The 114,111-nt window shown below is 43.0% G+C and overlaps 7 protein-coding genes across 14 annotated transcripts; 4 read left to right on the forward strand and 3 right to left on the reverse strand.

The window, feature by feature from the left end:
- Window positions 1-1,477: 1,477 nt before the first annotated feature.
- On the reverse strand, window positions 1,478-5,042 carry LOC139581266 (forkhead box protein N2-like). 3 transcript variants are annotated; one of them, XM_071410835.1, is made up of 5 exons: window positions 4,844-5,042; window positions 3,551-4,235; window positions 3,319-3,440; window positions 3,055-3,110; window positions 1,478-2,437 (listed from the first exon to the last, which is right to left on the reverse strand). In XM_071410835.1, exons 2-5 carry the CDS (start codon window positions 4,187-4,189, stop codon window positions 2,133-2,135), a joined length of 1,122 nt encoding a protein of 373 aa, XP_071266936.1. In that variant the 5' UTR covers window positions 4,190-4,235; window positions 4,844-5,042; the 3' UTR covers window positions 1,478-2,132. The 3 variants fall into 3 exon arrangements, with proteins under 3 accessions (XP_071266936.1, XP_071266935.1, XP_071266934.1); XM_071410834.1 differs by having other exon boundaries at window positions 1,998-2,476; window positions 3,551-3,966; window positions 4,844-5,012; XM_071410833.1 differs by having other exon boundaries at window positions 1,998-2,476; window positions 4,844-4,962.
- A 165-nt stretch (window positions 5,043-5,207) lies between these two features.
- On the reverse strand, window positions 5,208-12,570 carry LOC139581267 (protein YIF1A-like). Of its 4 annotated transcripts, none has more exons than XM_071410839.1 (9): window positions 12,406-12,570; window positions 11,952-11,994; window positions 9,463-9,707; window positions 8,243-8,347; window positions 7,675-7,753; window positions 7,525-7,582; window positions 7,198-7,353; window positions 6,147-6,240; window positions 5,208-5,993 (listed from the first exon to the last, which is right to left on the reverse strand). In XM_071410839.1, exons 2-9 carry the CDS (start codon window positions 11,983-11,985, stop codon window positions 5,835-5,837), a joined length of 930 nt encoding a protein of 309 aa, XP_071266940.1. In that variant the 5' UTR covers window positions 11,986-11,994; window positions 12,406-12,570; the 3' UTR covers window positions 5,208-5,834. The 4 variants fall into 4 exon arrangements, with proteins under 4 accessions (XP_071266940.1, XP_071266939.1, XP_071266937.1 ...); XM_071410838.1 differs by having other exon boundaries at window positions 12,364-12,418; XM_071410836.1 differs by having other exon boundaries at window positions 12,360-12,412.
- A 3,163-nt stretch (window positions 12,571-15,733) lies between these two features.
- On the forward strand, window positions 15,734-20,023 carry LOC139581268 (fos-related antigen 1-like). 2 transcript variants are annotated; one of them, XM_071410842.1, is made up of 4 exons: window positions 15,734-16,189; window positions 16,692-16,946; window positions 18,200-18,307; window positions 18,455-20,023. In XM_071410842.1, exons 1-4 carry the CDS (start codon window positions 16,076-16,078, stop codon window positions 19,028-19,030), a joined length of 1,053 nt encoding a protein of 350 aa, XP_071266943.1. In that variant the 5' UTR covers window positions 15,734-16,075; the 3' UTR covers window positions 19,031-20,023. The 2 variants fall into 2 exon arrangements, with proteins under 2 accessions (XP_071266943.1, XP_071266942.1); XM_071410841.1 differs by having other exon boundaries at window positions 15,739-16,189; window positions 16,689-16,946.
- An 872-nt stretch (window positions 20,024-20,895) lies between these two features.
- Window positions 20,896-24,075, reverse strand: LOC139581269 (coiled-coil domain-containing protein 85B-like). Its single transcript, XM_071410843.1, has one exon. The coding sequence runs from the start codon at window positions 22,812-22,814 to the stop codon at window positions 22,212-22,214; it is 603 nt and encodes a 200-aa protein (XP_071266944.1). The 5' UTR covers window positions 22,815-24,075; the 3' UTR covers window positions 20,896-22,211.
- A 1,946-nt stretch (window positions 24,076-26,021) lies between these two features.
- Window positions 26,022-41,646, forward strand: LOC139581270 (acidic fibroblast growth factor intracellular-binding protein B-like). Of its 2 annotated transcripts, XM_071410845.1 has the most exons (12): window positions 26,303-26,408; window positions 31,690-31,791; window positions 33,030-33,114; window positions 33,239-33,437; window positions 33,587-33,713; window positions 35,980-36,080; window positions 36,186-36,319; window positions 36,476-36,584; window positions 36,781-36,844; window positions 37,128-37,214; window positions 38,943-39,040; window positions 40,602-41,646. In XM_071410845.1, exons 3-12 carry the CDS (start codon window positions 33,030-33,032, stop codon window positions 40,669-40,671), a joined length of 1,074 nt encoding a protein of 357 aa, XP_071266946.1. In that variant the 5' UTR covers window positions 26,303-26,408; window positions 31,690-31,791; the 3' UTR covers window positions 40,672-41,646. The 2 variants fall into 2 exon arrangements, with proteins under 2 accessions (XP_071266945.1, XP_071266946.1); XM_071410844.1 differs by lacking the exon at window positions 31,690-31,791 and having other exon boundaries at window positions 26,022-26,408.
- A 1,350-nt stretch (window positions 41,647-42,996) lies between these two features.
- LOC139581289 (EGF-containing fibulin-like extracellular matrix protein 2) lies at window positions 42,997-56,265 on the forward strand. Its single transcript, XM_071410881.1, has 11 exons — window positions 42,997-43,239; window positions 49,731-49,978; window positions 50,291-50,339; window positions 50,469-50,681; window positions 51,734-51,856; window positions 52,269-52,385; window positions 52,506-52,625; window positions 52,838-52,957; window positions 53,157-53,283; window positions 54,833-55,028; window positions 55,279-56,265. Exons 2-11 carry the CDS (start codon window positions 49,889-49,891, stop codon window positions 55,438-55,440), a joined length of 1,317 nt encoding a protein of 438 aa, XP_071266982.1. The 5' UTR covers window positions 42,997-43,239; window positions 49,731-49,888; the 3' UTR covers window positions 55,441-56,265.
- Window positions 56,266-85,045: 28,780 nt separating this feature from the next.
- LOC139581271 (neuronal PAS domain-containing protein 4A-like) lies at window positions 85,046-91,298 on the forward strand. Its single transcript, XM_071410847.1, has 8 exons — window positions 85,046-85,611; window positions 86,095-86,258; window positions 86,382-86,484; window positions 86,602-86,911; window positions 87,050-87,159; window positions 87,348-87,483; window positions 87,609-89,332; window positions 89,455-91,298. The coding sequence occupies exons 1-8, from the start codon at window positions 85,437-85,439 to the stop codon at window positions 89,481-89,483; spliced, it is 2,751 nt and encodes a 916-aa protein (XP_071266948.1). The 5' UTR covers window positions 85,046-85,436; the 3' UTR covers window positions 89,484-91,298.
- Window positions 91,299-114,111: the final 22,813 nt, after the last annotated feature.

Raw genomic sequence — 114,111 nt, forward strand, 5'->3', positions numbered from 1 at the left:
TAAATTAATGCGTTTGAGCCAATCGGTTGTGTTGTTACAAGGTAGATGTGGTATACAGAAGATAGCCCTGTTTGGTAATAGACCAAGTCCATATTATGGCAAGAAAAGCTCAAATAAGCAAAGAGAAACGACAGTCCATCATTACTTTAAGACATGAAGGTCAGTCAATACGGAAAATGTCAAGAACTTTGAAAAAAACATCAAGAGCTATGATGAAACTAGCTCTCATGAGGACCGCCACAGGAATGGAAGACCCAGAGTTACCTCTGCTTCACAGGATAAGTTCATTAGAGTTACCAGCCTCAGAAATTGCAGCCCAAATAAATGCTTCACAGAGTTCAAGTAACAGACACATCTCAACATCAACTGTTCAGAGGAGACTGTGTTGCAAAGAAACCACTACTGAAGGACACCAATAAGAAGACTTGCTTGGGCCAAGGAACACGAGCAATGGACATTTGACCGGTGGAAATTTGTCCTTTAGTCTGGAGTCCAAATTGGAGATTTTTGGTTCCAGCCTCCGTGTCTTTGTGAAACACAGTGTGGGTGAAAGGATGATCTCCGCATGTGTGGTTCCCACCGTAAAGCATGGAGGAGGTGTTATGGTGTGGGGGTGCTTTGCTGGTGACACTGTCTGTGATTTATTTACGATTCAAGGCACTTGACCAGCATGGCTACCACAGCATTCTGCAGCAATATGCCATCCCATCTGGTTTGCGCTTAGTGGGACTATCATTTGTTTTTCATTAGGGAAATGACCAAACACACCTCCAGGCCATGTAAGGGTTATTTTACCAAGGAGCGTGATGGAGTGCTGCATCAGATGACCTGGCCTCCACAATCCCCCGACCTCAAACAAATTGAGCTGGTTTGGAATGAGTTGGACTGCAGAGGGAAGGAAAAGCAGCCAACAAGCTCAGCTGAACTCCTTCAAGACTGTTGGAAAAACATTCCAGGTGAAGCTGGTTGAGAGAATGCAAAGTGTGCAAAGCTATCAAGGCAAAGGGTAGCTGATTGAAAAATCTCAAATATAAAATAGATTTTGATTTGTTTAACACTTTTTTGGTTACTACATGATTCCATGTGTTATTTCATAGTGTTGTCTTCACTAAGTCTAGAATGTAGAAAATAGTAAAAATAAAGAAAAATCCTGGAATGAGTTGGTGTTCTAAAACTTTTGACCGGTAGTATAAATAAATTGTTATTGTAGTATAGTCAGTCTTTGGAGCTAATGGGGATCCGATTAAAATACTTAATACACCTCCAAAATCTACAGATGACCTGGATTATTGATTTTATCAAGTACATTTTGTGTTTTGGCATAATCCCTAGATGGGTACCCAAATACAAATGTTAATTTATTTTGTCAGTTCCCCCCACTAGATGTCGTCTGCCCATTGAATCATGTCATTGTCTGAGTATGAAAAAGGTGTACATGATAAAATGTTTTGGAACACATGAAAATATTACCAGTCCCTATATTTTAAAAGAGTTTTGTGCTTTATTGTTAAGTTGAGAAGTGAAAAATAGATGGAATGAGAAGTCTAAGGTTTCTTTCTAAACAAACAAATCAGACAGCCTATAAAATATATTCTCCGCAAGAACACGTGTTTAATAAATGCTGCCCCTGGTAAAGAGATTATAAAATCTAAAACATTAAAAAAATATGTTAATCATTAACAGACAAAGATTCAGGAGGATTAAACATAACTTTCTTTGTCCCCTGAATCTGAGAGTGGATTAACTGGCAGTAGATTTCTCATGTAATCATTCATCGGAAGTATTCCATCAAAATACAGAGGTCTTGATTCTTCGTATCATCATATCGGTACAGCATCAATCTTTTTCCTCCCTCATTTGTACCAAAAGCATATGCCAAGGTTTGGTTTATGTAAATTAATGTGGTGAGTGGCTTAATGTGTTTCAGTGCATCAGGTAGGGTGGCTTGGATTTGCAATCATAGCTATATCACTTCATGACAGCAAATCAAATCTCAGGCAGTGTCAACACACAGCAGCGAATTGTCAATTTCTATCACTCAGGTTGCACATAATCTCCTTGCATCACAGTGTAGGCCAGTCTATTGGTCAATTTGTTTAGACCCCACTGCATGTCATTATCTGTAGATCAGTCTAATGTCCACCCCCTGCCAGGTCCAGAAGTGACCCAGCAGCCTCTTGGGCCTCAGCATCCAGCTGCAGGATCTCTACAGTCTCCAGATCCAGTTCAGTGTCCCCGGGCAGGACCAGATACTGGTACTGATGATACTGGTAGTAATGGAACTCTATGTAGCCACTGTCTGACAGGGGGTCTTTCTCCATCTCCTCACCAACCTCTTCCTCATATTCCACTGCCTCCATATTGACAAGCTCCTCATGGTCAGGGGTCAGAGGGCAAGGTGGATTTGAGGAGAGAGGTGTGTTGTCTGAGGTCAAGGCTGAGGGGGAGGAGAGGAGAAGGGTTTGAGAAAGGGAATCTGTGTGACAAGAGACCAAAATTCGTTTTTGTACTGTACATTGAAAAATGTGGCATGTCAACATCCATTATAGGTATCAGCATACATTGTTGATGTGCAATCGTTTTATAATAGTGTCCTATACAGTAGAGTAGAGAAATTGATGTAAAAGCTTTAAAAGAGATAGAAAAGCCATGCATTACAGTGCATACCATGTAAACGATCCCTCTCTGAGTGGAATGTAGGGAGTTACTGCACTAAAAGAGAGAGTGACAAATGGCGGAGCCATCGTGTTGCTGTGGCTATAGGTTGCCAAGGTAATAGAAGGTTGTTGCCAAGACAACAGCACACAAACCCACCAACCATGCAACATGCGGAGTAAAGAGGTAGCAAAAAATTCAGCAGGAGAATTAAGGTGTAAAAGATAGATCAGTTGTTCCTCAATTAAACTATGACTAAACATTACGAGGGAACCGACATCTTCAAAAATACATTTGTGAGAGGTACTACAATACTGTGAGGCTTTATAGTTTGCCCACAAACTTTAGTGTGGGTATCAAGATCTAGGAGGCTGACATGCTTAGTGATAGAGGGCTAACCTGAGATCGCCACAGTGTCGCACACCATAGATACTCCATAATCAGCTCCCTCCAACCTGCACAGGACAGAGAGGGAAGACAAATACAGTTAGTCGGACGACTGGTAAGGGCTGGGCTGTGATAAGCCTGCTATTGTAAGAGAAATCATTAACCCACATGCGTTAAACAACAAGAATTTAGGCAAAAAATATGGTGGTAGTCACAGAAGGATGTGAGATTTGGCACTGTGAACTAAACTGCAGTAAACTTTTTGTTCATACTCACAATGCAGGGTTGTTTAGTAAGTTGCTGTTAGTGCTGTGGTAATACTGGGTCTTCCTAAGCACCTCGAGAAGAGCGGATCGATATTCTGGACACACGCACCACAGTGAGCCCTTCCCCACCGACTGAAAAAACACATCATACGCAATCTTCAATATCACAAAACACCATTATTTCAAACAAAACGTAAGACTTAATGCAATTGGCACATTGAAGACGAGTGAACACATCTCACCTGGTTCTTGTCCCTGTGAATCCGACGGAAGCTCTTACTCAGAGACAGGTTGTGTCGAACAGAGTTTCTCCACCCCCCAGGTGCTGCTCTGTAGTAGGGGAAGCTGTTCAATATCCATTCATAGATACCCTTCACTGGGAGCCTCTTGTCTGGCGAGTATTCTATCGCCATGAAGATTAGACTGCTGAAGGAGTAAGGGGGCTTGAATGGGGAGGAAAGGTGGTGTTGGGTAGGTATGGGATCCTGGGGCTCCAGCTGGGGCAGTGGTGTTGTTTTGGGCAAGGGCTGCAGGGGAAGCAAATTGCCTCTTTGATGTAACCAGTTGAGGCAGGTCAAGTCATCTTGGTCAGATGTGGTTGGAGAGTTGAGGCAGTGTAAGTTTTGTCCGTCAAGGAACTGAGGGGGGGACAGGGAGTCTAAAAGAGGGGAGAGAGATTCAGTCTTGAGGTGAATGGAAACTGGGGCTGTGGGGGAAAGCCAAGTAGGGCATGGTGAGATCGAGAGAGGAGACAGAGGGAGTGAAACATGGACAGTGGAAGACGTCTGCAGAAGAGAGGAGAAAGGTGGGGACTGGTAGAGAGTGGTGGGATAAAGAAGAGATGTAGGAAGGGGTGGCAGTGTGTGAGTGTCACTCTCCATCTCTCTCCCAGCAGAAGACTTCTTATACACTCATTCAATAGATGATCTGTTGGGCAAAGCAGAGCAGTCAAACATTTCAAAGGCATAGCGAAAAATTTTGCTAAAGTTAACAGCAATGTATTTCCACAATTTGAAAAACGTAAGTAAACCCAATTTATAACAGCGTTGGTAGACCAGATCAGGTGGTCTTACTGAATTAATTAGTGGCTAAATGTTGTGAGCCAGTCTACTCTCTGCCCTGCACCAGGATCATTCAGTTGGTAAGAATATAAAAACATACATCAAGTTAAAGATTAAGAAATGTCTGAACAAAGTCCTCCTCCCCCTTTTTCTTCTGGTTTTGTATTAATGATTTCGCTAGCTATACTAGGAGATTCAAACAGCCACAGCAGCAAAAAGGCATTGCACAGGTGGATACATAAAATCTTCCTCAATAGAAAACTACTTTTATTTCTAAAGGGTAAATAAAGCAGACTGCTCATGAAGCCACATGGTGCTCAACAATGCTGCTCAATGTGCTCATACTTCGGAAAATGGCGGTAGAATATAAAGTTACATTTAGCACAATCAGTCAAGCAGTCTTTTGTTAAACTCCCCCTCAGGTGCTGACATAAATACTTAAAACACCGTAAAAGAAAACAATGCATTGCTTACCAATAAAGCAAAGTATTAGTTCAGGGTATATCGGTAAGTCTCGAGTTTTGCAAAATATATTATTCAAAAGTAAAAAATATTGTCTGATATCCATACGAAGAATCGAAGTCGAATTCCTGCCCGTCTGCCTTCTATCCGTTTCAGTGTTCCCTTGGAAACCAAAAGGACGCTTTGCAGGTTGCGCGTCACCTGCGCGTTCCCGCATTAAAGATACAGTTCAGTATTTATTTTCCCAACACAAGGAGAGGACAAACCACTTTCCAGATATGATTGTCACAGCATTCCCAAATTCAAGGTCAAAGATGAACTGAGCAAGACATTTTTCCATTGAAACTTTACATTCGTTAAAAAGACAGAGGCATGGTTAAAATTCAAAGCTAAATATGTTTATTTTTCTACAAAAAACATAACACTGATTGTTGTTCATGCTCTATAAAGTTTAGATACATAATAAAGGAGGGTTTAACAGGGAAGGATAAATGGGGAAGAGTGCACTGGTAGCACATCCTCAGAGTAGCTCCATCATTTTACATTTAGCCATACTGCAACATTTCTGGTAAGCCCAAATGGACAACATACACAGGAAACTTTAGAGGAAAACAGGAGTGTGGTGTGAAATGTTTCTCATATTTATATTCCAATTTCATGAATACAAAACCCTTCTTTCTCTATAAATAAGAGGGCCAAAAAGGACTCAGTTAGTAAAACACTCATGGTGAGAAAACATAAAAGCCTTCCATTTTGACAAGCGATGCGTCTTGCATACAAAAGTCTCACACTGTAGAGAAGTCAAAAATAAATGTTCATTTAAAACTAACCCACAAGCTGAACACAAGATACAGCTCGATATCTATTATCCCCTTTTCTCTGGCAGATGAGCTGAAAGGCAGGTAACAGTGACACTCAGAAGAACCAAATTTGTAGAAAGTATCAGTTTTTTTTCTTCTTAAGTTCGATACCAAAGGACCTCCGCATCAGACCCCATACCAGGTCACCTGACCAGATGTGAGGTGAGCCAGTAGATAATGATTGGCTGAAAGGCGGCGGTGGCCACGGTGATGTACAGGCGGAGTCTTGGTTTGGCACTCGCCCCGGCCCCCATGGAGTCATGGGAGAGAGACGACAGAATCTTCATTTTGAGAGAACGGACCTGGTGGTATGATCAAAATGCTGCTTACTCTTGGACATGAAGTTTAAAGACACAAAAACTTAAACCATGTCAACTTGCCTACTATAATGCATAACTAGGTACGAAAAATTCAGAATAATTCTTAACACATTTCCAGAGTTCTAAAGTACTTACAATGAAAAACATAAGAGCACACGATGACCAGGCGAGAGCCACGAAGTAACCATCACTGCCAAACAGCAGACCACCCAGCACTGTGAAAATCATCCTAAAACAAAGAGGTATCACAGTACGGTATCACTCAGGGGTATCACAGTAATGTCTGCAAAATGTAACAACTTGAGGTAAAAAAGAAGAAGAAAAGTATCTCTTATAGAGTGTAAATAACATAAACCACGTTTCAATCTGAGTGAAGTCATACCGTATATATAAAAAAAATAAAAATCATGACAGCTGTGATAGAAACAGGAAGTTTCGGTAGAATTTTATAAATGCAGAGAATGTTCATTCGACATGGTGGTATCTTTTTGCATCTGTAAAATTAATTATGTGAGAAACGGCGGTGGAAACACCTTGATGCGCAAATATTGATATAACCGTCACATAAACTTGGATTCATACGATGATATGGTGGGTGGTCCTCCCACTATGACTCGGGAAACCATGCAGTCTTAGGCTACAGATGAAACCACTTATGATGAACTTCACAGGGTGGTGAAAGTGTACAGTGAGCTTGATGCTCATTTCCAATAAAATATTGAGGGTCTTATTCTGTTGACATGATGATCAATGCTTGCTACGGTTTGACCCCCCCACCCATAAAAAATATCTTGCTCTTATGCATAATAATCTCATAATATAGACTAACCTACCCGCGCTGTATCTGCCAGCTGTTGGCTAGAGAGCACGTAAGACCAGAGTAGGCAACGTTCGCTATTTAACGGAACCATGTGTGTGACAAAACCATCAGTAGAGTTGAAAATGTGATGGAAACACATTGAACTTTACATTTTTATTCGGTACATGAAAACTTGAGTGAAAAAGTACATTGTGTGCACACTACGTCATCGCGCACTGATTTTAATCCGCAACAAGTTCGTTTGGTGTAAACACACCACTGGTGGGAAAATTCACATATTTTCTTCATGCAGATTTTGGAATATTCACATGAAAATCCATCACCAATTGGATGGAAACCTAGCTATAAATCTAATGGAGCCCTTACCCCACATATTTGTATCCACTGTAGGCAATGAGGTCAAACGTGGATAGGTCAGAGTGAACAGTGAGAAGGTAGAGACTCAACAACATGACCAAGACCTCTATAACGACCCACACCAAAGCAGTGCTGGCACACAGACCAAGGACCTCTGGACTGAACCTGCCATTGAAGAGAAAATAGTGATGAGGGGGGAGAACATTAGTTGGTTGATTCATAAACAAAACGAGACAAATAGTGTCACTTAAATGAATACATTGTATCTAACTCCAGAAATCATATATTTGCTTGGCTATGTTCGTACAGTTGTAAAGAAATAGTAGTTGATGTAACCTGTTCTGAATGCCAAGGGCCATCCCAGCAAGCAAAATGTAGGTGATGAAAGCCATTGCTGAAAAATAATACAGTAATAAATCAATTTATAGTCTGTCACTTCCATATTAAACATCTCACTGATATACCCTATCAATAAAACGTACTTACAAGGTATGTAAAGGTCGGGTGCATTCACGTCATGCCTGGGTGTGAGAGGAGTGTCTCTGTGGTAACGAACTTCCCAGTCCTATTGACATTACGACAAAATGTGAAATGTATTTACACAACATCATAGAGAAGCACAGACATATAGTTCTTACTGGATCTAACATTTAGCAGGGCACAGAATGTCTAACAATTTTTCCTAATCTGAGTAGGGTAATTTGTGCAAACGTATCATGCTTGTTAATATAAAGATTGATGAAGCACAAATGCATCGGTCCTTTTTACGCCTGCAACATTAGAGAAAATTCTCATCTTCTGTGTGACCACAACACACACACACACACACATCAACACACAGTGCTAGCAGGGTGATTAAAGAGTGATTATCTTGTTTGGAGGCCCGACTATCTGATATGTACAAGAACATGAGATGAAGGAGGAATGCCAAGACTGTCACCATGACCTTGACACACCAGTGTGTGCTACAGTGCTGTTGAGGATCATACTGTGTAGAACATCGTGTGCAAGAACGTGACATGGTGCGTTTGGTGTAATAAAATGACTTGATTACCTGGTGTGTGTATGGGAACATGAGGAGCAGAAGTTTCTTCATTACATATTTGCTGTCGACGGCAAAGAAATACTTCAGCTTGTTCACAGACACGTACCTGCTGATCTAAAGAGAGATTGCACAGGGTCATTTCTCTAACTGTCATGATAAGTGGAATCAAAGATGGTTAGCACAGTCTCATTATTTGCCGACCAGTGCCTATGCTTGTTTGAGGCTATACTTATCCGACATCGGAGCCTTAAATCAGCAGTCGGTTCTGATTGGGAAATCGTTGTTTGCGTCGAAAGATTTAAATCCAATTGGTAGATGCACCAGCTACTTCCAAATCAAAACATGGATGTCAATGTTTGCCCATACATGCGCCATTCTAATTTGTCTGTTTCTTGCCTGCGAGGCTGATTAGCTAGACAGGTGTGAAACAGACAGTTGTCCGCGCAAAGCGATTTGGAGGGGGTGGTAGCATCCAACAATTGGATTTAATTATTTATTGGGCACTGCTCAAAGATGCAAACAACGATTTCCTACTCAGAATCATCTACCAATTACGGATAAAGGCTCAGATATTGGAAAAGCGCCACCAAACAAGCACGGGTCAGCAAATAACTCGTTAAGTGGGTAAATGTTATACAGCTATTTATTTACTATTTAACTAGGCAAGTCAGTTAAGAACACATTCTTATTTACAATGACGGAACTACCCCGGCCAAACCCTAACCCAGGTGACGTTGGGCCAATTGTGTGCCGCCCTATGGGACTCCCAATCACGGCCGGTTGTGATACAGCCTGGAATCGAACCAGGGTCTGTAGTGACGCCTCTAGCACAGATGTAGTGCCTTTGACCGCTGCGCCACTCGGGAGCCAAGCTAGACAAGGGTTCGGACTGTAGTCTAGGAAATGGGCTAAGTCTCATACAGCCTCATCCAGGCTTCTAAGGAAGTAACTATGGAAGAGGTGAACAGTAGGCTCCCTCAGGCACAAACTGAGTCAAGTAATAGACGCAGACCAGCTCTATAGCTCATGTGGCTACCTCATGCACAGCTTTACCCTAACCATCCTATCTGGCTGAAGTCCATTAATAAAACCTCACCTGTGGATCGGAAAGGACCCACAGGTAAATGCAACACACCAGCAGCAACTCTAGTCTATTTAACTGTTCAGTTGCTGGAACGTGGCCATCACCCTAATGAAAATGAGACCAGTCTGTAGTGTGATTCTCTCACCTCCTTGTTGACAATATCCTTTCCCTGGTTGGCCAGGGAAGAGCCATATATCATGGCTGCACTGGCCATTGGGTCAGCAAACAGGTTGTTGACCCCAGCACCCCCTGGCCCTCCAGCTGGAGCCCCTCCCATGTTGTACCCAGGGGTGTAGAAACCCTGACTGTTCATTGGTGGCGCTGCCGAACTGGTATCGTCAAAGAGGAGAGGGTCCCCGGCGGGGGGAGCTGCACGGGCTCTTGGCTTTGCTACAGAGGGACAAATGGGAATGAGCATAGGGTAGTGTGTAAGATACGGAAGTGGGGGAGAGTAGGGTAGTGTGTAAGATTTGGCCAAAACAGCCAAATACTCCATCTAAACATGAATCGATTCTCAATTGAGGTACGGTTCTAGAAACATAAAACATCAAAATAATTTCACAAATTATACACTTACTGTACACTTAACACAGTTGCAGCCTACATAATTTCAGGGACAACACTGTGGCATCCGTCTTCACAAAAGTGTTCGGAGACGCAGTTAACTATTTAGCACAAAAAGTTAACGGTCTCCTGTGTTTTCTGTAAACTAGCGCTGTATGGAAATATGGCCATGTGGGAACCCCTAACCCAATTAAAAAGGTATGTAGTAATTTAACCTTTTTTATTTCGCGCTGACATGAAAGATATGTTCCTAATGTTTCCAAAAACGTAACACAAGCAATGTGCTTAAGTGTTTGGAGCAAGCATCGGGGCTCTTAACAAAAAACATTATTTGTGCATCAGAGACCTCTCGAACAACGAGAAAGTTCAGATTCAAACTCCCATTCACCAGCTCTGCAAGCGTTATAATGTACATTATAATTTAGAACTTTTTTGGAAATACATACCAACCGTAGCAGAAGTAAATGAAGATAGTTACTTAGCAAAACTCCACATTTGGTTATCAAGTATTTTGACATTACAATGCTTGCAGAATTGGTGAAAGGGAGTTTGAGTCTGAGCTTTCTGTGCGTTAGAGGTCTAACATGCTGACCACACCGCTTGCATTACGTACGCGAGCATTGCAAAATAAATGTGCACATACATGTTATTCAATCATTTCATCCAAACTGCTCGCGAGCGTCTGCATAGCCAGGCGTTGCAAGTCCCACCTCCATCTCCTCAGTCGTTTTTAGGATCATATACCAACATGGGTGATTGAAAGATGAACTGAGGTCCACACTCCAGTCGGTGGTGGTAATGCATCTTAAAGTTGTTTGCCATATAAAGTCCAAAGAAGAAGACTGAAGGAGGAGAGATTACTAGAAACTAACTAGATTTACCTTTTAATCTGTGGACTAATTGTCAGAGTAGAGGACCTTGTGTATTTCAGGTAAAATAACAACCCAATATTTATATCCAAAGACAAATTAGCTAGCAACAACAAGCTAGCTAGCTAAATTGCCATGAATGTTTCATGCATTTCAACCTGTCCCCAAATTAATATAGTTGGTTCAGAGTTCTTTTTGATATTTCAACCTGTGTGTCCTGATCACATCTGTTGTGGTTTGACAAAAATCAACATGCGCATGCCCAGTCTAGTCAGCATGTAATGCACAGATTCTGGTTCAGTTAGTCTATGAATGGGCTAGGGTGAAGTATGACAATTACATAACAGTTAAGGCAATTATGAGTGACAATATGAGTATCAAACCTGCAACTACAAACAATAGTCATGCGGGATGCAATGATAGACTCAGGCTTTGATCACATCGATAGCTTCATTGAGCAAAATAGTATGCAGCATAATATTTATTTAACCTTAATTTAGTCAGTTAAGAACACATTTTTATTTTACAATGATGTCCTACACCGGCCAAACCCTCCCCTCACCCGGACGACTCTGGGTCAATTGCGCGCTGCCCTATGGGACTCCAGATTACGGCTGGTTGTGATACAGCCCCGGATCGAACCTGGGTCTGTAGTGACGCCTCTAGCAATGAGATGCAGTGTCTTAGACCACTGCACCACTCGGGAGCCCTAATCTGGATATGTGTCCAACAAAAGCTCAATGCCTTGATCACACCAATAGTGTAGTTGTACAAAATACTAAACAACATCTGGTTGTGCGCAACAAAAGTTCAACATTCCCTTTCTGCTTCAATTTATGTCAAGCAGTCAAAGTATAAAGCTTGACGCATACTTTCGATTACTCTTTTGGTGTGTTCGAAGAGTTATTGCACAAAATAGTATGCAGCATCATCTGGATATGTATGCAACAAAAAGTTCAACATTCACCTTCTACTACCATTTCTGTCAAGCAGTCTACGCATATAGTTTGACGCATACGTTCGATAAATCTAACGTATGCACCACACAGAACGTAAAACAAAGCAAACGCAGCGTTCCATTGGAAATTAATGTACTTCTGGTGTACCAAAACAGTCGGTGTGTTCGAAGCGTTACCTAACTCTAGCAAGCTACATTATTAGTTAGCTGTAGCAGATAGATAACATGTAGCTAGCTACTTACCACTTGCTCGGTAGCCATGATGTGGAAGGTCCATTGTAAACACCTGTTTAAAAATAGAAACACAATGTTTGGGTTTGATAACGTTCTGCAACGCAATTTTATACGCTGCTGGATCATCGCATCCAGAAGTTAGTTAGCTAGTTATGTTTCAATGTTGCTAACGTTAATTAGCAGTTTTTTCGTCGTTAACGTTACTCTTGGCTGCTAGTCTGGGGCTAGCTACCGAATGCTAACTGAAAAGCTGGTTAGGTTTTGCCACCATTTGTGTGAACACAATTGACAGTTAATCAAAACAGAATAACATATTTAAATGTACAAGAGTGTTTATAAAAAAAACATATCAATAACTCTATGACCTACTCATGGAATACAATATTCACTATTTAAAAAGCCAAACATTACATCTACCTACGTGTCCTATGGTGCTTCCTAGAACCCGCCTCTTTTACTTTACCTTAGCTATTAATGGTCGTCTTCTGTGCCTGCGTGGCAGCGTGGATAAGCAAAATACTTCTATTGGTCCAAAATAAAGTTTCAGCCTGTGCACTGATTGGTTTTCCGGGATATCAGTCTTCGCTAATCATTAAACCAAAGACAGTACAGTAGGAAACTCTGAATTACATATTCATCCGCGCTTTCAACCTAGGCATGGCGTTTATTCATTACGCCGATTCTGTTGCAAAACGTTTCGTCTGTTGAAAAACGTTTTGCAAAAGAAACAGTTTACTTCAAACGGAAATCCTTGCTGTTACATTTACATTTAAGTCATTTAGCAGACGCTCTTATCCAGAGCGACTTACAAGTTGGAAGGCTGTTCTTTGGATAAAGAGATGGATTGAGTTATGGCTAGCTATAGTTTTATAGAAGGTAGCCCATGATGTCTTCTGAAACAGTGGCTCATGGTGACTAATTGTAAAACTTGTAAATGTAAAAAGTGACAAAAGAGATCAAGTTATTACTTGTTTAAAAACAGTAAAGATTTCTGTTTGGAATAAACGGTTTCTGTTGCAAAACGTTTAAGCAGCAGATTTTGCAACAGACAAAACGTTTATCAACAGATTCAGCGTAATGAATACACCTTCAGCCTAGGTTGAAGGAACTGATTAATTTGTAATTAACATTTCATGATTCACGAAGACTGACATCACTGAGGACCTGAAATAGTCTCACCATACCAACACTGTGGTGAAGAAGGCGCAACAGTCTTCTTCAACCTCAGAGGCCAAGACAAATTTCTTAAGCCTCCATCTGAGCCATGGCCTGTTCATCCTGCTACCAGAAGGCGGAGACAGTACAGGTGCATCAAAGCTGGGACATAGAGAGTGAAAAACAACTTATATCTCCAGGCCATCAAACTGTTAAATAGTCACCACCACTAGCCAGCCTCCGCTCAGTACCCTGCCTTGAACTTTGTCACTGTTACTAGCCTGCTACCACCCGGTACTCTACCCTGCACCTTAGAGACTGCTACCCTATGTACATGGTCATTGAACACGGGTCATTTTAATAAAGTGTAAATACTGTTTTACCCACTTCATATTCTAGTCAAGGCTCATATATATATATATATATATATATAGCTACTGCTGTACACAACTTTTCTATTCATATACTGTCCATACACACCATCATATACATATAGTTATATATGTCAAAGGAGGTTGGTGACACCTTAATTGGGGAGGACATGCTCGTGGTAATGGCAGTATCATAATTAGAGGAATGGTATCAAATATATCAAACACGTGGTTTCCATATGTTTAATGCCATTCCATTCGCTCAGTTCCAGACAATATTATGAGCCGTCCTCCTATCAGCAGCCTCCTGTTATATATTTATATTCCGAACTCTGACATTGCTCTTTCTGATATTTCTTAATTCCTTTATTTTTATTTTTTGAATTTGTGTGTATGGTTTTATATTGTTAGGTATTACTGCACTGTTGGAGCTACAAACATAATCATTTCGCTGCACCTGCAATAACATCTGCAAAATATGTGTACCCCCGAAGCTGGCCCATGGTGACTGTAATGCTTCCCACAGTTGTGTCAAGTTGGCTGGATGTCCTTTGAGTGGTGGGCCATTCTTGATACACACTGGAAACTGTTGAGCATGAAAAACCCAGCAACATTGCAGTTCCTGAAACAAATCGCTGTGCCTGGCACCTACTACCATACCCCATTCAAAGGCACTTACATATTTTGTCTTGCCTGTTCACCCTCTGAATGGCGCACATACACAATCCATGTCTTAATTGTCTCAAGGCTTAAAAATTATTCTTTAACCAGATTGAAGTGGATTTAACAGGTGACATTAATAAGGGAGCATAGCTTTCACCTAGATAATATGTCATATAATAAATATAAGGATTATGAGAATGGGTGTGTAAGTGGTGGGTGTGCATGGTTGTACTATGCGTACTTGTACCTGCATGTACATGTTGTCTACGCCTGTGATGCATTAATGATGCCTCTCTGAGCCAATTGGTGTGAAGAAAAAAAAGATACAGCCTGGCCTGCCAACATGTTGCGGCATGTCATAGAGAGACAGAAAGGGTGTGTCATGACGGCATTCCAGAGGCATGAAATACTCTCATTCAACACTCAACCACGTGATAAGGTGTCACATCCTTATGGTTACACCAGAGAGAGAGGAGCACATGTCTCCCCATTGAAATAGAGAAATAATACAGGCAAAGTACACTTTTAAAGAAGTAGGTGGCAGTAGTAATTCGGTCACTGTGACGCATAAATCACAAATGCCATGCTGAAGGGAACATCTTTCAACTTCACTCATGGCTGTAATCTCATTATGATGGTGGTGGTGGTGGTGAGTGATAAAACAACACTATGAGCAAAATGCTTCAAATGATAAAGATGCTGATACAACAGTCGTGATTCACTGTATCTTCAATACGTATCAATTTATCCTAATTAATGTTACTAATAGCTTTAGCCTTATTTTGAACACAATGAAATCAAATTTGACTCTATATCCTAACAGACAACCTGGTTTAAGGTGCAATTGGATCCTACAGTAGCCTATTCGTTTATTCACAACAGATGAGTCAACCATGTCGGGAACTCAAGCCCAATATATCCATAAGGGAGAGCAGGGACTGCAGCTGTTTAGCTGCATCTCAGCCACTACTGTAGAAACGGCGGTACATTTAGGATTTTAGCATTTTTATTGAAGCTTTTGATGGTAGACTACATAAAAACCTCCGGCTACTGGCAAAGTTGAAACGGTGAAATAATTCATCAACATAGTGTCATTCGGCTGACTCACCTCCTACAGTCAGAGTTCCCTTGATTGATGTGGTCTGGAGAAGAAACTGTACCCAAACGCCAAACCTCAATACATTCTGTTATGGCACTAATTGTTAACACACAGTCTAATCATTTAAATAGCGTACTTAGCTTATAAAATAGCCACATTTCTTACAATTATTATATTATTATTAAATAAATAATAGGATACAACTAACACCATAATGAATGACAATACTGCATTCTTATAGACAGAAGCCTATGTTTCTGTGACATGATTCATTTTCATAAAACACGATTGGATAGATTCTTTAAAAAGTTGTATGGTAAAAATGAACATGAGTGCGAGCATGGGGCATAAACTTGAAGAATTCAAAGAGAGCATGCTTTCCGCTCCTGTCAATGGAGGAATCCCGGGAACACTCTCTGGAGGAAACTCACCATATATGGTTATATACGTCATCCGTACGTGATCATTTACAAGTCAAAAACCAAGACACCACCACTTCCAGTAAATTGGGAGGGGCGTAAAATAACTATAGAATCGGTTTGGGCGTTTATAATTCCACGAGCACTCTATACCGTTCAGTCCAACTGGAATAATCAATACGTAAGAAGTAACTCAAATGAATTTGGGAGAATTTAGTCATACACAAGAACAAGAATTTAATTCGCAGTTTTCTTATTCCCCTTTCTTTTTGGATCCTACCAACATCCCGCAATAAGGAGGGTTTGCCCCACGCTTGAACAGTGAACCTGACACTTTCCACGAACATTTAATCGCTTGCTCTTCATAAAACTCCTCAGGATTACTTTGCACTCATCGTGAATCGGGATAGCAGTTTACAATCAAAGATGTATCGAAACTTTGGGAACTTGGGCCGAGGAGGCAGCGACTCTGGGTCCACCAACACCGGATCGAGTGCTGTATCCCAGGGCACCAGCACCTCAACTACTCAACAAGATCAGGTAGGCACACATATTGGTCTATGTTGATAAACATTAGTAAAAGTAATAAATCATAATTTGTGTAAAGTTTCCCCCCTCAATAATTATGATATTGCTTAATCATATCAATTGCAGAATGTAGTAATAATAGGGAATTAATGGCATAATATTGACATACAATTATGAGCCTACTACATTTTTATTATAGCCATGGTGCAGTTTGATTACCATTGTCAGATGAATTGATACACATTATGGATTTAAAATTATATTTTCAATGCTCACCGTCTTTGTCAAGATTGTTGCCTTTACATCCGGATGCACACCTATGTCCATGTCAAATGCATGGATAGCATGTTTTATTTATTTTATTTAACTAGGCATGTCCATTGCCCATGACAAATATCTGGTTCAAAATAATTACTTTGCTGTAAATCACTTTGTTTGTTTGTTTACCCATCATGTCCTTACTCTAACCTCCTCTCTTTCTCTCTTTGTCTCTCTCTCACTTTCCCTTAAGAAGTTCACTGTGGCAGGTAGCAGCCAGTTTGTCCCCAGTCTCAATGCCATCACTTCCAACCAAGACCTCCAGTGGTTGGTCCAGCCCTCCTTCATTGGTCCACCTGGCCCCTCGCGGCCTCCACGTCCTCTTTACTCACCTGCAGCAGGAATGAGGTCCTTCAACCCTTCACCTTCCCAACCACACCTCTACAGACCAGGGGTCATAAGGGCAGTGGCAAGATCCGGGAGCACAACCAGACGCAGGAACGATGAACATGTAAGAATATGTGTGGTCTTTAGCCAGCAGGGTGTAATACTATGTAATTGACTTTCAGCATCAATCAAAATGTAGATAGGCATTGTGCAAGAATGTGGGTGGATATCTGACCAAAATGCACATGAAACGTAAGGTCACTTAACACAACATAGACCTATATTTAGATTTTGAATTAGTGGTCGTCTTTGAAGAATAACAGTTTTTATTAGTCCCTTTTCCATGTAGTTGTCTTATTAATAGGGCTACACTATATAAAGATACTACTGCAAGGCTTAGAATTAGAGTGCTCCGGTGGGACAGAGAGGGCCAGGGAATAGGGCAACTAGAGACTTCAGAGGTGTGGAGACAGACGGTTGAGTCAGTGCGTCAGTCGTGTGTAATATCCTGTAGTGTGTGTGACTGTTTTATACGTCTGACATGGCAGTGAGACTTCACCACACACCCGTCTTGTCTGAGAGGTTGAAAACAAAATTACAGAAACAAATATTCCTGAGAGCTATCTTTTGAACGGGATAGATTTCTGCGACAATGTGGAAATTCCAGATGATGCAGAGGTTGACCAAGCATTTGTTTTGGTTGACAACTATGTACTTTGGAACAGCTATGTACAATGACCTGTTTCATCATTGTTTGAGATACGCCACTCGTTTGATGTTAGTGTGACATTGGCTAAGTGCTAAAAAGGATGAGCGCTTTTATCAACCTGTTAGAGCCAAAATATATCTGACACGAGCAGGTTCACAAAATGTAAGATGGCAAGACATCAAGTAGTTAAACTACTAGTAGGTTTTGTTTTCCTTGAGAGTAGATTATTGTCATACCTGTTGGCTTTGTTACACTTTCAGAATGTGTGGTTGAGTGAGCTGAAATTTGATGAGACAGGAAATGGGCTATCATGTGATTCACTGGGGCAAGTCATATGACTCATACCTGAGTCACAATTGGGGTCTGAGTGACTAATCACAATACAAGGCGGGAGAAATTGGGTGAACAGAGACAGAACTGACAATGTTAAATGAAATTGGAGAAAGGGTGTAACAAAATGACAAAAGGCTCTGATGTTACGAAATTAAGGGCCATCTTGAAAGTTTGAATATAGTGACTCAGTTCATACACAAGGTGGTAGTATTTCACCACTCAACACATTTTACAGCTATTCAACACAGTCCCCTTTATTCAATTGAGTTGTGAAACATATTATAACTTTTTTCAGTCATAACTCTGCCTCATCAAATGTCTTTCTCTCGCTTTAGTTGTCCCCAGAGGAGTTGGAGAGACGCAGAATAAGGAGGGAGCGGAACAAACAGGCAGCTGCCAAGTGTCGTAACCGTCGACGGGAGCTGACAGACACGCTGCAAATCGTAAGTTTAATTTTATTTCAGGAGGGCAATGAACATATATATTTTTGAAGTTTGTAAATCATCAACTACTGGATTTGTCAACCAATTGAAAAATAATAGATTGACAATACAACCCTAACCGTTTATCTTTAATTTCCCCTCTCTTAGGAGACAGATGAGTTGGAAGGTAAAAAGTCCTGTCTGCAGAAAGAGATTGCTGAACTACAGAAGGAGAAAGAAAAGCTAGAGTTGGTTCTAGAGGCCCACCGCCCCATTTGCAAGATCCAAGACTCTGACTCGGATTCTGACCGGAGCTCAGAGCTTCCCTCATTGGGAGGTATCAAAATTGAGCCTGAGCTTCCTGACCTACCAGGGAGCTCAGCAAAGAGCCAATCAAGGATAGAGAAGCCCAAACCCAAAATTACTATCCCTGTCCGTCCTGTGACCTCCTCTGCCTCTGCTGTCCCCATGGAATCTGAGTCCCTTCACACCCCAATTCTTATTTCTACTCCATATCTTACTCCTTTCACGGCTAGTCTGGTCTTCAGTTATCCCTCTGGCTCTCTAGACTCCAGTTCCACTATTTCATCCCAGGCTCTACCGACTCTGTCATCTTCCTCTCAACATGGTGTGGCCCAGCAGTCTCGAAACCCCCAGCCTTGTAGTATTGCCCATCGCCGTAGCAGCAGCAGTGGGGACCAATCAGATCACTCCCTAAACTCCCCTACCATCATCACACTGTGATTTAACTGGCTTCCTTGGTGGGAAAGACTGAGTGACAACACTGACGGTTATGAAGATGATGACAATAATGACATAGGTGACTTTAATAACGACAGTAATTATACGCTAAATGCAGCTGGTCTACTTCATTTCCTCTGTGCCTACACTTTCCAAATAGCCCCTACACACTAAATGCACACAAAAGCTAAAATACTGATTCTCACAAAAGGCATTATCGTGATGCGAATGACTCCTATTTAAAGGGTTGTATTGTTATACTTTTTTTGTTTTCACCGACGCATATAACTTCTGACAACCTATATTTGTTATGCTCAAAACACAAGATGTAGAACTGTGCAAACAAAAATGCATCAACTCGGTGCACTTTGGCAATAATGGTGATATATTTAAGCAATAAGGTCCGAGGGGGTGTGGTATATGGCCAATATACCACAGCTAAGGGCTGTGGTATATTGGCAATATACCACAAATACCTGAGGTGCCTTATTGCTATTATAAACTGGTTACCAATTTAATTAGAGCAGTAAAAATAAATGTTTGTCATACCTGTGATATATGGTCTGATATACCATGGTTTTCAGCCAATCAGCATTCAGGGCTCGAACCACCCAGTTTGTAATGTAGGAACCACATCATGGTAGTGCATGGTAATAAACACGGTGGGTTTGTTTGAGGGTAAATATATGTGCATGCCAGGTAAAATTTCATGTGAGCTAGCTATCTTTTATATAAAAGATGCATACATCTACTTCTCATATTGTAAGTTTAGTACAATATAATTTAATTTATGAAAAACTGCATTATTTGGGGAAAATTTGAAAGACAACTAAGGCAGGACCATGAGGGTAAATATAGAATATATAGACATGTATTTATTGAGAGTGTAGTATATATTTTTTTATAATGTGTCTCTTTTGACTGATCAGTGGGCAGTGCCTTCACTTTAATGTGTTCATAGAACACTGTACAATAAAGACATTTTTTTCAAGACAACATGTGTATCTGGTGACTAAGTATGTTTGATTATGTTCATGTGATGAAATTTGCGTCAAAAAGTTAAATCAAATTCTACGCTTTAAAATATCAGTATGAAAGGGGTAAAAAGAAGACTAAATGCATCCTTAGTGTTAAACCCATTAGTTAGTTAGTCCATTTTGAATACGTCCCGTTTCCTGCTTGATGTTGCTGCATAGCAACATTACGTAAGGGGGTAATGGATGCTGGGGAGGAAAGGGAGGGGAAAGCTGGCCATTACCTCTGCTTCCTCTCTGGAAAGAATTGTATAACTGACTTCAATACAAACAGATACAAATAACACAAATTAACATTTCAGATGCGCTGAATAAGAAAGATAAGCAAGAAGAAAAGGTCACAGCGGGACATCTGGGTTTTTGATTGAATGGGAGGTCATGTTTAGAATTTTTGGGGGGCCTGGCAGAAGACAAAACGTAGATCAGAATGAGAGTCTGGTAAATGGAGATTTATTGGCCATGACCCTAATTCCTGAACACAGAGTTCTGATGTTACTGTACTTCTCGCAAATGAAGTGACTCACTCACAGGAGGCCCAGAGAGCATATGATAGCGATGATAATAAAAAGGAGATTTAGGAGAGAGAGCCTGTGTGTGCTTCTCTGTGTATCACTAAGTGGGTTAAAGCATTACCATCCACTGCGCAAACAGATGTCCATAAATAAAACTGATAAATATCCACAACGCCAGGCTGTATGACATGGACAGGAACATCAATCACCTGGGACAAACAGGTCATAACAAACAGGTCGAGAGATCAATCAATCACTCATGTTGCACCATGTAAAATGAATGTCTGCAAAGTCACACACACAAAGAAAGGTCACAACATGATTGTCTCAGCCAGTGTATTTAAAGCTCTTCAATGCACTACGAGCAGCCCACCAATCACAGCCAACAACAAAGCAAATCTTATCCAATCCATGAGCATGGTCTATATTCTTAAAACAGAAATATGTATTTGTTAATGATGTAATACTGATATGTCAAGTTAATGAAGACAATGAGAGAGTATATCTACAGAATTACCACAAAACATTATATTAGCATCCTGACTATTGGCATTTTAGACAGAAAATGTGAAGCAGTAGTAATAATGATAATAATCATAACAATAATAATGTAGTAAAGAACAAATTAAAAGTGTCTTGTCTAGTTCCCAGCATCTATAAATCCATCATCATGTCAAATCCAGTCTCGAGCTTCCAGTTTGACACAAAAGTGGCTGGTTGAGAACAGCCTGGGCTGTTCAGTTCTGAGGAAGTTCTAAGTACACCATCATAGGTGCAGGTGCAAGACACAAACCAGCGGTGCCATCACACGTTTTAGTGCATTGTACAGCCTAAATTACTGTGGCACACTAGCTATGTATTTCAGTGTAAAACTCATGGGCAGCCAAGACAGTGTTCATAATATACTATTCCATTGTTAGTTTGTGATTTCATACACACAGCACTCCAATCCTGACCTGAGGGACTGAATGCATAATCTACATTATTTAAATGTTATTTAAAGGTCTTTCACAAAAATCATCACTCATCCTTCAAATATTTCAGTGCTTTTGGATGTCATGTACAGTAGACTAGTATGGCTCAAATCTGGATCGAGATATGTGTCTACAAGGACCCATATAATAGCTTTGTCCAGTGCAATGCAGTACGAAGTAGTCCACTATCAGTACAGTCCAGTGCATGAGATAACATCCTAACCTAACCTCCTTCCAACAACACCTACTACTGTTAACCACATATAGTCTCAATCACAGAAAAGAGGAAAACCTCCCAAAAGATTGTTTAAAAAAAGCATAAAATTGCAAAATGATCATTCGATAAAGCTTGACCTTTAGTCTCAAATGTTTATGTGGGCCTGTCATCCCTCTTTCCAGGAAAAATACTTTTTCTTTTCTCTTGAGGATCCTTTTTCAACTCTTCTTCAGGACAGCAGCACGTGCAGAAGGAACAGAATTGACTGCTATTCTGGAGATGCTGCTGTATTACTGTGTGTTATAGGCCATCTTCTAAAAAGTATCCCAATCAAGTTTGTGTTCTACCAATGAATGCTGTAAACAACTAAACATATTTCCTCAAACCATATTTCTCTTTATCGTGCTCTTTCACTACTCAGTGAAAGTATCTGGCTCTGTCCCATCTTCAGTCATCAGGTGAGCACACCAGGTGAAGCTGGTCCGGACTACCGACACTCCCAGTGCTTGAACTTCCATCTCCCAGGTCTCGGGACACCATACACGGCAGGTTGAGCTCAGTGGAACCACCGGGACTGGAGTCATTCCTGCTGACACATTCCTCCTCCAGGACCAGACAGAGTTCTTTGAGGTCCAGATTCTCCTTCACCAATCCATCCTGCATGCGCTCTAGGTCGGACAGTTTTTTCAAGTAGCCGCCCAGATCCTCACGCATCACTTTGGCTGCGTGGTGACCGAACAGCTGCCATTCCCGGGCCAGCTTCTTCACCTTTAGTCGGTCATCATCAAGGAAACAGCACAAGTCGCGCAATTCTGTGTTTTCTTCCTGGAGACGCTGGTTGACGGTTTTCAGCTCCCTGATCTCAAGCAGGTGGCCCTGTAATTGTTTGTTAACTTCTTTTATCAGCCGTCCACGCTGGATAAGAGCAGAGATCTTCTCTGACTCCTCCTTACGCAGTCGACTCACCAGCTCTTCTTTAGAGCAGGAGAGTAAATCCTCGTCAGACATCTTTGACAAGTCTCTGTTGTAGAGCTCACTGTCACTCCCCATATTGTTTGGACTGATCTGTAATTCAATAACCTGAGAAATAGCCTTTCCCGATTACAGGCAGTTGAGGGTACAAATAACTTCAGCAAATTAACTTTAGCCTACAATTCCTGGGATGCTCTGCAATGTGCATGGAGGCTACAGTCAGCTTTTTACAGTCAGCCCTGAATTGTATGACTATCAACTGACTCTATCCAACCATGGAAGCAAAATATAGGTCAACAGTAATTCTTGGTTTTACCTATGGATAATGGGGAACAGTGCATGCTTCACATCAATGTTTTTCTATGAGCTATAAAATTCCCTGAACAAGTTCACTCTTGATATAATAAAACAAAGCAAAGAATTTCTATATGTTCAATATAAAATGTCAATCCATCACTCTCATATCTCAGATGATAATCTGTGATTATAGGCTTTGTAAAAAGAGTTTGCATTAATGTCCAGTTTTCCCTTTGCCTTTCCTTGGTTACCTTCAGCAGGGTGAGGGGTTTTCGTGATTCTGCAATCCGTTATTTCGTTTTTATTGTGCAGTTGACTCGTCATCCTATATCGGAAAACCTTGGATAAACTACGATAACGTTATTTTACTCAGATCTTCATGTCTTATTATCAGAAGTGACGTGCTGAAGAGCATCTGCTTTCGTTCTGTCCGAGTAAATGTTGTATTCCCTCTGTTTGGAGAATTTGTTCATGGCATAACATTCCTTTTGATTATAACCCCAAAAGAGGCAGTAATTTGAAATTCACCGAAGAAAACAAACAAGGCTCTGAAGTTTCAAAAAAGAAAAATGCATCCAGATTCCTGCTCATCCTATTGCATTGGTGTGTGGAGGATTACAATGTCGGCCTTCTTCCACTGTCATTATAAGGCGGATGTCTCCTCTCAGACTCGGTTTTTCTCTCCACTCAGTGAATTTCAGAAAATGACGCCCATTTAAAAATAATGGGATTTTCTTCTATCCTCTCCCTTCACATAAAAAGCAATAGAAATTAGTAGTAATCATCCATGTAGTCTTTTAAAAACGAAATGAACAAACACAATAAAAATGTAGGACGAAATCGATACAGACCACGTTTGTGGAAGAGATGCTCGGTTTAACAGTGAAGGTCAAAATATTCACTGATGTTTTAAAAACACCGTTTCTTGATATTATCCTACAAAATGATTTAAAAACGATTACATTCTTGAGCATTGAAGTATGGTTGTCGGATGGTGGTTGTGAAGGAGGCGGCCGTAGGAATGCCCCTCTTCCGAATCCCTCCCCTCTCTCTTTCCGTTTGGTCTTCCTTTACGGTAAAATAATAGCTTACACTACATTTATTTCATTTTATTTTGTGTGATGTCATTTCTTTCGATGGAATAGCTTATACTACGTATTGTATCCCGTTGAAAGAAATGACATCACACAAAATTTGAATGCATGTGTTTATACTATTAATTTTGTTTAGGATGTATCACATTTGTGTTAAAATCTACGGGCAGTCCTGAACTACAATAAATTATTCGGAATATATAGCAATCATATCACATACCATTGTATATTTGTATTCCATATATATTTGTTAAAGACCTCCCCACATGACCCCACTCTCCACCCCCTCCAACCGTAGGCCCACAAACGCACACACACGCACACGCATGCACAACAGAATATGACACACAAGCATCAGAGTCACACTTTGACACAGAACAATAAGTGAATCAGAGTTACAGTGTAGTCTACACAATTTCAAATACACAGATGGAAAGTGTGACAAAAGTTTTAAGCATGAGGTATTTGGCCACATCCTTCCACCCTTCATTCCAGCTCTATTGTTTCAGTGAGGCCATAACAATATAGGGTGTTATACCGGGACTGGGGGAAGCAGGGGATGGAATCAGGGTGAGGTTAGCTAACAGAAGGGCTGGAACTGGGAGAGGGTTGTTTGGTTGGTTTGCAGTGAGGTGTAAAACAAAAAGACAGTTGACTGTGTACTTTTTCTCTTTTGTAATTTTGAAGGGCACAGACAGATACAGCAAAAGGAGGATGGGAGGGGCGAGGAGAGGGATTTGGTGGGATTTATTCAGATAAATCTCTGCAGGGAAAACATGCGCAAAAACACACACACACCATAATTCATCATAGTAGTTATCTACTTTTTAACATTTTATTTGTGTTTATTATGGTAAAATAACCGTTCTGATATTCTGTTTTACATAATGTAATTTGCGTATGTTTTGTATATCAAAATATAATTTTACAATATAAACTTGTGCAACATGTTCTCATGTAGGTTACATCATATTTTTCATAGATTGTAGTATTTCACATTTTTTGTTGTTGAAAATAAGTAGTTCAAAGTGTGCTGCTGAAAAGGTTTAAATATGGCCGCTATACCAGATACGAAAGAGGAAGCGAGACACTCTACTCACAGTTTTTTCTGATTCAATGAAAGCCAATGAACTAAGTAGAACAGACCCAGCTGCTTTAGAGAGACATAGTAATGGCGTCTTTTTGTAGGCACTAACTCTGCCATGGTTCGTTGGACAAAGCCTATTGGGAAATTAATGGCATTTCTAGAGGGTTTTTGGATAAACGCCGAAAATAAAGTATGATAAACACAGGTTTAGCAGATCTCATACGTTTCGTTCTATGAGATAATCTTCATCAGCTAACGTCACTTTTTGTGGATTTTGAAGCATTTATGTTTAAAAAAATGCATATTGTATAAAGGTCATGTTCACTGACTGATATTATCTTATATAATAAAACGTAGGCTATAAGATATCCTTAGCCTGTGTTAACCTCAGACCTTATTTTCGGCATTTATCCCAAAACCCTATTCTTTCCACATTAATTTTTCCCAGTGGAATGGCTGAAGGAACCAGAGGTAACTAATTTCCGTTTTTTAGGACTACAAGCTAGCGAGCTCATTGGTGTCTATGGTAGACACACCCCGTTAAATTGACCGGAACTGATAAAAACATGTTATGGTAAACAGCCAACCATCTTTGGCTATACTCATAGAGATCGATAGAGGACTCATCTTAGTATGTGTGCCATTATAGCATTTGTGACAGCATGAGCAGCGCCATTGAGGCAATCTCCATTTTGAAGTAGTTAATTTTCTTCTTCACGATTGGCTGACCCCTCCTGATGACCCAGCCAATGAAGTTGGAAGACCCGCCCAGCTGACTACATTAAAATGGTGGAAGCCCTCAATGGCGTTGCCCATGCGAAAAATGCCATTTGGGCCACTGGACGCTTCTATCATTCTCTATGGGCTATACCAGACATACTTATCTGGCTATATAAAGATACTTCCTGTAAAGGCACAATAAAGTGTTGTTCACAGGTCTTTTCTTCCGTTTATTTTTCGAAAAAAAGGCTTCGTTACAGCATTAGCAACGGATGACAATGTCTCCAGCAGTAAATGTATAGTTTATAGGAGCTTATTATCCGTTCTGTTTTTAGATAATAATGAATTATCTAGCTAGCAACGTTAGCTAACGGTAGTATACCAGTTCTGGACAGCCGGGATTATTACTCATCCTAGTTAAAACGCTTAGCTATATTATAACAGTCTAGAGTATTGGAACCTTAATTTAAAAAGGTAAGTATCATCTTGTTTAGTCAGATAATGTATACAGTTAATGTAGTTCCAAGTAACTAACGTTAGTAAAACATTGACTTGCTAGTACAAAACATTGACTTGCTAGTACAAATGCATTGAATTCTACGTCGGGGAGATATGAGCATTTTAATCAGGAAACTTTCCCCTCACAACCTCTACAAAGCAGAATGTTGAATAAAATTATATTTTAAAGTACTTTACCGGTTGTCCATACGGTTGGTCTTTTTAGCTTGTAGGAATGTTAGACAATATATTCACAAAGTATAATTACAGAAACTTTTCAAAGCGCTGGTAATTTATTGCATTCAGATTTCTATCACCTGAAGCATGTGCAGAACCATGTGCATACTTGCTGTGCTCGTGTTTACGAGTCACCTGCATGTATTTGTATCTTGTGCACATGCTTCAGGTGATAGAAATCTGAAAGCACAACCAGGAATTTGAAAAGTTTATTTAACTAGGCAAGTCAGGGCCAATTGTGCGCTGCCCTATGATACTCTCAATCACAGCCCGAGATCGAACCAGGATCTGTAGGGACGCCTCTAGCACTGAGATGAAGTGCCTTAGACCGCTGCGCCACTCGGGAGCACTATATAAAGCAGGCAGACCGGCCTCCTGGGCTGTTTGCATGACAGTGTCTATGGTTTACTGAGAATGGTGCAACAGTCCTGTGGGCGAAAACGGGTTGTTGATGAGAGATGTCGAAGGAGAATGGCAAGAATCGTGCAAGCTAACAGGCATACCACAAACAGGCAAATAACGGCGCAGAACGACATCTCGGAATGTACAACTCGTTGGTCCTTGTCACGGATGGGCTATTGCAGCAGACGACCACACCGGTTTCCACTCCTATCAGCTGAAAAAACAGAAGAAGCGGCAATAGTGGGCACGATGAATCCTGGTTCCTGTTGCATCATGCTGGTGGCAGTCAGGATTTGGCGTAAGCAGTGTGAGTCCATGGCTCCATCCTTCCTGGTGTCAACCGTGGTGGTGTGGGGAATGTTTTCCTGGCACACGTTAGGTCCCTTGATACCAATTGAGCATCGTTTGAATGCCATACCTTGTAGAATCCATGCTCCAAAGAATTCAGGTTGTTCTGGAGGCAAAGAGGGGCCCGACCCGGTATGGACAAATGCCAAAGTACGTTAAAATGTAATTTTATTCAACATTCTGGCTTGTAGAGGTTGTGAGAGAGAACTTTCCTGATTCAAATGCTCATTTCTACCCGACATTGAATTTAATGCAAATCAATGTCGGGTTTCCAGACAAAATCTAGGCTTACAAAGGAGTCGTTGAATATGGCAATTTTCCTTTAAATTCAAGAAGCAGCCATTCAACTTGCCATTCAAGCTTAATAATATCAAAATACGTTCAGTACTTACCAAAGAATGGAGTTTTGCTGAGAAACTGTCGTCAATTATGCCGTACCGGCCTATATGTACTCCCAAAAAGGTCTAAATAAAAAGTTACATGCAACCGAAAACATGCCATGTCTGGAACGAATCTATTGATTTTGAGTAAGTGCAATTGCGTCATATCCACCTATTCTGCACCTGTTGCAATATTATTGGAATTAAAATACACTAAATAAAGCCCATCTAGAAATATACAATCACTGTAAAAACGTACCCTATATTGTCTACTTAATCTACTTACATTAAATATTATTGCATCCATGTAGCGCGGGTGAAACAACAGATTGATATGACGTTCATACTGTTGTAGGTGATCAAATCAATGACCTTTCCTGCTGCTGGATCAGCCGAGAGGTGCACACTTGCTCAAAAACAATACTTAGATTAGGCATTTTTTCGGTTGCATGTAACTTTTTTTATTTAGATATTTTTTGGGAGTACATACTGGCCGGAATGGCAGTAATGACGATAGTTGTTTAGCAATACCGTCCGTATTTTGACATTTATTAAGCTTAAAAAGCTTGTTACGGGCAAGTTGAATTGCTGCTTCTTGGGCCAAAGGAGAATTTCCATATTCAACGTCTCCTGTAAACCCAGATTTTGGTTCAGTAGTACAGTAGCTATGTACAGTGCATTCGGAAAGTATTCAGACCCCTTGATTTTTTCCCCCCACATTTTGTTACTTTAAAGCCTTATTGTAAAATTGATTAAATATATATATATTTTTCTCATAAATCTACACACTAAACCCATAAAGATAAAGCGAAAACAGGTTTTTAGGAATTTTTGCTAAATTATTAAAAATGAGAAACCTAAGTATTCAGACCTTTTGCTATGAGACTTGAAATTGAGCTCAGGTGCATCCTGTTTCCATTGATCATCTTTGAGATATTTCTACAACTTGATTGGAGTCCACCTGTGGTAAATTCAATTTAATCAAATCAAATTATATTTGTCACATGCGCTGAATACAACAGATTCACCTTACAGTGAAATGCTAACTTACTAAACCAACAATGCAGTTTTAAGAAAATAACAAAAAAAAAGAGAACAGAATAACAAATAATTAAAGAGCAACAGTAAATAACAATAGCAGGGCTATATACACGAGGTACTGGTGTTGAGGTAATTGAGGTAATATCTACATGTAGGTAGAGTTATTTAAGTGACTATGCATAGATAATAACAGAGTAGCAGCAGCATGGGGGGGGGGGGGGGGCATCGTCTGGGTAGCCATTTGATTAGATGTTCAGGAGTCTTATGGCTTGGGGGTAGAAGCTGTTTAGAAGCCTCTTGGACCTAGACTTGGCGCTCCAGTACTGGGTGGCTGGAGTCTTTGACAAGTTTTAGGGCCTTCCTTTGACACCGCCTGGTATAGAGGTCCTGGATGGCAGGAAGCTTGGCCCTGGTGTAGTACTGGGCCGTACGCACTACACTCTGTCGTGCCTTGCGGTCGGAGGCCGAGCAGTTGCCATACCAGGCAGTGATGCAACCCGTCAGGATGTTCTCGATGGTGCAGCTGTTAAACCTTTTGAAGACCTGAAGACCCATGCCAAATCTTTTCAGTCTCCTGAGGGGGAATAGGTTTTGTCGTTCCCTCTTTACGACTGTCTTGGTGTGCTTGGACCATGTTTGTTGGTGATGTGGACGCCAAGGAACTTGAAGCTCTCAACCTGCTCCACTACAGACCCGTCGATGAGAACGGGGGCGTGCTCGGACCTCCTTTTCCTGTAGTCCATAATCATCTCCTTTGTCTTGATCGCGTTGAGGGAGAGGTTGTTGTCCTTGCACCACATTGTCAGGTCTCTGACCTCCTCCCTATAGGCTGTCTCATTGTTGTCGGTGATCAGGCCTACCACTGTTGTCATCGGCAAACTTAATGATGGTGTTGGAATCGTGCCAGGCCATGCAGTCATGAGTGAACAGGGAGTACAGGAGGGGACTGAGCATGCACCCCTGAGGGGCCCCCGTGTTGAGGATCAGTGTGACAGATGCGTTGTTACCTACCCTTACCACCTGGGGGCGGCCCGTCAGGAAGTCCAGGATCTAGTTGCAGAGGGAGGTGTTTAGTCCCAGGGTCCTTAGTGATGAGCTTTGAGGGCACTATGGCGTTGAACGCTGAGCTGTAGTCAATGAAGAGCATTCTCACATAGTTGTTTCTTTCGTCCAGGTGTGAAAGGGGCAGTGTGGCTGCAATAGAGATTGCATCATCTGTGGATCTGTTGGGGCGGGAATGCAAATTGGAGTGGGTCTAGGGTTTCTGGGATAATGGTATTGATGTGAGCCATGACCAGCCTTTCAAAGCATTTCATGGCTACAGACGTGAGTGCTATGGGTCGGTAGTCATTTGGGCAGATTACCTTAGTGTTCATGGGCACAGGGACTATGGTGGTCTGCCTGAAACATGTTGGTATTACAGACTCAGACAGGGAGAGGTTGAAGATGTCAGTGAAGACACTTGCCAGTTGGTCAGCGCATGCTCCGAGTACACGTCCTGGCAATCCGTCTGACCCTGCGGCCTTGTGAATGTTGACCTGTTTAAAGGTATTACTCACGTCGGCTGCGGAGAGCGTAATCACATAGTTGTCCGGAACAGCTGATGCTCTCATGCATGTTTCAGTGTTATTTGCCTCCAAGCGAGCATAGAAGTGATTTAGCTCATCTGGTAGGGTCGTGTCACAGGGCAGCTCCCGGCTGTGCTTCCCTTTGTAGTCTGTAATAGTTTGCAAGCCCTGCCAAATCCGACGAGCGTCGGAGCCGGTGTAGTACAATTTGATCTTAGTCCTGTATTGATGCTTTGCCTGTTTGATGGTTCGTCGGTGGGCATAGCGAGATATCTTATAAGCTTACAGGTTAGTCCCACTCCTTGAAAGCGACAGCTCTACCCTTTAGCTCAGTGCGAATGTTGCCTGTAATCCATGGATTCTGGTTGAGGTATGTACGTACAGTCACTGTGGGGATGACGTCATCGATGCACTTATTGATGAAGCCAGTGACTAATGTGGTGTACTCCTCAATGCCATCGGAAGAATCCCGGAACATATTCCAGTCTGTGATAGCAAAACAGTCCTGTAGTTTAGCATCTGCGTCATCTGACCACTTTACAGACCCAGTCACTGGTGCTTCCTGCTTTCATTTTTGCTTGTAAGCAGGAATCAGGAGGATAGAATTATGGTCAGATTTGCCAAATGGAGGGTGAGCTTTGTACGTGTCTCTGTGTGTGGAGTAAAGGTGTTCCCCCCCCCCCCCCCCTTCTCTGGTTGCATATTTAACATGCTGAGAGAAATTTGGTTAAACTGATTTAAGTTTCCCTGCATCAAAGTCCTCGGCCACTAGGAGTGCTGCCTCTGGATGAGCGTTTTCCTGTTTGCTTATGGCAGTATACAGCTCATTAAGTGCGGTCTTAGTGCCAGCATCGGTCTGTGGTGGTTTGTAGACAGCTACAAAAAATACAGATGACAACTCTAGGTTGATAGTGTGGTCTACAGCTTATCATGAGATACTCTACCTCAGGCGAGCAAAACTTCAAGACTTCCTTAGATATCGTGCACCAGCTGTTGTTTACGAATATGCATAGGCCCCCGCCTCGTGTCTTACCAGAGGCTGCTGTTCTATCCTGCCGATGGAGTGTATAACCCGCCAGCTGTATGTTATTAATGTCGTCGTTAAGCCACGACTTGGTGAAACATAAGATATTACAGTTTTTAATGTCCCGTTGGTAGGATATACGTGCTTTCAGTTCGTCCCATTTATTTTCCAGCTAACAGTACTGATGGCAAAGGCAGATTAGCCACTCTTCGCCTGATCCTCACAAGGCACCCCGATCTCTTTCCGCAAAATCTCAGTTTCTTTCTCCAGCGGATGATGAGGATGAGGGCCTGTTCGGGTGTTTGGAGTATATCCTTCCCATCCGACTCATGAAAGAAAAATGATTTGTCCAATTCGAGGTGAGTAATCGCTGTTCTTATGTCCAGAAGCTCTTTTCGGTCATATGAGATGGTAGCAGCAACATTATGTACAAAATAAGTTACAAACTATGCGAAAAAACAAACAAAATAGCACGGTTGGCTAAGAGCCAATAGAACGGCAGCCATCTCCTCCGGCGCCATCTTTATTGATTGGACATGATTTGGAAAGGCACACCTGTCTATATAAGGTCCCACAGTTGACAGTGCATGTCAGAGAAAAAACCAAGCCATGAGGTTGAAGAGCTCTGAGACAGGATTGTGTCGAGGCACAGATCTGGGGAAGGCTACCAAAACATTTCTGCAGCGTTGAAGGTCCCCAAGAACACAGTGGCCTCCATCATTCTTAAGTAGAAGAAGTTTGGAACCACCAAGACTCTTCCTAGAACTGGCCGCCCGGCCAAACTGAACAATCAGGGGGAAGGGCCTTGGTCAGGGAGGTGACCAAGAACCTGATGGTCACTCTGACAGAGCTCCAGAGTTCCTCTGTGGAGATGTTGTCCTTCTGGAAGGTTCTCCCATCTCTGCAGCACTCCACCAATCATGCCTTTATGGTAGAGTGACCAGACGGAAGCCACTCCTCAGTAAAAGGCACATGACAGCCCGCTTGGAGTTTGCCAAAAGGCACCTAAAGGACTCTCAAACCATGAGAAACAAGATGGAACCAAGATTGAAGGTTCACCTTTCAATAGGACAACGACCTTAAGCACACAGCCAAGACAACCAGGAGTGGCTTCGGGACAAGTCTCTGAATGTCCTTGATTGGCGAACATCTCTGGAGAGACCTGAAAATAGCTGTGCAGCGTCGCTCCCCATCCAACTTGACAGAGCTTGAGAGGATCCGCAGAAAGAATGGGAGAAACTCCCCAAATACAGGTGTGCCAAGCTTGTATCATCATACCCAAGAAGACTCGAGGCTGTAATCGCTGCCAAAGGTGATTCAACAAAGTACTGAGTAAAGGGTCTGAATACTTAAATGTGACATGATATTTCAGTTTTTAATTTAATAAATTTGCTAACATTTCTATAAACCTGTTTTTCCTTTGTCATTATGGGATATTGTGTGTAGATTGGAAAAGGCTGTAATGTAACAAAATGTGGAGGGTCTAAATACTTTCCAAATGCACTGTAAGTGGTGAATGATATTCCACAGGTATTGTGACAAGTGAAATGAAAACGCTGACGCTTATTAAAACCATATTTGTCTTGTTTCCACTTAGATGTCAGTGGAACTCGATGTGTTTGTGGGTAACACCACCATTATGGATGAGGAAGTCTATCAGTTCTGGCTGGATGGCTACACAGGTATTGGCCACAACATTCACCAACTCACACACATATACTAGACACAGTCATCCATAAAAAAAAGACTTAATCAATATCTCTAACATAAACCTTGAATCCTGTTTCCTTTCTGCCCCATCCTCAGTGAATGATGCAGTGAAGGTTCGTATGGAGGGAGGGGTATTGGAGGAGTGTGAGGCCAGTGCTGAGGTTTTGCGCAGTGACACCATGGACCAGTACAGAACCTTCCAGATGTGTGAGCGCCTCCTGCACAGCCCCGCCAAACTGGCCAATCAACTGCTGTTCCAGATCCCACCTCATCGCCAGGCCATGCTCATAGAGAGGTGCTCTACCATCTCCTGAAACACTTTTTAATGTCTTATCTTCCTCTGCCTTAAACGTCACCTAATCTGTCCCCCTCTCCTCCCTCTCGCCCCTCTCCTCCTTCTCGCCTCTCGCCTCTCCTCCCCCCCGCCTCTCTCTTTCTGTAAAGGTACTATACGTTCGATGGCGTGTTTGTACGTGAGGTCCTTGGGAAGAAACTCTCGAAGGGGACCAAGAAGGACCTGGATGATGTTAGTGCAAAGACTGGTGTCACACTGAAGAGCTGCAGGCGGCAGGTAGCAGAAACCTCAGCGAGACATCCCCATTAACAATGACTACATCACGGAACTGTAACATGTCCCAAGGGGAAAATTGTCTTAGACACACAGTACTGCTGTATACAAAATACACTGTACATCATACACTTCTTGTTTAGCCACATACAGTACCAGTCAAAAGTTTGGACACACCTACTCATTCAAGGGTTTTTCTTTATATTTAATATTTTCTACAATGTAGAATAATAGTGAAGACATCAGAACTATGAAATAGCACATATGGAATCATGTAGTAACCAAAAACAGTGTTAAACAAATCAAAATATATTTAAGTTTCTTCAAAGTACCCACCCTTTGCCTTGATGACAGCTTTGCACACTCTTGGCATTCTCTCAACCAACTTCAACTGGAATGCTTTTCCAACAGTCTTGAAGGAGTTCCCACATATGCTGAGCACTTGTTGGCTGCTTTTCCTTCACTCTGCGGTCCAACTCATCCCAAACTATCTCAATTCTGGTGATTGTGGAGGCCAGGTCATCTGATGCAGCACTCCATCACTATCCTGGGCAAATAGCCCTTACACAGCCTGGAGGTGTGTTGGGTCATGGTCCTGTTGAAAAACAAATGATAGTCCTACTAAGCACAAACCAGATGGGGATGGTCTATCGCTGCAGAATGCTGTGGTAGCCATGCTGGTTAAGTGTGCCTTGAATTCTAAATAAATCACAGACAGTTTCACTAGCAAAGCACCCCCACACCATCAGACCTCCTCCTCCTCCATGCTTCACAGTGGCAACTACACATGCAGAGATCACCCGTTAACCTACTCTGCGTCTCACAAGGCGGTTGGAACCAAAAATCTCATATTTGGACTCATCAGACCAAAGGACAGATTTCCACCGGTCTAATGTCCATTGCTCGTGTTTCTTGGCCCAAGCAAGTCTCTTCTTTTTTTTTTCTCTCAATTTCGTGATGTCCATTTGGTAGTTACAGTCTTGTTTCATTGCTGCAACTTCCGTACGGACTCGGGAGAGACGAAGGTCGAGAGCCGCATATCCTCTGAAACACAACCCAACCAAGCCGCACTGCTTCTTGACACAATGCCCACTTAACCCAGAAGCCAGCCGCACCAATGTGTCAGAGGAAATACCATACACCTGGCTACCGAGTCAGCGTGCACTGTGCCCGGCCCACCATAGGAGTCACTAGTGCGCGATGGGACAAGGACATCCCTGCCAGCCAAACCCTCCCTTAACCCGGACGACGCTGTGTGCGCCGCCCCGTGGTTCTTTCGGTCGCGGCCGGCTGTGACAGACCCTGGACTCGAACTCAGAATCTCTAGTGGCACAGCTAGCCTTAGACCACTGCGCCACTCGGGAGGCCCATGTCTCTTCTTCTTATTGGTGTCCTTTAGTAGGGGTTTCTTTGCACTCTGAAGCATTTATTTGGGCTGCAATTTCTTAGGCTGGTAACCCTAATGAACTTATCCTCTGCAGCAGAGGTAACTCTGGGTCTTCCTTTCCTATGGCGGTCCTCATGAGAGCCAGTTTCATCATAGACTTGATGGTTTTTGCGACTGCACTTGAAGACACTTTCAAAGTTCTTGACATTTTCCGAATTGACTGACCTTCATGTCTTAAAGTAATGATGGACTGTCCTTTCTCTTTGCTTATTTGAGCTATTTTTGCCAAAGTATTGACTTGGTCTTTAACCAAATAGGGCTGTCTTCTGTATACCACCCCTACCTTGTCACAACACGACTGATTGGCTCAAATGTATTTAGAAGGAAAAAAATTACACAAATTAACTTTTAACAAGGCACACCTGTTAAATGAAATGCATTCCAGGTGACTACCTCATGAAGCTGGTTGAGAGAATGCCTAAAGTGTGCAAAGCTATCATCAAGGCAAAGGGTGGCTACTTTGAAGATTCTCAAATATAAAATCTATTTAGATTTGTTTAACACCTTTTTTTTTTTCTTTGTCTTTTTTTGGGGGGTGGGTTATTTCATAGTTTTGATGTCGTCACTATTATTCTACAATGTAGAAAATATTAATGACAAAGAAAAACCCTCGAATGAGTAGGTGTCAACTTTTGACTGGTACTGTACGCCACTTACAGAATAAGGGAATATGCTAACACAGTTTAGCTCAACATTAGTGACTGTCCTGCCTGTACAGATTCTATGAGCTACAGAGCTCGAGACACTGTAGTTCTAAGACCAAATGTCACTGTTTTTCACTTGCACACTAAAGCTTTTCTGAATGATCCCCTTTTCTCCCAGTTTGATAACTTCAAGCGTGTATTCAAAGTTGTGGAGGAACTGAAGGGACCCCTGGTGGAAAACATTCGTCAGCACTTCCTTCTCTCTGACAAGCTGGCCAGGTAATAGTAGAATTTACTATTCAATTTGATATAATCTTGTCATTTATTTTGTACACTTTGACCTCTTTAAAAAAAAAAATACTCCCCTGCATCTCCTCTTCTCAGGGATTACGCTGCCATTGTTTTCTTTGCTAACAATCGCTTTGAGACGGGGAAGAAGAAGCTGCATTATCTTACATTCCAGGACTTTGCCTTCTGTGCAGGGCAGCTCATCAGCAACTGGACCGTGGGAGCATTGGGTGAGTCCCTAATCAATTGATCTGCAGTTGTGCACTGCAATCATTCCCGAGTCCTTATTAGGCCCGCATTAATTGGAGTTATGATTTTTTTTTACTGTCACAGCACTGTTACCTAATACAGAAATATCAGATGTCTGAAGTAGTTTGTCTTCTCAGATAACCTGGTGGAAGACATGGACGTGGATCTTGAGAAGGAGTTCTTACAAGATCTAAAGGAACTGAAGATTTTAATCACTGACAAGGATCTGCTGGACCAGCACAAGAGGCATGAGTGTGGTCCATTAGTTATTGATTGCCTGATATGTATGTTATTGATTGCTTCCTGTCAATAATTCACTTTTTTTTTTCTCTACGTATTTTTTTGTGGATATTGTATGCGTTCTAATATTATGAATGACAATATTTAGTAGTATCCCTCATGCCCTTGCTCCCGTTTCTCTCATTCCCTCCGCCCCACTCAGTTTGGTGTGCACGGCTCTCCGGGGGAAGACCAAAGCATTTAATGAGATGGAAGCCAACTTCAAGGTGAGTGACAACACATGCTTGTGTTACCCAACAGGACTGCTAACGCTTCAACAGACCACCCAGTTTCATAGGATGTGATGTCCAGTCCTGCCTACTACAAAAATCTGTAAATCAGTCCATAGAAAGTGTGGTAACTATGGTTATATGGGGTCAAATGTGCACATCAATTGTCTAATTCAAACAGTTCACTTGAGTTGAATTATTTCTAAACTGCAGAATCAAAAACCTTTTCAAATTATTTGATAATTATTTGAAACAAACTCTACTCTCTCTTCATCCATAGAATCTCTCCAGAGGCCTTGTCAACATTGCTGCCAAATTAACCAACACGAAAGACGTCAGAGACTTCTTTATTGATCTGGTGGAAAAGGTATGTAAGTAAATCATTAGTAATATACACTGCTCAAAAAAATAAAGGGAACACTTAAACAACACAATGTAACTCCAAGTCAATCACACTTCTGTGAAATCAAACTGTCCACTTAGGAAGCAACACTGATTGACAATAAATTTCACATGCTGTTGTGCAAATGGAATAGACAAAAGGTGGAAATTATAGGCAATTAGCAAGACACCCCCAATAAAGGAGTGGTTCTGCAGGTGGTGACCACAGACCACTTCTCAGTTCCTATGCTTCCTGGCTGATGTTTTGGTCACTTTTGAATGCTGGCGGTGCTTTCACTCTAGTGGTAGCATGAGACGGAGTCTACAACCCACACAAGTGGCTCAGGTAGTGCAGCTCATCCAGGATGGCACATCAATGCGAGCTGTGGCAAGAAGGTTTGCTGTGTCTGTCAGCGTAGTGTCCAGAGCATGGAGGCGCTACCAGGAGACAGGCCAGTACATCAGGAGACGTGGAGAAGGCCGTAGGAGGGCAACAACCCAGCAGCAGGACCGCTACCTCCGCCTTTGTGCAAGGAGGAGCACTGCCAGAGCCCTGCAAAATGACCTCCAGCAGGCCACAAATGTGCATGTGTCAGCATATGGTCTCACAAGGGGTCTGAGGATCTCATCTCGGTACCTAATGGCAGTCAGGCTACCTCTGGCGAGCACATGGAGGGCAGTGCGGCCCCACAAAGAAATGCCACCCCACACCATGACTGACCCACCGCCAAACCGGTCATGCTGGAGGATGTTGCAGGCAGCAGAACGTTCTCCACGGCGTCTCCAGACTCTGTCACGTCTGTCACATGTGCTCAGTGTGAACCTGCTTTCATCTGTGAAGAGCACAGGGCGCCAGTGGCGAATTTGCCAATCTTGGTGTTCTCTGGCAAATGCCAAACGTCCTGCACGGTGTTGGGCTGTAAGCACAACCCCCACCTGTGGACGTCGGGCCCTCATACCACCCTCATGGAGTCTGTTTCTGACCGTTTGAGCAGACACATGCACATTTGTGGCCTGCTGGAGGTCATTGTGCAGGGCTCTGGCAGTGCTCCTCCTTGCACAAAGGCGGAGGTAGCGGTCCTGCTGCTGGGTTGTTGCCCTCCTACGGCCTCCTCCACGTCTCCTGATGTACTGGCCTGTCTCCTGGTAGCGCCTCCATGCTCTGGACACTACGCTGACAAACACAGCAAACCTTCTTGCCACAGCTCGCATTGATGTGCCATCCTGGATGAGCTGCACTACCTGAGCCACTTGTGTGGGTTGTAGACTCCGTCTCATGCTACCACTAGAGTGAAAGCACCGCCAGCATTCAAAAGTGACCAAAACATCAGCCAGGAAGCATAGGAACTGAGAAGTGGTCTGTGGTCACCACCTGCAGAACCACTCCTTTATTGGGGGTGTCTTGCTAATTGCCTATAATTTCCACCTTTTGTCTATTCCATTTTCACAACAGCATGTGAAATTTATTGTCAATCAGTGTTGCTTCCTAAGTGGACAGTTTGATTTCACAGAAGTGTGATTGACTTGGAGTTACATTGTGTTGTTTAAGTGTTCCCTTTATTTTTTTGAGCAGTGTATATTAGTGAATGTTTTTAGTCAGAATATTCAACTCTGGCTCTGGCTTATCAGGCCAATAAGATCTATAGACTTTTGTGCTACCCATGAGACTGGTGTAATCCCTCTCTCTCCCTCTCTCGCTCTCGCTCTCTCACAGTTTATTGAGCCGTGTCGGTCAGACAAATGGACAGCAGGAGACATGAGGCTCTACCTCACTCACTACACTAACTCTGCACACATACTTGACACATTCAAGTGAGTAACATATTACTGTTATACATACACTGCATATACAAAAGTATGTGGACATCCCTTCAAATTAGTGGATTCGGCTTTTTCAGCCACACCCGTTGCTGACAGGTGTATAAAATCGAGCACACTGCCATGTAATCTCCATAGACAAACATTGCTTTACTGAAGAGCTCAGTGACTTTCAACGTGGCACCGTCATAGAATGCCACCAAGTCAGTTTGTCAAATGTATGCCCTGCTAGAGCTTCCCCGGTCAACTGTAAGTGTTGTTATTGTGAAGTGGAAACGTCTAGGAGCAACAACGGCTCAGCCGCGAAGTGGTAGGCCACACAAGCTCACAGAACGGGGCCACCGAGTGCTGAAGCGCGTTGTTCCAAACTGCCTCTGGAAGCAACGTCAGTATAAGAACTGTTCCTCTGGAGCTTAATTAAATGGGTTTCCATGGCCGAGCAGCCGCACACAAGCCTAAGATCACCATGTGCAATGCCAAGCGTCGGCTGGAGTGGCGTAAAGCTCGCCGCCATTGGACTCTGGAGCTGTGGAAATGTGTTCTCTGGAGTGACGAATCACGCTTCACCATCTGGCAGTCCGACAGATGAATCTGGGTTTGGCAGATGCCAGGAGAACGCTATTTGCCCGAATGCATAGTGCCAACTGTAACGTTTGTTGGAGGAGGAATAATGGTCTGGTGCTGTTTTTCATGGTTCAGGTGAGGCCCCTTAGTTCCAGTGAAGGAAAATCTTAATGCTACAGCATACAATGACATTCTAGACGATTTTGTGCTTCGAACTTTGTGGCAACAGTTTGGGGCAGGCCCTTTCCTGTTTCAGCATGACAATGCCCCCGTGCACAAAGTGTGGTCCATACAGAAATAGGTTGTCGAGATCGGTGTGGAAGAACTTGACTGGCCTGCAGAGAACCCATGACCTTAACTCCATTGAACACCTTTGGGATAAATTGGAACGCTGACTGCGAGCCAGGCCTAATCGCCTAACATCAGTGCCCAACCTTACTAATGCTCTTGTGGCTGAATGGAAGCAAGACCCCACAGCAATGTTCCACCATCTAGTGGAAAGCCTTCCCAGAAAAGTGGCAGAAAAGGGGGGACCAACTCCATATTAATGCCCGTGATTTTGGAATGAGATGTTCGACGAGCAGGTGTCCACTAACTTTTGGTCATGTAGTGTATTGTGCTGCCTGGCATGTATTAAGGGCCTGACCGTTTTTAGTGTGTGCTTGCATAATATATGTATTTCATATCCCAGTTGTCACCAGTGGGTGTCACTGCATCTTGCTCCATGTGTCTTAAACTATAGTTACCTTGTTTCTCGCACAGCCACTCTGGAATGTGGTTAACAGTTTACACAACCCTGCACCACGACACACTCAACAAATACATATTTATCGGACAACCATATTATAATAGGCCTCTCATTAAACTGAATAAGCAAAGATCGCTCCATATTATGAAACTTGGCCAGCTCTCATAATGAGACTTTGTCTTGAGTTTTACACGTTCCATATATCTCTCTCTCTTTCTCTCTCTCTCTCTCTCTCTCCCTCAGACACCAGGTAGTGTGGGACAGGTACATGGGAGTGATCAAAAGCTGCATCCTCAAAATGTACCATGACTGAGATGTTGCCTCGCTCAACTTCCTGTCCTCTTTATATCCGAGTCATGTTGTCTTTTTTTTCTCCTCTGCAGTCGTCATATAAATCCTCCGCTCCCTCTGTCAGATGTTTTCCTCCAATCCTAGTGCCCACATTTCTCCTTTCTTCATGTCTTTCTGCTGTTTTGTTTACTTCCTTCCTCCCTCTTTTCTCTCTCACTTCTCGGTCTGTTCTGACACCCTACTCTGCAATGTCATCTTGCAAATCATATCATTTGTGTTGTGTACTGAACAACAATAGAAACGCAACATGTAAAGTGTTTGTCTCAAATTTTGTGCACAAATTTGTTTACATCCCTGTTAGTGAGCTTTTCTCCTTTGCCAGATAATTCATCCACCTGACATGTGTGGCATATCAAGAAGCTGATTAAACTGTATGATCATTACACAGGTGCACCTTGTGCCGGGGACAATAAAAGGGGCAGTTTTGTCACACAACACAATGCCACAAATGTTAAGTTTTGAGGGAGCGTGCAATTGGCATGCTGACTACAGGAATGTCCAACAGAGCTATTCCCAGAGAATTGGATGTTAATTTCTCTACCATAAGCCGCCTCTAACCGGCCTCACAACTGCAGACCATGTGTAACCACGCCAGCCCAGGACCTCAACATCCGGCTTCTTCACCTGCGGCATCGTCTGAGGAGGGGTAGAAGGGGTGCTGAGGATTATTTCTGTATTTAATAAAGCCCCTTTGTGGGGGAAAACTCATTCTGATTGGCTGGGCCTGGCTCCCGAGTGGGTGGACCTAGCTCCCAAGTGGGTGGGCCTATGCCCACTCATGGCTGTGCCCCTGCCCAGTCATGTGAAATCCATAGATTAGGGCCTAATGAATTGAATTCTATTGACTGATTTCCTTCTATGAACTAATACTCAGTAAAATCTTTGAAATTGTTGCATTTATATTTTTGTTAGGTATAAATAAAGTAAACTCATTTTATACCGACGGTCTCTTGGCCCTGATTGTATTGCAGATATTGAGGGTGTGTGTTTTTGCGCACGCTGTGAGTGCTTGTTTATGTTAGAATGTCAGATGCAAATTACTCCGATTTAAAAACTGACTGCAGCTGTAGGGGTTGAGACCTGTTTGGTCCAATATAACACCTAGATATGTCACAGCTTGAACATGCCAAGAAAGTGGCTAGAATCTCATCCCAGTATGGATGAATATGGGTGAAGACGGACTATTTTGGAATACATCTGCATAGTAAATTAAACCTGAGTGGATTATAATATGAGAAGCCAGTAGTAAGCTGTGTGTCTATGTGTGGCCACTGGGGGTTGGGTAAGAGCAGCTGTCACCCCCCCACACACACACATCAATATCTCTTATTCTTATCTGTATTTCTTGAAACTGCACTGTTGGTTAGGGGTTCATAAGTAAGCATTTCACTGTAAGGTGAAATACCTGTTGTATTCAGCACATGTGACTAATAAAATTTGATTTGGATTTGATTTGAAACCTTGATTAAGTATGTATAATGGTACTGCTCATATCCATGTCAATTATGGATTTGCACTTCAGCAAAAACGTAATATCTATAAATTATAACTAACATGGACACTAAGATAATAATATTGTAAAAAGGAAGAACATATTTCACTGTTTGTATACAGCAGTCGAGCTGTCCCGGAGTACACAGCTTTCATGTAATTGTCAAAGGAAATGTGTTGCAAAAGTATTAGTAGTACTGTAGTTATAACAAAACCTCTTGGAGAAATGGATGATGATTACTTCAGGGTCAGTCTTTTTATGCTTCTACATATAAACATGCCTGTCTGTAAGACCTCCAGTTTAAATATTTACTGGTAGTTAGAAAAGCTAACTACTTTTCCAAGAAGGCTTGTGTCTCTCCTCTCTCTCCTTCGCTCTAATTTTTGTCCACATTCCACCAACTTCTCTCCCAAGCTATAAATATCTGCCTGTGTCAGATTGGACCGGAGCGAGGGAAAATTTAGTGGCTGTACAGAAAGAGAGAAAAAGATGGGGGAAGTAAGGATAGATAGATTGGGGGAGCGAGCTGTGGGGGGTGATTTTAAATGAAACCAGGAGCGTTGTGTGACCTGTGAGTGGGGGCACAGGGGGGAGGGGGAGTGTGTGTGTGAATCTATGCAAGTTGTTGTTCCGCCTGCGATTTGGACGGATTTGGAATTTGGGCCGCAGACCAGGAATTTGCATCCTGGGGGGTCAGGGAGGGGGGGTCAGTGGGAGGGTGGAGGATGGCAGTGCAGGGGGCCAGAGGGGGGGTAGGAATGGGCTGTCCCTCTTTCCTCTCTGCCTCTTTCCTTCTCTCTCTTTCTCGCCCTCCCCTGCATGCATTCAGCTGCTCCAGCTGTCGATCTGCCCACTCACTCTCTCAGGGCCATAGAGGCAGGAGCAGGACAGATAGAGGGACCACTTCAGCTCTCAACACTCACACCACACCAGGGACCACAACCGCCAGGGGACTAGAACAGCACTACACGGACTCAAACCAGGGACCTGAAGATAACAGGAAGAAGACGAATTCACACAAAGGAAGAAGACTTGCCTGTGAGTTCACCATGTTTCACAATGACTTTGTGTGTGTGCGGGTTTGAAAGAGAGAGAGGGAGCGGGTGTGTCTACGAGAGCCTTTGTGATTGAGAGAGAGAGATTAACCAAGTGCGTGAGTGTATTACGTCACAAAGAAAAACGTGCCTCTTACCCTCTGCTCCTGGAGGGGGTGGACACGTCACAGCTACACCATTGCTCTCCACTCAACCTCCACGGCTACAGTTGGATCCTTACAAGAGCTGAGGTGGCAAGGCCCTGTGTGTACGTGAGTGTGAGGGAGAGAGAGAGAGAGAGAGAGAGGGAGAGGAAGAGACAGAGAGCATGTGTAAGAGAGTAGTTGTATTTGTAAATGGAAATGTATTGCAAAACTCTTGTACAGATCCAACTACTATTTCACAACTATGTAATGTCACAATCGCAAAGTCTACTAATATCTCCTGCGAACTTGATTCATGAAAAAGCCTGCCAGACATGGTCAGCTTGGATGAAACCCTAAGTACAGTATTTGTTTGCTGGAAAGACTCGTTTTAGTGTGAGGAGGAGCAGACAGGCCTACGTTACCATATGGCCACACCAAGGGACAACCACAAACTAGAGAGACAGGTGCCACCCAATGGCATTAAACACTCTGTACACACCCTCCCTCCCATACACACACACATTACATCACAGGACAGGACACGGCCTTCTTATTCCCTTACAGACCACTTCTGTGCAGAGCAGGGCGCCATTTTATCACTCTGTTTATGTACTCTTAATTACTAACATTTGACAGAAAGAATTCTACATTCATAGGCCAAAATTAGTAGTAAGGCTGGTCTGACTAGAGTGATTCAGGAGAGAGCACAGAGGCACGGCGAGGAGGGTCAACTATTAAAATACCAAACTCCCCCCTCTGACCCACCGTGTGTCGATCATCTCCTGCCCTCAGCACACGTCATCTCGTCTAGTTACTACAGCGTATCATCAGTATTCACATCCCTTGGATTTTTCAACATTTTGTTGTGTGACAAAGTGGGATTGAAATGGATTTAGTTGTGATTTTTTTTCATCTACACAAAATACTCCATAATGTCAAAGTGAAAAGAAAACTCTACAAATGTTAAAAAAATGAATAACTAAAATGTAGTTGTTGAATAAGTATTCAGTAAAATTTGGCGTAACAAATCACATAAGTTACAAGTAAGTTACTCACTCTGTGTGCAATAGGGGTTGACATTATTTTTTATTATGACTGCCCCTTCCTCTGTCCCCCATACATACAACATCTGTAAGGTCCCTCAGTCAAGTATTGAATTTCGAGCACAGATTCAAGTACAAAGACCAGGGAGCTTTTTGAAAGCATCATTAAGAAGGGCAGTGATTGGTAGATGGGTAACAATAACAAATCAGACATTGAATATGTCTTAAAGCATGATGTGGTTAATAATTATGCTGTGATTATGTATTAAACCACCCAGACACAACAAAGATACAGTCGTCCTTCTGAACTGAGCTGCCATACAGGAATGAAACTGCTCAGGGATGTCACCATGAGGCCATTGGGGATTTTAAAACAGCTACACACAGTTCAATGGCTGTGAAGGGAGAAAACTGAGGCTGGATGAACAACATTGTAGTGACTCCACAATAATGACTTAAATGACAGAGTGAAAAGAAGAATACAAATATAGAGAATAAAAATGTTCCAAAACATGAATCCTGTATGGAACAAGGCACTAAAGTAATACTGCAACAAAAAAAACACGGCAAAGGAATACACTTTTTGGCCTAAATGCTAAGCCTTATGTTTAGGGCAAATCCAGCACAACACATCACTGAGTAACTGCCTCCTTATTTTCAAACATGTTGGTGGCTGCATCATGGTATGGGTATGCTTTACATCGGCAAAGACTGGGGAGTTTTTCACGATGAGAAGAAACAGGATGGAGCTCAGCACAGGCAAAATCCTAGAGGAAAACCTGCTTCAGTATGCTTTCCACCAGACACTGGAAGATGAATTCACCATTCAGCAGGACAATAACCTAAAACACAAGGCCAAATCTACACTAAAATTGCTTACCAAGAACACAATGAATGTTCCTGAGTGGCCAAGTTTTGACTTAAATCTTAAATCTTGCTTACCAAGAAGACAATGAATGTTCCTGAGTGGCCCAGTTTTGACTTAAATCTGCATGAAAATCTATGGCAAGACATGAAAATTGCTGTCTAGCCACGATCCCCAACATCTTGACAAATTTTGAAAACATTAATGGGCAAATGGGCAGCACCCACTCGTAGCACGCGCTCCAGCAGCACGCGCTCCTTTGGTCACCCCCAAAGCCAATTCATCCTTTGGCCGCCTTTCCTTCCAATTCTCTGCTGCCAATGACTGGAACGTACTGCAAAAATCACTGAAGCTGGAGACTCATATCTCCCTCACTAGCTTTAAGCACCAGCTGTCAGAGCAGCTCACAGATCACTGCACCTGTACATAGCCAATCTGTAAACAGCCCATCCAACTACCTCATCCCCATACTGTATTTATTTATTTATCTTGCTCCTTTGCACCCGAGTATCTCTACTTGCACATTCATCTTCTGCACATCTACCATTCCCGTGTTTAATTGCTATATTGTAATTACTTCGCCACCATGGCCTATTTATTGCCTTACCTCCCTTATCTTACCTCATTTGCACACTGTATGTAGACTTTTTTTTCTACTGTATGTTTGTTTATTCCATGTGTAACTCTGTGTTGTTGTATATATCGAACTGCAATGCTTTATCTTGGCCAGGTCGCAGTTGCAAATGAGAACTTCTCATTAGCCTACCTGGTTCTCAACTAGCCTACCTGGTTAAATATAGGTGAAATATATTTTTTTGCACAATCCCGGTGTGCAAAGCTCTTAGAGACTTACCTAAGAAGACTTACAGCTGTAATCACAACCAAAGGTGTTTCTAACCTGTATTGACAGGTATAGACTTTTTCTTTCACTTTGACATTACAGAGTATTTTGTGTAGACCAATGTGAAAAAATCCAAGAGGGGTAAACACATGATACCCACTGTATCACTTTGGCCCAGCCAGCTCTCCATGCCTGGCTCCCACTAGCTTCCCTCTCCACCAGACTACAGCCCTGTGCCCATTGGGGAACTGTTATGTATGATGGTTTTTCTGTAGTTCTACTGTCCGGCAATATGAGAGAAATCTCACACCACAGGAGTTTACTGGTATAACATATAAGAGGTTCTGGCCCGCAAGGTGGCAGGTTCAGTGCAGCGAGGGGAGCAGAGCACAGCTTGAGCCCACCGGGTCACCGTGCTAGAGAGAGAGCAGCTCCATGCACAACGGAGCAGAACGGATCGAAGCCGGCTATATATACACATCACAAGACCCGACCATCTCTGGTTGGGTCTCCCACCGGTGTGTGCGTGTGTAGATGCGTGCGTATGGTCTATGTGTGTTTGTGTATGTTGCTCTGTGTGTGTGGTCTCGCTGTGTGTTCTGTCTAGTCCCCATTAAGTCATTTCTTTATGACCCTGCTGTTATTTTGCTTGGTCATTCTGCTGACGGTGTGGATTCGAGGAGAGGGGTGCCCCCTGTTGCAGGAGTTAAGATACTACTGATGCTAGCACAGGAGGTTGGTGGCACCTTAATTGGGGAGGACGGGCTCGTGGTAATGGTTGGAACGGAATATGGTTTCCATGTGTTTGATGCCATTCCATTTGCTCCGTTCCAGCCATTATTATGAGCTGTCCTCCCCTCAGCAGCCTCCACAGGATGCCAGTAATATAAGGAATGCACCTGGACCAAGTAAAGACAGCATCTGTATCAACATCCACTGTCCTCCAAGAGTTGCAGAATTTCCTCTTCAATCCAAGTAAATACAGGGCCATATAATTACTGTATTTCTGTGAACAATGTGTACTGCTGTACATGGTAGACAATGCTACACTGGTAAATGTCAAGTGTAGCATTGTTCACCGACACCTGTTGTAACCAGAATCACAACCAATGGAAAGACCAGTGGTTGGTGTGTGGAGGACTGTCAGAGTGATGGACCATCCTCCCACTCAGAGACCAGAGGCTGTAGGGTTGGCAGCAGCTGTCCTACATGAACCATGGGGGGGCTTTCCCAAAACCTGATACTCTGAGAAACACCGTGATGGCAGGGTATCCCTACTGGGAACTGCAGCCCACATCCTTGCCACGGGCATTCCAGAGGTCCAACCACCACTTGGTGCTCACTGGTCAGCGGCGGCGACGCAGCACCTACCCACGTCTGCCTGCTGCTCACAGGTCTGGGTGACTGAGTTACTGGACTCTCAACTGGCGGACAGTTTGTTTTTTGGTGGTTTTAGGTCAGATTTATCCCCCGCTATAAGAGAACCACAGTGCCAAAGCGGATTTTGACATGTCCTCATATTGTGGCTGTATAAGTGTTCAGGGGTACAGTGTGTGTCCAGGGGCGCAGTGTGTGTCCAGGGGCGCAGTGTGTGTCCAGGGGCGCAGTGTGTGTCCAGGGGTACAGTGTGTGTCCAGGGGTACAGTGTGTGTCCAGGGGTACAGTGTGTGTCCAGGGGTACAGTCTGTGTCCAGGGGTACAGTGTGTGTCCAGGGGCGCAGTGTGTGTCCAGGGGTACAGTGTGTGTCCAGCGGTACAGTGTGTGTCCAGGGGCGCAGTGTGTGTCCAGGGGTACAGTGTGTGTCCAGGGGTACAGTGTGTGTCCAGGGGCACAGTGTGTGTCCAGGGGTACAGTGTGTGTCCAGGGGCGCAGTGTGTGTCCGGCGGTGCAGTGTGTGTTCAGGGGTGCAGTGTGTGTCCAGGGGTGCAGTGTGTGTCCAGGGGCACAGTGTGTATCCAGGGGCACAGTGTGTGTCCAGGGGTACAGTGTGTGTCCAGGGGCGCAGTGTGTGTCCGGCGGTGCAGTGTGTGTCCAGGGGTACAGTGTATGTCCAGGGGTACAGTGTGTGTCCAGGGGTACAGTGTGTGTCCACCGGTACAGTGTGTGTCCAGGGGTACAGTGTGTGTCCAGGGGCGCAGTGTGTGTCCAGCGGTACAGTGTATGTCCAGCGGTACAGTGTGTGTCCAGGGGTACAGTGTGTGTCCAGGGGTGCAGTGTGTGTATACTCCTGCATACGATGCAGACCTATTGAAGATGACATGATGCAAGGTCCACTAAAATACCTCACTTTTGGAAGTGTTTGAAAGATTGTGAAATTGTGACAGGTGCACTGACTGTGTATATAGTTGTCCTGGGAACTCAGTGGAACATTTGTTTTGGTGCTTGAGAAGGAAGATTAGGCTACATTTGGAGTGTGATGTAAGACAGTTAGCATGTTTGTGTGGGTACACACGTTGCTCTGTGGCTTCTTGCTTGGCCTCTCTGAGGTTAGTGTGTGTGTGTGTGTGTGTGTGTGTGTGTGTGTGTGTGTGTGTGTGTGTGTGTGTGTGTGTGTGTGTGCGTGTGCGTGTGCGCGTGTGTGTGCGCATGGGGGCGCGACAAGTGGTTGAGTATTACAGCATACAAAAGTCTCACCAATGTGTGTGTGCGTGTAAGGAAAGCAATGATTATAACTTTCCTCTTCATATATTATTTTGCCTGGAGCAAATTCTAACTGACGGTTTTTGCACGAACAACGGTTACTCAGAGATGTTTTATTGCTTTCTCTTGGGGGGTTTTTTGTCTGAGGGAGCTGGAATAGAGGATTTATTTGTCTAGGTACAGGGTCCACTTTAACAGTTGTGCTTCCACTCTCCAAGAACATTAAACGGAGGATGGTTGGTCTCCCAAAAAAAGCAGCCTCTCCAACACCACATGCAGTACTTCGAAGAATAACACACAAGCCATGATGATGAACGATGCCAGACTCAGAGACAGACAATAATGGATTCCGCGGTACTAGACAGCGACGGTGATTTAGAGAGCAGAAATCTGTGTCAGAGCTTGCGGCGTCTGGGGAAACGGAAGGTAATGTCTTGAAATTGATAGACAATACCCTGAGATGTAGGCGCTGTGTTTAATGGCTCACTCTGGTATACTGTAGGTTTGTTGTGTGAGCGTTTGTGTGTGCAGTTACAGTGGGCCTGTCTGGGGAAACAGAGGGCTGTCTATGGAGAGCTGACATGAAAGGATTTCCACACTGTTGACTTTATTATTTTCAGCTGATGGATGGAACGCGTCGTTATGTTGACCTTTCACCAGCAGGGGGAGACGGGCTTCCTCTCCGTCATACTGGCGGGGATTCAGGGGGAACATGTTCGATTAGCAAATAATGACCGACGTCTGAGCCATAAGGGAGTTGCGTGTGTTGACTTCTGTTCTGAGCCTGGCTTCAGAACAGTGTTAGATGTCAACACACAGCCAGAGTGTTATGTTTTTTTAAATTAAGTGGATGAATTGAAAGCTGTTCCAACCTAGGTTGTTAATTAACTCTCTCTCTTCTCAACCCAGGTTAATGAGTCTCCTAAGTAACTCTCTCTCTCGGCCGTCTCTCTCTGCAGATACCGCTGAGCTGCTCTGAGCACCACAACAAGCCGGCAGCTTCTCTCGTCCTGACCTGAGGCACCGCTACCTGTGTGACCCGCCGGCTGTGCCAGGGTGTGTCTGTGTGTGTGTTTACGTGTGTGATCCGGTCCTATCTGCCAGTCAGTCCGTGAGCATGCAGGGCGTGTGTGCGGCGATCCTGTGTGTGTCTGTGTTCCTCCGCAGTGCTATTTCACAGCCACCTACAGAAAGTGACACCTACACGGTAAGGATGGGTATTCCAGCACTCTCTTTCTCTCCCTCCCTCCTCCCCTTCTATCTTGTCTTCCCCGCCCACCATACACCAGACTGATAATTTGACCCCTTTTGTACTGCAGCTGCTCTTCTCTTTCCTGTTGACCTCCGCTGTACTCTGGAGTCCCACTGTATCTTTCCCCCTCTGTGCCTATGACTAGGTACCCTCCTGTTAGAGTGACACAGCCATTATTTAAAATGTACCTAATAGCTACAAATGAAAGGTCATTTGGATTGTTCAGTGCATGTGACTCTCTCGCTCTCTGTCTCCTGCCATCTGTAGGAATGCACAGATGGGTATCAATGGGATCCTCAGACTCAGCACTGCAAAGGTAATGGCTCTCGATTATCCTCATGTCCCCATCTCCTCTCTTCATCAGTTGTAAGCAACGAGTGAGAGCATTACAACTTGAAACCAGTCCTGTCTTTCAGTCCTTTTCCTTCTCCCTCTCCCCCGACAGACATAAACGAGTGTGAGACCATTCCTGAGGCCTGTAAGGGGGAGATGAAGTGCTTCAACCACTACGGGGGCTACCTGTGCCTCCCCCGTTCTGCCTCAGTCATCCCAGCCCCAGACCCCCCCAGCCAGCCTGGGACCAACCTGGAGAGCACCGCCAGAGAGCCCTTCAACCCCTGTCCTCTGGGCTATGAGCCCCAGGGAGACAGCTGTGTGGGTGAGAGAGTAGGGAGGGAGGGAGGGGGGGTGGACAGGTGGCTGCAGGGGACTGGATAAGGTGTGCGTGCCTTGTTTGTGATTGAGCAATAAGCATGTAGTCTGGATGAGTGCAGACTAGTGTGGGACAGGTGGTTGTATCAAGTGTGTGTTGGGGGGGTTTGTGGAGTTTGTGTGGGTGTGTGAGTATTTGTCTGGGGGGTGGATAGCTGGTACTGGAATGTGGAGATTTCACATGAGGACAGCTGCTCTTAGTTTTATAGGACGGAGAGTGTTGAGAGCAGTGGTGTAAAGTACTTAAGTCAAAATACTTTGAAGTACCACTTAAGTACTTTTTTGGGGTATCTGTACTTTACTTTATTATTTATATTTTTGGCAACTTTTACTTTTACTTCACTACATTCCTAAAGACAATAATGTACTTTTTACTCCATACATTTTCCCTGACACCCGAAAGTACTTGTTACATTTTGACAGGAAAATGGTCCAATTCACACACTTATCAAGAGAACATCCCTGGGCATCCCTACTGCCTCTGATCTGGCGGACTCACTAAACACAAATGCTTCGTTTGTAAATGATGTCTTGTAGTGTGCCCCTGGCTATACATCAATAAAAAAACATTAAAGAAAATTGTGCTGTTTGGTTTGCTTAATATAAGGAATTTGAAATGATTTATACTTTTACTTTTGATACTTAAGTACATTTTAGCAATTCCATTTACTTTTGATACTTAAGTATATTTAAAACCAAATACTTTTAGACTTTTACTCAAGTAGTATTTTACTGGGTGACTTCACTTTTACTTGAGTCCTTTTCTATTAAGGTATCTTTACCTTTACTCAAGTATGACAATTGAGTACTTTTTCCACCACTGGTTGAGAGAACTGCTTGTCCTGTTGTTCTTGGAGTCGGGGTGATAGGGGTTGTTGATGGGAAATGCATGAGACAGGAATAATGATTGAACAATATGGTACAGCTTTTGGTGCCTCAACCGTATTAACATCCATATGACTAAATACATTGTGTTGTTTTACCATATCTCACACACAGATGTGAATGAGTGTGAGAGAGATGAACACGACTGCCAGCCCAGCCAGCAGTGCATCAACACGCCGGGAGCCTTTACCTGCCAGTGTCCTGAGGGTTACCGTAAGGTTGGCACCGAGTGCATCGGTAAGACAGCCAATAGGACTCCCTCTAACCAGCCTAACCACTGGCCTGAGAGACAACCAATAGGACGCCCACTAACCAGCCTAACCACTGACCTGAGTCACACCAACTCGCTGTTTGCGGTCTCACCTCATTGTTGTGGTTAAGCTTAGCCATTGTAGCATGTTATTTGACCTCTATTTAACCAGGAAAGTAATTTAATTTATTCACAATTAATATCTTAATATGTTTTGTCACATACACCGTATAGGTCAACTTCTCCTTAGTCATTGTAGCATGTTATTTGACCTCTATTTAACCAGGAAAGCCACTTGAGTCAAAGTCTCCTTCACCATAACGACCTGGTTGGTCAACTCAATCTCCACCTTCTCTCTGGAACTGTTTCTGAATGCTCTCCTTCCATCTGGGTTGTCAGACATTGACGAGTGCAGATACAGGTACTGTCAGCATCGCTGTGTCAACGTCCCCGGCTCCTTCTCCTGTCAGTGTGAACCAGGCTTCCAGCTCGCCGGCAACAACCGCTCCTGTATTGGTAAGGCGTGGTCAGATATACACACACCCACATACAGAGAGTCCCAGGCTATCCAGACTGATGTTAGAAAATATATTGACTGATATACTGATAGACTTCTCCCTCTCCTCCTCCTTCCAGATGTGAATGAGTGTGACATGGGCGCCCCCTGTCAGCAGCGGTGTTATAACACCTACGGTACCTTCCTCTGTCGCTGTGACCAGGGCTACGAGCTTGGGCCTGACGGCTTTGCTTGCAATGGTGAGAGGATACGTCTGCCTGTCTGTCTCGGTCTGTCTGTCTGTCTGTCTGTCTCTATAATGTCAATTAAAGTAGCAGTGCTTTGATCTGAAAAGAAAAGCTGCTCTTTCTTTCTTGCATTTATTAAAAGCTGCCCTTCTGTTTCTTGGTTAAAACAGCTGTGCTATGATCGTAAACGTTGTTCCCCTCCCTCTCCCTCCATCGTTCTGCAGACATAGACGAGTGCAGCTACTCTAGTTACCTGTGTCAGTTCCAGTGTGTCAATGAGCCCGGGAAGTTCTCCTGTCAGTGCCCAGAAGGCTACCAGCTGCTGGGCACTCGACTATGCCAGGGTAAGCACCTTCTACATCTGTTCTCATTCTCAATGTTTTTCTGAACACCTTTTCCCATCCTTCACCTCACTGTCAGCTAACTGTGCCTGTGTGTTCTTTCGTTGTCCTCGTTGTTAGTGGACGATAAAGTATTCTAATTGATTCGATTAATTTCAATTCTCTCTTTCTCCGGCCCTCAATCGATCCCTCTCCTCCCCAGATATAAATGAGTGTGAGACCGGAGAGCACCAATGTACTGAAGGACAGACGTGTGTGAATATCCACGGTGCCAGTCAGTGTGTGGACACCAACCGTTGCCAGAGCCCTTACGTCCAAGTATCTGACAAGTGAGTGAACATTTATTAAAACATGGGTACACACACACACACACCTTTTCCCCATTATCAAACTATGCCGTGGGCACAAATCTCAACATATCATCAACTTCTGTATGGAGCATAGCTCACATTATTTCGAAGATTGCGCCAATTGCTTTTTCCATATTTCTGTCCAATTCTGTGATCTTTTCAGTTGAACATGTTCCAGGGCAATTAGAATGCTGTTAGAAGATTGAAACCAGTCTTACATTGATAACAGGTGTGGACAGTAGTTCATTTCCCCCAGCATTTTTTGGCTGTATGAAAACTGCTTCAGAAAATCTCTTGGGGAAATGGCCACTGTTCAAATACAGTTGAATGTAATCCATCTTGGTTTGAGGATAGTTCACCATGCTCCTTCATATTGCAATATACCCCTCTAGTGGTTGAGTTATCAACTACTCTTTTTAATAGTAGAAAGAGGAGGAAGGGAAGCGCTACTAAGGTACACTATAGTATATTTTGGTAGATAGAAGGTGCTCTTTGGTAAAAGGGGTAAATTGGTCATCAAAAAGAAAGGAGGACCAAGGCACTCTTCATATAATTAATTAAAATGCCTTTATTAGTATGGCATGTTCAATAGAAACAAAGTTGTTTAAAAACTGACGCGTTTCGGCTGCATGGCCTTCATACTCCCTGACGAAGGCCTGTACTCCCTGACGAAGGCCATGCAGCCGAAACGCGGCGGTTTTTAAACAACTTTGTTTCTATTGAACATGCCATACTAATAAAGGGATTTTAATTAATTATATGAAGAGTGCCTTGGTCCTCCTTTCTTTTTGATACTCTTTTTAATATTTTATCTTGACATGCAGGCTGGTCTCATAGACTAGACGTAACATAGTAAACAAAAATATGGGACACTCAAATTAGTATGATATGTTATGTTTGGTATGGTTACATAAGATAGAAGGTTACCTCAGGCAAAAACGAAAGGATGCGAATGTCTAGCAACCCAAAGGTTGTGTGTTTGAATCTCATCAAGGACAACTTCAGCATTTTATGCTAATTATCAACTTTGCAACTACTTAACTACTTTTTAGCTACTTTGAAACTACTTAGCATGTTAGCTACACCCTAACCTTAACCCCTAAACCTAACCCCTAGTCTAACGTTAGCCACAACTAATTGTAATTCATAACATATCATACTAATTGTAATTCGTAACATATCATATGAAATGAATGATGGACATCCACAATTAAATACATAACATACCAAACGTAACATATACTAATTTGAGCGTCCCGCATTTTAGTTTACTATGTTACATCTACCCATGGGTCCAGGTTGCAGACAAGCATGATAATATCACAGGACGTAATCTATATTTAATATTTAGTGATCAATATCAAATATTATGTTTTAATATAAATTAAACAGAATCAAAAGTACCACATCAAGTCATCTAGTTCATGAGGTCAAATTTCAGGAAATTATGATTTATGCAACATGACTGCCACTATGGCACAACTCACATATCTCTCCAGAGGACTAAAACCTGCTATTTTTCCTCTAGTCGCTGTGTTTGTCCTGTGACCAAGCCAGCCTGTCGAGACCTACCCTTCTCTATCGTCCAGCGCTACATGAGCATCACGTCGGAGCGCTCTGTCCCGTCAGACATCTTCCAGATACAGGCCACCAGCGTCTACCCCGGAGCCTACAACACCTTCCGTATCCGCTCTGGAGACCACGACGGAGACTTCTACATCAGAGTGAGCACAGCCATAGTGTAACAGCCCCTCTCCAGCACTAGCCTGGGTCATCCTCCCATCCACCTTGTCAATATATGACGATAGACTTGTGAATTTATGATGACAGAGGAGGTCTAGCATATTATATTGCATTGAGTTTTGAGACATTGCATCATAACAGGACTTAGTAAGACACGTTTGCTTGACTTTTAGACTAGGAGAGTACGACGGACCCTGACTAACCTTACTATCATCTCTGTGTCTCTCTCAGCAAATCAACAACATCAGCGCCATGCTGGTTTTAGCCCGGGCCGTGACGGGGCCCCAGGAGTACACACTGGATCTGGAGATGGTGTCAGTCAACCCCCTCCTGAGCTACCAGACCAGCTCGGCTCTGCGACTTTCAATCTACGTAGGGCCTTATGCATTCTAGAGGGAGGACAGAGAGTCAGAGACAGAGAGGGGGAGAAACACAGTACAGATACAAGAGAGGAGAAACAGGACACACAGAACAATCTAGAATTGAAAGGGGTCATAAACAGAACAGTCAGATTCTGTAACATGATGTCAGACGTTTGTTAGCTTCTCCTATTTCATGACCTGCAAAGGAAACAAACAACTCAAATCACAACCCTCTGGGAAAGCTGAGATAGAGTGAGGTAAAGAGACATTTCCAAAGATGAATACTTTATCAATAACGTGTGACTGATAAACATCAATACTACGAAGTGAATTTTCCCCCAGCCCACACACCGTCCATTTTTGTTCCCTGCTTCTTAGCTGAAGTCTCCTGAAGTATATTTTTCAACTGCTCCACGCTGCTCATTTGTCATGGTCCTTTGAGCCGAATAGGGACAATTACCGTAGTAACCTTTAGTACAAACCCCTGTCATGTTTCAGAAACACACTGCAATTGAAGATAAAGAACAACACATTATTTAATCATTCTCATCCCGTCTCTGTCATTCTCTTGCTTTGAGCAGGCCCATTCTCACGCCTGTGTTTTCATGCTACTCTCATTCCACAGCTTTTCAATCCTTATCGTCCATGGACACGACTCAATAACCACTCAGATCCAACCTCCTCATCCACCCTGTCGCTCCTGCATCCATCTCTCGCCTAAATCATAGCTAGTATTAGTGCTGAAGCTCTCACTCACTCATTCACTCACTCATCATTTGTAGTTTTGTCACATTAATGATTTTGTTGTAATTTTTGTCCAGGAAGCTGATACAAAATAAAACGATATACATTTTAATCACGTGTTAACCATTGCCTTTTGTTCATATTGTTTAACCATGTCACCCTCTTTCTTAATATAGTCCCATTTCTCTCCTACTTCTTCAACTCCTGTTTTTCCTTTTCCTCCATACAGTATTTCCTCATTTCCCAGTGTGGTATGGTCATAGCTAGCTGACCTTTCTGAATGGAAATACCCACACACCCCCCCAGGTCCAATATGCTCCAGTGCCAGTGGCGCTCTGTGTCTTTCCACAGCTGCAGAACAGATGCCTGGGCTTCTTGTGTGACAACCACTGAGAGAATGGAAAAATCACTTGAACAAAGAGAGAGGGCAGAAGGTATCGCTAGATATATCAGCACTTAAGACTCATTAGCCTTAATATGTGAGGCATAACAAGACAACCAGTGGCATACTGATCTAACACAGGCACTGTGTTCTCCCTCTCCCCTGGATGACTAAAGCCATATTCCTTGCGTAGTGATTCTTCTACAGTCCCACAAAAAAACAGGGGAACCCTAATTTCATCGTGTATCTCATCCGCTGCTGCTAGCTCCGCCCAGGCAGCCTCCTCTCCTTACAACACACAAACACTGCACACGCACACACACACACACACACACACACACACACACACACACACCTTCAATCTATCCTCACTCAAGGGTGATGACTCATACGCCGCGCAGTCTTACGCAATCAGCCCAGAGTGGAGTCTGTAGCCAGTACAGCCACAAGGTGGCATTGTGACACACAGATCTTTCTCCCAGGCCGAGACAGGAATAGCATCAACCTGAGGTGATGGAATCTGCTGTTTTTTTTTCTTCCTGACTACTGAACCTGCCTTCCCTCTCCCTGTCAATGAACTCATAGACTTGAGAGATGCAGAGGCACTATGGATACACAAACTAACACGTACAACAAATAATAACCACAGCTAGTGTGTAACATGCAGCGCCTGAAGACATACAGGCCATTCAGAAAGTATTCACACCCCTTGACTTTTTCCACATTTTGTCGTGTTACAGCCTGAATATAAAATTGATTCAATTGAGATTTTGTGTCACTGATCTACACATAATATCCCCTAATGTCAAAGTGGAATTGTGTTTTTAGACATTTTTACAAATTAATGAAAAATTAAAAGAGGAAACGTCGAGTCAAAAAATATTCAACCTCTTTGTTATGGCATGGAGTAGAAACGTGTTTAACAAATCACATTATAAGTTGCATGGACTCACTCTGTGTGCAATAATAGTGGTTAACATGATTTTTGAATGACTTCCCCCATCTCTGTACCCCACACATACAATTATCTGTACGGTCCCTCAGTCGACTAGTGAATTTCAAGCACAGACTCAACCACAAAGTCCAGCGAGGTTTTCTAATATCTCACAAAGAAGGGCACAGATTTGCAAAAATTAAAAATCTGACACTGAATATCCCTTTGAGCATGGTGAAGTTATTAATTAGGGTTTGGATGGTGTATCAATACACCCAGTCACTACAAAGACAGGTGTCCTTCCTAACTAATTTGCCTAAGAGGAAAGAAACCCCTCAGGGATTTCACCATAAGGCCAATGGTGCACAGTTACAGAGTTTAATGGTTGTAATAAGAGAAAACTGAGGATGGCTCAAAAGAAATAAGCCTTTAGCGAATACATAATTTTCCTAAACATGCATCATGTTTGCAACAAGGAATTAAAGTAATACTGTAAAAAAATGTGGCAAAGGAATTTACTTTTTGTCCTGAATACAAAGTGTTATGTTTGGGCAAAATCCAACACATCACTGGGTACCACTGTCCATATTTTCAAGCATGGTGGTGGCTGCATCATGTCATGTGTATGTTTGTCATCAGCAAGGACTGGGGAGTTTTTATATATATAGCTAAGCACAGGCAAAATCCTAGAGGAAAACCTTGTTCAGTCTGCTTTCCAACAGACGCTGGGAGACAAATTCACCCTTCAGCAGGACAATAACCCTAAAAGGCCAAATATACACTGGAGATTCATACCAAGATGGCATTGAATGTTCCTGAATGACCTAGTTACAGTTTTGACTTAAATCTGTTTGAAAATCTATGGCAAGACATGAAAACTGCTGTTTAACAATGATCAACAACCAACTTGACAAAGCTTGAAGAATTTTTAAAAGAATAATGAGGAAATATTTTACAATCCAGATGTGCAAAGCTCTTAGAGACTTACCAAAAAAGACTCACTGCTGTAATCACTGCCAAAGGTGCTTCTAACGTGTATTGACCCAGGGGATGAATACGTATCTAATCAAGATATATTTGTGTATTATTTTTCATTAGTTAATTCTTTTTTTTACATTTTTTCTTCCACTTTGACATTACAGAATATTTTGTGTAGATGTTTGACCAAAAAATGACCATTAAATACTTTCTGAAGGCACTGTACATTAACACACACACCAACCAGATGGCATCAGTATGCTTGTCTTAGCTCAGGGCTTTGAGGTACAGATCATAGTTAACAACATGATGGTGTTGTGGGGTATGGAGGAAGGGGGGAGGGTGTATGTGTGAGGAATATGTGGGTTACGGGGGAGGAACAGAGTGGTACAACTCCCATGGCATTTCCTGTTGGCACTGAGACAAGGAAATAACCTGAGTGAAATGGGATCAGACTGTACTGTACCCGCGCAGTGGGCATGTGGGAGGATGGTAATATGTTGTGTGTGGGTTTGTGTGTGTATGCACAAGGGCATGTGTATGTGTGAGGGTGTTTTGTTGTGCATGCGCAATAAGAGTATGAGCGTAAGTGTGACGTTCTGTGTGAGTGCCAGTGTGTGAGTGTGTATGCAGACATGGGGAGGAGTGTTTGGGGTGGCAGTAGGGAGCGGAACAGTGGGCCTGTCTTTGGCACCTCCGCCCAGGTATGAGCTCATTTTCCTGGGCAAACCTTCCGCCGTGGGCCGGGCTGGGTGTGGGGGTGGGAGTCAGTGGGGCAGTAATGCAATCACTGGGCCAGGAAATACAGCCAATGGAGCATATAGGACACTCAGAGAAACTAAGGACATCTTCTCCTAGAACTCACATAACCTGCTCTGTAACCAGGGTAAAGACATAAATGGCAACTATGCATAATTGATAAGATACCATCTTCTGTGAACAACCCCTCAAAAGCTCAAATTGAACAAAGCATTTCAGCTTTATTGGATAAAAAAAAAAGCTATTTTGCTCTCTTGTTCTCTTTAACCATTATGCTTGTGGATATTTTTTATCAATAGTGGAGGGAGGGAACTCAGTCTAGGTAGGGTAGTTTCATTGCCCTCCGCTCCCGCCCTACCTTTGAAATGAGTCCCTTAATAAAATCAGGAGAGTGCTGTGGAATCCGAGTGTCATCAGAAATAGTCGTTACATATGACAACACAAATGAACAGATCTGAATGAGTGGATTGTAAATGAGTAGGGGGGTGGGACAGGAAATGGTGATTCTATTTTGGAGTCTCTATGGCCCTGTATATAAAGAGAGTGCTCCTATATAGAGAAACCCAAATGATAACGATACACAAATAGATAACAACAATCACGAATACTTATCAGAAAATAGCAACCAGGTACTGTAAGTCATTGTTACCAACTCAAAAGATGCTTAGTGAATTTTTATCCGGATGAATGATCATCAACTTCTTAAGTAGACCATTATCTGTAGCCGAACCTCATGAAGCTAGGAAGCCATGAATGGATCTGTGAGGTTAAATAGAGGAACATGCTCGAAGATAGACCAGTTGGTGAGAGGTAATTGCACTATTTGTTTGTAGAGAATTGAATTGACCTCAAGATACCACCTAGGACATGAGATTAAAAGGCTTACGAGTGACACTAACAACACGTCATCTCCCTCATTTTTAACTGACCTCCTCATCAGCTAAATCAAATTAGAGGTCTAATTGCTGGATATGTTAATTACACGAGGTCAGTGTAATATCCTGAACTACATGTTGAATATCTCAACGAAGGTAATGCATTAAGAAGCCGGCACAGCTATCCACTGTAGGGGATTGGAAACAGCTGGATAGAGAAAAATACCATAGAATTACATATTGAATCTCTATTTTAAAAAAGTAAATTCTATACACCAGGGAATTTGAGATCCATACAGTTATGTAAGTAGGGACTCGTGAGTGAATGTGTAGTTTTATTCCCACACATTTGAGAAATGTTTTTATAAGACTTTTCTCCCTTTCCCTCATACGATCAGGCATTGAATGTTACAAATACTTCCAACCTTCACAGTGGTACTTTGAATAATAACCCATTCCATATCTACCCCACCTTCCATTTCTTTGCTCAGTGCGTAAATGTGGTTACTAAGATACGACAATGTGTTGCTATGGACGCGTGGGCGTACTGAGGCAAAAGGGCTCGAGCTGAAAGAATATTCTGCTATGCAGGAAGACATAACAGAAAAGGAAAAACTGTTATGAAAGGTGTGCAACTGAAAGGAAGCTGAAGTGTATTTTGACAAAGTGCAAATGGACAGTTGATACCTCAACAAATCTGCAGCTTGGATGTCCATATAGTCCTCTGGATATTTCACCATGGAGTAGGTGGATTTGGAGACCCAAATCCATGCCACTTAAAGGAGGATACAACTTTTTGGTTATTTGCCCTTTGCCTACACAAATCAGTATTTATTGAAAAGGATGAGAAGCGGACCTCTCCAGAATAAACAAATCCAAGTTTCCCGTGCACCAACTGGAAGCCCTTAATTCTGCCAAACAATTCTGATACCCTTTGACAGTGTTGTAAATGTCCATACTGGCTGTTGTAAAAACACAACACAACACCAACATCCTTATCATGATCAATGGCCAATTTAGTATCCACCTCTAAAGAGATTATTTCTCAGGTTTCATCACTTCCAACACACATTATCAGTTATGAAACATAATGGCAATGATAAGCAGGTTAGAGAGAGAAGGGTGCTGATGGATAGAGTGAGTTAAAGGGTCAGTCATCATTAGCTATGAGTGAAGAGGAGGTAATTGGTAGAGAGAGAGAGGGAGAGCGAGAGAGAGAGGGAGAGAGGGAGAGGGGGAGGGAGAGAGAGAGGGGGAGAGCAAAGAAAGAGAGAGAGAGAGCGGGAGAGAGGGAGAGGGAGAGGGGGAGAGGGAGAGGGGGAGAGGGAGGGAGAAAGAGAGAGAGAGAGGGGCAGAGCAAAGAAAGAGAGAGAGGGTGAGAGAGAGAGAGAGAGAGAGAGAGAGAGAGAGAGAGAGAGAGAGAGAGAGAGAGAGAGAGAAAGAGAGAGAGGGAGAGGGGGACTGAGAGAGAGAGAGAGAGGGGGGAGCAAAGAAAGAGAGAGAGGGGAGAGACAGAGAGAGAGGGGGGAGAGCAAAGAAAGAAAGAGAGAGAGAGAGAGAGAGAGAGAGAGAGAGAGAGAGAGAGAGAGAGAGAGAGAGAGAGAGAGAGAGAGAGAGAGAGAGAGCGGGAGAGAGAGGGAGAGGGGGAGGGAGAGAGAGAGAGAGAGGGGGAGAGCAAAGAAAGAGAGAGAGAGGGGGAGAGAGGTAGAGGGAGAGAGAGGGAAAGGTAGAGGGAGAGAGAGAGCAGAGAGAGAGAGATCCGCGAGAGAGAGAGAGAGAGAGAGCAGAGAGAGAGAGAGCAGAGAGCAGAGAGAGAGAGCAGAGAGAGAGTGGGGTTGAAATAAAAAAGACAGAATGATCTAGTACTGTGTGAATGAACTGGACAAATGGTCATGTGGTTATCACTGCATTCACTGCACCTCAAGAAAATTCGTCATTGTTATCCAAAATGATGACAAATTGCAAAGGCCAATGAACCGAAGAGTAGATGAGCTTCGAGAGAGGCTCAACAAAACCGAAAGAAATGAAAGTATAGATGGTACTGTAGCTTCATTCTAAAGCCAAAATGAAGGGTACATTATTACCTCTCTTTCTCCCCTCGCTCTCGCTCAAACAATTATTCAACATATCATCAAACCCAACACCAACACCATTTTCTCTGATTCTCATTGTTGATTATGTCTTTGTCTCGCCTTTGTCCTTCCACTATTTTTGGTCCCCTCTTGTCAATAAGCAGATACACAATCATCTCTGCTCATTGCATGTCTATCCATTCCTATCTATCCAATCTATGGTCCAAGAGAGAGAGAGAAAGAGAGCAGGAAAGACTGACTGATAGAGGGTGAATAAAAAAAACTGCTACTAGGAGGTCTCTGATGATGTCAGACATCTACACCACATCACCATAGCAACCCAGCATCAGCACCAACTTACTGAGAAAGGAGTAAGAGAAAAAGAGAGGGTGGAAATGTCTGTGGTGGTATGTAACAGTGGGAAGCTTTTACATATTATGTACGCATACATTAAATATTACATATAAAATAACGTGGTTTGCAAGTGTTCAATTCAATCACTCCTTTATGTCAATGCTAACCATTATATTGAGGGCCTTCATAGAAGACACTAATCATTCTTAACACATTTTTACCATATAATGCATCTAGAAAGTCTTAGTTAAAAGGAACTTTATGATGATGGAAGATTAGAAAACATCTCTCTATCTTTCCATTCAAACTATGCCATCAGACCTATTGTCCTCATGATGCCCTGTGGGTTTTGATAGTCCAAAAACCACCAGGGGAGTGGTTAGAGAGGGGGAGCTTGACACCCCCAGCACTAGGCGACTGCTCCCCCTCTTCTGAGACCCAAGTTCTAAAAATAAACTGACTACTGGAAAAAAGAGAAAAGTACAAGACTACAGGCTCTGGAAGCATCATCAGAGGAAGGGAGGGAGGGAGGGAGGGAGAGAGGGGGGCTGAGGGAGGACGGGGGATTGGAAGCAGTGAGTGGGCGTTTGTTCGCTTCACTTCCACTAGTTATGGCTGTCGTGGAATCTGGCTGCATTCACACCAGACAAACATCCAGACGGTGTGTGAAACCCCCTAACCTGCACGCTATACATGTGAAAGCATGCACAAACAAAGCAAACTGGAAGCTATAGCACTTTCCTGTAAGCGCTTATGGTTCACACTGATTGTCAATAACTGCACCACGCACAGTCTACGCTGCCATGCATTTCTCAGACTGTCAGTTATCTCGTTGTCTTCTCTCCTATGGACTCAGCTTGTCCTATGTCACTATTCAAACTCATCATACCTCGTCATACCATCATACCTCATCATAGCCCTCTACCTCTCTGTACGTCCCTCAGTCTTTTTCATCAACCCTCCTTCCTTCCCTCTTGCCCCATCTTCTCTCGTTCGCGCTTCGACGCAGGAGTGGGAGGTGTTGCTAGGCGACAGATTAGCTCCTTTCTTTCAAGAAGCAGCGCAAAGACCTTGGTTCTCTGGGTGTAAAAATAAACATCAGTGTAAAGAAAGACCTTGGTTCTCTGGGTGTAAAAATAAACACAAGTGTAAAGAAAGACCTTGGTTCTCTGGGTGTAAAAATAAACATCAGTGTAAAGAAAGACCTTGGTTCTCTGGGTGTAAAAATAAACATCAGTGTAAAGAAAGACCTTGGTTCTCTGGGTGTAAAAATAAACATCAGTGTAAAGAAAGACCTTGGTTCTCTGGGTGTAAAAATAAACACAAGTGTAAAGAAAGACCTTGGTTCTCTGGGTGTCCAAATAAACACAAGTGTAAAGAAAGACCTTGGTTCTCTGGGTGTAAAAATAAACACCAGTGTAAAGAAAGACCTTGGTTCTCTGGGTGTAAAAATAAACATCAGTGTAAAGAAAGACCTTGGTTCTCTGGGTGTAAAAATAAACATCAGTGTAAAGAAAGACCTTGGTTCTCTGGGTGTAAAAATAAACACAAGTGTAAAGAAAGACCTTGGTTCTCTGGGTGTAAAAATAAACACCAGTGTAAAGAAAGGCCTTGGTTCTCTGGGTGTAAAAATAAACACAAGTGTAAAGAAAGACCTTGGTTCTCTGGGTGTAAAAATAAACATCAGTGTAAAGAAAGACCTTGGTTCTCTGGGTGTAAAAATAAACACCAGTGTAAAGAAAGACCTTGGTTCTCTGGGTGTAAAAATAAACACAAGTGTAAAGAAAGACCTTGGTTCTCTGGGTGTAAAAATAAACACCAGTGTAAAGAAAGAGAGTCTTAAGGAAAGGACAAGTATTCTCCTTCACTTCTGCTAAGAGAGGCAAACATTCATTTCCCCAGATTTTTTTTCTCTACAACCCTCTTGTCTTTTTCCTCAGAATACTCTCCTTTCCCGGAGAGGGTGAGACCTAATGCACATATAATTTCAATTTGGAAAAATTATAAATATCTATCTCTACCTCTATCTCTATAGATATCGACATATCTATTCCAGTAACAATAATCTGTGCCAGTAACAATCACAGACTTCCTAACAACTATTGTTATATGACAGAAACTCTTACCAAGAAAGAACATTTCTCCCAGGTTTCATGGTTCGATAAGAAATACTTAGTAAGACAAGAATTCTGAGAAGACAGGTGAGCTACAAAGTCCCTTAAGTCAGATGGCCAGAGAGATTCCAGTAGAATAGCCTACATATGGTTTGCTTTCCATCTGATGCGCAAAAAATTCTCTCTGTTATACTTACACTGTAGAAACTGCTGAGACACCTGTTGCCATGGGTGATGCCGAACCATTTGGCCCTTTATGGACATGATACATTTCAGTGTATGACTGCAGTTAATGTAACCAGCACATAGGCTACAACTTGTTCTTTATCTACACGTTATGTGTTTGTTATGTAGGTGTGCATTATGCATGTATTAGTGTGTTAATTAAGTGATAATGACCGAGAAGCTGGTGCTTGGAGGATATATTGGCATGGGAGGGCCAGCAAACCGTGCCAATATCAAATCAAATCAAATTTTATTTGTCACATACACATGGTTAGCAGATGTTAATGCGAGTGTAGCGAAATGCTTGTGCTTCTAGTTCCGACAATGCAGTAATAACCAACGAGTAATCTAACCTAACAATTCCACAACTACTACCTTATACACACAAAGGGTGTATAAGGGATAAAGAATATGTACATAAAGATATATGAATGAGTGATGGTACAGAACGGCATAGGCAAGATGCAGTAGATGGTATCGAGTACAGTATATACATATGAGATGAGTAATGTAGGGTATGTAAACATAAAAGTGCATAGTTTAAAGTGGCTAGTGATACATGTATTACATAAAGATGGCAAGATGCAGTAGATGATATAGAGTACAGTATATACATATACATTATATTAAGTGGCATTGTTTCAAGTGGCTAGTGATACATTTTTGATCAATTTCCATCAATTTCCATTATTAAAGTGAGCTGGAGTTGAGTCAGTATGTTGGCAGCAGCCACTCGATGTTAGTGGTGGCTGTTTAACAGTCTGATGGCCTTGAGATAGAAGCTGTTTTTCAGTCTCTCGGTCCCTGCTTTGATGCACCTGTACTGACCTCGCCTTCTGGATGATAGCGGGGTGAACAGGCAGTGGCTCGGGTGGTTGTTGTCCTTGATGATCTTTATGGCTTTCTTGTGACATCGGGTGGTGTAGGTGTCCTGGAGGGCAGGTAGTTTGCCCCCAGTGATGCGTTGTGCAGACCTCACTACCCTCTGGAGAGCCTTACGGTTGTGGGCGGAGCAGTTGTCGTACCAGGCGGTGATACAGCTCGACAGGATGCTCTCGATTGGATACATCCATAACAATGAGCTAATGAGGTGCGATTTCACCTGGTATAGAAAATGTGCTCACTCGTCAGGATACTGTTGTTCAGAGGAGCTAGCCAACAACACAGCTAACAAACTGAAGCTGGAAAGACTGCAAACTAGCTGCACTTAGTTTCGTTTGACCTTTTTTCAATTGACATTTATTTGTATATATCTGTAAAAAGGATGCCAGCTGATTCATGATTTCGACTGGCTGAGAAACTCTGCCTGCTGTCTGTCTCGTCCAGACTCCCGACACGTTCATTACTATTGGACAGCTGGAGATCCGAATTTGCAAATGTCGGAGAGACAGACAGCAAGACAACAAATCTGGCTTTGTGCTTGTCTCCACCCCCTTCCAGGTGTCACCCATCTTCCCCTGTGCATTTATACCAGTGTTCTCTTCTCTACCTTACGGACTCTGCCCTGGACTACCGACCTCTGCCTGCCCTTGACCAGTCATTTGCCTGCCCCTGTTTTATAAATAAACGTATGTTATTCGAACTGTCTCCATCTGGGTCTAATCCTGAGTCGTGATAGTTAGTCTAAAATAAATGTGAGATTATGTCTAGATGCTTTTCAGTGGCGATTTTAGAATGTAAAGCATGGTGGGGCAAAAACAAAAAGTGTGGGATGCATGCCAGCAAAAGCACAACACTAAACAATACATGAATTGTACTATAACGGTGACAAACGGTGCCCACAAATTGTTAGGGCCTATATAAAGCTGTCCCAACAGCAGAGTCCCAACACCAGTCCCAACACCTTAACACTGCAACACTTGGCTTTCAGCGGAGCCTTGTCTGGCAGCGAAACAGTTAATTCAGCCTCATTTACTACCATTTTTTTTAAATTAAGCTGATATGGCTGACTTGCTTAAACAAATGTGGTTTCTACTAACAATTGAGATGTACAAACTATGGCATAAGGGGAAGGCAAACAGATAAGAGGCAATCTGTAATTTCGGTTAAGAATTAATGAGCGAGCGATGATGGACGTAGTCAATATAACAATTTGTTCAGCACTTCTGAAATGTACAGTGACAGAATTCAGAACATGGGCCCCATTCTTACAGTGTTCTCCCTGTACAACAAGTCAGAACCGTAGGATAAATAAAGGGGGCATAAAAACAGACAATGAAAGCTCTTGATATATTCAATGATTACATTTCTCTAAAACAGGTTATAGTCTACATGTGCACCACCAATTTTGAACAGTAGGCGAAATTAAGAGGTGAAAATAGACCAAATTATTAGGGTGAGGCACATTGAACGCCGATTGGGTCTTTGCGTGTCAAAAAAGATACACGTCATATAACACTATTTTACGCGTCAAATAACACAATTATATTATCGAATGTTGTGTGTGCTGAATTTGCATGTGCTAGCCAAACGTGCTACTATCAGTAGCACAGTCAAAACTGTACAAAAAAAGTTTGCAAACAAGCACACACCGACCATAAACAATGTGTTTACAATACCATGTTGGTGAAAATAGACCAAATTATTAGGGTGAGGCACATGGGCTACTAATAGCTTACTACACAACATACACTTAGTATTACTTTCTTAGCTACAGTATACATATCTCCCTTGCATATTACATCATTTATGCAGCAGCATACAAGACATTTTTGGACTCACCTTGTGAAGGTGGCGCGACGGTCCTTTGTGGGCAAATTTTGTCATCAAAGTCTGGCATCTGACAACAGTTTTCAGCTGTGCTAACATAATTGTAAAAGGGTTTTCTAATAATCAATTAGCCTTTAAAAATGATCAACTTGGATTAGGTAACACAACGTGCCATTGGAACACAGGAGTGATGGTTGCTGATAATGGGCCTCTCTACGCCCATGTAGATATTCCATAAATAATCTGCCGTTTCCCGCTACAATAGTCATTTACAACATAAAAAATGTCTACACTGTATTTCCTATCAAATTTATGTTATTTTAATGGGCAAATAAATTAGCATTTCTTTCAAAAACAAGGACATTTCTAAGTGACCCCAAACTTTTGAACGGTAGTGTATATATATATATATAGAGAGAGAGAGATTTTTTTTGCTAAAAATGTGGAGCTCAAAACATGTGGGTACTGATGCTTTTTATAGTGGAGATCAAGTTTATAAAGTGCTTGGCTGGGCTGATCAGACAGTGGATTGCGCAGTCTGATGGAACAAAGTAAATAGGCATTTTAACGTTATAGATTTAGCCGGTGGTAACTTGTGGAATAGACACCAGCTGGAATGTGGTTTTAACCAATCAGCATTCAGGATTAGACCCACCCGTTGTATAATGTCATTGAGCCATGAGACAGCCTTATTGGATTCATTGAAGTCCTCTCAATTAGACAGGCTACTCATCCCTGCTACCCTCTTACCATTTCACATGCCTGCCCATAATGGCTTCCATTATCATGACAAGCACAACAAAGGAAGTGATGGCAATTTGTCCAGGCCACTGCTGAGTCAACACAGTGTGTAGGACACGATGTGCTTCTGAAACTGCCAGGCGAAAAAATAAAGATGCATACTATTTTTGGTGAAATATGGGATAGAAATAGCTATGAAGTGTTTTGAATAATCGTGATCCAAAAATGATCTGATATTGGAGTAAAAATACACAGTAGCCTACCAACAAGCATCAGACCAGAGCATAGATTCTTTAAACATCTCTGGATGCCAGGCATCTGGCAATAGGCCTACACTGTAACAAATTGCTGTAGGTTTTACAGTAAAAACGCACAGTAATGCCATGGTTTATCCATTAACAGTATAATGTTGTAGACTGCAATGCATCTTGGGTTGCCATACAGGCATGAAGATGAACAGCAATAACGGTTAGTCCTAGGCCCATCGGATTATGGCATTGCGCGGTCTTTTCTGGTGAATTATTGTACAGACCTGTAGACTGAAGCAACCATCAAGTGGGTTCAATCATATTTACATTAATCAGCTATACAATGACAAGACCATTTCTCACTAGGTTACGGCTCCCGACGTAAAATAGCCTACAGAATCACATGGTCTATGGTAAATAATTGGCAATTTGTGCACATATGCACGCTCTCCACATGCCCGGGCAGTCTCGCTCTCCACATGCCCGGGCAGTCTCGCTCTCCACATGCCCGGGCAGTCTCGCTCTCCACATGCCCGGGCAGTCTCGCTCTCCACATGCCCGGGCAGTCTCGCTCTCCACATGCCCGGGCAGTCTCGCTCTGGAAGCGAACATCTGCAATTGCGGTCAGTAGGCTACATTAAATTAGTTGAATTTTGAAAGAACATTTTGCATCGGGAGCCCATGAATCGGGTTGAAAACGTCAAGCGTCTCTGCGAGCCTTCAGTCTAAAACTGTTATTATTAATAGCATATTCCAAGTTCTGTTTTCCCCAAATATTTTAGTACGTGAGATAATAGGTAGCTGTTCCCTCCCTTAGCTAAATATTGGAACATTGTTTGAATCAAGATGGAATAGATTCTAGATGTATTTTCGTTATGTCCGGCTTGATGGTTTGATGGTTCGAATGTGTAATCAATCTGTCTGTTTGTTGGCGAGCTAGCTGCATTACAGTTGTCATTTGAGGTGAATTTAGGTGAACAATTCTGAGCCACAAACGTTAGTTTGCTATTCTGAATTGAATTGTTTATATATCTTCTATTTTTGGGATTTGGATTATAGAAATAAATACAGGCTACTGCAGCTTGAACTGAGACAGTTTATTTGTTTCGTTTTTAAAATTATTATCCAGAATCAACCTTACACAGTTAAAATGTTTCAGTGCAAATCGTGCATGCATCTAATACAGTAGTATCATAAGTACAGCACATGAAACTTCATAGAAATGGACTCAATTGCTCTTTTAATTGTGGCGTGCAAAATGTTCCCGTGCATTCAGGCAATTTACTGCCTTTAAGTCTCACTTATAGAGAGACCACAAAGGATATCAAAGGTCTGTGAAATGTGCTCAATTTCAACCAGCAGACAAAATGGTGATTTGCCCAATGGACATTTGTCAGTTCATATGTTAACATTTGACAGAATTTTTTTCTCATTTGAAGGATAATTTGGATAATAATTTTTGAAGGAGTTCCCACATATGCTGAGCACTTGTTGGCTGCTTTTCCTTCACTCTGTGGTCCAACTCACCCCAAGCCATCTCATTACACAGCCTGGAGGTGTGAAAAACAAATGATAGTCCCACTAAGCGCAAACCAGATGGGATGGCGTATCGCTGCAGAATGCTGTGGTAGCCATGCTGGTTAAGTGTGCCTTGAATTCTAAATAAATCACTGACAGTGTCACCAGCAAAGCACCCCCACACCATCACACCTCCTCCATGTTTCACGGTGGGAACCACACATGCGGAGATCATCCGTTCACCTACTTTGCGTCTAATAAAGACATGGCGGTTGGAACCAAAAATCTCAAATTTGGACTCATCAGACCAAAGGACAGATTACCATTGGTCTAATGTCCATTGCTCGTATTTCTTGGCCCAATCAAGTCTCTTCTTCTTATTGGTGTCCTTTAGTAGTGGTTTCTTTGCAGCAATTTGACCATGAAGGCCTGATTCACACAGTCTCCTCTGAACTTGATGTTGAAATGTGTCTGTTACTTGAACTCTGTGAAGCATTTATTTAGGCTGCAATCTGAGGTGCAAATTGGTGAAGTGAAATTTAAAAAAATAAATTATTTTAAAAAAACAAACCAAAAAAAACAACAGAAAAGTGGTGCGTGCATATGTATTCACCTCCTTTGCTATGAAGCCCCTAAATAAGATCTGGTGCAACCAATCACCTTCAGAAGTCACATAATTAGTTAGATTGCACACAGGTGGACTTTATTTAAGTGTCACATGATCTCAGTATATATACACCTGTTCTGAAAGGCCCCAGAGTCTGCAACACCACTAAGCAAGGGGCCCCACCAAGCAAGCAGCACCATGAAGACCATGGAGCTCTCCAAACAGGTCAGGGACAAAGTTGTGGAGTACAGATCAGGGTTTGGTTATAAAAAAATATCAGAAACTTTGAACATCCCACGGAGCACCATTAAAGCCATTATTAAAAAAATAGAAGTAATATGGCACCACAACAAACCTGCCAAGAGAGGGACGCCCACCAAAACTCATGGACCAGGCAAGGAGGGCATTAATCAGAGAGGCAACAAAGAGACCAAAGATAACCCTGAAGGAGCTGCAAAGCTCCACAGTGTAGATTGGATTATCTGTCCATAGGACCACTTTAAGCCGTCCACTCCATACAGCTGGGTTACGGAAGAGTTGCTAGGAAAAAAATAGCTTAAAGAAAAAAATAAGCAAACACGTTTGGTGTTCGCCAAAAGGCATGTGGGAGACTCCCCAAACATTTGGATGAAGGTACTCTGGTCAGATGAGACTAGAATTGAGCTTTTTGGCCATCAAGGAAAACGCTATGTCTGTCGCAAACCCAACACCTCTCATCAACCCAAGAACACCATCCCCACAGTGAAGCACGGTGGTGGCAGCATCATGCTGTGGAGATGTTTTTCATCGGCAGGGACAGGGAAACCTGTTTCAGTCAGAATTGCAGTAATGATGGATGGCGCTAAATACAGGGAAATTCTTGAGGGAAACCTGTGTCAGTCTTCCAGAGATTTGAGACTGGGATGGAGGTTCACCTTCCAGCAGGACAATGACCCTAAGCATACTGCTAAAGCAACACTCGAGTGGTTTAAGGGGAAACATTTACCTCAATCCAATTGAGAATCTGTGGTATGACTTAAAGATTGCTGTACACCAGCGGAACCCATCCAACTTGAAGGAGCTGGAGCAGTTTTGCCTTGAAGAATGGGCAAAAATCCCAGTGGCTAGATGTGCCAAGCTTATAGAGACATACCCCAAGAGACTTGCAGATGTAATTGCTGCTAAAGGTGGCTCTACAAAGTATTGACTTTGGGGGGGTGAATAGTTATGCACGCTCAAGTTTTCAGTTTTTTTGTCTTATTTCTTGTTTGTTTCACAAAAATATATATTTTGCATCTTCAAGGTGGTAGGCATGTTGTGTAAATCAAATGATACAAACCCCCCAAAACTCTATTTTAATTCCAGGTTGTAAGGCTTCAAAATAGGAAAAATGCCAAGGGGGGTGACTACTTTCGCAAGCCACTGTATGAGTCAGTGTTGGAAAGACAAACTGAAAATGTTACTGAGACCCCTGGTGTGTCTACAGAGAATGACTTTAAAGAGGACCTAGAGGCAGGCGGCCCCTTGGACAGTGTTGATGAAGCTCTCTTTAAAAAAAAATCTTACACTGTTTTATTAAAAGCTTCAGGCAAAGTTATTGTTCCCTGTCTCTGTCATTCAGTCTATTATTGAAGAATTTCAAGATATTAATTTCCTTGGTCAATCACATTTTCTTTCAAAGCTCAAGGAGAAGGTGGGTGTACTTGGCATTCCTGAGAATGATATAAAACAATGTAATTGAAGAGCTGAAAAAGGAGGATCTTCTCAAGGCCTGTAATGGTTCTTAACGAACAGATCAGCGTCAGAAGACACTTTCAATTATGTTGAACCTGTGCCCTTGTATTTAGGCACTAATGAATCTGGGAAAGAGTGCTTTGCCCAGTATGTCCCTATGAATAAAACACCTGGTGCCCTTTTTGAGTCAGACATTCAAGACGCAGTATGAGAAAGCACTGATAAGGAAATCTTTCAAAATATTTGGAATGGACAGAATATTGCAGACAATGCTTCATTTAAAACAGAAGCATCATTTTTAGCCTTAATACTATATCAAGATGCATTTGAGATTGCAAATCCTTTGGGATCAGGGAAAAAGAAACACAAGGTGCTTTCTATCTTATTCTAGGTGATATGTTGCCTTAGAACAGGTCAAATATTGATCACATGCAACTAGTCCTGTGCAGAGAGCAAGATTTTAAGCATTCTGGACAGGAATTAGTTCTTAACCCATTGCGAAGAGATCTTAAGGAGCTAGAGGATGGTGGTATTGTTTTAGCAGATGTTACGTGTTTTGAGAGGTGCTTTAGGTGCCATACCTGGAGATAATCTGGGATCTCACAGTATTGGGGGCTTTGTGGAAAATGTCAGCCGGAGTACATGTTTTTGGCGATATTGCGACATTGACAGAGCAACATTTGAGTCTAATCCACTGTCAGCTGGTTCAACAAGAACTGCCCAGTCCTATAAACAATGTATTGTACTGTACATAGAAGCTACTGTACATACATGCACTGTACATAGAAGCTAATGACAGTGGATGGGGTGTCACATTTGATTCTCTATTTATGAGCTTAGGTACTTCCATGTTTGCCAGCCTGGACTGCTTCCTTGCCTTGGTCATAACCTCTTCAATGGCATTGTCTCTTTTGACCTTGCACTGTTCATTAATCATTTGGTCAATCAAGAGAAACATTTGACATATTTAGAATTGAGCAGGTGCATCAGCCAATTTAAATACCTTGGGAGTGATGGTAATGACAGACCTCCTGAGATAAGCCCTGGCAGTGAGAAGCTAAGTGGTGTCTGTTGAGAGTGCTCCCCCTCTTAGTTGGAGATCGGATCAAAAATCAACCAGATAGTGGTGAATGACAGTTGATTTAATACTGTATATGTGCATTTGCCATTACTGCTGACCAGGTGGCATATCTTCAAGTCCTTATTGATGAATATATCCATTTCAGAACTGAGCATTTTCCTGACAAACCCCTCAAGCCAAAGCACCATTACCCCAAGCTTGTCATTAGGTTCGTGCCACTTATTCGTCTCTGGACGTTGAGGTTCGAAAGTAAGCATACTTACTTCAAGCAGTGTGCACGGAAATGGCACAACTTTAAGAATCTATGTGGGACTCTAGCAGAGAGACACCAACTGTTCCAAGCCTATTTAAGTGCTGGCAGTTTATTTCTGCCTCTCATTCAGGTAGAAAAGGGAACTGACTTTTATGCCAGTGATTACAACAAGAAGATTTGAGCATTCAGTCGCTGCATTTCACTTCAAATCTGACAACACGGTTATTTTAAATGATATCACTGTCAAAGGCACAAAGTACAGAAAGGAAATGTATGTTGTGAGTGGGAAAGATGAGGATGGATTGCAAATGGGTGAGATGAAGTTGATCCTGGTCCATTGCTACTCATCTGTTTATTTTGTTTTAGAGAGGCAGCATGCTGGGCAGCTAGTTGGTGTAGGTATTCACTGTCTAACAGGAGTAGCCCAGGACTCAAACTTGATCTGCATTAAGCATGAAGACCTTCTTGATTATTACCCCATAGTAGAGTACAAGGTATTGATCCCTTTGTTGTAGAGCCATGACAGCGCTAGGAGAGGAGATAAGAGAGGCAGTATTGTCAGTGCTACCAGATTTGCCTGAGCAGACACGTTCATCCCTCCTGGACAAGCTAGCAAGTAGAGGCAAAGTCAGACCTTCAATTTCTTAAAGAAGAAGACCTACAGGAGCACATCAGACTATGGTTGCACATTTTGGGGAATACTCAGAGGTGGAAAATTTCCGTGGGAATTAACAGGAGTATATGGGAATTAACGGGAATATATGGGAATTAACGGGAATATATTCGAATTAACGGAAATATATGCAAACTAATATTAATACCATTTAAATGTAGATGTTTTTTTGCGTTGGATATATTTACCATATCATAAGGAGACAGAAACATAAACCTTTTACCTTATCATAAGTAGACATAATTGAAATGATTAAATCCTTCCAATAGAAAAAACAAACAAACAATTTAGTTACGAATTTAACTTTAATTAAATGAGTTGACTCTTCACATGGGATGATTTCACTGAACAACAAAATAAAATGAATATTGAATGATCCACAATGATCCATCGCATCTCCCAAAAACGTTTTCAACATACATCGGTAAAATGATAGTCTAGAAACTAAAGCTTTGGTTGTCTTCCTCTCAGGCTTCCATGTCTTCTCCCTGTACCTCCTCAATGTCCACCTCTTGAACATCAGATTCTGAGGCCTCATCTTCACTGTCACTTTCCAACCTTGTTGAGGATGGCTCGTTGTCAGGCTCAAAAAGCCAAAAATGTGCCTGGATGGCCACACATTTTTCAACCCTTGTATTGGACAGCCTATTTCGTGCTTTGGTGTGTGTGTTCCCAAACAAGAACCAGTTGCGCTCTGAGGCGGCTGATATTGGTGGGATTTGGAGGATGATGGAGGCAACAGGGGAAAGAGCCTCAGATCCACAAAGTCCCTTCCACCAGGTGGCTGATGAGATGTTGGCATGACTAACATATTGCATCTCCATCCCAAAGCCCTTACTTGGAGGTGTACTTCGCCAGACTGCCAAGAACCTTGCCCTCATCCAGGCCAAGGTGGCGAGACACGGTAGTGATGACACCATAGGCCTTGTTGATCTCTGCACCAGACAGGATGCTCTTGCCAGCATACTTGGGGTCCAACATGTACGGTGCGGCATGTACGGGCTTCAAGCATACAAGTCTTCACGCTTTTTGATGTATTTCAGAACTGCAGTTTCCTCTGCTTGGAGCGACAGTGAAGTGGGCAGGGCAGTACGGATTTCTTCTTTTACATCTGCAAGCAGAGTCTGAACATCAGACAGGATGGCATTGTCTCCCTAAATCTGTGCAACGGCTACTGCTATAGGTTTCAGGAGTTTCAGGCTGCTTACCACTCTCTCCAAAAATACATCATCCAGGAGGATCCTCTTGATGGGGCTGTCCATATCAGCATACTGTGATATGGCCATTTCTTGGAGAGACTCCTTCCCCTCCAGGAGACTGTTGCTGGGTAGCTTCCATGTGGTGCTCTTATTCTTCTCACTTTGTTTAGTGAGGTAGATTGCTGTTATAACTTGATGACCCTTCACATACCTAACCATTTCCTTGGCTCTCTTGTAGAGTGTATCCATTGTTTTCAGTGCCATGATGTCCTTGAGGAGCAGATTCAATGCATGAGCAGCACAGCCAATGGGTGTGAAGTGAGGGTAGGACTCCACTTTAGACCAAGCAGCCTTCATGTTCGCAGCATTGTCTGTCACCAGTGCAAATACCTTCTGTGGTCCAAGGTCATTGATGACTGCCTTCAGCTCATCTGCAATGTAGAGACCGGTGTGTCTGTTGTCCCTTGTGTCTGTGCTCTTGTAGAATACTGGTTGAAGGGGAAAATGTAGTTAATTATTCCTTGCCCACGAACATTCGACCACCCATCAGAGATGATTGCAATACAGTCTGCTTTCTCTATGATTTGCTTGACCTTCACTTGAACTCTGTTGAACTCTCCATCCAGCAAATGAGTAGATAAAGCATGTCCGGTTTGAGGGGTGTATGTTGGGCGAAGAACATTCATAAATCTCTTCCAATACACATTGCCTGTGAGCATCAGTGGTGAACCAGTTGCGTACAAAGCTCGAGCAAGACATTCATCAGCATTTGTCTGACTACATTCCTCCATTGAGTCAAAAAAACTTCTGATTCCAGGAGGACCATGAGCTGGTGCTATCGATAAGGTGTCTTATTCATAATTTTTTACCTCGAATAGAAGTAAAGGGACTTTTGTCAGAGGTTGCTTGTTGTGAGCGCTGAGGGAACTTTATGCACTTGGCCAGATGATTCTGCATCTTTGTTGCATTTTTCACATTTGATTTGGCACAGTATTTGTTAATGTACACAGCTTTTTCTTCTACATTAGCTGCAGTGAAATGTCTCCACACATCAGATAGTGCCTGTGGCATTTTCCTGTAAAGATTAGAAAAAAATGAGTAAAAAAACAACAAATACAATTCCATGTACAGATAAATAGTTAAGCATTTAGATAAAACGACTCCTTTGTAAGATAAATGTTTTAAAATGAAACATGTATGGAAACAGGTGAATTAACACTCCTCAGGTAGCAGGCGCAAGCAAGCTAAAACCCACATGGTAGCATAAACTAACTAGCAGAAATTGTTAACTAGTTAGAAATGATTTGAACACACTTTGCTGTAGGCTACTATTTACTAGTTAACAAAAAATATTGTATGTCATATAAAATATACTCACCCCACCCAGTATTGTAATCAAAACTTACCAGAAAGCATGTAGTCCTTGGCTCAGACAGTGTAGTAGTGTGGGCTCAATAGCATTTTATTAGTGTGCAAGATCTTGAGAATCATCTGTACATGTGATGGAAGACTGCACTGCACATGTGATGGAAGAATGCACTGTGCATGCAGAGAGTTGCAAGTCCATTGAATTGGGGATAGTTTAACCAAAATATACCACAAGACCTAGAATTGCCTTATATTTATCCCACAAAAAAGGTTCACTGTTAAAAGCTAACTTTTTGATGAATTTATGCAAACTTACCCAAATTCCAGGGCCTAACTTACCATGGAAAAATGCCAGAAATTTACCGGAAGGTTTTCGACCCTTGGAAACCAATACTATGGCGGAAGCTGCTAAATGCAAGGAGATTTGAAGGTATTACATTTTGCTAAAAGATTTACAAGTAATTTACAGTTGAGAGGAAATGTTTGGAATTTTATTAGTTGAGCAACTAAACTCAGCAAAAAAGAAACATCCTTTCAATGTCAACTGCGTTTATTTTCAGCAAACTTAACATGTGTAAATGTTTGTATGAACATAACAAGACTCAACAACTGAGACAAACTGAACAAGTTCCACAGACATGTGAATAACAGAAATTGAATAATGTGTCCCTGAAAAAAAGGGGGTGTCAAAATCAAAAGTAACAGTCAGTATCGGGTGTGGCCACCAGCTGTATTAAGTACTGCAGTGCATCACCTCCTCATGGACTGCACCAGATTTGCCAATTCTTGCCGTGAGATGTTACCCCACTCTTCCACCAAGACACCTGCAAGTTCCCGAACATTTGTAGGGGGAATGGCCATAGCCCTCACCCTCCGATCCAACAGGTCCCAGACGTGCTCAATGGGATTGAGATCCGGGCTCTTCGCTGGCCATGGCAGAACACTGACATTCCTGTCTTGCAGGAATTCACGCACAGAACGAGCAGTATGCTTGGTGGCATTGTCATGCTGGAGGGTCATGTCAGGATGAGCCTGCAGGAAGGGTACCACATGAGAGAGGAGGATGTCTTCCCTGTAACGCACAGCGTTGAGATTGCCTGCAATGATAACAAGCTCAGTCCGATGATGCTGTGACACACCACCCCAGACCATGACGGACCCTCCACCTCCAAATCGATCCCACTCCAGAGTACAGGCCTCGGCGTAACGCTCATTCCTTCGACGATAAACGCGAATCTGACCATCACCCCTGGTGAGACAAAACCGTGACTCGTCAGTGAAGAGCACTTTTTGCCAGTCCTGTCTGATCCAGTGACGGTGGGTTTGTGCCCATAGGCGACGTTGTCGCCGGTGATGTCTGACGAGGACCTGCCTTACAACAGGCCTACAAGCCCTCAGTCCAGCCTCTCGCAGCCTATTGCGGACAGTCTGAGCACTGATGGAGGGATTGTGCGTTCCTGGTGTAACTCTGGCAGGTGTTGTTGCCATCCTTTTAGATTAGACTGCTGCAATGATCTACTTTCCAGCTACCCGGATAAAGCACTAAATAATCTTTAGTTAGAGCTAAACACGGCTGCTAGAATCTTGGCTAGAACCATCAAATTTGATCACATTACTCCAGTGCTAGACTCTCTACACTGGCTTCCTGTTAAGGCTAGGGCTGATTTCAAGGTTTTACTGCTAACTTACAAAGCATAACATGGGCTTGCTCCTACCTATCTTTCCGATTTGGTCCTGCCGTACATACCTACACGTACGCTACGGTCACAAGATGTCGCTCTTGCCGTTTGTGATTCTCTGATCTACCTCTACGCAGATGACACCATTCTGTATACATCTGTCCCTTCTTTGGACACTTCTTTGGACACTGAACAAGCTTCAATGTCATACAACACTCCTTCTGTGGCCTCCAACTGCTTTTAAATGCAAGTAAAACTAAATGCATGCTCTTCAACCGATCGCTGCCCGCACCGTCCTGTCCGACAAGCATCACTACTCTGGACAGTTCTGACTTAGAATATGTGGACAACTACAAATACCTAGGTGTCTGGTTAGACTGTAAACTCTCCTTCCAGACTCACATTAAGCATCTCCAATCCAAAATTGTATCTAGAATCGGCTTCCTATTTCGCAACAAAGCCTCCTTCACACATGCTAACAAACATACCCTCGTAAAACTGACTATCCTACCGATCCTTGACTTCGGCGATGTCATTATAGCCTCCAACACTCTACTCAGAAAATCGGATGTAGTCTATCACAGTGCCATCCGTTTTGTCACCAAAGCCCCATATCCTACCCACCACTGCGTCCTGTATGTTCTCGTTGGCTGGCCCTCGCTACATATTCGTTGGCCATGTTCTGTTATAATCTCCACCCGGCACTGGTTCCTCTCTAGGTTTCTTCCTAGGTTTCGGACTTTCTAGGGAGTTTTTAGGAGCTACCGCGCTTCTACACCTGCATTTCTTGCTGTTTGGGGTTTTAGGCTGGGTTTCTGTACAGCACTTTGTGACATCAGCTGATGTAAGAAGGGCTTGATAATAAATTGGATTGATTGATCCTGTACCTGTCCCACAGGTGTGATGTTTGGATGTACCGATCCTGTGCAGGTGTTGTTACACGTGGTCTGCCACTGCGAGGACGATCAGCTGCCCGTCCTGTCTGCCTGTAGCGCTGTCTTACACGTCTCACAGTACGGACATTGCAATTTATTGCCCTGGCCACATCTGCAGTCCTCATGCCTCCTTGCAGCATACCTAAGGCACGTTAACGCAGATGAGCAGGGACCCTGGGCATCTTTCTTTTGGTGTTTTTCAGAGTCAGTAGAAAGACCTCTTTAATGTCCTAAGTTTTCATAACTGTGACCTTAACTGTGTACCGTCTGTAAGCTGATTGTGTCTTAACGACCGTTCCACAGGTGCATGTTCATTAATTGTTTATGGTTCATTGAAGAAGTATGGGAAACAGTGTTTAATCCCTTTACAATGAAGATCTGTGAAGTTATTGGGATTTTTACAAATTATCTTTGAAAGACAGGGTCCTGAAAAAGGGACGTTTCTTTTTTTGCTGAGTTTATTTTACTTCCAGGACAGGCAAGGAGTGACACAGCTAGTGCCATCAAGGAGTGACACAGCTGGTGCCATCAAGGAGTGACACAACTGGTGCCATCAAGGAGTGACACAGCTGGTGCCATCAAGGAGTGACACAACTGGTGCCATCAAGGAGTGACACAGCTGGTGCCATCAAGGAGTGACACAACTGGTGCCATCAAGGAGTGACCCAGCTGGTGCCATCAAGGAGTGACACAACTGGTGCCATCAAGGAGTGACACAGCTGGTGCCATCAAGGAGTGACACAACTGGTGCCATCAAGGATACATCAACATTTGAGCCATCAAGCACTTTCCCTTCAGAGTCATCCTCCACATCCAGCACAACCCGGTCAACAACCAGTACGACCAGTACTGTAGACCTGCACATCTGTCCGGAGAACTTCACTGTCCTTTGGGGCAAAATGTCCATGAACCTGATATCAGCCATCGCCAGAGGCACACGGCCAACCCCGGGAGAACGAAGAGAGATGGTGAGAATTACAGTAGATGTAATGAGAGTTATTGAGCCTAATCCGACCAGAGCACATTGCCATACAATAGCCAAAACGATGGTACAACAGTAACCGAAAAGCTTCGCTGATACAATGAAAGATGGCACTACAATTGGGAGTGGCTATGGATCCCTCTTAAATCAGACGAAAACACGCGTTGAGCATAAGAATCGTGATAATCCTCTGGTACGGCTAAGAAAGAGAAAAACACCCTTAGGCTCATCGAAGGCAAAGCGTAAGGAAATGGAGTAGCTTTATTCCAGAGAACGGCCGGCAGGAGGTGACAGAGGACAACTCTCGTCAGCTCATGTAAGCAACGTTTTACTTACAGCGCTGTGCCATCAACGCTAGCCCAGCAACTAAGATAGCTGAGCTGAGAAGTAAGTGGCCATACCTTTTCACGCAGAAGGAACTCTACAACCACTTCAAGTTACTGACAGATGTCTCAGTCCTGGATAAAAATGGATGCCACGATGGCAGAAAAAAGAAAGATTATCATTCAATACTTCCGCTACAAACCAATAAATGAAGAGGTTCGGCACATCCTGTCAAGGTTTGAAAAGGGTGGAGCGACTGCAGTTGGCCTTGTGTTGTCCTCCTGCTGACGGCCCATTTCAAAGAAAGGACGGATGCATTCTTTCTACAGGCCGATGTGAGATTTACATTCATCTGCATCTTATGCATAAGATAATCATTTTCTATGTATATTAGAATTTAAAATGATGATGTGCCAAATGTTCAAAATATGTGAATTGAAAGTTATAGAATTTGTTGTTTTATATCTTTCAGGTGTCAGCCCCAGCCACAGATGTGGAGGGATCAATTCAACCTGCCGGACTCACCAAGACTGATTGTTCAAGGTAGTGTATCCAATAAGACGTTCTGCGTGAGTAATTATTTTTAGACAGGGCCTTACAATAGCAATATTGCACAGAGCTAATTGTGAAACATAAATGTGATCTGATTTCAGGTAACACAATGACCCTTATTAAAGCTTGAGTATGTCGTTTTGGGAAGGGCATAAATGGAAATCTGGGAATAGGACAAAATATCCACTGAGATCTTTTCTAACCATAATCTCACATAATTAAAAAGTCAAATTACCATTCCCAAAATGACATACTCTGGGGTTCAACCTGGGAGTGAAGGTAATGATTTGCCTCCTAAGATAAGGCCAGGCAGACATGTTGCACAAAACCCTGTTGAGAGTAGGACTACTACCCCTCTTAGTAGGAAACAAGATAGATTTGTTATTTTCTTTTTAAATTGCAATTTTCTTTTTTGGAAAAATCGCGATTTTTGCGTTACCTGTGTCTGAAAGGTTATTTTTATTTCAAAAGCTAAGATATATTCAGTATACCAGTGCCTTTCTTATCTGTAATTCTGTCACTTTCTCTGCTGGAACAGTTATAAACATGCTATTTATTCGGGACGTTGATCTATTTTGAAGATTGATACATTTGAAAACTTTTTGTTGCCTTGTTACAAACTATCATTATTTGTTATGTCACATACAAGCTGAAACATACATTTGTAAAGGAATATGCTTCTCAGTTGTGTAGATGGGGTTGTTGCATCCATCCTAACTAATGCTATTATGGAAAACCTTGATTTTGTGAAGTTATGTCATACCAGGACTATTAAGATTAACAATTGTATTCTGTCCTGATTAATCATTTTCAGATATACACTTTTTAAATGGTGCTAGGGGAAAGGTGTAGGTTTGTAATTGAAGTGTTTGTGATGAAGCCCATTTGGCTACAGTTTATTGGCATTTCCTACTGAGCAACGGTGAAGTTGTACTATGGGAACTTATAGAATGTGTTGTCACTTTTTTTCCTTTACATTAAACCATGCTTAATAACATTTGGTTTACTTGTTTTGGTAATGCAAATGTTTTAGAAGTTTACAGTACTGTTGGCATATTTTATCTGTAAATGTCATATGTTACTGTAAAAGCACATACAACCGATAAATTACAGTAATTTAACAGCAATTCGAGTTGCCAAGTAAATCCTGTACATTTCGTCGATGCAAGTAATTATTGTAAAATATAAGCACAATAATATATTGTAATTAGAAAGGTGTACAGGTACTGTAATAATACAGAAAATTGTTGTTATTTATAAACAGTAAGTTATTGTAGTACATCTACAGCAACATGTTGTAATTATAATTGACAGTAAATCACTGTTGTTTTATAGTACTTTTTCTGGCAACTTTTTTTGCCATTCATTTTCTGTCATTTCTACAGTCAATTTTTACAGTGTACCTCCCTGACAACTTACATGGGAGAAAAGGCCCTTTTCACTCTACCCAGTGCTGAACATAGTGGTTGTAGCTCTCTTCATTCAGAAACTGTCTGTAATTTTATCCACAAAACAATAACACAGGTCAACAGTCAGTAAAGTATGAATAGAGAAGACAGACCAATGGTGAAGGCTAATGCAGATCTATTTGATTGTTCATGTACAGTATGTCATGTGGGAAGCTGTTTATACTGCTCTGTCTCAACACGTTATCCATTGTTACTGTACCTTTCTGCATTTGCGGAAAGCAACATTTGATGAACGCCATCACTCTATGTGACAATTATTGTCTAGGTATACATAAAGAGGAACATGCAGGTGTTTTGTTTGATGTTTAGGCGTAATAAACGCTCCTAGAGAGCGATGCAGCACTACCGAGAGCTGAAACGTCTATGTAGCTGTCCATGGTGCTGAAATATATTGCGGCCGCTCTAAAATAAAGCATTTGCGGGGAAAGGGAAGGTCAGTGAAATCGAAGTTTGTGAACATGCAACATATATTTTGAGCCTTAAAAAAACCCATCTGTCTAAAAATAGGGACAATTGGAGATAGAAGCGGGGGTGCGCCACTGAGTGCATGTGTCAGTTACGGGTGAGAGCTATTTATAGAAACGAGGAGATTCATCTCTGTGCTCGTGCTCTGTTTGCAACAGGTGTGGTGTTTGTGTGTGTGTGTGTGTGTGTGTGTGTGTGTGTGTGTGTTTAGGCCAATATACTTTGAGTATCCTATAAAATATATAAAATTCTACAAAACAGTTTGTATGCTTCAAATATCACATTGATTATATACTAAACTTTAACACGCAGTAAGAACACCACGACATAATTGTTGCAACATACTTTCATATAGTTCCTTTCAAATAATTTCACAAAACATCACATTTCATCTCAAATTGAGCTTCCACAATTCACTGGATCCGACTGTCTTCTCACAGGTTTTTACACATCAGTGGTAGATGTAGATACGAATGACTGCTGCAAAGCCTCCACCCCCAAGCCTTCAAAGAATTTAGGCAACGTTTTATATGATAGTTTGATTGAAGAGGATGTATTTTGGGCAAGAACAAACTGGTCTTATCTGTTCAGCCCATAGAGAAAGGGTTGGGGTATAATCATGTTGTTTGGATCTATGTTTTTCGACAAAGCGAAAAAAAAACACAATTTGCTAAATATTAACACGGGTGCTTATAAATAAGATGCAACTATAACCTGTGAAAATGGTTACAAGGCTTTCCCAAATAATTCCCCGTTTGGATGCAATCCACGCCTAAGGTTTTCAACCAGAAGAATCAGCCAGGTTTCGATGCATAGACTAGACATAGCTCAGCATCACCCTTAGCTATATTCCGCTCAAATGACCTTATAAGGAAGGATGTTGCAGTTTATGTAACATATAGGCTATACAGCGCGATTAGGCTGTCTCTCCTCTTCCTTTGCGCGTTAGCCCCGGAGGCACTGCGCTGCCTGACAAATGAATTTCAGTCAGAATGGTGGATTCCATTCATAAAAAGAGACTGAATTTGGTGATGTAACACTGCCCCACTGTCCCGCGTTTCTCCCCTAGAATAACTTTTTGCTGGAATATTGTTAATATATAACCTTGGCATGCATCTGCATGCGTTACCCTAGAGGTCGACGGTGGACGGTTTTAAAGAAGGCATCGCATCGTTCATAATCATAACATTAAACATATTATGAGCTAGTCTGGCGAGGCATAGATGCATTTGCATCATTTAGGCTACTGATAACCTAGCCTACACTATATTAAGAATGATACATTTTCAGAGAGGATCAACCGTTCCTCGGGTGCCAAACATAAAAACAAATCTTCTCAGTTTCACCCCCCTCTCTCTCTCCCCCCTCCCTTACACCGGGGTCCGGTGACTCCGTCTACGTTTTACGTTTGTCTCCGCCCATTCCTCGGTTTTGTCCAAATCGGGCTTTTTGCGTCCCCGGAGCTCCCGATATCAAGCCAACGTCATCATTGAGTAGAGGGAAGAGCTGACGTCAGAAAAGAGTCACCAAAAGGAGAGGGTAGGAGCAGTAGGGGGAGCGGGCAGAGGGAGAGAATTTCACCATTGCTAACATTGAATCTCCCTCGGCCCCCCTTCTCTCTAGCCCCCCTCTTCCTACAACGTCGGTGTTGGCGCGTTGGGAGCCCCCCTTCGTCACCGGAATCCCAGCCTATATAACTTACTCGAGAGCAGAGTCCCTCCACCAGATTTACGGGATCCGGATATCTGGGCGAGAGACGGCTACTACAGCCGCCGAATCACTCACACTCTGAACCGGTGGAAAGCCATCCAGCGGCTAGCCAGCAACCTTACTGGACGCTGTGGCGGAACCGAAGAGGAAAAAAGAACGGATAGGAGAAGGTCTGAAGCCTTACTCTGGAACAAGCTGAGATGAAATTCCAATAGTAAAACGACAAGGTTATTACTACTAGCCTTTCTCTGACACCTCATCTTGGGAGAAAGAGACTCAGACCTCATCTGACGCAACGGTCAATATTCCGTTGAGTTTCACCTTCAAGTCCAGGGAATTTAGTCAACCACTGTAACAGGCTACAATGTATCGATCAACGAAGGGCGCGTCGAAGGCTCGAAGGGACCAAATCAACGCGGAGATTCGGAACCTGAAGGACTTGCTTCCCATATCTGATGCGGAAAAGGCACGGCTCTCGTACCTACATATCATGTCCCTTGCCAGCATGTACACCAGAAAATCGGTCTTCTTCTCTCAAGGTAAGCGCGATTTAGCTTATAACAGACAAGTTCAAATACACTCAGTGTATAACCCATAACCTGTTGATTCATAACTAAGAAATGCTTGTGAATTAAACATATTGACAAACTGTTGCTTCCATCCGTCTGAGCTAGTTGCATGCTACCTTTGGCTTTCCGCTTGAATCAACAGGTGCCATATTTCTTGTCGAAAGAAACAGTTGATGAATTTCATGTCTACATGTGAATTATGTTGTTTAGGAATACATATAAGGAAATATTATCGTGCTTTGTTTGAGCTTCTGGCGTGAAAAACTATTTTAGAGCCGAGTGTCGCTATCTAGTGCTGAAACGCTTCTACCGCTGTCCATGGCACTGAAATCTAATGCGGCCGTTCTATAGCTATTGCAGGGAGCATAAACGTTACCTTTGTGGTATGATGACACCCATTAGCTAAACAAAAACATAATTAAAAAAACATTTCCCATCATCTTTTGTTTTTAGAATCGGGATCCGCTGGCAGTCTCGAGGAAAGCGCGAGGTTCCTGTCTTTCCACGAGCTGTCAGAGCTGGTGCAGGAGCTACCAGGGTTCCTGCTCTTGCTGACTGGGGAAGGCAAGCTGCTCTACCTGTCAGACAGCGTCTCCGAGCACCTCGGCCACTCCATGGTGAGTTCACGGGAGACCATATCATGTCTAAATAGCAAACTAGTAAATTAGCTGTAATTTAGATTTTGTCTCAGGGATTTCATGAATATGCTAAATAAAAACGACTTTTGCTCGATGTTTCAGGTGGATCTGGTTGCCCAGGGTGACAGTGTGTATGATATCATTGACCCTACTGACCACTTCATCATGAGGACCAACCTAGCCCCTCCTACATCACCTGACACAGGTAAGATGCGCCTCCATATTTCCAATGGTACAGAAACGTGTCACAAATGGCTCGTATTTATATCACTCAGATCATTTCTGATATTCACAATTTCTTCTTTCCTCTTCTTTCTCTCAGATCGTCTATTCCGTTGTCATTTCAACACTTCCAAGTCGGTGCGCAGGCAGAGTGCTGGGAACAAGCTGGTTCTGGTCCGGGCGCGCTGCCCTTTCCCACCCTCCTCTTCTACCACCCCTAGCTCCTACTGGACATCCAATCCCGTCTGGATGTGCTTCTGTTCCCCTCTGGAGGCCGTCCCCACCCGCTCTGGTCCTGGGGGGGACCAAGTTCCAGCTCTGATCCCTCCTGCTGCTGAGAACAACTTCTTCCTAGCCTCGTTCCAGTCTCAACACAGCCGAGACATGAGGCTCCAGAATGCACAGGACAGGTGAGGTCACACCCACTGACCAGGCAATGCCACCTGTTGCTTTAGATCGTCTGAGTGATGGCATGACGTGTACGCTTTATAGTTAGAAGTATGTTGAAGACATAGACTTACCATGTCTTCTCTCCATCTTCCCTGTAGTGTCAGTGTTTACCTTGGCCTTGATGTGTCAGCCCTGAGGTCTCGCTCCTGGTACAGCCTCCTCCACCCACAGGACCTGTCACACGCCTCCGCTCAGCACTGCAGCCTGTGTAAGTACCAATTCAGTTCACCACTCAACAATCACACACAGACGCACCAACACAAATGTGAACTCAATTATACTGCATCCACCATTACATGGAGAAAACTTCACTACAAACCCACCATTAAAGTTCTGTGACGTGATCAGTTGTAGAACAATGTCTGATGTCGATGTTCTCTCTTTGTTCCCCCACAGTGAGAGAGGGAGGAGAGGGTAGATCTGAGATGGTGGTACGGGTGGAGTCTGCAGACCACTCCTGGGTCTGGCTCTACATGGTATTGCAGCTGGAGGCAGGAGACAGCCCCATCAGCAGCAACAACTACATCATCAGGTACTACCTCTACCCTATGACAGATCATCATAACACATTTTCAATAGATATAAAGGAGATTGCAAAGAGCACAAGAGAATCTTACTAACCATTTCCATATTTTTCTCTTTCTGTTTCTCTCTCAGTGAGGCGGAGGCGTGGTCAGTGAGACAGCAGCTGAGCACAGAGCAGACCCAGCTGACCCTGGTACTGAGTACCAGTACCTCCCGCCAGGACAGCCTGAGCCTGTCCAGCCCAGACCAAGTCTTCACCCCAGGCAGCAGTGGCCTCTCAGCCCAGTCCTTTGACTTCAGCATGACTGTGTCCAGCAGTGTGGGCTCCTCAGACGAGACAGGGGGCGCCACCACTGAGCCCATGCAGGTGGAGGGCGACCCTCGCTCTAGTATTTCCTCTATTGAGGAGGAGAGCTTCTTCCAGCAGCAGCAGATGCCTGCCCCTGTCCAAAGCCGCTCTGCTGCCTCCTCCCCCACCCCAGTTACCGTTGCCACGGTAGCAGACCTGGACTTCCTCACTCAGAACATTCTCCTGCCCCCCTCCTTCCAGCTCGAGCCCCCGCTGCCCGCCCTCCCCCTTCCACTCCCCCCAGTGCCCACCTCCCAGGAGCAGCAGACCAAAGAGTTTGTGTGTACGCCCCCCTACACACCCCAGCTGGGCGGGGGCAGCTTCCTGTTCGGCGAGCCCCTCTTTAGCTTCGACCCCACAGGCACCACCACACCCCCTCCCTCCACCACCACAGCTACAGCCACCACCTCCATCGCTCCCTCGCTCTCCCCCTCCGCCCCACCCACCACAGCCTCCAGCCCTGCTCCCCCCTCCTCCCTGTGCCTCACTGGCCCCTCCACCGACCTGTTCTTCCCTGCCGATCCCTGCAGTGGCTCTATTTATGAGAAGCTACCCCCCACCCCTGACAGCCCTCGGGATGGGGACTGCACAGTGATGACCTTGCCTGAGGTTCGGGGACCCCTGTATGTAGATGTCCCTTTAGGGCCCTTTCACTACCCCCTCGAGGGCCTCCTCACCCCAGAGGCCTCCCCCGGTAAACAGCCTGGTCTCTCTTTCTTCTCCCTGGAGAGAGAGAGGGATAAGGAGAGAGCAGAGATCTCCCTCTTAGCTCAGCACATCAGCTCCTTAGCAGAGGGATTCTACCTGGATCCTCTCTTATCCAAGCTCTCCCCTCCTTCCATGTCCCCCTCCTCCTCCCCTCCCCCCCCGACCCTCTCACCATCCGTAGCCACCGCTGGTGTTGACTCTATCCACATGCTGGGAGAGTTTTACCCCGTTAAAGTGTGGAGAGGCCTGGACTTCCCCGTATTCCAAGATGATGATGACTCTCTGTTTGAAGAGAGCATCTTAGAAGCCCTGCTCCAGGACTTCTCCACCCCTCCACCCCTCTCCCCCTCCATCCCCCCACCATCTCCCCCCAACCCAGTGTGCTGGCACTCACCCTCCCACTTTGAGGGGGTCAGCCACTTCTGTAGCGTCCAATCGGCGCACTGTTACCCCACGGCCAGGTGCGGGGCGACATTGGCCGGCGAGGCCGGGGCGATGGCAGAATGGGAGGGGCTGGGGGAGGAGCCTATGGAGATCGAGGTGGCGTCATCACCTCTGTCTTCCTGTTCCTCCATCCCAGCATCCCCTCCCCTGCGGCTCACTGCCTCCCCCACCTCCGCCCCCTCCACGCCCGTCGCCCCCAACACGCCCGCCGTGCCTTGCGCCCAGTCCCTCCTGGAGGAGCTGGCCGCCCTGGAACCCATGTTTGGGGCAGGTGCCTCGATCGCCCCCGGCTTGGGGCAGCAACCTGAGTTGTATCAACTCCAGTGTCACCAGCCCCCACAGTGCTTCCACAAAGGTGAGAATCATTCAGTTAACTTGTTCTACTGTCTTTCTCTGTTTGATAAATGGATTAAGATGTGTTAACCCTGAACATACCAGACTAATGTGCCTTTCCTCTTTGTCTCTTGTGTTTTTCAGATGGGAGTGGAAGTGTTCCCCCGTTCTAAATAAGTCTGTGACTTACTTCATTAAGTATGGCATATTGTCATATTTCGTGGAGCTATTTTACTGAAAAGTAAAGATGATTTAAGTGTATAAATATATACATAATGTATACTACTAAAGGACTTTATTTCCTACATGTCTACTGAGAACAAATATTGCCTTCATATTTTTGTTCATTTATTTATTAATTCATGTATTCTATATATTTTTTTTATCAAACAATTTCGCATTTAATTTCAACATTGACATAATGGTGCAATATTTACCAACCGAATGTACCCATGACTGACTGAGTTTTGGGTCCATTTGGTGCCACAGCTTTTCTGTAACATGAGCTTCAGATTTGATCAGTCAGAGACGTAACAAAATCTCTGACCTTGTAAAGCGCTGTTTAACTTCCAGACCGCATTTGTATTCACTCGTAGTGAAAAACCTGTTGCGAACAAAAAAAATGAGAATACCTTCTTTGATATTTCAATAGAGAAATGACTTAGAGCATTATTGCTTGTAATGCAGCAACGCAAACTCAAATCACAAATGTGGTGAAAGTCTATGTTTACAAAAATCTCTACTGACCTGGTACAACCACTGACAGTAGCTGACAAAAGGGGACCAGATTCCCTCTCTCACATCCGCAATATTCAGTTTCCAGAGAGACACATAGTTCTACTCTGACCTTATTGTATTCCTCTCTTGTTATAGCTTGAAAGGCCACGTCTAAACATACAAATACTGTAGTCAAACTAACCTAATACTTTGAGCTTTGAGTTTGCGGCTGAACATTTGAAAACATTTGACTTCGTGTTATTTCTCCATTACAAACTTGTGTATCAATGTGATGGTGTGCAAAAAAACAAACAATACAAAACTTGTGAAGACATAGGTCTTGGAATGTCCACACGCAAGAACGCGTGACAAAGGTTTCTGGCCTTCACCTGAAGGTGTTGCCGAATGGAAATCGTCTGGAAGTTACTCAACAACTGTGTGTGGTTCTGTTGTGTACAGGACCAGCACATTGTACATTAGACTCTGAATGTGGGTTCTTTAGGTCACCGTTCTCTTGGGCTTGGCTTCAAGGGCAGCTCTGCTGGATTTTCTTGCAGCATCAATATTTGCAATGCTGGCAGTTTATAGCGGCTCCTGTGTGCCTGACATGGCCATGACCTGCTGAACTCTGAACTCTAACTGAACTCTTTCTCTATGTCCATGAACCAATGGACTGACAGTCACATCGTAGCTCTACTTGAGCTATGGTGTTGTGGGGCACAATACGGCTATGTGAATGACTATATGATTCTTCTTTTTTGAGAGGGGTTAGACAAAAATTGAAGTTTTGTTTTAAAAAATGACCTGAAAATAGTGTGATGGGTTACTATTTATATTCAGTTCCTCCTAAGCGACACGGGTTGAGAATGGTACTATTCCCATGGTGTCGACGTGCTAACGTAGAGTTGTCTACGGTCAAGTAAAGGATTGATTCCTACGTTCTAGCTATTAAATGCTACGTTTAACATATGTGTAAGTATTATATTGTATGTGTTGAATTGAAAAATAAGAAACTGTTGATGTTCAATGCATAATGCATTATGTCTGTGGATGTATGCACATGCAATTTTTTTGAAGGCTTGTACACATTTGTACATTTGTATGAATACATCAGTCTGTACATATCAGAGACATTTCTATTGTTTAAGATGGACTATATACATGATGATATATTGAAGAATGGACATTGTGGATCAGTGTTCTCTTGTGTTGCTGAAAAGTGTATTTGGTTGTCAAACAAATGCATTTATATTAAAGTGCACTTAAAGCGGTTGGATCTCTTTGTGTCGTCACTTCCAGTTCACCTCCTCCTCCTCCTCCTCCTCCTTCTACCTACTCTCATCATCATCCCTTCATCCCTTCATCCCTCCCTCCTCTCTCCTCCCTCCCTCCTCTCTCCTCTCTCCTCCGTTTCTTCCCCTGGAGCGAGCTCCGCTCAGCAACAGCACTGACGCAACGATCTGACTCAGACTGACGCACACGCTCCACACCGAGGCTCTCACACACACAGGCACACACCACACACACACACCACACACACACACACACACACACACAGTTGGCTCCCACTCAAGCAGGCATGATCACTTTGACACACACATTCACACAGGGGCGGACTGGGACCAAAAATCGGCTCTGGCATTTCTAACACGCCAGCTACTGTTTTTCCACCTGATCATTTCCCCCCCCTAAGCCCCCATTATTAGCCAGATATTTTGCGAAAGAATAAATAAAATAGTTAGACAGGCCCACATTTGGCCGAAATACCAGATGGCCAGCCCGCCTCTGCACGCACACCCAATAGGAGCCCTTCCATCTTTACAAATAGCAGCAGATCACACTCACTCAATGTACCTGCTACTCCGAGAGCGTGCTGTGATGGTGTCAGACTCCATATATAGGCATTCCTGTGTCGAAGCTCTGATTCAAGCAGCCCCCTCTTTCCTCAGCCTCCGATTCAGATGGGAGGGGGGACTGGGGGAGCCAGAGAGAGAGAAAGAGATAGAGAAGGGAGAGAGGGGGGAGAAAAAGAGAGCAAGAGAAGAGAGGAAGCCAAATCCAGAGAGAAAGAGGGACAGTCATGATGAATGTACTATCAATCACTAACTAGTACCCAGTGAAAGCTCTGTGCTCTTCACATCATGGAGGGCGCATTTTGGTAAAATCACTAACGTTACATGAGTGATGGGCATTGCCATGTTACTGTGTAAATGCATCCTGCCACCTCCCCAGGTTCCTCAAATCTAATTTCAAAAGCAGATCTGCAGGATAGGGTACAAATGTGAGACCTTTAATATCTTATATACTAAACCTGGAGAGACAAAGCATTGCCATACCAACATTTTGTTTCAGCACCAGACCAGTCACTGCAGTAAGCCTCCTGGAGATAAGAGCAGCAAAGATAGAATAGATTGTAGCTCTCTCCTGTCATCTTGTGGCCAAGCAAAAGTAGTGCATTTTCAAACACGGAACTCATTGGGAAAAAAAGAAAAGTCCTCTCACTGTCAACTGCGTTTATTTTAGCAAACTTAACATGTGTAAATATTTGTATGAACATAACAAGATTCAAGAACTGAGACAAACTGAACAAGTTCCACAGACATGTGACTAACAGAAATGGAATGTGTCCCTGAACAAAGGGGGGGTCAAAATCAAAAGTAACAGTCAGTATCTGGTGTGGCCACCAGCTGCATTAAGTACTGCAGTGCATCTCCTCCTCATGGACTGCACCAGATTTGTCAGTGTGAGATGTGAGATGTTACCCCACTCTTCCACCAAGGCACCTGCAAGTTCCCGGACATTTCTGGGGGTAATGGCCATAGCCCTCACTCTCCGATCCAACAGGTCCCAGACGTGCCCAATGGGATTGAGATCCGGGCTCTTCGCTGGCCATGGCAGAACACTGACATTCCTGCCTTGCACAGACTGAGCAGTGTGCTTGGTGGCATTGTCATGCTGGAGGGTCATGTCAGGATGAGCCTGCAGGAGGGTACCACATGAGGGAGGAGGATGTCTTCCCTGTAACGCACAGCGTTGAGATTGCCAGCAATGACAACAAGCTCAGTCTGATGATGATGCTGATGATGCTGTGACACACCGTCCCGGACCATGGCGGACCCTCCACCTCCAAATCGATCCCGCTCCAGAGTACAGGCCTCGGTGTAATGCTCATTGCTTCGACGATAAACGCAAATCATCACCGACCATCACCCCTGGTGAGACAAAACCGCGACTTGTCAGCCGCGACTTGTCAGAAGAGCACTTTTTGCCAGTCCTGTCTGGTCCAGTGACGGTGGGTTTGTGCCCATGGGCGACATTGTTGCCGGTGATGTCTGATGAGGACCTGCCTTACAACAGGCCTACAAGCCCTCAGTCCAGCCTCTCTCAGCCTATTGCGGACAGTCTGAGCACTGATGGAGGGATTGTGCGTTCCTGGTGTAACTCGGGCAGTTGTTGTTGCCATCCTGTACCTGTCCCGCAGGTGTGATGTTCGGATGGACCGATCTTGTGCAGGTGCTGTTACACGTGGTCTGCCACTGCAAGGACGTCCTGTCTCCCTGTAGCGCTGGCTTAGGCGTCTCACAGTACGGACATTGCAATTTATTGCCCTGGCCACATCTGCAGTCCTCATGCCTCCTTGCAGCATGCCTAAGGCACGTTCACGCAGATGAGCAGGGACCCTGGGCATCTTTCTTTTGGTGTTTATCAGAGTCAGTAGAACGACCTCTTTTGTGTCCTAAGTTTTCATAACTGTGACCTTAATTGCCTACCGTCTGTAAGCTGTTAGTGTCTAACGACCGTTCCACAGGTGCATGGTCATTAATTGTTTATGGTTCATTGAACAAGCGTGGGAAACAGTGTTTAAACCCTTTACAATGAAGATCTGTGAAGTTATTGGGATTTTTACGAATTATCTTTGAAAGACACGGTCCAGGAAAAGGGACGTTTGTCTTCTTGCTTTGTTTACTTCCATGGGACAGAGAGAAAAAAATGCATTTATAAAGCTAATTTCCTGCAATTCTACACATTTTGCCATGACTTACACCATGCTCATATTTGGTATCTTATTAGGATTCCCTTTAGCTGTTGCGAAAGCAGCAGCTACTCTTCCTGGGGTCCAAACAAAACATGAAACATGACATAATACAGAACATTAATAGATAAGAACAGCTCAAGGACTGAACTACATACATTTAGAAATCGACGCATATAGCCTACATGTCAATACATACACACAAAATATTTAGGTCAAATAAGGGAGAGCTATTGTTGCTTTAACTGTTTGTTTAACTCAGGTTTGCTGTTCATTTGAGAAACATGAAATGGAAGATAGTTTCATGTAATAGTGGCTCTATATTATACTATACACTTTCTTGAATTTGCTCTGGATTTGGGGACTGTGAAAAGACCCCTGGTGGCATGTCTATTGTCAGAGCACATTAATGTTTCTCATAAAAAGAGAAGTAATACAGTCAGTCTCTCCTCAACTCTTAGCCAAGAGAGACTGGCATGCATAGTACTTATATTAGCCCTCTGATTACAATGAAGAGCAAGACATACTGCTCTGTTCTGGGCCAGCTGCAGCTTAACTAGATCTTTCTCTGCAGGACTTGACCACATGACTGGACAATAATCAAGATAAGACAACACTGTAGCCTGCAGGAGTTGCTTTTTGGAGTCTGGTGTCAAAAAAGCAGAGCATCTCTTTATTATGGACAGACCTCATATTTACAACCATTGAATCTACAGTGCTGTGAAAAAGTATTTGCCCCCTTCCTGATTTCTCATTTTTTTGCACATTTGTCACACTTAAGTGTTTCAGATCATCAAACAAATTTAAATATTACACAAAGATTACCCAATTAAACACAAAATGCAGTTAAGTGATGATTTTATTTATTAAGGGAAAAAAAGCTATCCGAACCTTCATGGCCCTATGTGAAAAAGTAATTGCCCCCAAACCTAATAACTGTTTGTGCCACCCTCAGCAGCAACAACTGCAATCAAGCGTTTGCAATAACTGGCAATGAGTCTTTCACATCGCTGTGGAGGAATTTTGGCCCACTCTTCTTTGCAGAATTGTTTTAATTCAGCCACATTGGAGGGTTTTCGAGCATGAACCGCCTTTTTAAGGTCACGCCACAGCATCTCAATCAGATTCAAGTCATTTTGTTTTTTTAAACCATTCAGAGGTGGACTTGCTGGTGTGTTTTGGATCATTGTCCTGCTGCAGAACCCAAGTGCGCTTCAGCTTGAGGTCACGAACAGATGGTCGGACATTCTCCTTCAGGATTTTTTGGTAGAGAGCAGAATTCATGGTTCCATCAATCACAGCAAGTCATCCAGGTCCTGAAGCAGCAATGCAGCCCTAGACCATCACACTACCACCACCATATTTGCCTGTTGGTATGATGTTCTTTTTCTGAAATGCTGTGTTACTTTTACGCCAGATGTAACGGGACGCACACCTTCCAACAAGTTCAACTTTTGTCTCGTCAGTCCACAGAATATTTTCCCAAAAGTCTTGGGGATCATCAAGATGTTTTTTGCCAAAAGTGAGACGAGCCTTTATGTTATTTTTGGTCAGCAGTGGTTTTCACCTTGGAACTCTGCCATGGATGCCATTTTTGCCCAGTCTCTTTCTTATGGTTGAGTCATGAACACTGACCTTAACTGAGGCAAGTGAGGCCTGCAGTTCTTTAGATGTTGTTGTGGGTTCTTTTGTGACCTCTTGGATGAGTCGTCGCTGCGCTCTTGGGGTAATTTTGGTAGGCCGGCCACTCCTGGGAAGGTTCACCACTGTTCCAAATTTTCTCCATTTGTGGATAATGGCTCTCACGTGGTTCGCTGGAGTCCCAAAGCCTTATAAATGGCTTTGTAACCCTTTCCAGACTGATAGATGTCAATTACTTTGTTTCTCATCTGTTCCTGAATTTCTTTGCTTTTTGAGATCTTTTGGCCTACTTCACTTTGTCAGACAGGTTCTATTTAAGTGATTTCTTGATTCAACAGGTCTGGCAGTAATAAGGCCTGGGTGTGGCTAGTGAAATTGAACTCAGCTTTCCAAAAAATTTGATTAACCACAGTAAATTCATGATTTAACAATGGGGGGCAATTACTTTGTCACATAGGGTCATGAGGGTTCAGATAGCTTTTTCCCTTAATAAATAAAATGATCACTTAAAAACTGCATTTTGTGTTTACCTTTGTGTAATATTAAAATGTGACAAATGTGCAAAAAAACAAGACATCAGGAAGGGGGCAAATACTTTTTCACAGCACTGTATTTAATTTAAGGTAACACCAAGTAATTTAGTCTCCTCAACTTGTTCAACAGCCACACCATTCATTACCAGATTCAGCTGATGTTTAGAGCTTAGGGAATGATTTGTACCAAATACAATGCTCTTAGTTTTAAGGATGAACATTTAAGGATGTTCACCTGTTTACTACTGGCCACCCATTCCAAAACAGACTGCAACTATGTTAAGGGTTTAAGTGACTTCTTCCCACCACTGTCAATATGCTTTAGGCTCCTGAGTGGGGCAACGGTCTAAGACACTGCATCTCAGTGCTTGAAAAGTCACTCCAAACACCCTGGTTTGATTCCAGGCTGTATCACAACCGGCTGTGATTGGGAGTCCCATAAGGCGGCACACAATTGGCCCAGCGTCGTCCGGGTTTGGCCGGTGTAGGCTGTCATTGTAAATAAGAATTTGTTCTGAACTGACTTGCCTAGTTAAATCATTTAAAAATAATAATAATTAGCTGTGGTTGCTGATGCATATTTGGTTGAATCATCAGCATACATGGACACACAGGCTTTGTTAATGCCAGTGACAGGTCATTGGTAAAAATAGAAGAGTAGAGGGCCTAGAGAGATGCCCTGCGGTACATTAGAGAATCTTCCATTAAAGACAACCCCGGAACTAGTGCTTGGTTGCACAGCTTTTGGCCAATATAACTGCAGACAAATGCTTCTTGTAGCCATCAATGAGCTTGCTGCACCTTTCTACTGGCAATTTGGCCCACTCTTCAGCAGCAAACTGCTCTAATTCTTCAATGTTTTAAAGTTGTGGGGTTTCCAGCAGGACATTAACCCAAAACACACACCAAAAAGCACCTAGGGATGGTTCAAGAAAAAACACGGGACTGTTCTAGAGTGACCAGCAAAGAGTTCCGATCTGAATCACATCCATAACCTATGGTGAGATCTGAAAACAGCAGATGGTGGAGGGCACCCCTCAAACATTGAACAATTAGAGCAGTTTGCTGCTGAAGAGTGGGCTAAATTGCCAGTAGAAGGGTGCAGCAAGCTCATTGATGGCTACAAGAAGCATTTGTCGGAAAAGCATTTGTTATATTGGCCAAAAGCTGTGCAACCAAGCAGTAGTTCCAGGGTGCCAATAATTTTGTCCCAACCATTTCTCTTTATTTTCTCAATAAAAATTGTAAACTGAAGATTACAAAAATAAATGTGGTTCTGCAATGTTGAAAATCCAATAACAAGGTGCTGAGACCAAGAGTTATATTTCAATTTCTACTTATTTCAGAAGAAATAGGGAATTATTCGTGACCCTAAGCTTCATGACCCTTGTGCCTGGAAATGGCATTGCGGAAATGCGTTTGCAAGAAATGAGACTGTCCTCCATCTATCATAGAGATAGATAGATCATAGAGATAGATAGAGGACTCATCTTTGTATCTGTGCCATTATAGAATACCACAGTATGCATCACAATACCCATTGAACCTTGTGGTCAAACACAGAAATTTTCCCTATCATTTTTCCACAATTCAACACTTAAAATAAGGAGTGTTTCGTGTAGACTTACCTTGGTGTGACGTTTTGATAACCTTGTAACTCTCTCTCGGGCAAGGTGACTTTTAGAAATATTTTCACCTGTATTTACCCCCGAAAATTAAATGCTAATTATCGGCTAATGTGGCTATCATACAGAACTACAAATGCCTGAAATTAAGCTTCATGTCACTCACCAGGTCCATGATGATCTGGACGAGACAGCCGAATTGAGGCAAAAGTACGACTCTCTGGATTAACTATCTAATGTTAGCTACATTTAGTAATTAATAACTTGGATAAATTAGTTTAAACTGACAATGATGTGAACTGTATAGGGCAAGTTTAAAATGTACACAATAAATGTTATCTAGCTAGCTAGCTCATGCTTAGCTAGTTATCAACATTAGCCATCTATTTGTCTAGCCATTTAAATGCATGAGAAATTCATAAAAACGAGTTTAGCGTTCTTTGGTTTTTATTAACTAGCTAACTAATTTAAATGGTGAAGCTAGGTCTGGCTTTTTGAGAGGTTTCAGAGATGAACTGATTAGCATCCTCTCTTGGGTCAACAGTGTGCTTACTTTACTGCAGGAAGACAAACATGATCTGTTTGCTGTTACCGCCTGGACAGCAGATCATTAGTATAGTTAGTAGGCAATACTGATGGAGGAAAAAAATCAATACAGTTACATATCACAATATTATTTTGGAAGATATTATATTGATACTTTGACTCAAAGGTGGGGTTGTTGGTGTTGCTAGATAAACGTTAGCTAGCGCTAGTCTGCTGTTCCTCCTCCAAAACTACAGTATTTTTCATACTATAGATTTTTCTCTATCTTCTTTTTAAATAGTAAGCCAACATGTTTTCAGCACTTTTATTTAATAAAAAATAATAATCTCATACTCTCTCATCTCTCTGCAGCAGACATATAGAGAGCAATATGTACATCAAATCTCAATAAAAATGCAGTATCGAATCGCAATACATATAGAATTGTGAGAATCGCAATATATATTGTATCAGCACCTAAGTATCGTGATAATATCGTATTGGGAGGTCCCTGACAATTCTCAGCCCTAATATGGAAGGTTATGCAACCTTATTTAGTCCTACCTGCTATGGTGGGTTTTAAATTAATTCGTATTCACACGTTTGTTTTTTAGGTAGAATTACTGTCATGTTATTGATGCCAAATTGCAAACCGTATTTGCACCTTCTCTATTCCAGAACCAATGGGTGGGCCTGAGTCTCATCACCTCTCAACTAGGCAAGCTGTTCCAACCTGGAACACTGTTCTCCTGCTTTGGTCTGTTTCAGTCATTGTAGGTAGTCCGAAAGAGCATGAGTGTGTTTAGGGGTTTTGTTCCAGCCCAGCTCTAACACTTGATCAACATAATCTATTGATCATAATCAACACAACGAATCACGGCGATAGGCTATGATTTGTAATCAGGTATGAGCTGGGCTGGAACAAAAGCTTATACCTACGCCAGTCCTGCCATTCAGATCTAGAGATGTCGTTGTTCTGTACTACAGTAATTTAGATGGTATGAAATATAACGCATGCTCCACTCTCAAGTTGAACTTGAACTTATTGACTGAGGCCAAGGCGGCAGCTGCTATGAAGAAGGTAGCAGCTGCGGACCAGAAGACTGCAGCCGAGGCAGCACTGGTCCACACCTGCGCTGTCTGTCAGGTGAGTAGTACTGGTTGGTACTGTATGTGCCTTCAGGTTCCTCTCCATGTGTAGGCTATTGGACTGGCCTGTGTGGCACAGTCTTTCATATGTGTGGTAGTTTGTTGCATCGTATTGCTTAGTTTATCATCTGTGTCAACTTTGAATTCAATCTAAGCCACAGATTGTTAACTTCCTCCATTTTTGTACTTGACCTTTATTGGCGCAGAACCCGAAGACATTCAAGCAGCACTCTGAGAGCAAGCATCCCAAGTCTCCAACGGTCCCAGTACTGGTTGATGTACAGGCCTAAGTGACCACACACACTCAAATGGACCTACAGCTGTGGTAAGATTCTTCCATCATTCACACACAGTAGACATACTGTAAACCACCATGTTGTCAACAAAATGTTGTCCTCGGTGGTTAAGTTGTATTATGTCTGGCTCTGTGGAAATGCTGTGATCACTCATCGTCTTTAATGTTGCGATTCACAGACACACGATGACCACGATTTGAGTGCTGCAACTGAGACGGAATGACCAGAGGGACATGCTGAGACCCCGACTATACAGTGCTATGAAAAAGTATTTGCCCCTTTTCTAATTTTCTCTACTTTTGCATATTTTTTATAAGAACGGTATCAGATCTTCAACCAAAACTTAATATCAGAAAAAGGGAACCTGAGTGAACCAATAACACAACCATTACATACTTATTTCATAAACAAAGTTATGTAACACCCAATGCCCCTGTGTGAAAAAGTAATTGCTTCCTTTAGCAGTGTTTGGTTTTCGCCAGGCATAATGGGATCCATGCCATCTAAAAACATATTATTTTGACTCATCTGTCCTTAGAACATTCTTCCAAGAGTCTTGATGATCATCCAGGTGCTTTTTGGCAAACTTCAGTCAACTTTGTAGATTAGATTATTTCTGGCAAAAACCAAACACTGCATTCCACAGTAAGAACTTCATACCAACGGTCAAGCATGGTGGTGGTAGTGTGATGGTTTGGGGATGCTTTTCTGTCTCAGGACCTGGAAGACTTGCCTTAATAGAAGGAACCATGAATTCTTCTCTGTATCAGAGAGTTGTGGGTGAAGGTAAGTATGTATGATCTATTAACATGAGGGGAGGTGGGTTGATATAGTATCTAGTTTGAGTGTGTATTGATGGGGACAAGGTAGTAAAATGTTGGCTGATCACTGACTACTGTGGGTCTTAAAGACTAATCCTGCAGCTGATAATGATGAAGATGACACCATCTTCAGTAATATAGAGCCTGTAGACCAGGGATTCCCAAGTGTTTTAGGCCCACGACCCCAATTTGATATCTGAAAACACTCACGACCTCAACCATGTGAAGAAAAATAAAATATTTGGGTCTATGGCAGTCAATTCAAAAACATTCTAACAGTATTTCTGAATGTCTTCTCAACTCACCATCACATACTTTTAATACTTGTTACATACATTTAATGTGGGGCTATGACAGTCAATTGCAAATTAGTCTGACATAATGTATCTTATCTCACCACCACTAATGAGGTTGGTGTGCCTGATGCATGTTGCGTCAGATTTTCTCAAAGCCAGGGGGCGTTGTGGACAGTGCTCACCTAATCTCTGCTGTCACATCCAACCTGGATGGATATTTGGTAATAATACAGACGAGAGCACTGGATCCAGCTTCACACAGTTTTGAGATGACGATGGGTAAAATGAGTTTCATAGTGCTTTCAAGACAACTGGGAATTCTGAAAAATACAAGGTCAAATCATGACGTCAGTGATCTTCTGGTCGGAAAGTCGAAGCTCCAGAAAGAGGCCCGAGTTGGATGACCGTTCAAAACGATTTGGGAAGTAGGATTGGGAAGTACAGTAGGTCCCAAAGTGCTCTTCCAAGCGTTGGAGGTGAGCAGTCATCACTCGTGTGTTACACTTAGAGATGCTGTTTTCTGTGATAAACATGCACAGCTGAGGGATGGGGACATGATTCGCTTACAGAAGACTTTCTCTCCAATAAGAATTATTTCCCCTGAATCCACTGATTCGGTCACTCATCTGTAGAATATTTCTCCATTTCCCCTGCATGCTTGCGTTCAGTTTCCCAAATATGTCTTGAGAGACATTTTCTTTTCATTACACAGAAAGTCAACCAAGTTTTTTTTACATCCATTGTGAATGACAAAAGTTCCTCTCAATGCGAAAAATGTTTCCAACACACCAAGCCTCGGTGTGAAATAGAACATCATCATGCTCTAGTCTCATATCTCCACATAGTTTAGTGAACAGGCATGCTCACAGTGGATGTGGGTTGATGTAGTTTACAATCAAAGTTACCTGCTGCAGCATATTTGGATATCTGAGTTCTGTGCTCAGCTCTTTTGCCGCCAGTTGCTCTCGGTGTATCATACAATGTGTCCATATGGCAGAAGGAGACACATTCATAACTAGAGTGCAGAGACCTGCTTGCCGTCCTGCCATAGATAATAGCACACAATTCTATCCCATGGAATCAGTTTTTCGTCAATATAGCCACGTAGCACACTGAAACTCCCCTGTGCCATTTCAAATAATATCAAATCAAATTGTATTGGTCACATACACGTGTTTAGCAGATGTTATTGCGGGTGTAGCGAAATGCTTGTGCTTCTAGTTCCGACAGTGCAGCAATATCTAACAATTAATATCTAACAATTTCACAACATATACCCAATACACACAAATCTAAGTAAAGGAATGGAATTAAGAATTTATAAATATATGGATGAGCAAGAAGGCTGTTGTGCCTTCTTCACCACGCTGTCTGTGTGGGTGGACCACCACGCTGTCTGTGTGGGTGGACCACCACGCTATCTGTGTGGGTGGACCACCACGCTGTCTGTGTGGGTGGACCACCACGCTGTCTGTGTGGGTGGACCACCACGCTGTCTGTGTGGGTGGACCACCACGCTGTCTGTGTGGGTGGACCATTTCAGTTTGTCCGTGATGTGTGTGCCGAGGAACTTAAAACATTCCACTTTCTCCATTGCTGTCCCGTTGATGTGGATAGTGGGGTGCTCCCTCTGCTGTTTCCTGAAGTCCACGATCATCTCCTTTGTTTTGTTTTGTTGACGTTGAGTGAGAGGTTCTTTTTCCTGGCACCAGACTCCCAGAGCCCTCACCTCCTCCCTGTAGACTGTCTCGTCATTGTTGGTAATCAAGCCTACTACTGTTGTGTCGTCAACTTGATGATTGAGTTGGAGGCGTGCTTGGCCACGCAGTCATGGGTGAACAGGGAGTACAGGAGGGGGTACGCACCCTTGTGGGGCCCAAGTGTTGAGGATCAGCGAAGTGGAGGTGTTGTTTCCTACCTTCACCACCTGGGGGCGGCCCGTCAGGAAGTCCAGGACCCAATTGCACAGGGCGGGGTTCAGACCCAGGGCCTCGAGGTTAATGATGAGCTTGGAGGGTACTATGGAGGGTTACTATGGAGTGTTCATGCTCAGGAATCGTGAGACAGAACAATGTGTCCTCGTGAATAGCTTCCCCCGACATGTATAGAGAACAAAGGCCAATGCATGGGCATCTCGGCCCTCACAGCTAACGTCCGTTTGAAGCGCATAAGCTGGGGAGAGTCGTTCAGTCTGAATTTCCTCTTGATTGCTAGCAATAGCATAAATTCTTTGTTTAACAGTGTTATCTGACAAAGTTATTGATGTGAGTTTCTGTGCCTCTGCCTCCCCACACATTGTTTTCGCCATATCAATTGCGAACGGTAATATCAAAGTCTTTGCAATAGTGTGTGATTTCCTAGCGTAGCAGGCCTAGCCATTCACTGTGGGAATCACTCGCTCTTAGGTTGAATTAGATTTTTCAGATTTCAATAATTTGAACTTAGATTAAGGTTAACCACATTACAATGATTTTCAGATACAAAGATATTATAATATATAAAACATTTGTAGTATACTCGTCGAACCTATTCACTCTATTGTTGTCAGTACTTGTCTACTCAAAAGCACAACTGTAGGTGCTTATACACAACAATACACGACTAGACTGTAGTCAAACCCATCTCAATGGCCCATTATTGCCTCTGAGTGTAACAAAACACATACCAGTCTACTGTACCCTTTTTTGTTTACAGATGAACATGAGTTGTTGTACGATTTACACATCCACATGCTCAGTCTTCATGTTTTACACATCCTCATGCTCAGTCTTCATGTTTTACACATCCTCATGATCAGTCTTCATGTTTTACACATCCTCATGCTCAGTCTTCATGTTTTACACATCCTCATGATCAGTCTTCATGTTTTACACATCCACATGCTCAGTCTTCATGTTTTACACATCCACATGCTCAGTCTTCATGTTTTACACATCTTCATGATCAGTCTTTATGTCTTTCCAAGAGACGTGCAGTACAAACCAATCTTCTGCAAGAGGTCGAAGAAGCGGGTAGTGAAGAACATCGCCAAAGCCTGCTAAACCAGCTGCCATTACCCAAAGCAATAAGTTCACCAGATGAAGAACATTCTGGAACATTCAACCAACAACATCCATATTCAGTTAGACTGATGTTATAGTACAATATAGAATGCCAAGTATGCTCACAACTGCATTGTGGTCTAGATATTGCTAGCTGTCGTACATATGTATATAATTGTTTCATATATTTGTTACTAGTGTACTGACAAGTGACTAAATGATTCCAGTTGCATGGAGTTGGTGTATAATTTAAACTTGAATTTGTTGGCAAGTAAACATGTTTCAATAAAACAGTAGATTAGCCTGTCAATATAGCAAATAAGTAGACATGACTTGTACTCAAGACAACGTTTAATTGCTCTAAAGACCGAGGTGAGTTTACACAGCAGTATGCAGGAACAGTTATGGCACTGAGTATACCAAACATTAGGAATATTAAGTTTCACCCCCGTCCCCCTCTTGTTGGAGTGAACATGATGGCCCGTGTTGACTCCAATGCTTCTGTTGGAGGTTGAAAAACTCTGCAGCATTGCAGTTCTTGACACAAACCGGTGCGCCTGGTACCTACTACCATGCCCCATTCAAAGGCACGTCAGTCTTTTGTCTTGCCCATTCACCCTCTGAATGGCACACATACACAATCTATGTCTCTTAAAAATCTATCTTTAACCGGCCTCCTCCCCTTCATCTACACTGATTGAAGTGGATTTTAAAAGTGACATCAATAAGGGATCATAGCTTTCACCTGGTCAGTCTATGTCATGGAAAGAGCAGGTATTCTTCATGTTTTGCATACTCAGTGTATATACAGTAGAATCAAAATATACTACTAACGCTTATAATAAATACTAGAGTTCTACAAAGGGAATTCTTGGGGCTGGTGTGTTTGGGTGGTGCAGTGAAGTGTTCGGAGTCACTTTGATACAAGAGGAGATTGTTTTGGGACCTTTCACATCTCCTCTTGAGATTCATCAACTTCTTTGTATCCAAGCGGTATTGTCTGTGAGTGAAAGACAAAATCGCTATTACACATTCATGGGCAATCATTGTGTACTGTCTGTATTCCTACTGTAGCAGCATGGTGTAGAATGAGACATCGCAGACACATATTAGCTAGCTAGCTACAATACATGGAATAGTTCCTCCAAGGCTAATAATGAGTCATAAAGCCAGTCATTCCTTTACCCTCAGCCATCATCATCATCAAAACACTTATCCAGTTTTGCTCCTAATGCGAGACACAGAGGCTAGCTAACTAACTAGCTATAACGTTAGATTATAGTCACAGGAGGCTGCTGAGAGGAGGACAGCTCATAATAATGGCTGGAATGGAGTAAATGGAATGGTATTAACCACATGGATAACATGTTTGATGTGTTTGATACCATTCCATTGATTCCGTTCCAGCCATTATTATAAGCCCGTCCACCCCAATTAAAGTGCCACCTGCCGCCTGTGATTAGAGTACATTTTAGGTATAGCAAACACAGCTACCTAGCTAAATTTGGCTAGATTGGTTTGTAGTACTAGCAAGCAGGCAGGATGAAAACCACTACATTGACCATGATCCTTTGCTAGTTACAGCCACTTTCACCATGATCCATAGCGATTTATGGTGCCATTCAGCCAATGAGGTATATAAATCCTGGATCGCTGATGCTATTTTTTGGCCAATGAGAGGTCGATCATATTGGCACTCCTCAGAAAAGCAGTCCTCCATAAGAATGAATGGAATTATACAGTATTTCATTTAAATGTTTCAAGGACAAAATTACATAAATTTAAGTATTTTGTTGTTGTAGTGGGGACAGTAACGTTAGAACTTTCTAAAACTTATACTTTAAGGAAAATATTTGTATATATTTTTTCATGTTTCTGTCTAGCTCACATAATTTAATTTAAAAGTATGCTTTAAGGTGTCTGTAAGAGAATAAACATGGTAAAAAAAAATGAGTAAGTGCATTTCTATAGTCGGAGCTATAGAAAGAGGCCCGAGTTCCCAAGTTGGAATTCCGAGTAGGATGACTGTTCAAATAGTTTTTTCCCCAGTCAGAGCTAGTTTTTTTCCAAGTTCCCATTTGTTTTGAACGCACTGAGGTCAGAAGTCAGAGATTTCTGAGTTCCCAGTTGTTTCGAATGCGGCATCTATAGTGTCTGTGACAGCATGAGCAGCCATTGAGGCTCTCTCTCTTTTGAAGTAGTACATTTTATTCTTCACGATTGGCTGATCCCTCCTGATGATCCGGTTGGACATAACTCCAACAGGGTCACCAGGAGGGATCAACCTATAAAGTTGGAAGTCCCACCCAGTTGACTATATTAAAATGGTGGAAGCCCTCAATGGCCTTGCCCATACTAATACGACATTTTTGGCCACTAGAAGCCTCTATCATTCTCTATGGTCTTTCTCCACAAATTACATTTATAAAGGTGGAATCATAAGGTAAATGTGTAAAGTTATAAAAACTAATTTAACTAATATATTTTATAGTAAAAGGATCAGTAGTAAATATTTGTTAAGTGTTTGCATGCTTTGATCCTTTGAGAAAAACAAATGCTGATTCAAAACGGGTGTGGCAGTATTAAAGGCCCAATGCCTTTTTTATCTCAATATAAACTCATTTCTGGTTAAGAAGTACCTAACTGTTGTTTCACAATTTAAATTGTCAAAAAAAGACAAAAACAGCTTCTGTTCTCTTTGCTAAAGAGCAATTTCTCAAGCAAGTATTTTGCTAGAACTGTCTGGTTGTCATCTGAGTGAGGGGCTTAATTGGACGAGCCTAATGGGAGGGATATGCAACCTGAAAACTATCTGTTATTGGCAGAGGTTTGAAACTCTTTGTTATTGGTCTATTAACTTATACCACCTGGTGATGTCACCAGGCAGGCCAATACTCCAACCCCCAAAACTCAATATTTTCAAACAGCCATTACACTAAAATGTCATTATCATTTTCACAGTATTATTCCAACCTCATTGTGTGTGAATATACACAGAGTATACAAACACCTGCTCTTTCCATGACAGACTGACCAGGTGAAAGCTATGATCCCTTATTGATGTCACTTGTAAAATCCACTTCAATCAGTGTAGATGAAGGGGAGGAAACAGGTTAATGGACTTTTAAGCCTTAAGTGCCTTTGAACAGGGTATGGTAGTATGTGCCAGGTGCACCGGTTTGTGTCAACAACTGCAAAGCTGCTGGGTTTTTTCACGCTCAACAGTTTCCTTTGTGTATCAAGAATAGCCCACCACCCAAAGGACATCTAGCCAACTTGACAACTGTGGGAAGTATTGGAGACATGGGCAATGTAACTCAATATTAAGGTGTTATTTTCTTAATGTTTGGTATACTCAGTGTATATAAAGCACAGGAAAACCACTTCTCCTGGACCACTCAACCGTTTTTTAATTTGATAGATGGCAAATGAAAGAAGATGCAGCAATTTGTATAACAAATTCCTTTAATACAGCTTGGTTTAATGCCAATATTGAGAGATGAGTTACATTCCTTAAATCATCTTCTGCACATCATTTGTATTTAATAAACTCTAGAGAAAACATGAATCTCATTGAGAGAAAATTGGCATAAAAACACTCAACTGCTAAGAAATACAGAGCTACTGTAAATGACAGTTATGACAGAATGTGTGTATGTGAGTGGTATGTGTACAGTACAGGGTCAGTATAAATGCATATGTAGGATATGGGGTGGCCCTCATTTCTTCTTCACTGACTCTGCTTTGGCTGCAGCCTCGGCACTCAGCCTCTCCTTCTCCTCCAGGAAAGTGTTATACTCTGCCGATAACTGAAGGTGGGATGAGAGGGAGGAAGGTAAGGCGAGACAGGGCGAGAGAGACAGGGCGAGAGAGAGGAGAAAATAAGAAAAAAGTGAATAAAGTGGCACAACTATTTTTATCAACGATACAGTGGTCCTAACTGAATAATGGTGCGTCACGACAGTACCATTTACCAATGATGAGAATGGCACTTAATTCCAGTCTATCAACACATATACAACCGTTCAAAAGTTTGGGGTCACTTATAAATGTCCTTGTTTTCCATGAAAACATACATGAAATGAGTTGCAAAATGAAATAGTCAAGACGTTGACAAGGTTAGAAATAATGATTTTGAATTGAAATAATAATTGTGTCCTTCAAACTTTGCTTTCGTCAAAGAATACTCCATTTGCAGCAATTACAGCCTTGCAGACCTTTGGCATTCTAGTTGTCAATATGTTGAGGTAATCTGAAAAGATTTCACCCCATGCTTCCTGAAGCACCTCCCACAAGTTTGGATTGGCACTTCACCATACGGTCAAGCTGCTCCCCCAACAGCTCAATAGGGTTGAGATCCGGATGACTGTGCTGGCCACCCCATTATAGACAGAATACCAGCTGACTGCTTCTTCCCTAAATAGACTTTGCATAGTTTGGAGCTGTGCTTTGGGTCATTGTCCTGTTGTAGGAGGAAATTGGCACCAATTAAGCGCCGTCCACAGGGTATGGCATGGTGTTGCAAAATGGAGTGATAGCCTTCCTTCTTCAAGATCCCTTTTACCCTGTAGAAATCTCCCACTTTACCACCACCAAAGCACCCCCAGACCATCACATTGACTCCACCATGCTTGACAGAAGGCGTCAAGCACTCCTCCAGCATCTTTTCATTTTTTCTGCGTCTCACGAATGTTCTTCGTGATCCTAACAGCTCAAACTTAGATTTTTCTGTCCATAACACTTTTTTCCAATCTTTCTCTGTCCAATGTCTGTTCTTTTGCCCATCTTAATCTTTTATTTTTATTGGCCAGTCTGAGATATGGCTTTTTCTTTGCAACTCTGCCTAGAGGCCAGCATCCCAGAGTCGCTTCTTCACTGTTGACGTTGAGACTGGTGTTTTGCGGGTACTATTTAACGAAGCTGCCAGTTGAGGACTTGTGAGGCATCTGTTTCTCAAACTAGATACTAATGTAGTTGTCCTCTTGCTCAGTTGTGTACCGGGGCCTCCCACTCCTCTTTATTCTGGTTAGAGCCAGTTTGCGCTGTTCTGTGAAGGAGTAGTACACCACGTTGTATGATATCTTCAGTTTCTTGCCAATTTCTAGCATGGAAAAGACTCATTTCTCAGAACAAGAATACACTGACGAGTTTCAGAAGAAAGGTCTTTGTTTCTGGCCATTTTGAGCCTGTATTCGAACCCACAAATGCTGATGCTCCAGATACTCAACTAGTCTAAAGAAAGCCAGTATTATTGCTTCTTTAAAATCAGCAGAACAGTTTTCAGCTGTGCTAACATAATTGCAAAAGGGTTTTCTAATGACCTTTTAAAATTATAAACTTGGATTAGCTTACACAACGTGCCATTGGAACACATGAGTGATGGTTGCTGATACGCTTATGTAGATATTCCATAATTTTTTAAAGCCGTTTCCAGCTACAATAGTAATTTACAACATTAACAATGTCTACACTGTATTTCTGATGAATTATGTTTTTTTAAATTGACTTTTTTTTGTGGTTTTCTTTCAAAAAACAAGGACATTTCTAAGAGACCCCAAACTTTTGAACTGTAGTGTACCTGGGAGTACAACAGAGAATTAGTTTTTCAATGCCAAGTATTGTTACAATATTAATGACACTGGGCACTTTGAGACAAGGGTCTTACTCATTGACGATCTCAATGCCCAACGAGCGAGCCGCACCGATGATGCTCTTGACGACCGTCTCTAAGGAAGCATTCTGCATCTTGAAGGCCTCGTCCTGTGCCTTGACCTGAGCGATCTCATACACAGCCCTCCACAGACACCATCCCAGCTGTCTCATAGCCTAGAGATGGAGAAAGAGATAAGAGTCCAAAGTGGGAATTGGATGAAGAAACCGAGGGGAGCGGAGGTGGAAAAAAGAGAAAGTGTGAGGAGCAAAAAGGAGGGCAGAGTGTGGAGGAGAGTGGGGGAAAAACGAGGAACTGATCAAAGGGAGGAGCTGGCGCGGAAGGAGGAAATACATAATTCTCTTTCCTTAGCCCACCACTTTTCCCACTACCATCCTCCTGCCTGTAATTGCCTGGCTCAAAGCACCCCCCGATCATAAATATATCATCAATCAAAGAAGTCCAATCTCCGCCTCAACGCCCTGTGTGAGACGTCTGCGTCTGCCCGTCCGGTATGGGCCTCAGACAGCCGGCTATGGAGATTGAGTGAGGGGGGGAAACCAGCCAACAATGTCCAAACCTTGCCGGTTTTACTGGCCCCCTTTCTGGATGCCAGCCACCTGCTTGAGGAAGTAAGACACTGTGGGTTGGCCGATCTTCAGGTCATACGTCCTGTCAGGCTGCAGTGAGAAAGAGTAAGACAGAAAGAGAGAAAGAGAAATCGAGAGAGTAGGGAAGAGAGAGTTCATTTTAGATGTGTTTTAATCCATCAATCAAGGTGTGATCAAAGTGGAACGGACGCTGTATGAAGTGGAAGTTGCTCTCACAGCCTCTGTTCTGCATTAACTTGTCAATGGAATTATCTAGCATCAGTGACCTCACAATGAAATGACACCATTTTTCTTCTATGAAATAGCCATTCGCTGGGATGGCCTGACGTTAGACACTGGCATCGATCTGGCGGACAATAGCAACATCCGAGAATTACTCTTGATTTAGGGATGGTGACTTTGTAAAATAGGAAGATTTGCTACTGCTCCTATCTTTTTGTTGAACAGGATGAGTCAGAGACAGGGAGAAAGAAATGAAGGAACAATGAACACAAGACTGATCGAGGCTGCAAGGTGCCAACAGCCCTGTGGCATGCCAGCGAGAGAGAAACTTCCACTATACTAGCTAAACCAAGTCTGGGCAATTAGGCCTGGCTTGCAGTCGGCGTTCCAAATCATCCCAAAGGTGTTTGATGGGGTTGAGGTCAGGGCTCTGTGCAGGCCAGTCATGCAGGCCAGGCATTGTCATGCTGAAACAGGAAAGGGCCTTCCCCAAACTGTTGCCACAAAGTTGGAAGCACAGAATTGTCTAGAATGTCATTGGATGCTGTAGCGTTAAGATTTCCCTTAACTGGAACTAAGGACCCTGAACCCATGAAAAACAGTCCAAGACCATCCTCCACCAAACTTTACAGTTGGCACTATGTATTGGGGCAAATAGTGTTCTCCTGGCATCCGCCAAACCCAGATTTGTCAGTCAGACTAGACTGCCAGATGGTAAAGCGTGATTCATCACACTAAAGAACGCGTTTCCACTGCTCCAGAGTCCATTGGCGGTGAGCTTTACACCACTCCTGCCGACGCTTTTATCTCTGGCTTGTGCTCGGCCATGGATATCCATTTCATGAAGCTCCCGATGAACAGTTATTGTGCTGACGTTGCTTCCAGAGGTAGTTTGGAACTCGGTAGTGAGAGTTGCAACCGAGGACAGACGATTTTTATGCGCTGTGCCTTTCAGCACACCGCGTTCCCGTTCTGTGAGCTTCTACCACTTCGCGGCTGATGCGTTGTTGCTCCTAGACGTTTCCACTCCACAATAACAGCACTTACAGTTGACCGGGGCAGCTCTAGCAGGGTCAAAATTTGACGAACTGACTTGTTGGAAAGGTGGCATCCTATGACAGTGCCACGTTGAAAGTCACTGAGCTCTTCAGTCAGGCCATTCTACTGCCAATGTTTGTCTATGGAGATTGCATGGCTGTGTGCTTGATTTTATACAACTGTCAGCAACGGGTGAGGCTGAAATATCCAAATCCACAAATTTGAAGAGGTGTCCACATACTGGTGTATATATAGTGTATTATATAAAGCATGACAAACAATACTCAGTAGATCGACACGGCTAGGGAAATTCTACTAGCATTGGGTCAGTAACCGAAAGGTTGCTGGATCGAATCCTCGAGCTGACAAGGTAAAAATCTGTCGCTCTGCCCCTGATCAAGGCAGTTAACCCACTGTTCCCCAGGCGCCGAAGACGTGGATGTCGATTAAGGCAGCCCCCCGCACCTCTCTGATTCAGAGGGGTTGGGTTAAATGCGTTAGATACATTTTAGTTGAATGCATTCAGTTGTACAACCGACTAGGTATCCCCCTTTATATACACAAAAGGACATTTGGGTAGTGAGGAGATGCTTGTAGTGACCAACAGATGGAGCCCGTGAGTAAGAGCGAGGCTGCAGGTGGGTTGGACAAAGTTCTGAGTCTTTCTGTCAAAGTCAATGCCTATGGGGTTTACAAGGCTTAATCTGTTCCCTCATTAGATATTCCACATATGCACTGACATCAATGCATGTATAATTGGCTAGAGGACTTTGAAAATGATTAACAGAAAAACGCTGCTGTATGAGATATGAAAAATGAATACCATATGAAAAAAATCATAAAAGCCACATTATGATGATTCTATACTCTTTACGATGATTCTATCCTTTATACGCGCTAAATTCTGGGAGACTTTTACGTCCCCCGGACAACGCTAGATTAATGAATGCAAACGGAAAAGCTTACTTCGGTGGAACAGTATGAATAATGGAGGTTCTTGGGTAATGGTATGCAGCCAGTGAAATCAGGCAGGATCTCTGAAAGGGTAAGCTGTAAGGGGCACGGCTGGGTACACTGAGTGAGTAGTATTTTTTATTTTTTTAATACACCTTAACGTGAATCTTGATGGGCAGAGGGATTCCCTTCCTTGAGCTCTTCTGCCTTCTCGTTGAAGTTCTTGCAGAACTGGCCGATAGGGATGCCCTTCTGATGGAATCAGAAGGAGAGAAGACAGAGAGACGGGTGAAATGTTTTAAAATGGATGAGGAGTCTGGACCTGCAAAAACATCCATCCGATTGTCACTCATAGTGGGTGCAGCTCGCTGCTGGAATACCAATAACTGCTGGGGTCTGTCAATCAATCACAGGGCTTTTCAGAGTGGGCTGAGTGTATGTGCACGCATGGCCGCCCTGGGGAGTGAGAGCATCTGCAGGTGTGTGTGGTTGTGTGTGTGTGTGTCGCTGTTTCTGTAGTGTGTGTGTGTGTGTGTGATTGTTTATGTCCGTCTGTCTGTGTTAAAGTGCACGTGTGTGTGTGTGTGTGTGTGTGTGTGTGTGTGTGTGTGTGTGTGTGTGTGTGTGTGTGTGTGTGTGTCAGGGGGGTATGACAGAATCCATGTGCGTGGCCACTGAGTGGGAGACCTGAGATGAATGAGCCTGGCGTTTCCAGTGCCTGCCAGGCCAACCAGAGCGGAAGCTAAATGGATGGGTGACATTAAGTCAACACGCGCCACTGGCATTCCCCTCTCTTGTCTAGCCTACCTCCACACACCCATAGCACAATTAGCCATTTCTCAGAGTTGCATTGGGAGGCGTTGACTAATCAGCAATCTAATTACTGCCGTTGAAATTTAAACTGACCTTCAACAGCCATCTTTCCCCTAAGGCAACGGGCACGCTGTGATTGAAATGTTACTCTCAGAATAAGCAAAGAACGAGAAAGAGATTTTTGACCACAGTCTAATGGTGCTATGAGCTGCTGTGCTGCCGTGATGGACCATGTTGAACACTGCCTGCAGTTCCTAATTATGTCGCTAATGAAAAGCCATTCATCCCAGCAGACATTATTCAATGACAGGAGGATGAGGAGGACCTTTATTTGGGACTAACGGAGCAGAAAAGCTCTTAACATCTTCACTCTGAGAAAAAAAAAAACTAATGAATGTGAATCGATCCATCCATTTATCTGTCAATCCCATCCATCTATCTTACTGCCTCTATCACAGGAGGCTGCTGAGAGGAGGACGGCTTATAATAATGGCTGGAACAGAGTGAATAGAATGGCAACGTGTTGGATGTATTTGATACCATTCCACAGATTCCGCTCCAGCCATTATCACGAGCCCGTCCTCCCAAATTAAGGTGCCACCAACCTCCTGTGCTCTCCAAGTATCTCAGCATTTATAGAAACCCAACCTGACTGAAGTTACAACGCACCGTGTGTCGTCACAACTCATATTGTTCCAGAGCAGATGAGAACCATTTGAATGATAAAACCTCAGTAATGAAAAGCCATAAAGTCCCTGGAGCTCATCCCCCCCCATGTCCCTCAGCTGCTTATTAACAGTAATCCTATGTCAACCTCACTTCTGTCTATTGCCTTC

Source organism: Salvelinus alpinus, chromosome 7 (genome assembly GCF_045679555.1).
Source record: "Salvelinus alpinus chromosome 7, SLU_Salpinus.1, whole genome shotgun sequence".
NCBI classification, from domain to species: Eukaryota; Metazoa; Chordata; class Actinopteri; order Salmoniformes; family Salmonidae; genus Salvelinus; species Salvelinus alpinus.

What these genes read in the sequence shown, in the direction of transcription:
- LOC139581267 (XM_071410839.1), bottom strand. Translation starts at nt 11,985, where the DNA reads ATGGACCTTCCACATCATGGCTACCGAGCAAGTG. An exon ending in TCATGGCTACCGAGCAAGTG is followed by an intron (nt 9,708 to 11,951) that starts GTAAGTAGCTAG and finishes GTCCCTCTGTAG; the next exon opens with CAAAGCCAAGAGCCCGTGCA. An exon ending in AGGATATTGTCAACAAGGAG is followed by an intron (nt 8,348 to 9,462) that starts GTGAGAGAATCA and finishes ATCTCTCTTTAG; the next exon opens with ATCAGCAGGTACGTGTCTGT.
- LOC139581289 (XM_071410881.1), top strand. Translation starts at nt 49,889, where the DNA reads ATGCAGGGCGTGTGTGCGGCGATCCTGTGTGTGTCTGTGTTCCTCCGC. An exon ending in GGTTGGCACCGAGTGCATCG is followed by an intron (nt 51,857 to 52,268) that starts GTAAGACAGCCA and finishes CTGGGTTGTCAG; the next exon opens with ACATTGACGAGTGCAGATAC. An exon ending in GGGCACTCGACTATGCCAGG is followed by an intron (nt 52,958 to 53,156) that starts GTAAGCACCTTC and finishes TCTCCTCCCCAG; the next exon opens with ATATAAATGAGTGTGAGACC.
- LOC139581268 (XM_071410841.1), top strand. Translation starts at nt 16,076, where the DNA reads ATGTATCGAAACTTTGGGAACTTGGGCCGAGGAGGCAGCGACTCTGGG. An exon ending in CAACTACTCAACAAGATCAG is followed by an intron (nt 16,190 to 16,688) that starts GTAGGCACACAT and finishes CTTTCCCTTAAG; the next exon opens with AAGTTCACTGTGGCAGGTAG. An exon ending in GACGCAGGAACGATGAACAT is followed by an intron (nt 16,947 to 18,199) that starts GTAAGAATATGT and finishes CTCTCGCTTTAG; the next exon opens with TTGTCCCCAGAGGAGTTGGA.
- LOC139581266 (XM_071410833.1), bottom strand. Translation starts at nt 4,189, where the DNA reads ATGGAGAGTGACACTCACACACTGCCACCCCTTCCTACATCTCTTCTT. An exon ending in TTCACAGGGACAAGAACCAG is followed by an intron (nt 3,441 to 3,550) that starts GTGAGATGTGTT and finishes GTGTTTTTTCAG; the next exon opens with TCGGTGGGGAAGGGCTCACT. An exon ending in CGACACTGTGGCGATCTCAG is followed by an intron (nt 2,477 to 3,054) that starts GTTAGCCCTCTA and finishes CTTGTCACACAG; the next exon opens with ATTCCCTTTCTCAAACCCTT.
- LOC139581269 (XM_071410843.1), bottom strand. Translation starts at nt 22,814, where the DNA reads ATGGGGAGTGACAGTGAGCTCTACAACAGAGACTTGTCAAAGATGTCT.
- LOC139581270 (XM_071410844.1), top strand. Translation starts at nt 33,030, where the DNA reads ATGTCAGTGGAACTCGATGTGTTTGTGGGTAACACCACCATTATGGAT. An exon ending in TTATTGATCTGGTGGAAAAG is followed by an intron (nt 37,215 to 38,942) that starts GTATGTAAGTAA and finishes GCTCTCTCACAG; the next exon opens with TTTATTGAGCCGTGTCGGTC. An exon ending in CACATACTTGACACATTCAA is followed by an intron (nt 39,041 to 40,601) that starts GTGAGTAACATA and finishes TCTCTCCCTCAG; the next exon opens with ACACCAGGTAGTGTGGGACA.
- LOC139581271 (XM_071410847.1), top strand. Translation starts at nt 85,437, where the DNA reads ATGTATCGATCAACGAAGGGCGCGTCGAAGGCTCGAAGGGACCAAATC. An exon ending in ATCGGTCTTCTTCTCTCAAG is followed by an intron (nt 85,612 to 86,094) that starts GTAAGCGCGATT and finishes TTTTGTTTTTAG; the next exon opens with AATCGGGATCCGCTGGCAGT. An exon ending in AGCACCTCGGCCACTCCATG is followed by an intron (nt 86,259 to 86,381) that starts GTGAGTTCACGG and finishes TCGATGTTTCAG; the next exon opens with GTGGATCTGGTTGCCCAGGG.